This window comes from Protomyctophum bolini (assembly GCF_963924005.1).
Source record: "Protomyctophum bolini genome assembly, chromosome: 23".
In the NCBI taxonomy this organism is placed as follows: Eukaryota; Metazoa; Chordata; class Actinopteri; order Myctophiformes; family Myctophidae; genus Protomyctophum; species Protomyctophum bolini.
The window spans coordinates 7494810-7620141 of record NC_137884.1 but is presented as its reverse complement, the minus strand read 5'-3'; the positions used below and the strand labels follow the sequence as shown (position 1 = coordinate 7620141).

Sequence of the window (125332 nt, the reverse complement as noted above, 5' to 3'; positions counted from 1 at the left end):
CCATGGCTCACCACACTGTCCACCACAGAGACAGAGCAGGGTGTCACTACTAGTGTTAAACTAACAAAATAACCAAGACTATAAACTATTGGAGAAAAAACAAACATTTGATGCAATGGTATACCCAGGTCTAAATTAGATTGATTCTAAACCCTTTTTGTAAAAAGGAAACGATTGTAGATGGACGGGATTATATATTTTGTGACCTTGATATTATGCTTTTAAAGATGGAGTGCCATGTTTTTTTTCCCACCCTAAAACATGATCATCAGGTCTTATTGTTATATAAGGAGGTATAACTTTTACAAAAAAGTGTACGGTATTTGTTAAAATGTTGTTTTTATGTGGGCACACTCACCAGTTCGTTAAGTATGCCTGGTTTGCCTGGTGGGTGGTGATGGCGATGGGTGATGATCCACCTGATCTGAAGCCGCACCCAGAGCTGTTGTTGTATGATAAAGGGGGAGGGGTTAGGGGAGGGGCTGATAGTGTGATGTCACTATATTACTGTTTATTTCATTGGCCCGTTTGACTGTCAAGGGTTCAGTCTCCAGGAAGAAACCCTAAATACAAAGTTAATACACCATTGCACATAAAAACGACTCCAACGTGCAGCAAGACATATCACACCGCAGGGACAACGCTTAAACTGTCTTGACCCTTTGGTGTGGTTAGGGCTTAACAGGGTATTTTCTTTTCCCAAAAGCTTAAAGGACCACTTCACCACTTTTTAACGTCTCTTTATATAATTGGTCCTCACTAATGTTCATGATAAAACACCACAATTGTTTTCTACTCAGTCTGGCCCCTTTTACCGAACAAACACTCATACTATAGTGTTTGTAGAGTCTATAGCAATGCATACAATCAGAAAATAGCTTACACTTATTTTTTACAAAAATAAATATAATTTATCCTTTAACTGAAACAAAAACAAACAAAAACAGAAAAAACTACAACATGATTTAACCTTGGACTGAGGTTCTTCACAGGCTGGCATTGCATGCTGCTTCTGCTGGTTGGCTGGCATTGCATGCTGCTTCTGCTGGTTGGCTGGCATAGCACGCTGCTTCTGCTGGTTGGCTGGCATTGCATGCTGCTTCTGCTGGTTAGGGCCATGCTCTCTTTAAACTTAAAGTCCTCCTGGATAGTCAGTGATAGACAAAGTGATTGATTGAAACAAATATTAACAGATTGCAGAATGGGTAGTTCAAGGAAGGTCAAGGGTCAAGTGTGAGGTCAATATAAAACCAGAAAAGGAATAAGATTGTTTATATCAGGGTCCTCCATTTTCAATTCATCAAAACATTTACAAACATACAACACATCCATGCAAAAAAAATAGTATAAAAAAGTATATATCGTTGCTGTAGGACAGAAACGTTGGGGCAGGCCTGTCTAGAGTTTAAATGGACAGATCAAAAGGGAGACATCGAAGAGGAAGGATGGATGAGGAAGGATCAACATATGGAATGTCAGAACAGGTCAGCTCCATGTATGGAGATCTAAGGGTTTGAGGTCAGATGTGGAGTTGCTGGCCAATATTGATGACATGGGGATCTCCATATATGGGTTTAATATTGATGACATCAGGGATCTCCATATATGGGCTTAATATTGATGACATCAGGGATCTCAATCCCGGATGATGTCACGTGGTGTCACGTGCTCCATCCCTGATGATGTCACGTGATGCCACGTACCCGACCAACCAACCAACCAACCAACACAAAAACTGACGGGAAAAGCACAATTCCATAGTTAACTGTGACCTGCAGTCGTAATAATAATAATAATAGGCTAAAATTAATAATATACTTCAGTACAGTAGTTAAGTAAATATACTTACATTCCAGAACTGCCGGTGGTAAAGCACTGCTTCTATTTGTGGTTTCTCAGATCCGACACTGCTCGGGGCCTCCCCCAGTGGTGTTGGAGTAGTTTGCTCCATGTAGTCCTGCCACACATCAAAGTATTTGTCAGGGACAGAGACCAGTATCCATCCATTTATCCACTCATAAAGCATACAAGGAAAACCCCCAGACAGACAAAGAGACCATATATCCATCCATCTACAGGTCTGTAAGTAACAGTAGCTAGTATATTATTGTCCCTGGACCAGTTCCATTCTCTTCTCTTTCCTTTTTTTGGTACCTTTCGGCCACTGTCGTGAGGCTTAGATTTAACCACTTTAACCGCAGCTTCCATAGCCAAAAATAGCAGATCTACTATAGTTACTAGTAGACGGGCAACAGCTCCAACTAAAAATTATATTTTCAAATCGTTCCCATATAATGCAATTTTAGGTATTCACTTTTCAATATGGCAATGGACGTTGTCTGCTGTTGTAAAAAATGGATACCGGTATGCGCATTCATGGCCTAGGCTATGCTCTCCAAATGCGCTTTTACGCATTAGGAGTTGCACTCCTTCAGACCTAGCCTAGCCTTAATGGCTTGGATCAAGACTATTGTAGATGTATTTTAGCGAGTCAAGTACAAAGTACAATACAGACTTGATACAATACATCCATGATAGTCTAAAATGATCCAAGGCTACTCCATTACTAGATCAAGTTGTCCCGTTTGGAATCTCACTCTCCACGGCCTGGCGGATCGAGCTGCCGGTTGCACGGCACCCGGGAGTCACTCATTCGAATGTGTCTCATTATTAGACTTTCAGATGAACAGTAAATAAATTATTAACCAGGTTAAAACAAGCCATCTCCTCACCTTTGCTGACTTGTTGAAAATAAATGTTGTTGAAATGTAGATCGCCTACAAATAAACTCGAGTAGGCTATTAACGTTTACAGAAGGACAGAAAAGACAGACTTTTTTGCACAATAACATCTAACATCAAACATATTTGTTGTTAATATCAATAGTCTAACCTGGATGCAATTGACGACTGATGTTTACACATAAATTAGGCGGCGGCCTAATTGCGAGATGTGACAGTGTGTACTGTGTTGGCTTCCTGCTGGCTGAGTGTGACTGACTGACGGTAAACAAATAACACACAGGCCATGCAGCCATGTGCATTTTCTAGGGGTGTGCCGGTGTGCATCAACCCACCTGCCGCCCCGCCCCTTTCTAGCCTAAGTTCACTTTTCCTCCAAGGTCAAGAGCCTGGTGACGCGAACCCCTCTACTGGACAAGGCAGCATATTGCAACTGCATGTTGTATAGTATACTGTAGTGCAGAAGGTGGTTCTCAAAGTGGATTGATTGTTTGTTAGTTTATTTGTTTGTTTGTTTGATTGATTGATTGATTGATTTGGACGTTAAACTCACTTTGCCCCCTCAATGTGCCACCTACTTTCTTGCTGGTGTTAAGTATGCAATGACTAAAGGGCTGTGACAATTTGTGGTCACAACCATTTAATCATAAAACGCATTAAACGTTTATAATTATAATCAAGCAGGCATATGTGTGTATTTATTCATGTAGGCCTGCTATTCAGTTATTTTTTAGCCATATCAGAGCTTTCATTGTCATGACCTTTTGAATTATTGTTTATTTGTTTTTAGCTTTCTCCTGCATTTACAAACAGATGCGTCTGTGCAAACTCTACACATCAATCATGTTCACTTTGGACCACAATGATGATGATGATGGATGCGTTTAAAAAAAACTGGTGTAGCAGCTAGGAGATGGTTGAAAGCAGTAGATATCTCTCTAGGTCGTCCTCAGATGAGCCCTCCATGCTCCATCCCTCCTATCTATGTACGATGTACTATCCAACGTAGCTTCCAGTCATCCCGGTTCTCCATATACATAATGGCCAGTTTGTTGGTACTTTGCACTCCTGCGTCTTTCTTGAGTACATCCACATATGTTAATGTGGGATGTCCTCGTGTGTTGGTTCCCACAGCACTAATTTGCTGGCAGTTCTTGATGTCTTTGGCAGTGTTCTACTAGTCTCATTCTCTGGGCTGCTACTTTCTGGCTCACCCTTGGTATTCCCATTTCCCTCATACAGAATATTGTTGGTAACATGTACATTGTACACTCTTGCTGGTGTTACAACATTCACAACATATACAACATTCTGGTGTAGCACTCGTCAAGAGACTTCTGCTGGGTTGGCTTCAGGGTCCAGCATTCACTGCCGTATAGAGAACAGACTCCACCGTTGTGTAGAAGAAGCTGAGTTTGATTTGACGTTGGAGGTTGGAGTTCCATTCACCTCCATGCAAGTGCCTTCCTCACTTTCAGGTCTTCCTCGTTTGAGTTGACCCATGAGCCCAACCCAGGTACTTGAAGTCCTTGACTTCATCCTTGAAGAGGGTTTCCTCAGATTCCTTCTGGTACGAGCCGGCAATTATAACCTGAGTCCACTAGGGGGCAGCCTTACTCCAACAAGAAAGTTATTGTCAGAAGTTCCCAAGTAAAGTTTGCAAGCCATCATCATCATGAATTATTACTATTCCGTTGTTTTCTCTTTATTAATTCACTAGTGGTGACATACTGTGTGGTGCCTTCGGGCTGCTACTACCTGCCTACCAGCACTTCTAAGCCTACTTTTAGACCTATGGCTATGTGCTGATAATGGAACACAGATATTGTGCAATGTATAGATTCCATTATTCCAACCCCGATTACTTGGTCACCTGCCAATTGTGGCACTAGACTTGACTATGATTTCTGGGCATCCGATATGCTGTCATGAGGACCCAGAATTCCCCTGTCAGACACTCAGTGTTTGGCACCATGTCATCTGCAGTGTAGCCTATTTGAGACTAAAATATCTAGCAGGATATAGACTGGGGCCACAGCCTTGCCACTCAGGAGCATATCCACGGCCCAAGCTGTGGATATTTAACTTCAGTTAAATATAACTGAAGTTGTGGACATTGAAGTGATCCACATCAGCGTCGGAGAGGAACAGGCTCTGTCAGATCAGTTACGCAACTTTTGGGAAATCGAATCCCTTGGAATCCACATGGAATGTCACGCTCCTGATGTGTAAAATCCATAAGCCAAGCATATTTTGTCAGGTATAGCTGTATAGGAGCAAAACACATACAGTAAATGAGAAAAGCTTTTGCTTTTAATATAAAAATACAAAAACAAACACATTTCTGTACCAACACAAGACTGTACATATGCATCAAATGCATTATAGACACGACCTTAATATACAGTCTTTTACAGTTCCGCCAAAACTCTGTTTTGAGGTAGTCAAAAAGAACGTTGTAAACATGTCACTTTCTAGTGCAAAACATTACAAAAAAACAGTGCCAAACATCAAAACAGCAGATCTACAAGCTCTTTCTATTTTTTTTTTAAACATCAACGCAAAATCATTTTAAATTACAAAAACTTTGACTTGAGAACAAATGATTCTAGAAGGCACTTATATAACTGGCCTCAGGTCTTAATGGGGTGAAGCAGGAACAAGCGTTCACTCCGGGGGTTTGGTGGGGCTGTAGATCCGCCGAGCGTAACACGACAGCTGCTCTCTATAATACTGCACGTCCAAGTCCGAGTCCTCTTGTGTGTCCTCATCTGAGCCCTCCGGGATATCTGGAAGTTCTGTACACCTGCAGTGAGGATGCAAAGACAGGTCTTAGTGGTGGAAAGTAACCAGGTACATTTACTCAAACATTTACGTCTGTTTTTCCCCAATGGTTTTCCCTGCCCGATGACGTCTTTTTGGGGCTTTTATTAATCCTGAATGGTCTCGCTGATTATCCACCGATTATCCAAGTGATATGTGCATGCTCTCTATAATGGTGACAAGCCAGGCCTTACGTACGCGTCTGTGGAAGTCTGGTCCTGGGGGGTCAGAACAGGAGCCGGAGCAGGAGCCGGAGCAGCCTCGTCTGCAGGCTGAACAACAGACACCATTATTTCACCTTCTGAACGGAGCGTGAGCGTCACAACCGTCAGTGGTGGAAAAAGTAAAAGTATCAATATTGCAACGTATAAATACAAAATAAATTTACTTGAGTAAAAGTACAAAGGTAATTGGTATCAAAATGTACTTTAAAAAGTATAATAATAATAATAATAGCTCAAATTTATATAGCGCTTTTCTAAATACCCAAAGCGACTTTATTAAGAAATAAACAAAGCAAAACATAACAGATACAACAGTACAGGGTTAAAAAGATAAAAGGATAAACGAGGGAAGGGGGGGGGGACATCCTAACCAGACCTCAGCTGGGGAAAGCTATCCTGAAGAGGTGGGTTTTGAGTATGAATAAAGTAGTCAATATGCAGAAAGTCCCATTTTGAGTTATCAAATCTAATATATAAGTATAATAATCTTTTGTAAATAGCAGCTCACCCTGTCCCCGACGACAGATCCCTTGTCCTCAAAGAGCCTCACTTTGTTCCGTACGGACTGGGCCTTCATTGCTGCATCCTCGTCGTTCTCGTTCTCGGGAGAAGGGGGAGGAGCTACGCAGCCAGAGGCTGCAGGAGAGACTGTGACCACAGGCTCGCATTCTTCGTTGACCTCTTCGTTCAGCACAGGCATGACTCTCATGACCTCCCCTCTTCTGCGTTGTGGGGACTCCACGGGGTAGGTGGGAGACCCAGGGTGGTACAGGGAGTCAGGCGAGTTGAGAGGGAAGCCCCGTGGCTCTACCCCAGTAGGGGAGCGAGAGTTGCAGGACGCGGTCAACAGGGACATACATTTGCCATAACGCACAGGCCCCGGTTGATTGTAGCGTGGCTTGTCATCAGAGCCTAGGGGTTGTGGGCGGCGCACGTCATAGCGCGGGTTGGGTGGTGGTTGGCGCACGTCATGGCGCAGGTTGGGTGGTGGTTGGCGCACATCATGGCGCAGGTTGGGTGGTGGTTGGCGCACGTCATGGCGCAGGTTGGGTGGTGTTTGGCGCAGGTCATAGCGCGGGTTGGGTGGTGGTTGGCGCACGTCATGGCGCAGGTTGGGTGGTGGTTGGCGCACATCATGGCGCAGGTTGGGTGGTGGTTGGCGCACGTCATGGCGCAGGTTGGGTGGTGGTTGGCGCACATCATGGCGCAGGTTGGGTGGTGGTTGGCGCACGTCATGGCGCAGGTTGGGTGGTGGTTGGCGCACGTCATGGCGCAGGTTGGGTGGTGGTTGGCGCACGTCATAGCGCGGGTTGGGTGGAGGGGGGCGCACGTCATAGTCCAGGTTGGGTGGTGTGGGGTGCACGTCAAGGCACAGGTTGGGTGGAGGGGGGCGCACGTCATAGTCCAGGTTGGGTGGTGTGGGGTGCACGTCAAGGCACAGGTTGGGTGGAGGGGGGCGCACGTCATAGTCCAGGTTGGGTGGTGTGGGGTGCACGTCAAGGCACAGGTTGGGTGGTGGGGGGCACACGTCATAGCGTGGGTTGGGTGGTGGGGGGCACACGTCATAGCGTGGGTTGGGTGGTGGGGGGCACACGTCATAGCGTGGGTTGGGTGGTTGGAGACGCACGTCATAGCGTGGGTTGGGTGGTTGGAGACGCGCGTCATAGCGCAGCTTGGGTGGTGGGAGCTTGTCTTTGCGTGGCTGAGAGGGTCTGCTGTACCTGCTGGGCCCTTCATCCTCACGGGGGGCAGTGCAGTACACAGGTTGCTGCTGGCGAACTGATTGGGAGCCCACAGCTTGCCTAGAGGAGAAAATGACATTGACTAATTGATTGATTAATTGTCACGCAAATAATTGCGATTTAATTGCCGTTTGCCTTTTAGGCTCCATATGGCAGATACGGCAAATAACTTGAATATACAAAGAAATTAGTGACATGTTTAATAATGTTATACTTGTAAAAAAAATAAGGAAACACATGATCCACAAGCTTACAACGTGTCACGAAGTGGCACGCCATTATTAGTTTGAGCATTTTTCAACATGGAAACAATTAAGACAATTTCAAATAAATGCGACTGGACAATTATGTAATAATTGTGATATAGGCCTACCTGGAGGTCTGCTGGTCATAGGAGGGCTGCCGCTCATCGTAGCAAGGCTTCTGTGCAGCGTAGCGCTGGTTGTCTCTGTACGGCGGACACGGCTGTTTGTCCCGGAGCGATGGAGGGGGGCGGTAGCTCACAGGCAGCTTCATGCCAGGGGTCACTTGAACGGGGTTCTCCATGCTGTACGGATCTTTCTTGTACGTCTGTGTGAACAGTAAGAATGGAAAACAAATAATCCATTGTCACTTTAATCTTGTCAACGCAGCATTTAGACTAGAGCATTGAACAGTGCAGGAATGTTTTTTTTTTACCCAACAGATAGAGATCAGTTGAGAGAGATTACCTGTTCATCTGATCACACAAACATCAGGGGAATTGTTATATATTAATAACATTAAACCGTCCACAACCAATTCATTAATTAAACAAGTGCCACAAGCAAACATTAGTTTTCAAAAGCAGCTCTGATTCCCTGTTTTACTTAGCTTACCTTTCAAGTACGATGATTCATATAATAATGGTCTGATTACACTGACATAATGATATGCAGAGACATAACTTCTATGGAAGAAGCTTACTTTGTGGTCAGGACAACTACTACTACTGTTCAGCTCTTAAAGAGAGTTACAGCTGAAAGGCAATGTGTGGGGGAACTAGCAGCCTGGTCTTGCTGTGAAGCATCGCTAAGAGACATTCCTACTCAGAAAATATCTCTCTCTCTCTCCCCCATATGCTGAAAACACACCGCCACGGTTAACGCAGCTTCCACAAGCGGCTTCATTAGTGAGACGTGACAAGACAGTGAACATTGCAGTGAGCAGAACCGGCCAGCTCTCCTGAACGTGGAAATTACCCGCTGCGAAGAGCCCCTCTTGAACCCGGTGGGGCCAGGCGGTGCTGGGTGAAGGTATCGGGGGAGAGCGCGAGTGGTCGGGTCCTCCCGCACAGACCCTGAGGCTGTGCAGGAGCTGGTCAGGGTGGACACCGAGGCCAGGCTGACCCCGTCGGCCAGCTCCTGGTCAGTGCAGGTCTCGTACTCTGTGTCCGTGTCCCGGTAGGAGGAGGTGCTGTATCTGGAGGAGGAGGTGCTGTATCTGGAGGAGCAGTCTGGGTCCCGGTAGGAGGAGGTGCTGTATCTGGAGGTGCTGTCTGTGTCCCGGTAGGAGGAGGTGCTGTATCTGGAGGAGGAGGTGCTGTATCTGGAGGAGCACGCTGTGTCCCGGTAGGAGGAGGTGTTGTATCTGGAGGAGCACGCTGTGTCCCGGTAGGAGGAGGTGCTGTCTGTGTCCCGGTAGGAGGTGCTGTACATGGAGTACTCGCTGAACGGAGCAGACAGGTGGGACAGGTTGTCGTCACGTACGTCCAGGGCGTCCTGTGGACCGCCGTCAGCCTGAGGAGGAAACACACATTTAGCCACTCATCGTCTATTGCAGTTTCAACCTTTTCAACCCTTTTCACATCAAGGTCCAGTATCTATTCGGCATTTGAGCCACGGACCACCATTTGTTGGGATTTAGCCTCTCAGACCCAAGACTTTGAATATTCGTGTCATTGGACCCGTAAGGGTCCATTTGGTTTCATTTTACGCTCTCAAGAGTAAAAAATCTATAAGGGTCCACCTAGTTAACAACTCTACATTTAGCTGGGACCCCTTCGAGGGGGGAGTAAGTAAATTTTATTTATATAGCACCTTTCACAGAGACGACTCACAAAGTGCTTTACATACAATACAAATACAGAACAAAGTAAACAAGCAAACAATGCAGATAAAACATGAGCTGTACAATTCAGCTCAAATAAGACAACAATATGATCATCATAAGTACATAATAAAACAAAAGGTAGGTTTATTAAGTTCAGGTTCAACCATCAACTAGCAAGGCAAGGGGATGATTGTAGCTAGATGGAGATCTGTGGTGTCACTGTACAGATACTAACCTTTCCTTCCGACACCCAGACCTGCCGTTTTTGATGATGCTGAATGGTATCCTTCAACACGCCGTGCCAGCCATCATTCAAGCTGTTCAACTGGATGGTTTCTACGAAGGAGGATTACATCACTTTAATCGCTAAATCACCAATTTTATATAGATAATATAATACAGTACAGTATATAATACAATACAGTAGAACACAGTTTTCAGCGTACTTTACTGGAGGAAACGTCATTTGTCTATAAAGTTTATCATTGTGGCAATACATGCATGTCAAGTCTTGTTGTGACGTGTACAGGAAGGCCTCTCATGATACCCACCACATTCACCGAGCTACACCAGTGGCGTTTATTAAATGAATGAACACGTATATGCCACACCATGTGAGAATGATGACAGTGGAACAGTTACCACTCTCTGTGTGTCATTATTGGGGTGGGCCTCAATAGAATGTGGATAACAGGATGTTGGCCCGTTTGGTCCACCCTCAGCCTTCCTCTTCCTGTGGAGCGCCTACATTTCCATTCCCACTAACAACAATGTTATACACGTTCTGAATACCGCTGCAGACAGATTCAGTAGCACAGCTCAGAATTTATTCTTGAGAGATTATAGAGGGTATGCGCATGCATAAATCGAGTGGCAAAGTGACTTTAACGTCAGATAGGGCTTTTCTGTTTGGATGTATGGGCTGTCAAGGCCAGAAAGTAATTGTTTTGCCACTCATTAGGCATCACGCACATAGCCTCTATTGACAACATAACACGTCTGGTCATATTAGTGTCTACAGCTCTGCCTGAGACAAGTAACACCACTCACTGGTGAACGGGTGGTGCTGGTTCTTCCTCAGCTCCAGGGCTCTCTTGTACAGCTTGGTGGAACTCTTCCTGGACTCGGGACACAGCCGGCTCCTCATCCTCTCCACACCCTTCTTGCTGTCGGGGCTGAGGAACACCACGGTGGGATGCCACTGGGCGTAGTTGAGCCTCTCCACAGCGCTGAGGCTGACGTCGTCCAACACGGCATGTTTGCCCTGAAGATGGAGGTTAAAACATTTCTGTTAGCCATGACCAGTCTGATGACTAGCCAAATAGAACTATTGATTTAATTTGAGAAAATGATCTAAATCAGTGGATTTCAACCCTTTTCATATCAAGGTCCATTATTTGTTCGGCCACGGACCACCATTTTGATGAGATTTGGCCTCACAGACCCAAAACTTGTCGTTGAATTAGACAACAAGTGCACAATTCCATGCTGTATTGATATGGTACCATAGGAGGACAATTATTTTACATTCTCTAATTGTGTAGACTTCTTGTAAATTAAGTAATGCAGATGTTTAACCATAAATTATGTGAAGTCTGCGTAGCTAGTTCAGGCAGACAACTCGTGAGCGCGCCTACCTGATCAGGTGACTAGTCTCATACACTCTTTATCTGATCAGAGCTATTTAAACTTCTCTGCCTACCTGCTCATTCCTCGCTTCTCTCCTGCTGTGCAGATGTGCGCCGCTGCTGTTGCTGTTTCCCTGCCTTGCTTGCTGCTAACCTGCTGCTCATGAAGTTTTTGCAAATCCCACCGCCTCCCCAGCATCCACCTGTAGGCTCTGTTTCCAGATCCCCCTGCATGGGGGTCTTATTCATTCCCTGTAATTCTATTTGGCTTATAACTTAACTAAAATGTTAATGTTACAGGGAATGAATAGGGACAGAGCCCTGATGCCAATCTATGCTTCATATATCTATGCTCAATTATGCTCAATAAATATATACAGTAGGCCTATATATACATTCTAAGAGTTGTCTGACTGAATTTAACTATTGGTTTAATTTTGCGCTCTCAAGAGTTAAAGATCTAATAGGGTCTATTTGGTTACCAATTCTCCATCATTTAGTTGGGGACAGCCTGGAACCCCCTCAAGGAAATAGGGTTCTAAATAGAGGAAAGCCTCCCCCTGGCCAGCCTGATGGAGGAGAAAGGAACTGGTTGGAATAACGTGTTCCTTCCACGCGCTACGACCAACCCGGGAAACTCTCCCGTTAGGTGAAAAGAAGCGGCTTGGACTCCTCATGCATTGAAGGAAACATGAGGTCAGTCCGTTGCTCTCCCCGGTTTGGCAGAGGGAGTGTAGAGCCCAGGATTAGATCAAAATAAAGAGAGATGAAAGCCATACTCTCTCAATGATCTGCTTGACGGTGTGAAGACTGATAATGCCTGAATTGCGATGGTCGGTTCCCGCATCTCTTGGTTCCGTTTCTGGAAAATAATGGGGAGAGAAAGATGCTTAATAATATATTGTATGCTGACAGAGTAATCTGTGATGAAATCTGAGTTGGAATTTCTGTGACGTACTGGCCCGTTGAAAGTGGTCGGGATCTTCTCTGGCGAGTTTTTCCCGAGCCACATCAGCAATTGGCCCAAAGATGACCACAGGCCTCAGGAACCCGGCTGCCAAAAACATGACAAAGACACAACCACATTCCTATCAGACAAACGGCATCACTATTGATTCATCTCTCATCTCATCTCACTACTGGAACTGGAGCCCTCTAGCGAGGCAAGGCAGTATTTTCTTTAATCAAGGCAATTGAATGGGCTTGTCAGCTGTTTGTGTTGTTGTTCCATTATCATCATTGCACTGGAAAGTGAACAGCCTCAGCTTTGTCTGGGTTTACAGCAGTGGAGTACATTTACTTATTAAGCACTGTACTGTACAAGTACAATTTGGAGATAGTAATTCCAATTTCCAATACTTTTACTTCTACTCAGATCCAAATGTTGTACTTTTACTCCACTACATTGATTTGAAAACCTTTGTTACTAGTTTCTTTGTAGATTGATTGTTACAAAGCATGCATTAACCACTTCAACCCTATAGGCCTACACATTTTGGCCATTTGAAAATAGCTGATCTACAGTACAGTACAAGCTCACATGCGTGATGCGACGCATTGTGAGCTTCTGCATAGTTCCGGACTTTTACTTGTAACTGAGTACTTCTAAATGGTAAATGGAGCATTTATATAGCACTTTTACATAGATTGTGCATTGCATTTACACACCCATTCATACACCAGGAAACCAACCTGCACATCAGAAGGGGTTCAGAGTCTTACTCAAGGACACTTCGACACTATCTCTTCTACGTTGCAGTATTGATACTTGTATAAAAAATCAGACCCGTCTGAAGTGAGTGGTGCTGTACTGTACTTGTGCTGTACGTACTGTACAAGCCCTCATCCCGGCCTGTGTGTGTGTGTTAGGCTAGGCAACAGTGACACTTGGTGGTGAACAAACGCTATTACGCTATTTTCGTGCTCGGACAGACCCAGGGACACACATAGCTGTCTGTAGCACCACTAAATAAACGCATGTACTTTTCCCACCACTGCATGTCTCACCTTCCTGGAGCACCACCCTCTCAAAAGCAGGAAACCTTGTCTCACCTTCCCGCAGCACCAACCTCTGATATGCAGGGAACCATGTCTCAGCACCCTGGATCATCACCCTCTCAAAAGCAGGAAACCTTGTCTCACCTTCCTGCAGCACCACCCTCTCATAAGGAGGAAACTTTGCCTCAAAGGGCTGAATCTTCTCCAGGTTCCTGCTGGAGTTGCCCTTCAGGCTGGGAAACTTCCAGGACGGTGGAAACATGCTGCCCCCTGCTGGCCCGGGGACTGCTGGGGACTGCAGCTGCTGCACAAGGCACAGCTGCTCAGCTCTGAGAGTGAGAGAGTGACAATGAGAATGAGGGAGAGAGAGAGAAAGAGAGAGAGAGGGGAAGAAGAGATATGTAAGCACATGCAGTTAACCAGATACCAGAGCACAACAAAACACAGTGGAGTGTATAGCTGTCACGATTACACTTTTTTTTTTAATGATCAGCACTTTATCTTTTTTTTTTTAATTTACAAATAAACTGAAAAGAATAAACACAAGCAACAACACCACCACCAACAGAATACAAATATGTATGGGCATTATGTATGAGCACAAACAAACAAGGATAGAAAAACAATTACACAACCAAACACGCAGCATCATCAACTGTATCGTATGTATACTAAGACAACGAACAACCCACAACATGACTGAGAAACACGTTCCACTTCGAATCATATTTAACTGATTATTCATCTTAAACGATAACTTCTCCAAAGCAGCCACAATACCAAGCTGAGTGAATGTGCTGGAGGCAAATCCTCAGACTTCCATTCTTTAACAATGACCTTCCTGCCCACCATTAATGCTGTATGAATCCAGTCAGCTAGAGGTGCGGGGAGATGTTTTAATGGGGATGGATCACCCAGAATAAACAAGGAATATCCTGGTTTGTATTATAATTTGCATTATATTCTCATGAATAGCACACCATGGAGTCTGTACCCTAGGCCTAGGGCAGTCCCACAACACATTAATAATAAGTGTACTGTTACACATTTAAGTTGACGATCAATTGTCACATTAAGGCCAATTATTCATACTCGTTTTCGCATAAAGTGAAAACCGAAACGGTGGTGATTAATGAATTAATTGTGTTTTTGGCACTGAAAATTGGAAATAAAAGTTTGCCTCATAATCAAAAAAGCACTGAGCAGTTATGACCAATAACTGAAAATACAAAGACATTACTGACATATTTATTATTCTTATACAAAAGAAATAGATAAATACTACAAGCTTGTAAATGAGCTATTTCCGCTTTTGTTAAAAGTATAAAAAATTGTCAAATGTTTGGAAACGATTATATCGATTATATAATTGCGATTAGACGATCATGTAATGATTGTGACAGGTCTAGTGTGGGGCAATTTAAGGCATTTAGGGCAACACAGAGAGCACCATAAAAAATATAATGAATGGCATTTTCATAGTGCTTTTCAAAGTGCTCAATGCACTTTACAATGGTTCATTCATTCATTGGGAGGTGAACAGTCGACGCCAGCGATCTTAATTGACACATTCACACACCACTGGTGGCGAGCTCACCGACTGACCGACAGATTGGAGGCAATATAGGGTTCAGTGTCTTGCCCAAGGACACTTTGACATGTGGACAGGAGGAGCCACAACGGGATTCAAACCGCCAACCCACAGATCATTGGACGACCTGCTCTACCTCCTGAGCCACAGCCGCCCACCATGAGGACCAATAGCGTGTTGGCAGCACCTGCTCTGGTTGGGGATAACGCCTCTCTCTACTTCGTTGTTGTTCCTGTCGAGGCGCACGGCCAGCCAGGACCCCAGTGTGCCGCCGAAAAGGGAGTCCACAACACGGAGCACCTCGCCCTTGTCGAAGTCCAGGCAGCATTTGGACTCCTTCTGGTACTGGAAGTGTGTCCGGATGTGGAAACGGTCCGCTGCATTGGTCCTCAAGATTTCCCGGTAGACTGGAGAGGTTTAGACAGGAAGCGGGCCAGAAACAAAAAAAGTACTCAAAAGTATCAATACTGCGATATAGAACTACTTTGTTACAAGTAAAAGTCTGGAATTCAAAATGTACTCGAGAAAAAGTAGAAAGTACTCTTTATGCAGAATGACTCATTTCAAGTTTTCAATTGTATACAAAATCTTTTGAAAGTAGCCAATGCGACGCGATTGTGAGCTTGTAGATCAGCTATTTCCAAATGGCCAAAATGTGTATAGGGCTGAAGTGGTTAAGGCATGTTTTGTAATAATAATGAAAATCTAAAGTTGTCAAATATTTGTAGTGGAGTAAATGTACAACATACTGGTACCTAGAAATTGTGCTTAAGTACAGTATTTATGTAAATGTACTTAGTTACTTTCCACCACTGGAAACTACTACAGACCAACCACCAAGTCAACCACCAATATTTAATAAGACAAATGTTCCTCAACTCACTGGTTGTAATCTAACTTAATCTAATCCACCTTTAATTACCATGGTCCGTTTTCTGGGTGATAACCGTCACCTCTTCCCCCACAGGGAGAGCCATGAGGAACAGCACAGCCTCTTCTCTGATGAGGTTCTCAAAATCAAACTCATTCACCTGTAATGAAAAAAAAAAACAGATGTTATTGCTGCTGTTATATCAGTCGTTTGGTTTATAATAATACTAGGTGCCCGTGGGGCCTCTACGGCGTTGCCCGTTGGGCACTGGCCTCTACGGCGTTGCCCGTTGGGCACTGGCCTACTTGGAATGATGCAAGTTGGAAATGAATGCCCCACCCAGATATTACTGTATGTCTGTGTCCCTTTTATGCCTGACGTCAGAATGATGTCAGATGTCTGTGTCAGCCATGCCCAAATATGGAGTGTTGGGATGTCAGAACAGACCAGTTTATGGAGTTCTGTGTCAGCCATGCCTAAATATGGAGTGTTGGGATGTCAGAACAGGCCAGCTCCATATATGGACCCTGGGCAGGGGCCCAGTCCAGAGCCCGGGGCAAAGGCCTTTTTGGGGTGGTTCAGGACAACCGTTGGTCCGACCGACTCGACAGCAGGAACTGCACTCTCTGTGGTGGTGTCGAACGCGTGTGTCCAATTTGCAGTCGGTGGGGCTAACGGTTCTCGAGTTACGTGGATTACAGATGTACGTACAGACGTACTGTACACAGACTTGTTGCATTTATAGTTAGATATGCTTGGCTTTGCAGCAGTATATACAGTAGGTCTGAATGTATGCTCTCAGCGTTAAACATTTCTATAGCTGCAAATGCTTAATTAAGAGTTTCTTTCACTCTGCTCCGAGGAGAGGAAGCCAGAGTGTGTTCTGGTTTCACAGTGCTAGTATGAGTTGGAGACCATATTGATGGAGATCAGCCCAGATGTAGACAACAACCACACTGCGTTTATGAAAACAAAAAGCCAAATCAATGGTCCTGTGGTAAAACATTAGGGGTGGCAAATAAAATCGATTCTTAGATTAATCACAATGCTGACATGAACGATTATTAATTAATTCACAAATGTATTATTTTTATTTAAAACATAAATATTATTATTTTATTATTTTACAAAAAAGGACTTGTTTATCTTCCTATGAGTTTTCCACAATTGTTGATGTCAAATATAACCTTCCAATTGACAGTGACACATCATCTCTTGCATCGGCAAATCAAATCGTAATCGAATTGTATGTAGCCCAATTAATCTGAATTAATCAAACCGTAGCCCTCTGAATCGAATCGCCAGGTACCTAGCGATTTTCCGCCCGTATAAAACGTCCACTGGGATCTCATTTCAATTAGAAGCCGACGTGGGATTTCTGAAAACTGCCGTCAGAGGATACACTCAATAGGCTGACATTTGGAGACATAACTGACCCTGAGAATATGGTCCCCTTCCTCTAGACCTCCTCTAGCGGCCGGGCTGTCCGTCACCACTCGAGGTATGAAGAGGCCAACGTCGTTCCCTCCAGCCAGCGTCAGACCGAGGATGTCCGTTTTGTTAAACTTCACCACCTTCATATTTGACCTGAGAACAGAAAACTAGGTCACGAATATATCTTTATCTAATTCATCAACCTTTACCAATATTCTTTTATTTGGAAAATACCAAATTAAAAAGTTCATTATGGGTTCTTTTCCCTAAAGATTCACATCCTGCTTCAGGACTGATGGTTGGTTGTGCAACGGAGCATGTCAAAACTGTCAACCAGGGCTGAGGATGACGTTTTCTGGTGTCATGGTGTCACCAATGATTTGAGAAAACAAGAATTAAAGAGAGGGACTAACCGATAGACACAGCCGTCATGGGCAGCACTGGGCATGGAGGCATCAGATGGACTGACCAGCAGATCTACAGCATGCTTTCTGGGATAGTCGTACACGGGCTCTGAACCAACACATACAATAAAGATCCTTAGCACTCATCATCTACAGGTCAAATGACTGTAATTCTTCACAACTACTACACTATAGGCCTACTGTACATGCATTCATGCAAAAATTGTTCTCAGACACATTGGTAAGCCTGTGCACACGTCTCACACACACGGCAGATCCACAAACTCAACGCGTCACACTGCGATTCATTGTAAGCTTACACTGTAGATCACCAAATCTTTAGTAAGCTACACAATATTGGGAAAACTCTAACCCCACCCCTAAACCTAACTGCTAAATGACTGAAAGATCTCATGTAAATGAGATGCTGCATCTCAAGGGGCAATTCCATTAATACAAATCTGAAATCCGTTTTAAACCTAAAGCAACCATTTTTCTTGTGAAGACCAGGAAAATAGTCCTCACAATGTCTATTCCTGAAATTCTACTAAAATTGTGGTGACATTTGGTGCTCACAAGTACAGTAATACAAACAGACACACACACACACACACACACACACACACACACACACACACCATCACTACCCATGGCCTCCTCTGCACCACCGTGGGCCCTGCTGGGTTGGGGCATCATGGCCTCCTCTGCACCACCGTGGGCCCTGCTGGGTTGGGGCCTCATGGCCTCCTCTGCACCACCGTGGGCCCTGCTGGGTTGGGGCCTCATGGCCTCCTCCGCACCACCGTGGGCCCTGCTGGGTTGGGGCCTCATGGCCTCCTCCGCACCACCGTGGGCCCTGCTGGGTTGGGGCCTCATGGCCTCCTCTGCACCACCGTGGGCCCTGCTGGGTTGGGGCCTCATGGCCTCCTCCGCACCACCGTGGGCCCTGCTGGGTTGGGGCCTCATGGCCTCCTCTGCACCACCGTGGGCCCTGCTGGGTTGGGGCCTCATGGCCTCCTCTGCACCACCGTGGGCCCTGCTGGATTGGGGCCTCATGGCCTCCTCCGCACCACCGTGGGCCCTGCTGGGTTGGGGCCTCATGGCCTCCTCCGCACCACCGTGGGCCCTGCTGGGTTGGGGTCTCATGGCCTCCTCCGCACCACCGTGGGCCCTGCTGGGTTGGGGCCTCATGGCCTCCTCCGCACCACCGTGGGCCCTGCTGGGTTGGGGCCTCATGGCCTCCTCCGCACCACCGTGGGCCCTGGTGGGTTGGGGCCTCATGGCCTCCTCCCCACCGCCATGGGCCCTGGTGGATTGGGGCCTCATCTCCACATAGACAGATTCATCAAGCTCCCTCTCCCCCGGATGTTCCAAGGGGCGGGGAGGAACCCTTCTCTTCCGCCTGAAGATCTGAGTGAGTGCAAAGAAACTTCAGCTGTACATCAACACTTTAGGTAGGCACAAATAGGAAGTTTCTAGATAAGGGATAATATCTGGCTAGGTGGCCTCGGTGGTTAAACATTATTACATTTCCATGTAATAAATAGGGTTACATGTTGTCATGACTGCTGATACTTACGATGTCAGCTTTGCTGATACATTTTCTCAGCAGCTGGATTGTAAACGGAACGCCGACATTGTCTATAGCGATGCCATTAATGGTGTCAACTATGTCATTTAGTCTGGAGACAAACAAGAGCACATACAGTATACAACCATTATTGAATTGATTGAAAATAATCTTTACCTCGTGCAGCTCATTCTATTTTCAGTTTACGATTCTGAATCCGTTTTTGAAGAATCTAATGAGAAAACTAAAAGTACTCATCTTGCTTTCAAATGCATTCATTCTGTGGTTTGAAAATATACAAATCATCTCTTACTCCACCAGGCCTTCGGCTGGGCCTCCTTCTACCACATTTGAGATGAAAATGGACGTGTTGTCATCAGCTTTTATTTCTTTTATGGCAATGCCGAAGCCGATGCCCGATGCCTGCGCAGTTCAGTAATACAAACACACACACACACACACACACACACACACACAATTATGTGTGAAACATTAAGAAAACAGATTAAATTAAACAAATGCACCTCGAGACAAAAATCACAATGAGTCACAATGCAACGCATTAATGACACGTTAGTTCAGTCAGATATACTCGAGGAGTCGAGGGGTTAATACGCTCTTTACTATGTGGGTGTATACAGTGTTTGCAAGGCCCACATGTCACACGCTGATGTGGCAATCAGCTGACCAATTGGACCAATTTACTTAAGCTCACCCAAGACTGCATTCTTCCTGCCTTCCTTCTGCATATGGTTCCTGGTTGTTGTTATGCAATGTTTGTTCCTGCCCCAGCACCACCGGTGGGCTCTGCTAATTCTGTTCCCCATGAGGGGGTTGTTATTGTATATCTATATCCCTGCTCTTAATGTTTAATGATGTGCCGAGCAGGGAGAAAATGTAGCAGAGCCGAACACCAAGAAAAAATTGTATATGCACACGTATTCTCATTCTATAATAAATATTTGTTCAATCTAGGTACTCGTGAGTTATCCGACTGAACTACTGTCGTAGTAACGACAAGAACAGAGAAATATCAGACATTAAAACATGTTGGAAGAGAGACACCTACTCTTCGAAGTGTGACCAGGATTCGGTCCTCCATGTCCTTTCACTCTGAAAGACAGAATAGAGAAATACATCTTGTTGATGATCTGAGAGAACGTGTTGCATTAATTTGGTGAATAATACGTTACAATCATCTGGTGAAGAACACTTTATATTCATTTGGTGATGAACTTCAACTACTTTGTTTTTCACAGTTTACAGGTGTAAAATGTACGTACAACCAACATGTTATGGACTGTACATTGTGACTGTACAGTGGTTCCCAAAGTGGGGTCCAGGGACCCCCAGGGGTCCTTGAGGGAGTTCTAGGGGTCCCCAACTAAATGATAGTTTGGAGCCAAATTAACTCTGAGTGGGGTCCAAGAGATAGAAATAGAAATACCATTAAATGGGGGTCTGTAGACTAATAGATATCAACATTAAACAGGTTGAAAATCACTGCTAGAGCCGTAATAATAGGGGTCCCTGGCGTATCATTTCAAATGGGGGTCCGCAGGCTAATAAGTGTCAATTTGGGGGTCCTTGACATGGAAAAGTTTGGGAACCACAGCATTACACTATCGTCAAGAATCCGTTTTATTGTCATATCACAATTTAACAGGTAGACACCACCACTACCACTCACTGCACTGTAGCTCTGTAGTTACACTAAAATAAGTTCTTCCTGATCTCTGGTTGGCATCAGACAACTGCTCAAATGCTCATTTACATTTAAAGTGTACTTTTAATTTATCATTATAATTTCTTTATGTAGTAAGATACAATTAAAAGGGTTAGAGCATTAAATATATTGTATTCTGCTTTGATTCAAGTTTAGCATCTTTTCTCAAATGGGTAATGTTTCTCTCCAATCCATCACGCACTAAACTGCTCTTCTGGAGACTTCACGGGAACAGAGAGTAAAGGGCTCTGGTTGAGCTTATATTTATTTTTTTGCAAGGATTCTGCATTGCAGTACAACATACTTAAGGAATGTGCTGAGCATCCCAATCTTGAACCAATAGAGTAAACTCACAGACACAGACATCCATCATTACAAAGTGGGAGCTTAAAAAACCTCCATGTTGCTAAGAATAGAATGGCGTACTGCAGACCAGTGGTTTTTTTCAACCCTTTTCATATCAAGTCCCATTATTTATTCAGCATTTGAACCACGGACCACCATTTGATGAGATTTAGCCTCTCAGACAAAACGTAGAATATTTTGTTGTCCAAAATTCCATGCTGTATTGATGTGCTACCATAATGAGATAACAGGCGAACGTTGATCAAAATAAAAAAATATATTCTACATTAATTTTACACTCTGAAGAGTTAAACATCTATAAGTGTCCATTTGGTTACTAAACCAAACGTCATTTAGGACCACTCAAGGTCCCTGCCCGGACCACTGGTTGAAAACCACTGGTGTAGACCACAGTACTGATCAAACAGGGCCTGCTCAGTGGGGACGCTGGGGAGCTGAATTTGGAACTAGACGAGCTTACAGTACATACACCCTGCCTAAAACCAACCAGTCAGTCCCAGCCAGGGTCTATTAAGAATCATCATTTACATTTAATTATGATAAAATCATGTAATTAAAATTTAACACTTCACATGTGAGCTCTGATTTGGGGGTCACTTTAACTTTTTTGTTCAATGTATAGTATACCCAACATTAATCTGTGCATTTGATGTTCCTTCATCAGTCTGAATAAATAAATGAGAGAATTCAGCTGGTGGCAGTAGCCTTTAATTAAGACTGCTGTGGGTGGAAATGTCCTCGTTCATTTTTCACCTGGGTGGATTTACAACTTGACATGACCAATATATCTCAAATGGCACACGGCCCCACAGGCATTGACCACATCAGCAAATGCAGGGAGTGAGAAGGCGCATTATTTATTTTCCCAAACAGAGTACCGGTAATATATTTCTATTATTATTTTATGAAGACTGCAGTGCAGTAGGTAGGTAGGTAGAGCAGCAGTCTTGACTGAGCACAGTGACTCATGGGAGCGTTACCATGGTTAACTCTTGAACCCCAACATGATCCCATCTTCTGGGGAGAGAAATACGAGTGTACTGACAGTACAGTACAGTACAGTACAGTACAGTACAGTACAGTACAGTACAGTATAGCAACTCAGGTCCGTTTCACCAAGTATGGAGGGTGGTTAAGTGATAGGCAGGTGTTTCCAAATTGTCCAATATTGTGCTCTCCTGCTGGCTCTCATAATTTTGTCCTCACACACAGGAGGAGACTTGTAGCTTATAAAGTAGGCCACTCCTGCATTTTTTTCTCAGAGATGCCATTGAATGGGGGTCTGTGCATGTCAAGCTGGCCGTCCTTGAAACTAAACGGGTTTAGAATTTATGATTGATGTATTTATTAACAGTTCATACAGTACATTTCAAGCACTGACAACTCAATACAAAAACTGTGAGTGGACGACACCATTTAAGGCTACACTTGTTTACACACTTGTTTGAATCACTGCTAGAGTTATGGGGGTCCCACCGTCCCTGGCATAGCCTAGGCTACGCTTTTAACATGGGGGTCCGCGGGCTAGTGTCAATTTGGGGTCCTTGACATGAAAAAGTTTGGGAACTACTGAGGTAAAGTTCGCATCAGAATCATGTTTTAAAATGTGTCGAGAAAGATACGTCACCATCCCCCCCCCCCCCCCCCCAAACAATAAACCAAAATGTGTGTAAACTTATACATATAAGGGGATAGGACAGTCGTCATACATCCCCACTAGCCCAACATTTAGACTCATTTAGACTTTTAGACTTTTTTTCGATCGTCAGAATCGGAAAAAACTCTACGAGTCTCTCAATGTTGGGCTACATGCCTACATCCCCACTGTTCTTGGAAAACGTAGGCCGCCCTATGCTGGACCAAAGATTTTCAAGTATAAAAACAACATGGGGAATTTCCATACACGACAAACTATGCGCCATGTTTTATTTCATGAACAATGTTTTTTGCCCATTCATTCATTCATTCGTCGCCGGCGGCTTCAAGAAAGAACGTTCGTTTATTTGTTGTCGTTAAGAGGCACGGTCACACGGTAGAGCAGTTAGTTTATCGTGTGGATATCCCCTTTCTTTCAACTAACAGTTGTACAATCATTATTTACCTGTTTCCTCTCGACAGAAAGAATGTATTTACCAATAATCAATCTACCTCGCTTCACCACCAGTCTCTGCTCTGCAGTCTCCACACAATTATAACACGTGTGAACATTGCGAGATCACGAGACCTGCTTGACTATTCTGCCCCCTAGTGGTTTTGATAAAGTTGCATGGTCACCTGTCTGGTGATTTTAGTCAGTATAGAGTAGGGCAGGCTATTATGAAAACATGGACATGCCACGATTGAAGTAATATTTAGTAAAAACAGTAAAAACTGAATGTTTTCTCCAGGCCCCCGTTGTAGAGTATATTTGCTAATTTTGCTTATGAGGATCACATACTCCCAAACTAGATGCTGTACATTATTTTACAAATGGAACAGGTCCAAATTAATGTTTTCCCAGCTTCCTTAGTCCAGTAGGGGGCAGCCATACTCCAACAAGAAAGTTATTGTCAGGCCTCTGAAAGTAATCCCCCCAAGTGGACAAGGTCACAAGGCAAGCCACCATCATCTTCATGCATTATGAACTATTCCCTTGTCTTCTCTCTCATTAATTCACTAGTGGATACCGTGTGGTGCCTTCTGGCTACTACTACTTGCCTACCAACATTTCTAATCCTACTACTTGTATTGACTATTTCATTGAATTCACAACAAATCAATTGTATGTTTTGTACTTTTAGACCCTGTGCTGACAATGGAACACAGATATATTGTGCAATGTATAGATTCCATTATTCCAATCCTGATTACTTGGTCACCTGCCAATTGTGGCACTGTTTGTATTGAACAGAAGTTAATTGAATTTGTCGGCCAGCACTTGACTATGGAATAGTGCCTGCATTTATACCAGAGAGCGAATTATAGGTCTATGGCCAACCCCGTTTCTGATTTATTATGACTGTCTGGAAATAATTTGTCAGCTTACTTCACCCCACTGGCACTAATTATGGTAAAGAACTAAGATTATGTCAGCCCTAGACTAGCTAACAGATCCCATTGCTTATCAATTCTGGGCATTCGATATGCTGTCATGAGGACTCAGAATTCCCCTGTCAAGACACTCAGTGTTTGGCACCCTGTCATCTGCAATATATTTGAGACTAAAATATCCAGCAAGATATAAACTCGGGACAGTCTTGCCAGAATGTTTTGTTGCCAGAGAATAAGGTGCTCAAGGTTAAACTCCCCATGGCCACAGACTGTCACTATAGGATCAGATCACACATACTCCAAGCAAAGGGCTAAAGTGTAAAACTGTCTTGGTTCAAAATAAGATGAACTATAATACAGAAATATTAACAAACTTTGATATGGGGGCTTTTGAAGCGTGCTAATGTTGTCATCTTAAGGCAGGCAGTGATGAAGGGCCATGTCCCTGTTGTACACCAACCATCAGAGCTTTCTGAGTTCCCTGCCAGCCTGTGAGAGCACCAAATATAAACATGCGCGCACACACACACACACACACACACACACACACACAGCTCATACACATTATCTCCTAATACTATAACTATAATATACTATAATACAGACATTAAAGAACTGAGTTATACATGTCACGTTACTACTAGACATGTATAGCATTATCAACCAGTCTCACAAAGGGAGCCACATGACCATGAGATGAGGAAGTCTATAAAGTACCATAATATTCTCCCCCATTAAGTTGAACAGCAGAGTGTACTTTCCCCATGTGGTACTTTAAATGGCAAATTGGCAATCATAATTATCTTCAGCCGTGTGCAATGCAGGTTATAGAAAATGAAGAATCACGTGTACCATACCATTTAAGATTTTATTTCAACAGTCATCATACGTCTACTGCTTTTAACTTCATAACTGTGCACATTGTCCAAAGTAAAGCTAGCTATGTTCTCACACAATGCCACAGGCCTAAAACTCTCACACAGATTCACACAGGTACCGTCTTTTATCTACTGTAAATCCTTTTACAAATCATTCATCTACAAAATCCAGTAACGTGATCAGCTGAGCTAGCTAATCAATGGCTTTGTTTATGTCTATTGGATAGAATATTCTGAAGTTTGGAATCAAGGCATTAAAATCATAAATTGACCAATGCGCAGAATTGACTCCCCAGAGCGCATCAAATCATTCATCTTTTTTGCATTATTTGATGTGACCGTCATTCGTAGCACACTCACGGTAGATCCCTATACAGTTGTGCGATTACCTCCGATATCCCATATACATGTACATGTAAATGTATCTATCCGATATATCCCAAATACATGTATTTGTTTTATATCTGATATCCCATATGCAGGCACAATTTCACAGCTTTGGAGAAACCTTCAAACATACAGCCACGCTACTTATCAACTCACACCATTCTTCTGTAGGAGAAAATAAAATAAATCATCATCATCAAAACAAGGTCTGAGACATATTATTGTCACACATTTGATTTTTAAAGGCACAACATTGATTTGCTGTTTGGGGGCACAGATTTGAGCTCACCCTACCCTATAGAACTGACTGCCTCTGGCATTCTGTCCAATGTGTGGATCAATCACTGATTTGAATGAAAGGTCAATAAAAAATGTTTTCTGAGTGTATGGCGAGGGAGACAACCACATGTCCAATCGGATCGATCAGCATCAGCTATTAGAGGAGAGCTGGACATAATACTGCCCTGCACCACACAGGCCAGAGTCAAGTGCTTCATACTGTACACATTATGAACTGGGGACAAACAGGAGTGCAGTAACAGTGGCTGGCTGTGTGGAAGGCAAATAAAAGCATCAGTTAGATCCGTGTGATTTCACTTTTTCACTCTTGTCCTGCATACGTGAGCCGTATATCAAACCCTATACTGTCTGATTTTTACATCAGTCAACCACGCAGAACACTCTTCTCAAACTTGATCTGATGCCATCATCACAGTTCCACCTGCGTGCTACATGGAGAAGCAGAAGTGGGCAGTATGGGATGTCCTTGTGTGGCGTCTGTGTACACTACTGTACACTGAACAGACCTACCTACAACATCCTTAGTTCAAATAGGGCCCATAATCTATGTTGCATTAATCACCCTGTTCCTACCTTTACGTTTGTTCTCTCTACGCTTTCTGCATAAAACAGAAAATGGATGAAAATATAACCCCCAGATAAAAAACGGGGGGAAAAAAGAAAAACGATAAAGCTGTGCAGTCTTGCAGGAGTAGCTTTGGCGAAGCCTTTACAAGGTCTGTAAAGGTAGTCTGTAACGGCAGTTAGTCAGTCTGTAAGCAAAGGGAAGTTAGTCAGTCTGTAAGGGCAGTCAGTCTGTAAGGGCAGTTAGTCAAGGCCACCTGTGGAGGGTTCTCCGTGCTTGGATTGGATCTTTATACGCTTTCAGGAAGAGCAGTGCGTGTTGATCTTCGATCAGGAATACACAGTGAAGTTAAGCTATTCCGCCGGACAATGTTTTGCAATGTCCCACATCTATCCTCTGTGAATGGTGAGCATGTGGATGTAAAGTGCTGCTAAAGCCTGTCTGCCCACTTTAGGGAGGCCCTGTTCCTCTAATGCAGCCGTTCTCAACCTTTTTCTGGACCGGGGCCCGCTTGAAAAGAAGCTGGAAAGCATTCTCGGCTCACCCATCGGACCACTTAACGGCAATCGAACACGGCAGCCGGATGGCTGTGGTCAGATAGACGCTGGGCTGTGGACAGACGAGGAGACAAAACAGAGCAGACAGAGCAGTCGGCCTCTCCCACTTTCACAAGACAAGCCTGCCCGTCTCCATGACCGAGGCCTTGGCTGACAGCTTCCAAGACAGGTTGGATATTTTATGAAGAGCCATGAGAAATCAGTTCCAGATACACCGTTGAGCACTGCACACAGCGACTATACAGCCCCGATTCATGTTTATCATGTTCGACATCTGCTTTAAAAACGAACAGACATGTTGACAAGAGTTTGTAAATGTCCATAGACCAGATCAAAACCAACTGTATTTCAACTTCCTTTGTAATGCAACTGGTGAATTCCTCTCAACGTTCCTCCCATATAAGCATCTATTAGTGAACTCATTTCTGTCCTTGACTTCGAAGAGAAATATTAACAAACTTTGATATGGGGGCTTTTGAAGCGTGCTAATGTTGTCATATTAAGGCAGGCAGTGATGAAGGGCCATGTCCCTGTTGTACACCAACCATCAGAGCAGTTCCCTGCCAGCCTGTGCACCAAATATAAACATGCACGCGCGCACACACGCACACACACACACACACACACACACACACACACACACGCGCACAAACACAGACACACACAGCTCATACACATTATCTCCTAATACCATTTTGCACGTTTGTAAATCAAAACCATTCTCAGAACCACAATAGTGCAATATTAAAATGTGTGTTTTTTGCGATTTACAAACAATCCTTTGTGAGTGATCCATCGGAGGCACTGACTTTCTAGAGCCCATCTTCTGTATTTGTAATGGAACCTTTTACCCCTCCCCCCCCCCTCCCCCCGTTGCAGCTCTGTAGTCTTTGAGCAAGAGTCCCAGCCTCTTTCTTATCAAATGCACTTGCTACATCAAACCTTTCCCCCTTTTAGGACACCATGGATTCAAGCAAAAAAATTTAAAAAATCTCACCACTGAAACATTTTGTAAAGACCAAGTCCCAATGTATGATTTGGACACCCCCCCACACCAAGTGCTCCATTTCCTAAACAATTACCACAATTATGTGAAAAAAAAAAAAAAGATGATCAAGGCTTTAGCCTTGTGCTTTTATGAAATATATGAGACCATTAGGCATTAAGGGGACGATGCTTCTATTGATAGTTTAGTTTGACCCAATTCAAATACGGTACTCTTTAATCTTAACATAACTTCCCAGCCACATGGCTCAGGATTTATGCCAGATTTATACACGTTTGTGTGCCGGTGTGCCCAATTGTATTGCAATGAAAACAGCTAATCTACAAGCTCTGTACAGCTTCAGTGTGTGACACCATGACACACCACCAAGTATATTCATCATCCTTTATTGCACTGGTTCCCAAACACTGGGTCGGGACCCATTTCTGGGTCACGGACACATCTTTATGGGTCCCTTGGGTCATTTAGTTTTTAGTTATTTAAAAAAAAAGTATAATCAAAAACAAACATTGGCATAAAAGCAAAAAAATAATTAAAAACAATTCAGGAATTTCATGAAGAAATCAACGAAAACTCTTAAGAAATTCCATGAATTAGACAAATGTTTAAGAAGTAGGGAAAATAGCCGATCAACAAGCTCACATGACGTGAAGCGACGCGTTGTGAGCTTGTAGATCTGCTATTTTCACTCGTTTGGGTCACGGGTAAACGTCTAATATCTCTTTTGAGCTAAAAGGTTTGGGAACCACTGCTTTAAAGAAAGCCTGTTGAAAGCATGTTGACTGTGTGGAATCCAAATGAGTGAATGGCTACAAAAAACAAATAAAAAACATAATCCATGAAAACCCTGTCCTCCTCCGGTCACCTCTTACCTATAGTCTCACAAGCCAGACAAATGCCTCCTACAACCTTCGAATGCTTTCGTCATACAGCAGCACGGAAGTCTCTGAAAAGCATCACAGGATGAAGTGGATGCGACGCCTCATCCTCGCTTCCGTCTCGTCTTTACAAGTCGGGCAGATTTGTTCAAAAAAATCGATCTAAATAATCAGATCCTATATAAGTTGATGCTTGTCAGAAAGGGGAATTCAAACATAAAATGTAACTTAAAATATTTTTTTTTGTGAAATGAAATGCTTCCGTTCGTTCCGTGCTTTCGGGATGTGTAATTCTAGACGCTATATAGCATTCGGAGATTGTGTAATAGTTGTCTGGCTGCGCGAGACTACCTCTTACCGAATGCCATCAACAGATCCCCCCCCCCCCCATCAGCAGCCCTACTGCGCCCACAATTTGGAAGCACTGATCCTAGGACAGTCAAAGTGGTTCATGTTATTCAATGTTTCGACTCCAATCCTGACAAAGCGGACAATCTCGAGTCCTCTCCTCTCAATCCTTTACTAAGCAATCTTCAAACAGGGGGAAATCGTTCAATTGTTCTTTACCGATGCTCAGATGAGACCTGAGATTTTAACTGTCGTTGAGCTACTCGTTAGAGAGAAAGAACAGGAAAAACAAAAACAAAAGAAAAACAAACCTTCGTTTTGGACAACCCCCTCCCCCCATTTCTAGGCATGTCATATTGGTAAGAAGAAGTGATGTCCGACATGCGGAGCCGACGAGAATCAAGTCGGGGAAAATGACAAGACCATAAATGAGATGAGGCGTCGACAGGCTCAGTCTTCAATGAAACACAAGTTTTCGGGTGTCGCCTCCTCCATCGTCACATTCAGGAATACAGCTGCAAGGTGCGAGTTTTCCGCTTCACTGCATTTAAATGCCAACAGTTCCAATAAAAGCACTTTAAACGAGTGTCTCAAACATTGTGTTCTGGTCCGGGCCAGCATTGCTGCTGAACCCAGAGCAACGTTTTACAGTACCATCCTGAGAGCCAACGTGGGAGAGAATCTCGGACAACAAAAATGAGCTAAATCCAGCGGACGGTCCATCCGATACCGCGCTCCCTCAGGCCACCTCGATGATCTCCATGCTGCCGGAGAAGCTCGACTGGCTCCCCACCTTCCCCATCTCCTCACGGGAGCGGCTCTCCGACATGCCGTCGCCGAACTCCATCTGGCAACTGCGACGCTTCAGCTGCTTCTCGAAGGTGCTCTCCTCGTGCCAGCTGCGGCGCGAGTCGCCGTGGTCGCCGCTCCGCTGGCGACCGCGCCTGCGCACCGCCTCGACGCCCTGGCTGCAGCTGTATGCCGCGAAGCCACCACCGCCGCTCAGGATGGCCGAGGTGGAGTAGAAGCGCGCCGACTCCGAGGAGGAGAGGTACCAGCCGCCGGCCAGCGAGGCGCCGGACACCGTCACGGGGCCCAGCAGGATGTCCGAGTGCCAGCCCTTCAGTGTGCCGCCGCACCCGGCGCCCGACTTGGCGGCGAGCTGCTGCTGACTGCGCGACAGGCCGAAGAGGAAGCTTGCGGTGTGGGTGTTCTCCTCCACGCTGCCGCTCCGGTGGAGCTGGTGGGAACAGTTGGACAGAGGCGGCGGTTGAGGCTTGGTGCCGCCTGGTGTGGAGAGGCTACTACCGGGGGCCGCCGGCGTGTCTGCCTGCTCCTTGTCGGGACTCTGCTCCGGGGTCGACTGCTCGGAAACCTCCTCCACCGGGGAGAACTGGCAGGGCTTGCTGGCCGGTTCCTTGAAGGTGGACGGCTTGAAGTACTCGGAGGTGTCTCCCGCGCCGCCATGAGGCACGAAGGCTCTGTAAGGGGCGCTGCTGACGCCCGGCTCTCCGTATGACTTGATGTCCAGGGAGAAGGAACGTTTGAGCCGGGCGCTGTCCTCCGCTCCCTCCGCCAGCTGCAGCCCGCTGAGAGCCTGGGCCAGGAGCCTCTCTTCAGGGAGCTGCAGCCCGCTGAGAGCCTGGGCCAGGAGCCTCTCTTCAGGGAGCTGCAGCCCGCTGAGAGCCTGGGCCAGGAGCCTCTCTTCAGGGACGTCAGCCAGCATACAGGGCAGGGTGAGGGGCTCCAGCAGGGCCGGGTCGGGCGCTCCCACCGAGTTCTGACTGGCCGGGGCTTCTGGCACGTCGTCCAGCCCGTCGGAGTGCGGAGCGGAGGCCGCTTCGCCGCTGCTGTGTTCCGTATGGTAGGGCTGTCACGGTTACAAATTTAAGTTAAGACGATTAATTGTTACACTTATAATTGCGATTAGCGATTTAAGTGTTTTTATTTAATAATTGGGATTAGACAATTACAAAATAATTGTGACAGTCAGGCCTACCATATGGAGGGACTTGAGTTTAGCCTCAGCACCATGATGGGGACTCTTGATCTTCTTCTCGAAATCCAGAAGCTGCCCCAGGAAATTGAAGTTAGGGGAGATGGTCGGCCTTTTCTCCTTCACAAACCTACAGAGAGAGGACACGCACACAACGGAAGTCAGACGGGAGAGAAGAGCGGCTATAGAATATGAACCAAATTCGGTCCACATTCTATGGCCATCATTAGTGGCCCTCACAATGCCATCTGTAATTAGGAATGACACTCTGGAAAGTTTAATTAGAGGTCGTGCAAAGGATCCGGGTTCATTAGGGGAGACGGTCTGCATTGTTAGACTTATAGAGAGAGAGAGATGGTTCCTGATAAAAGGGGATGTCCGCCCACAGGAATGTGACCTATGCCACGCACATACAACTGGCCCTGTATTAGGGCTGGGCCATTATGACTTCAAATCAATATCACCCATAGTTCAAACGTTTGCCTTGATAATTAATGAACAATTATTGTGGGGAAAACTGCCAAAATAGCAGAACTACATGCTCACACAAAATCAGCTACATTAGCAATTTTTGTACACCACCATTGTAGCCTGGAAACCAGACGAATCTGACACAGGAAAAAATGTCTGGCACTCCTCAGTTTGAATTACATTTTGCTCACCCCAGAGTTGTGGGTGACCAATCAGAGCCCACTGTTCAAAGTGAGACTTTTTTGCTGTGACGTTGGAATCTGCTTGTAACCGCCCCCCTTGGAAATAAATCTCCCACACCGAAGTTCCAGACAACGCAGTGATATTAGTCTGGCCATGCGAGACTACCACCATTGTAGAGCAAAGTATAATACACGATTAAGTGGTTAGTCATTAATGTAGGCAATTCTAAAATATATTAGAATTCCATTCTATTTGACCACTTAATTTACTCTTTCATCTAAAAATGCTTCCAAACGACTGAAATCAGCCGTGGCGACTGAGAACTTGAATCCATGGGTGGATCTGGTTGGGCAGCAGGCTAGTATAGAGTCTCACCTGTACGCCTCGTCCAAGGACATGTCCATTCTCTTCATGATGTAGGCGATGGCGATGGTCGCTGACCGGGAGATGCCAGCCAGGCAGTGGACCAGGACTCGAGCGTTGCACGCTTTGGCTTTCTCTGACAAAACACACCAAGAAAACACTTTCAAAACCCACTTTCAAAACCGGGCAGCATCCCTGTTTTTTCGGGCATGTCATTACCGTATAATATACGGTTCACCTATATTATAGGTGAACATAAAACAATAAATACAATAAAAAATACTTTCAAAGAAAAAATAATCAAACAGCAGCTCTAAACAAGCTATTGTAGATTGGCGTAAGTGGTTAACACTTTCGGGGCTTTAAATTCATCCTACCATCCTACCTAGGCTGCCTAGATTGTCTTATTACCTTTGGAGCATACACCAACGGACGTCTTTATTATTATTAACAATTTAGAGATATTTATTTTCGGTTGTCAATGCGCGACCCCAACGACACCTTCCTGTGACCCTACATTGGGCCACGACCCATAGTTTAAGAACCGCTGGTATAGACGCTCAACAAAAAAATGCAGGGCGATGCATTCGAACCCCCCCAGCCTCCGGTGCTGCTCTATACTAGCCATTCAACGTCATTATGGTCACTTTCTTTACGTTTTATTTGTTACTTTTGTTCTCTCAGTCAAGTAAGCCGTGCCGAGCCCTGAGGCCCATAGGTCAGGAACCCATCTCCTGTTTCCTTAGCGTGAGGCAGCTCTATGTACAAGTACACCCCCTGGACATGATAATGGTATGTCGCAGGGACTCTTGGTCAAGGACTGATGGCAATAATTTGCTTTACTGACCTATGAACTCCACCGATTTGTCCAACCACGGCAGGATCTTCTCGCAGAAGCTGTCGTTGACGGGAACGCGCAGGAAGTGGGAGTCGGGAATGAAGTCCGGCTTGGGGCAGGTGTTACTGGCGTTCAGGACATAGGCGATGTCATTCTGCTGCATCAGTTCCTGCACGGGGAGAGGAGGGATGGTTACTTGAGACTAACAGAGTCAGAGACACTACAATATAACAGAAACCTTAAGTTGTATCTCCGTAAACGAATGCCCTACTACTTCATCACACTACGGTGGCTCTACAAGCTCACACCTAGTCCTGCATGTTATCTATTTTTTGGAGATTTTATTTTTTTTAAGTTTAAGAGAAAGTTATGTGTCTGTGGGTTTTTTTTTAAAATATCGAACCAATTCAAAAACAGTGTGACTGCGGATCACGACATTCCCGACTTTTGTTTTCATTGTTTAATTCGCTGTATTTGATCACTTTTAAGAGATACATGGTTTCTAGCGGACGCAGTAGGATACGTCACGCGTTTGGATTACGTGACCGGGAAGAAAAAAAAAATCAGTCACACAGGGTTCTCAGGGCTTCTGGGAAATTGAGGTGCAATGCAAAGTCTATGAGAGTCAATGGCCGCGGCCGTGTGCCCCAGTTCCACGCTGTTCTTGTTGTCGTCGGGACTGTTGAATATCTTTGGACACTATTAACAAACGATTGGAATGTATTCCAAGTGTCCACCACAAGCCAGCATGGCGATGACCACCCCGTTTGTAGGGGAAGGCTGACCTTGTTGAGCACGTCTCTCTGGCAGCCCAGGTAGAGGTGGGGCAGGATGCGGGTGGGTCCTATGTTGGTGACGGGCAGACAGGGCTGGGAGACGCAGGAGGGCACCGCCGTAGACTTGCCCTCACACAGGCCAGGGAAGAGCCGCGAGAACTCCGCAAAGCCACCTGCAATGGCGAGCACACACACACACACACACACAGGGCAGGCTCTAGCTTAGTACCCTTTCCTTTCTGTCAAGAGGGTTTGATAACGTAAGCATTTCTTAGTTGTGCGAGGAAAGGTACAGTATGAGCAGCACATACAGTAAATAAATACATCAACACTTTGTTGTTTTTATTGTTACTGTGAAGCACTTTGTAAACTTGTTTTTGAAAAGGTGCTATATAAATAAAGTTAAAAGTGAGGTGAAACTCTTATTCATGGAGACTAACATTTGCAGTTTTAAAAAAGTAACACTGAAATAGAAGTAGGAGGGATATAAAATTGACAAAATGTACTTGTACAATCGTTATCCTGTAAATTAAAAGCAGTACTAATTCAGTGGTGTAAAGTAATTAAGTACATTTACTGAAGTACTGTATTTATTCACTTAACCCATTCTGACCTGAGATCAGATTCATACAAGGTTTCCACTGGACACATGCTGTTCTGATGAACCCATTCTGACCCGAGATCAGATTCTAAAAATGTCAGTCGCTCTTTGATTTTTCTAAAATAGCAGACCTACAAGCTCTATGAGCTTGTAGATCTGCTATTTTTCAATAGCTAAAGCATAACATGATGCTAGCACCAAAACGGGTTCCCGTTCAGAATGGGTTAAGGACAATTTTAATGTCCTTTTACTTTAGTATTTCCTTTATTTCTTTTCACCATTAATTACATGCCCAAATTGGGATTATTAATAGATACCTCCCAACCACCTGCTGCTTGCTGCCTTGTACACACTCTCCACATGTTGCCAGGCAACAAGCCCTTCAGCTGAGCGTGCTCACCGTGTAAGAAGAGGGAATAATAACCTTCCAAACATCGGATTTTGTCTCATTTTGAGCAGAAAAAGGAGTAATAAGCACGTCAGATCCGTATGTATAGGCTGTAGGCTATTATAGACTGGGCAAGCTCTAAACTGTGGAGAAAGAAACGGATTCCCACGTCCGTGGCTTAGATTGGGTTAACAAACAGAGTTTGGCTGTGACTGGTTTTGTTTTAACACTGCATTCCTGTCTCGTAATGTATATAGTGGCAAAACGTTTAATGTTTGATTAGAGTACCATGTTTCTGTAAATGAATGTGTCACACACCCTAGGCCTAGAGGCTATGTGACAACCTTGCAGACATGACTGGACAGAAGAACTAGACTTGCTACCAAATCTCGCAAGACAATCCATGAATGGTGTGTGTGTGTGTGTGTGTGTACAAATGTCCATTTGGTTAGTGAAATGAAACGGTAAGAATTTTACTGTGCACCATGTACCATGCATGTCAAAGCTGCTTCAATCATCAAACTGCTTCAATAGATGAACACACAGTTGAGTTGAATCAAAGTGCTTCAATAGATGAACACAGTGTTTTGGGGGCCCAGCACAGTGACGTTTCACTGTATTGTTTATGAAGCAGAGAGCTTGCAGACAGAGTGCACCAGTCCTCCCTACTTTCCACTGAGGGTTCACTTATGTAACCAATGATGTAATCTCTCTCTCTCTCTCTCTCTCTCTCTCAGCAAAAAAACAATCAAGGCCTTTTGGGGGTTTCTAAAAACCATGCTGTTTTACACTCACTCACTGTGTCATGGTGGTTTTAACTAGTTACACAATAGACATTTTGTCTCTCACATACGAATTGAGGAAGGCGTTATTTCCCTCTCCAGATACGTAACCATTAAACAGATGCCATTTATTATCCGGGGAAAGGCCAGAGGGAAGTTGTGCGCGGCTCGACCATTGACGAAAAAAAGGAACACTGTCCTTGACGAGGATGTTATCGTGCTGTTTGTGTGTGTTAGGGAAGAGTGACTCATCTGACATAACTGAAGTATGTTTTTGTACAGTATATCAACTCATCGATAAACCACTGTGTGTGTGTGTCATCGATCGATCTCTGGATCAGATCAATTTGATGTTTTCTTCTCTTTTCTTTCTTTCTCTCTCTCTCTCCCGCTGATGAAAAATGTCAAAAACAGGTTGTGTCTACTAGTCATACTCATTTTATACATTCTTGCTCGACAGAAATCCAGCTGAAGAAAAAAACAAAAAACACAAAAAACGAACGTATAACACTGTTAAGAGCTCAATGGCCCCAGCATTCAAAATGCTCTGTCGTCACCACATACTGACTGACTGAAGATGTCAGTATGCGGAGAATGCTCTGGTAGGCGAGCCATGAATGGGGCAATGTGCGCGCCATTGTGAAAACTGGATTAGGCAGCTGAATGCAATGTATGTCACCAGCCTAGTTTAGGACAGCCGATAAGACAGAGAGGTCAGGGGCCTGCAGGTAGAAGCAAACAGGGCTGTGTGAACCAAAAATATTACAAACAAAACAAAACAAAAGCAATGCCATTTGGCACACCATGGCTTCAGAGATATAAGATTGATGTTATTTTGTTTATAACACAATAAGGTCAACCCAGTATGTATTGTACACATTTCTGTACTCATATTACTTAGATGACTATAGCGCAGTTCTTGGGTTTTGTCGTATTTAAAAAGGCAGCCACGTAAACAAACACGCAAGGTACAGCCAAACAGGTACACTAAAGCAGTGGATCCTTGAGGGAGTTCCAGGGGGTCCCCAGCTAAATGATAGTTTGGAACCAAATGGACCCTTGTGTGTCTGTAACTCAGAGAGTGTACAAATGGAACGAAATAACGGGTAAATGTTGTTCCATTTGTACACTCAGTTAAATTACTATATAAATTGGGGGTCCCAGAGATAAAAATGCCATTAAATGGGGGTCCGTAGACTAATGCATGTCTAACTGGGGGTACTTGAAATTAAACGAGTTGAGAATCTCTTGCTAGAACCGTAAACATCTTCTCTTAGGGGTCCCTGCCATATCTTTTCAAATGGGGGTCGGCGGGCTGATTAGTGTCAATTTGGGGGTCCTTGACATGAAAAGGTTTGGGAACCACTGCACTAAAGAATGTTTTTGAGCGAGGAATGCGGGGTCGGGGTCATTTACCAGACAGCAGGTGGACGGAAGGGAAGCTGCCCTCCAGCTTGGCCAGCAGGACACCGAGGAAGGCCTCAGACGACAGGGCGGCAGGGTCCGTGGAGCTCTGGTCATACACCACCACCTCCTGACCACCGGCCTGCAGCTCCAACTACAACACACGCACGCACAATACTTGTTAAGACCTCTTTGATTGCGTTTCATTCCCAGCACACTGGGGTAGAACAAAGCACGCACACACGCACACGCACACACACACACACACACACACACACACACACACACACACACACACACACACACACACACACACACACACACACACAAAAACTATTTGCACACAAAGGAGTAATATCAAAATTAAATATAGCCTAACAGCATCAATTGCTCGTTTTGTGTGCGTGCGTGCGCAATGATTTCTCAACTACATAGCCCAATGCATTCTCAGTTTAATAGAACACACTTTCTTCTGAATAACACACGATCAAAAGGGTAGTGTTTTTTATGATATATTGTGTTTACATATTAATGTTATATTATCATTAAAGTCATATTGTTTTGTCAATGACTTGGTGGCCCACTTAATATCCCCACAGCCTAGCGGTGGGCCCCCAGCCCTACAGGTTTACAACAGTGGTTCCCAAACTTTTTCATGTCAAGGACCCCCAAATTGACACCAATTAGCCCGCAGACCCCCATTTGAAGAGATATGCCAGGGACCCACATAAAATAATATTTTTACGGCTCTAGCAGTGATTCTCAACCCAACATTTCAAGGAGCCTCAATTTGACATGCATATTAGTCTACAGACCCTCAGTTAATGGCATTTCTATCTCTAGGAGTAGGACCCCCAATTTAATTGTAAAATCAATGTTAATTTAACTCAGAGTGTACAAATGGAACCAAATGGACCCTAGGGTCCCGTTAGTGTTCATTTGTTTCCATTTGTACACTCTCAGAGTTACAGACCCATAAGGGTCCACTTGGTTCCAAACTATAATTTAGCTGGGGACCCCCTGGAACTTGACTTGAGTCAAGTACCCCTGGGGGTCCTTGAGTAGAACCAAACTAACGCCAACAAAGTTGCTTGACTACTATCCTCCCCCCCCCACACACACACACACCTTGGGACTGAGGCAAAAATCTAAATTCATAGATTGAATGTCTCAGCTGACCTACTTACTAAGTGTGATTGTTGCCATTGCGACAGTCAGAGAAATCCCAGTCCAGAGACCTACATAAGTGAACAGCCCCATCAGCACTTTGTCTGGACTAACTGCAGCTTGGCTGGCTGTGTGTGTGTGTGTGTGTGTGTGTGTGTGTGTGTGTGTGTGTGTGTGTGTGTGTGTGTGTGTGTGTGTGTGTGCTGACATCACACACCCAGGGCACGCACCACCGCGGCAGACAAACACAGTGGCCAGCAGCTTGCCTCATGGTGTACGGAGGAGGGATTGGGTTTCAGAGGCTTTTCACACAGACCACTTCACTGCCCCTCCGGCTAGACTCCATGATACAACCTGCTTACAGCTAGACTCCATGATACAACCAAACCTGCACAGCTAGACACCATGATACAACCAAACCTGCACAGCTAGACTCCATGATACAACCTGCTTACAGCTAGACTCCATGATACAACCTGCTTACAGCTAGACTCCATGATACAACCTGCTTACAGCTAGACACCATGATACAACCAAACCTGCACAGCTAGACACCATGATACAACCAAACCTGCACAGCTAGACACCATGATACAACCAAACCTGCTTACAGCTAGACTCCATGATACAACCAAACCTGCTTACAGCTATTCGCTATTTAATTTTGAATGGCCAAATAGCCTTTGCCACGCCTCCAGGTCTTATCTTAGGTCTACCTGGAAATGAACATGTGCAAAATAAGGTCCTCAGTGTCAGTGTAGTGTGCCTCGGACCAACAACCTGACTGGAACTGATCAAAGATATCATGTTGGAGTTGCTTACAAACTACTTCCTCCAAGACTTTGGAAATTAAAAGGAAGCTTAAATAATGATATACTGTAGAAGATTTATGGGAAGTAATGGCAAGGTGGCCGAATAGTTCAAAGCAGAGCCATATTGATTCCAGATTGTTGGGTCTGATGACAATCCTGATATTGGAGCGTCCTAGTTTACCGATTACCGATCTGTTTTTCAAAAACATAAAATAAATAAAAAATCCGCTCTACAACACGCAACATTGCAATGCGTTGTGAGCTTGTAGATGGGCTATTCTTTTTTAAATGCTTGAAAATGTCTGAAAAGGGCTTTTCTCCAATTAATGTGTGCCCCAAATAAGGTTGCTAGGTTGAAAGTGGTAAAGACAATCGGAACACGTAAGCCATGTATAACTGACGACATCGACGTAGTAAAAAAAAAAAGGCAAATAACGGTCGATATGTGTCAGCCAAAACGATCAGTCTGGCAGACCCAACGCCGGAGTTAAAGGAGGTATTTATTTATACAATGGAGAGCAGATTTGGGCCTAAGGAGCCAAAAACAATGTCCAGAGGAATACAGAATGTCTTGGTTGTCGAATATCTATACGCTTCTACAGAATACGCCCCTCAGTTGTAACGGGCACTGTGCCAGCTCCTGTGTGTACAGCACCTGGTGCATGGCAAATACGGGACTTTCCAATATCCTGTGGTATTATTGTCGTCCTCACATCTGGTTCCTACATTAAGACACAACAACAGCATCCCAGTGGAGTTTCGACCAGTATATACTGTAGCACGCTAGTACAACAAGAAAGAAAACCCACTTCTACACTCTCTGGTGGCAAGAATTAATACCATATACTAACATAGTAGTATACTAATACCACTTGAACCCCAGAATCCATTTTCTGGGGGGAATATTAGCCAAAAAAGCAGATCTACAGTACAAGCTTACAACACATGTGTGAGCTTGTAGATCGGCTACTTTTGGCAACGGGATTTGGTGTACTGTAGACAGCAACAAAAAAAAACATGGTCCAAGTACAGACAACTCAGATTGAATAAAGTTTTCCTCCTTTTTAACCTTTAAGTGTGCCCGGATCTCCGCTTTGTTCTACAACTCAGGCACAGTTTCCCACGTCTACTCTAGAGCAGTGGTTCCCAAACGTTTTAGCTCAAGACGTTTGCCCGGGTCCCAAACTAGTGAAAATAGCAGATCTACAAGCTCTTAGAGGGGCCGCGTTGTGAGCTTGTAGTACTTCTGTGGCGCCACCTCATTACTGCCCATTGAGGAATATAGGACATTTCAGACAGAATCTGACACAGATGGGATTAATTTAAAACACATCGCGGCGCGACGTCATGTTGTATCTTTCGGTGGTGACCTCTTCACCGAATACGGGACTATGAACAGGCCATAAGAACCCACCGCCGCCCGCTCTCCCCCACTCACCTTCTTCTTGGCGGAGTGCTGCAGGAGCTCGGCGATGTGCACCTTGTCCTGCTGCAGCCTCCTCTTCATCAGCTTGGAGCAGTTGACGTTGAGCGCCCCCAGGATGTGCGCCGCGTTGTACTCCACAAAGGGCCGGCTGTCGATGAGCAGCACGCCGTCCAGGCCGCCCTCCAGCAGCGACACCAGGCCCTCCGAGCCGATGGGCAGCACCCCGGCACCGCCACCGCCACCCACAGCACCCACAGCACCCCTGCTGCTGCTGCTGCTGCTGCCGGTGGGCCTGTGGGCACAATGCACATGGATTAAAGCAAAGTCAAATCTCACAACTGAAAAATGTCGCTAGGCCAAGTCCTAATATGTCATTTGTGAATCGGCGTGAGAGAAGTCACCACACACTAGCGCTGTGTGTCCTATACACCAGTGGTTCCCAAACCTTTTCATGTGAAGGACCTCCAGTCCAAATTGACACTAATTAGCCTGCGGACCCCCATTAGAGAAGATTTATACCGCTCTAGCAGTGATTTTCAAGTTAGGGTCCATCTGTACAATCTCTGAGTTACAGACACATAAGGGTCCATTTTGGTCCTGGGGGTCCCTGGGCCCCACTTTGGGAAACACAGCCCTGGCCTACACACTTAACACAATATGTAAAATGATGATGTTTTGGTAGCCACACAGCCAACCAGTTGAATACATTGCAGATTGAGGTGTTCAAGATTGCGGTTATGAAATATATATCTGAGATCATTAGGGTTTTCTGGAAGACTGAAATAACGCATAACCGAAAATATGCTGTCTACAAACAAAGGTGTTGTAAGCTTGTAGATTTATGTCCTATTTTGGTGCAGGACACACTTCAATAGAATACATGCTGACTTATATGGAATCAAAATGACCCGTTAATTGTCTAATGTAACCCTGGGCGCTACACTCCCTCTGCCAACCTGGGGAGAGCAACGGACTGACCTCATGCTGCCTTCAGTGCATGAGTCCTGTCACCTGACAGGGGGAGTTTCCCCGGCTGAACTTAGCGTGTGGAAGGAACATGCTACTCCATCAGGCACCCCGCCTGGCCAGCGGGAGGCAGTATAGAGACTAGCATTACTGCATGTTTTTTGTGAGGGTACATAACTACATAACTACCCTAGGGGACACGGGGAGAACATGCAAACTCCACATAGAAAGGTCTTGGAGGAGAGAACACACCCCCAGCGCCCACAGCGTCCCCAGTGGGAATCGAACCCAGGAAAATAGCCAATCTGCAAGCGTTGTGAGCTTGTAGATCTTCTATTTTCAGCATGCAACCAAACATAAAATGACGTGCCTCTTAGTTCTACTGGAAGTCTTCTCCACTAATCCGTCCTAACAGATTAGTCCAGATTTGTCATTTCTGCCCTATGCAACTTCAAAGCCTAAAGGCCAAACAGAACTGTCATTTTTGTTCACAAATACATTCCAGTGTTCAAGAGACAAACAAACACAATTAAAACTCGTTAATCGCAATCATCCGAGCGACAATTATTAACAATCGTGACAAATTGACAATGGCCCCTACCTGGACGCGGCGCAGCAGGTCCCCGTCCCGGACGCCGAAGGTGAAGACCCACCAGAAGGACCCCGACGTCCAGAGTCAGACCCGGTGGTCCCCGCGGAGACCACCACCACCACTCCTGGGCCCGTGGGACGCTCAGACATTATGACCAACTTCTCTCTCTCCCTCTCTCTCTGGTCTTCCTCACACACACACAAACACACACCCTCCCTCCCTCCTCCCCTCCCTCCTCTTCCTCCTTGTCGTTGTAGCAGCGGTGCACCCCCCCCCACCCCCCACCCCCCCACCACCCCCACCGGCCCCGGCAGTCCAGCGAGGAGTGACGCAGCCCTGGCGAGGGTCCTCAGGAGATGAAGAGCTCCATTGTGTCGGCCGGGTATGATGTCACCCTGATGGCAGCTTGGCAGCCAGAAGAACCCAAGGCCAAAAGAGAGCGAGGGGGGGGGGGGGGAGAAAGAGAGAGAGAGGGAGAGAAAGAGGGGAGGGGGAGAGAAAGAAAAGGAGGCCTCTCTCTGGCCCTGAAAGACTACAACAAAAAAACTAAACCCCCACCACTATCTTTCTTGTATTTGTGAGACTCTGTGCGTCCATGTGTGTGTGTGTGTGTGTGTGTGTGTGTGTGTGTGTGTGTGTGTGTGTGTGTGTGCGTGTGTCCGTGGGCGTGTGTGTGTGTGTGTGTGTGTGGGGGGGGGGTTATGTATGCCAACCGGTATGTCCAAACCGGTCCAATATACTGTGAGTAAAAAGAGTCCTTTTGGGAGGAGGGGGTGGGAGGGTATGTAGGGAGGAGAGGAGGAGGAGGAGAAGGAACAGGAGGAATAAGGGAGGAGGAGAGGGGGGAGGGAGGAGGAGGAGGAGGAGCAGGGGTAGAGCTTTTATTCACACCATTGCACGAGCGGGACAAAAGAGGTCTTTTCTCCAGGACTGTGCGAGGATGACATCACCGGCCGCGCTGCACCTCGCTCCTCGCCTTCATGCTTAAGTGCTTATCGGCCTGGAGGAGGGAGAGAGAGAGAGAGAGAGAGAGAGAGAGAGAGAGAGAGAGAGAGAGGAGACAAAAGGGAAAAAAGGACACGTTAGGAGGAGCGTTAGGTTCACCAGGTTTTGGCTCGGGAAGGGAGCGCCCTGGACCGGGGTTGCCAGATTTCGTGAGAGAAATAAGCAACTGGTGGGGTCTAGGAAAACGAGCGCAAGATTAGCGACTATTATAGGACACGTGATCACTTTAAAGACCTAGTGAAATTAAAAATACGTTTTTCACACTTTTAGACCATATCCGTGGTCATCATATGGTCATACCATATACATTGGCATCCATATACAATGGATGCAAAAACAAAAATGTTCACTTTTGTGTGTTTTTATGTCAAAGGCCCATCAAAATTACTTCCTGTGAACGGAAACGTGATACGTGATGGCGTGTAGAGGTATACACATGAAGCTTGATTAAATTCACCCGTTTGATTCCCATATCTGCACGTCCATCCAAAAACAGCTGCTACTGATTACAGAAATCCTGTTTTTAATCGGTTTAAACTTCAGCAGCACGCTAAAATATGTATCTGAAAACATTATAGGGTGGAATAATCCATGAGCTTTGCTGCCTGTCGTTCTGTGACTTTGTTTACAAACGTCTGCATGTGTGTACGCGCGTCACACACATTATCATTGGTTCAAAATCAGTGAGCTTGCCTTTTAAGATAAAATTCAAAATATATTTTTCATTGCACCACACCTTTAAACCTAGTATTGATATACTACTGTGTACGTCGGCTGTTTGAGAATCGCCCAAGTGCAAACTTGTGGACAAAGTCCGGAATTAAAAATGTACTTGATTAAAAGTACAAAGGTATATTGGCATCAAAATGCACTTAAAGTACCAAAAGTAAAAGTAGTCATTATACAGAACGTACCATTTCAGATTTTCAAATGTATAGAAATCTTTTGAAAATAGCAGAACTACAAGCTCACAGTGCATTGTGAGCTTGTAGATTACTGTAATTACTGTAACTGTAATTGAGTAAAAGTACAATATTCTCCTCTGAGATGTAGTGGAATAGAAGTAAGAGTAGAGTAAAGTAAAAGTACCTCAAAATTGTACTTAAGTACAGTACTTACTACAGTACTAAACTACCAAGTAACCTTAGAGAAAGTCGCTTACACTATAATAAACAGACATAGCAACACTGCTCCTTGCCGGTTTCATTGGAAATTGACTGGCTTTGCCTTTTTGTGCCGCTTGCTCATACTGTAGATGCGCTTGATGAGCAACATTGCTAAATATAAGAGACTTTGGGCTTGCTTTTCTGTGGGAGGCAAATCTTAATGATTGGGGCATGGGACACAAGCTAAGGCTTGATCACCCTTTAGCTGGACACCTTTGATGAGGGTGTATACTATAGTGGTAAAGGCTGAAACATCAAATCTCATGTGAGTGCACACCATCAATTGACAGTCTTAACATCACGTCCTGTGTTTTATGATTCTAATGTCGCTTGCAAATATCGGTTGCTGCTTGCGGGTTGTGTTCTCTTTTCGACTCATTTCTAAAAGTGTAGTTGCTTTTTTTGGGCTTGTTCCGAGCAAGGATGGAAAGAGAGATTTGTCATATTCGACCACCTTGAGACTTCAGGGTGATGCGTCAGGCAGGCAGATAGGTGACATAGATATATTTATGCATACCTAGATTGTGCATATACATCATAACAAAAAATGTTATACACCATAACACTTATTTTTGGTACGTTTTCCTTCCATGAAATATGGCTACCGTGGCGAGGCTCAAAACCAGAGGAAGACATTTATTTGGAAGAACGTTAAAGAAAATGAGGTTGAAATTGTGTTCATCAGACATGAGACTGAATATATAATTAAATAACAACGATGGGCTATTCCGAATGCAAACCATTAAATTGTCAATGTCCAGCAGAAAACCTGCATCTCCGTATTTCAGCGTTTAATGTTTTTTTCATCACTTCGTCGTATGACTATGAGTGTGTCCAGCAAAAGTAGTATAAACTGACGATCTATTCTCACCATTTCTGAAAGGTTTTCGTTACATTTCCTGAAGTTTTACGGTTTTTGGTCTTGGACATATGAGGTTTCCGCCCGAAGAAGTGCAATCTATGACGCTCAGTCAGACTGGCCTTGTAAAATATTTATTTCTGTGTGCATGCGTGCCTCGGCCGCAAGGCAAGCATGACGTGTGTGTGTGTGTGTGTGTGTGAGAGAGAGAGACAGAGACGAGTGACTGAGAGTCGCCAGCTTCCCATTAAAAGTTTTGGTCATCCTGCAACAGACTGAGTCAAAGCCGTGAGCCCAGGAAATTCCCTTGTGCCATAAAACCCAACACTTAACTCAGCAGTATGGTCCTGGACCAAAAGAACATTTTTTTCCCCTTCTTCCACTTGACGTATTCCTGACTCAAACAAGACCACCCACAGAGCACAAAGAAAGCATCCACTGGCGAGAGAAATCACCTTGGAGTTCCAGAAACATAAAAACGTTATGTTTCTGCTACAGTACATCACAACCTGAGGCTTGCCGATCTCACCGTTTAAAATACAGGAGCCCTGCCAGACAAGACCTGGTCTAATCAATGGATGCATGTCATGTTTCCACACTCTCACTGACAACTATACCCTCATCCAGGGTCATTCACTTCTTCAGTGAATGCTCCATCTAAACGTGTGCTTTCCAAAATGTTTTAATTAAGGCTAAAGGTCGACTAGGTTCCATTTTCACACTCTCAGAGTTACAGACCTGTAAGGGTCCATTTGGACCACCGAGAGTCCCTGGACCCCACTTTGAGATCCGGTGATCTAGGGCGACCTACAGACCTATCATGGTGCTGTACGCCTCTTTTGGACCAACCACTACATGAGTAAAATGAGGGCGCTCGGGTGGCGCAGTGCTAAAGTAACTGGCCACTGAGTCTGGGGGTTCAAAACTTCAAATCCACCGCGGTGCATCCGGCTTTGTCAGTCTACTCTATACCAGTGGTTCCCAAAGTGGGGTCCGGGGACCCCCAGGGGTCCTCTACGTCCTCACGGTGGTTGCTCCTCACTGGCAGCTGAGTCAGTAGGATTATTAAGCAGTGACAACACACAGGGATGTGTGCGGGGAGGTATCAATTGGCACAACGACTAAATTGGGAGCACAAAAAAGCGGTAAAACGCACAAAAAGACACCAGAGAGTGAACCGGAGTCATCGTTTTTTTCCAACATGAAGAGTGCATTACAAAATAAGAATACACCCACTGCTGTCGTGCCACCTTGACACGTTTAAAGGGTTTAAAGGGGTTCACCTCCCCTTTCCAAGTTCAACAAATCAGGGGATCCGTTTCTCGCTGCGTCGCTTAACACCGAACACTCTTGTTTCACACTGCAAACGTCTTTTAAAATTAACCATGACAGCTAGTCTTGGGTAACATACACTGGGGTAATATGCAATTATGTTACGAATTCCGATGATCCGAGACCACCATGGGGCCGATCTGCCCCAGAAACCATATGCATATTATTATTATACAGTACAGGGAATTATGTCATTCGAAAGTATAAGAATGGGGAGTGCATAACCTCAGCTTATAACAATGTCAGTGAACTAATATATATATATATAATGCACCATTTAACAAAGCTCTGTGTGCAACAACAGCACACAGTCATCATGACATATATGACTTAACTTGCCATTGTGACTATCATACGAGCAAACAGTGTGTGGAAGGGTAGACTGGGGTGCAGAAAACAGGTGTGAGTTTGTCGGGTGTGTGCGTGTGTGTATGCGTGCGTGACTGTGTGACTGCGTGCGTGCGTGTGTGCGTGACTGTGTGCACGAATGTGTGTGCTGAAGCCAAGGCAAGCCAGCCCTCCTTGACCTTGGAGGGGCCAAAGTCAGGCCCGAGCGGTCTATCTAAAACCCAGGCACCGTCAGGAGGCCCAGCAACAGCAGCAGCTGGAGTGCCGTGAGTGTGAGTGTGCGCAGCGCCCCGAGGCAGGCGGGCAGCGTCCCAACGGCTCATCATGTTCCACTTCACACCATAAAAGTGGAATAAGTGGCAGAGCTGTTATGTCTAGCACAGCCGGGGCATTCCCAATGAACGCAAGGTGGGGTTTTTTTTATAAACGCGCTTTGAACCCTAGTATCCCTATATTCTGGGCAGCTAGGGGGGGGCATTTGCGAAGTGATTTCGTGGAGATAAAACCCGTAAAACTCACTCCACACCCGTGTGAAGGGAGGGGCGCCCTTATCATCATACATCCTCTCATTCCGGCCAATCACAATTAACGTCTTCAACCTTCATCTTCAATGTTTGTGTTTGCAAAGCTGGCCAAAAATTAGGATCTAATTCACGCCAGCATTTTTCCCAGTTGAGCTCTTATTTTGAAAAGCCACATTTCCAGACTACCGAAAGTGAACATATCCTAGTAAGTGGAGCAGGTCCTGGACAGGCCTTGTTTACAAGATGGGTCTATACCGGGGCACTGGAGAGGTCCACATCGTCGGCTCTGTGCCATCAAAGAAACGTTGTTTTGACCAAAAATGCCATCTAGATAGAACAAGGAATAGGAGATACAGACGATTGAAAGAAACAGGATTATTATTGAGAGGACGATCTAAGATGGGCGATCCATTGTCATGACAACAACAGGTCACCCGATGCTAACGCAAGTAGCATCATGGCTTGAATAGCCAAATGGCATTGATCACGCCTCCAGGTCTTAAGTTAAGTAATAAGACATGGTACTTAAGACACGCAAAATACAGCCCTTAGTGTTTTTCCTGATCAAGGTGATTGCTGTTATTTTCTTTCTTTCTTTCTAAGCTCATAATGTGAAGCGTGGGGGAGCTCGTATATGTGTGCCATTTTTCGCACACAACGCTCGAACCGGAACAGCGAAGAAACGCTGGTGTCGGATAACAGCCTTGCCTTAGTTCCCCTTTCAAATGTCGTCGCCGGAAACAAAAGGATTTCCAGGATTCAAATTCAAAAGGTGCAATACATAGCAGATCTACAAGCACTTTTGTGTGTGTGACATTGTAGTATATACAAAAGCAGGGGCTCACAACTCACTTTGTAATGCTCCAGATAACTTTCATTTCACAAACACAGCAGGCGTTTTTGAACATTTTGACAAGTATAGGTCTTTCTCAAGAATAATAGTAATATTAAAAGTAATAGTATTATACCTGAGAAAGACCTATACTGGTCAAAACGTATGTCCTGCCTGCTGTGTTCGTGAAATAAAAGTTGTCTGGACTCTGGAGCATTACAAAGTGAGTTGCGAGCCGCTGCTTTTGTCTATGTTTTCTGTTAGTTTAACAGTTTGGCCCAGCACCGAGACCGGAGGAGGATGTGCGTTATATTATCTTATTCTGACATTGTAGCATGACATCATTATTATTATTTAAATATACACAAAAATGTGTAGATACGTTTGTGCTAATCTGTAGTAGGTGTGTGAGCTAACACGGCGTGAGCAAAGGTTAATGACTTGCTGCTGGTTCTATAGAGATAGCAGAGCAACCAGGCAGACTTTGCTCTGTGACCCACACGATCAAACATCAACCAGATTAAAAAAGCAAGTGAACATTAAAAGCCGGCTTGTTGCAGGAAAGCACAGGACAGCGGTATCCAGTACTACAAATAAAATCAGTGATTCTCAACCGGTGGGGAGGCCATGAGTGAGGATATTGGAAGTGGGCTCCCAAATAACTGGCAAAACTTTTAGCCATTGTTGTTTTCACTCTGGTAGGCGGGTTTCAAACGAAGTAGAAAACAAATTGTCCTATTGTATCATGAGCAAAGTCAGCACCAATTATATGAAAATGGGTAGTGGTTATTTAAAGTATAAACTGTAGTAAACTGTTGGTTCCATTGAACCCAATCGATTGGTTGATCATATACCGTTTTCTAAAAGAAATGCAGGTGTAAAAGGTATCAATATACTGAGACATTTCTGTTACTGTTAACTAATACAGTACAAAAGTATTGGCATCAACATGTACTGTACTTAAAGTACCACAAGTAAAAGTACTCATTATGCAGGATGTCCGGTTTCAATTTTTTAAATGTCTAAAAACCTTTTGAAAATAGCAGATCTACTTGTAGATTTTCAAATGGCCAAAATGCGAAATGTAGACAGGGCTGAAGTGGTTAATGTACGTTTTGAAATAATAATCAAATCTACAAACTAACTAGTAACTAATGTTGTCAACTAAATAGTAGTGGAATAAAAGTACAATATTTGGATCAAAGATGTAGTGGAGTAGAATTAAAAGTATTGGAAGTATCAAGTACAAAGTTAGCTACCTACCTATCTACCTAGTTAGTTACCTTCCACCAGTGACTGTATTTGGCAACATATGTTTTTCAGATAACTCTTACGGTTTAGATAGAACCATGGTTCTCAAAAATAGCAGATGTATACACTTGCAGCGTGGCAGTGTTTGAAAAACGTTGAATAATTTTGAACTTTTTAACCTAAATCTTCTCTTCTGGGGTGTCCCTGGCACGTAACATTTTCAGATGGGCATCCGCGGCCAACTACAAAAACCAAAAAGGGTGAAAACGATTGTTTTTCATAACACTGTTAGGATTTAGAAACCTTTTTTTTATTTTTTAGAATCGGCTTCAGGTCTAAATGGGTTAAAACCGAAAGTGACCTTCCTCAAGCCAGCCTCTGTCAGGCTGGCTTGAGGAAGGTCACTTTCGGTCACATCACAAGTCTCAAGAGGATATCTGGAGTTCTGGACATCTCCGCCTGTCTGATATTTATCAAGAATTCAGCCACTTTCCCCTGCGATAACTCAACATCTAACCATTGAGTTAAACAACCACACCCATCTGTTTAACAAGTATCGTGCTATAGCAGAATAGGCTCTGTTTTATGGGAGCAATGTTACAATTATCATACCAACACCAGTCAATCCAAATAAAATGCTATAATTCAACACATTCCTGATGTTAAGCACCATGTTTACTATAATTCAAACAGGTTAGAAGGAAATTCCAGCACCTGTGCAACATTTCTTTTTAACATTATGAGTCAGAAGAGAGATGGATAAAATGATATGAAGGCTTCTTCTCAGTGACATCATCATTCATAACCAGACTGAACTCATTGCTGGCTAAATCAAATTGCTTCTGGTGACTCAACAGGCATCATCACAGGTTGGAATCTGGCCCTATGACTGAACTGTTGTGTTGCATGCTACTCAGAATGTAATCTGTCTCCGCGGAAGATAAACATGTATGCTAAAGCAAAACAACCTGACAGACACCCAGTGTTGATTTCGTCGACTAAAACTATGGCGAAAAATGTTCGTCGACTACCGGTACATTCTTTCACTGACCAAAACTAAATAAAAACTAAGCCATGATGACTAAAACTATGATATACTGACAATTTCGCCAACAAATAAGAACTAAACTAAAATGTTAGGGAGTGACTAGTGGAGAACTCGAGATGAGATATTTTGATGTTTGGTTGCGCTCGGGTGTTGCTGTTGCACTCTGAATTTGAAAATAGCAGAGCTACAAGCTCACAACTCGTAAACACAAATACCGGTATGCCATATCACAATAGTTCAATATCCAAAATCAAGAGAATACCCAGTCTATGAATGATATGGATATAATAGTGATACTAGGGATGTCCTGATCATGTTTTATTTGCTCCCGATCCGATTCCGATCGTTTGAAAATAACGTGATCGGCCCCGATTTCCGATCACGTGATCGGATCAACCCTAGACTCGCAGCCCAACGCATTGTGAGCTTGTAGATCTGCTATTTTCAGCATGCAAACAGGGCCATCATCATTGCACTTTTCTTTTTTTTAGGGGTGCCAAACACATTTTGGGAGGTCGAGGACGACAAGGTCAATCAGACCTTAAGTCAATCAGTATATCTATACTCTCAGCATTGAGCAAGATATGAACATTAATTCCCTGGTGAGATCATAGAAAGAAATGACAGATGCTTATTTACTCAATCGGTACGAAGCTATAATCTCAGTATTCAGATGCTTCCAAATTACAAATACCAATTCCAAATTACAAATACAAATACAAATACAAATTACTTCTAAAATAGAACTACCGGTATTCAAAAGACTATGACTAAAACTAAAATCTGCTGTCAAAATAAACACTGTGGCAGAACTTTAATCCATGTGTCAACCCCTTCTGGCAAATAACTTCTCCCCAACTAAACATGTAGAGATGAGAAATGGCACTCAAGAGAGCTCAAGAGCAATATCTTTCAATATTTGTATACATTTGAAATGAGACATTCTGCACAATGAGTACTTTTACTTTTGGCACTTTAAGTACATTTTGATGCAAATACGTTTTTAGTCGGGTACATTTTAAAATAAATTCCGGACTTTTTACTTGTAACAGAGTACCGGTATTTCTATGTTGAAGGTTGAAGCATTGATACTTTTTTTACCCACCACTGGCAACTAGCCAGTGAATGCACATCAACTCCTCCCCCACCTGATTCCAGTCCACACAGATGAGATGATGACAAACACGAAAAAAGAAGCGACGGCGGAAAAAAACATGTGACTAAAACAGAAAGAATCTGCATGCTCCAGCTCAGCGCCACATGATCTCTATACGCGCATCACGGAGACCAACTTAGACTTTACGGTCTCCACGGCGAAGGTGAGATGCTGAAAGCCGAGTCCTTCAACCAAAGACCAGACCGGGTTGAATCACGGAGATCCCCCCTCCCCCCTCCCTTGCTGTCTGTCTGTCTGTCTGTCTGTCTCTTTCCATCCATGCTAGTCTCTCGCGTTGCCAGACTGTTGCCTCTCGCCATTTCAAAATGCTTCTGTCATACAGTCTGGAGCAACGGAAGCTCTATCATGAGTAAAATATAAAGTGGAAGTGGAGCCTCCTCCCCACTTCCGTTTCGTCGTTACAGTCGTGCAAATGTATCCTAATATAAATAGAAATCATCTAAGCATATATAGCTTGTTGCTTAGCAGGAAAAAAAAGGAGAAAAAAAAAAGAAATGTAAAGATATTCCGTACTCAGATTTCGGTGTAGTTCCAGACTCTATATAGCTTTCGGAGACTGTGGAATAGTTGTCTGGCTACGCGAGACTATCCATCCGCCCATGGTGATATACCCCTCGCTTTGTAAATATAGCAAGAATCTTCCAGCCTTGGCTTTTCAAATGTTGTGAACTTGTGAGGCAGGTTACACTGACTTATCATCTCAACTGCCGTTATGTGAGAGCTCCTCTAAAGCAGGGTTCCTGCCTCAGACCTGTGTGCGGTTCTCAGGGGCCCTCAAGGGGGTTCCAGGGGGTCCCCCAAGCTAAATCAGTTCAGCCACTTTAACCCTAGATACAGCGGCTATTTTTATTTGGAATATCTTTTCCATCCTCCTCTCCCTGGCACAAAATATTTTCAGATGGGGGGGGGGGGGGGTCGTTTGACATGACAAAAGTTTGAAAACCACTGATCTAAAAATCAAGGTTTCTTAAAAAAAATATATATATATACATCATGGAAAAAGAAAAAACTGGTCCCGTCCCGAGGACAAAGACGAGCGGAGAGCAGTGATTTAAAGTGCAGAGAGACAGAGACTCCAGGCGTAGGTGTGGCTGCACACATGAGACAGACTCCTCCAGGCTGGGTGATGATGACATCACACTCAGCCGGGGCGAGATGGGAACAATATGTCTGCTTGGCAAAACGCACCAACGCACTAGCTGCGAGGTGGACCTGCCATCTAACTTCACCACCTCACAGTGGCCTAGCTGCGAGGTGGACCTGCCATCTAACTTCACCACCTCACAGTGGCCTAGCTGAGAGGTGGACCTGCCATCTAACTTCACCACCTCACAGTGGCCTAGCTGAGAGGTGGACCTGCCATCTAACTTCACCACCTCACAGTGGCCTAGCTGAGAGGTGGACCTGCCATCTAACTTCACCACCTCACAGTGGCCTAGCTGAGAGGTGGACCTGCCATTTAACTTCACCACCTCACAGTGGCCTAGCTGAGAGGTGGACCTGCCATCTAACTTCACCACCTCACAGTGGCCTAGCTGAGAGGTGGACCTGCCATCTAACTTCACCACCTCACAGTGGCCTAGCTGAGAGGTGGACCTGCCATTTAACTTCACCACCTCACAGTGGCCTAGCTGAGAGGTGGACCTGCCATCTAACTTCACCACCTCACAGTGGCCTAGCTGAGAGGTGGACCTGCCATCTAACTTCACCACCTCACAGTGGCCTAGCTGAGAGGTGGACCTGCCATTTAACTTCACCACGAGACCACAATGAACAGCAGCTCGACGCCGTCGGGAGGAAACCTTACATGTCCAAAACTGACCCATTTCTGTAATTATTACTTTTAAAGAACTATTTTAAAATAGTGAAAACAGCTGATCTACACAAACTGTAGTTTGGCTATTTTCACTACTTTTGTGTGACACTCTTGCATGATGAAGTAGGCCATTCATTTACGGTTTAATTGAAATATGGAGAATTGGAGATATGAGGATTCGATATGCTCTCTGCTCGCCTTGTCGCAGGCTTCTTAATATCCTTTAGCATAACCTTTCGACTGCACCCTCTGTGCTGTTAACAGACCTGCTAATAAAGTATTAAATCAGTCAATCAAATCAATTAGAACCAGAATCTAACTCATCCTACATTAAACAACATGCACTTCCACTTCTACTGCTCTACTATGATATATGGGAACATTAAAACGTTTCTTTCCAAACACAGAAGCCAGGGGGCTTTGCATTGGATTGTCAACATACAAACATGGGAGGTCAGAGTCAGTCGCCAATGAACAGAGTCTCACGTTGTGAGCTTGTAGATCTGCTATTTTCAAATAGCCAATGCATATAGGTTTAAAGTGCTCATGTGGCCTATAGTCGCTTCTTTTGGGTTTGTTTCCATAAAATCGTACTATGGCTCTTCAGGACCACATACCTGTACATATGGAATCAGCCCAGACATTCAATCATACCACTTCCCAGTAACACATTATTTTTTAGGGGCGCTAGCCCCTCCTATAGCTTTTGTCCCCATCCATCCATCCATCCATCTTCAACCGCTTATCCGTATAGTCGGGTCGCGGGGGCAACAGCTCCACCAGAGTGTTTCAGACTTCCCTCTCCAGAGCAACATTAGTGACTTCCTCCTGGGGGATCCCGAGACGTTCCAAGGCCAGTGAGTCGATGTGTTGCCTCCAACTGCGCCTTGGTCTGCCCCGGGGTCTCCTCCCAGTGGGACGTGCCTCAAGGACCTCCCTAGGGATACGCCCGAGAGGCATCCTAACCAGATGCCCGAACCACCTAAGCTGGCTCCTTTCCAGGCGAAGAAGCAGCGACTCTACTCCGAGTCTCTCTCGTGTGACTGAACTTCTCTCCCTATCTCTAAAAGAGCCAGCCACCCGTCGAAGAAAACTCATTTCGGCCGCTTGTATTCGTGACCTTATTCTTTCGGTCATGACCCACACTTCATGACCATAGGTGAGAGTAGGATTGGAACGAAGATTGCTCGGTAGACAGAGAGCTTTGCCTTCTGGCTCAACTCTCTTTTCGTCACAACAGTGCGGTACAGCGACTGCAATACACAGCCACAAACATTAAATTCCCATTGACAATGAATGGAGAATTTTACGTCATAGTGTCTGAGCAAATATGCAGTGTCTATTTTTGCATCATGATGATGTACGATGATAAGAGCTCCACTCACTTCACACAGGTGTGATTTTTATTTATTAACTGGAATGTGTATTGTATTCCAGTGCTTCTCATGTCCCGTTGTGAGCTTGTAGAGCAGCTATTTTGATGCAATATTAACTTATAAATTCCTGGGAACCCCCCTGAAACTCTCTCAAGGGCCCCACTTTGAGAATCACTGGCCTATCAGCATGCTATGAAGACAATACTTTGGTCGGTTTGGTTTTCCCTCTCAAAATGACCTTTCTATAAACAACACTTACCAGGCTAAATACAGACCACTGCCAAAAAACATAACCGCTTCAATGGACAATTACATAACTGTAACTTATCTGTGATCCAATAGACAAAAATAAACAATCTTTTTTTGTTTGTTTATTTTGTTACACTTGTCATCTCTCTGAGCCAGTTTCCCTTTTAGCTAAGAAAAGTAGCATGCCGATTGTATTAAATCTATGCACGGAGCAAATTAGAAACAGCTAACTGCTGACTGCTACGGTAGTACAGTCACAATTTCATCATTAAAAAAAATATGAGTTTTGCCAAGATTATTGGATAGCGATATATTTAAAGTCCCCAGCAGGAAATACTCCGCCAATGACTCTCTTCTGCAGTCTGTTGGTTTTACTAGCCTCAACAAAAGTGAACATTCTCAGACAGTCAGCCTGCAAACTTCTGTATGTGGGCACAAACTTTTATTTAGACTTTGTTGAACAATAGTGTTGCTCGTCAAAATATCCGATTTTCAAGCCGACAACAACACAACCCACCACGACTTAAGGCTAAGGTCTAGGCTTAGGTTTAAAGATTCAATTCCCAGTCCCAATATGACATGTTTGAATGCCTGTGTCATGTGCAACGCTGTCCTTTTCAATGAAGTAAATAATTAACAAACCTTTTCTATCCGTCTGTCTGTCATGTGCTATGTTAATTTGTTTTAACCTAAACATATAGCTGAGCCTACCTTGAAATCTGCAAGTGCAAACCCATCTACAATAACCAAACCTGAAGCCAGACTGCTGGATAATAGGGGTCCTTACCTTTAGTACAGCCTCCCCCCCCAGCCCAGACACTCCCGCTGAACTAAAGGCTTACTTACTGCTGCTAAGTATCTCTCAAGTCAACGCAACGACAGAGGAGGGACTCATCTAGGGCTACTTTGGGAAATGACCCTGACAAGGACCTTATATAAGCTACACATATCTGTGAATGAAGAAGAGCACTTTGGGGGGGGGGGGGATAAAATTAGGAAGCGCTCTTTCAATGCCATGTGTCACACAGCCTATTCCTGGCACACTGCCTGACACTATTAAAAGTCCCACAGTGTTACACACACCCCCCCCCCCCCCCCCCCCCACACACACACACACACACACACACACACACACACGAGAAGTGTGTCTCTATGTTAGCATATCGACGCAGTCGGGTGAAAACCTCTCTGGTACCAAACTGTTACTTTTCAGGAAATGGCAAAAATACGCCAATATGCAATGCCAACCATGTAGTTATTTGATCTTGATACACTGAACCACTTTCACTTTGACATGTTTAAAACAATTAGCACAAATGAATTGCCAAGCTGACAAGCTGCTATTTGACTACTTGAAGTGAAACTAGTAGTAGTATGTCTAAGTAGGACGTTAATTTACAAAAATAAATAAACTATAGGGCTGTCAAACGATAAAAACAAAATCTGATTAATCACATCTTAAAAATGTATGAATCTATGTCCAAAACATGCCATGTTTTTTTGAGTGGTGCAACTACTCCAAGGAACAGCAATGTCCGTGTATGCCTATGTATGTGTTGGTTGATGAGCACCAGTATGACTATGACTACCAGTAGGCGAGCTGTTTTGCCAGAAACAGAGAGAGAGAGATAGTATTAGTGCTGCACTGTTGCCTGCTAATGAGAGAGAGAGAGGAGAGGGGGGGGGGGGAGAGGGGAGTTGCACCACTCAGTTCACACAGGTGTGATTTTTCTGTATATTGTTGAGGGAACTGAAAGATAAATGACAGAAGGCGGATATATACATTTAACATACAAGTATGTTTTATTCTTTATAACAAATCCAGTGCGGTAGGATCTCTCTCTGCCTCTCACCCGTTGTCGTGCTATGTGATTCAAGCCACTGCCTATGTGTTAATGGGAGATACTGTAGATTATCTTTTGGGTAAGGGTTTACATAATGTCTACTAATGTTGACATTGATGTTTCATTAGGCCTATGATCGCTTCGCTTTTCGCCGTTTCATTTGATTAATGTCCAGCGTTTTGCAGATGTGAGCCTTTTTCAAATCTCAAAACACTGCTGTGGTCAAAATCGCGTCTAGTTTGTGATTGAACACACAAATACAGTATAATTTGTGACCAATTTTGGCATCTAAATTCTAACCCTACATATCCTAGAATTTTTTTTGTTTTCGTACCTTTTCAAGTCTAGAACCCCCTAACTAGAACCCCCTAAATTGTATTCGACCACAGACCAAAAAAGGTCTCCACAAAGTCTCTTACATCTCCAAAACACAAACACAGGCCTTTGCGTGGTTGAGACCACCTATGGACAGTGGACACGTGTGTATGTTTAGTTATGCAATATCCCTCTAAAATCCTTCTCTTGTTTATCCCTCTACTGTCTCCCTCTGTTTTCTAAACCAGGGGTTCCCAAACTTTTTCATGTCAACAACCCCCAAAATAGGGACTTTAAGCAACGACTGTTTTCAGGACGGCTCCGCTATGCGGAAGTACGGTGGCCATGACGCAATCGCTGTAGCTGTCAAAATCGTTAAGCAAACAGCCGACAGCGACGGCGACATTAGTTCCCATGGTGACGCAACTATGCAGCATGTGTCAAACATAAACACATTATTTTAAACCCCGTCACGCGTCATCTAACTTGCCGATATTGCTTCATTCTTTATACATGTGCTGGACATGATCAGCAGTGAAAAGAGGAAGGTGCTGGAGCAATCGGTTATTCTAAAACCGTTTAATAAACATGACATATGTATTGACATGCCGGTATTAGTGTTATTTCTTCATTCAGAGCATGCCAACACATTACACAGCATAAGAGGTGTGATGGAGCAATCAGTGTAAATGTATGACAGCTAGCTATCATTTCAATAAACATGGTTGGTACATGGCGTTGTAGACACTACGTGTAAGTGTAGGTTCTGCCGTAGTAGAAAGGGCTGCGATGGCAAGCAGGTTAATGTATTGAGCACTGATCCATTTCCGGTAGCCGGAGCGGACTGCCGTAGCCGTCGTTGCTTAAAGTCCGACCTGATACTCATTAGCCCGCGGACCCCCATTTGAAAATATATGCCAAGGACGCCCTTAAGACAAGATTTTTATGGCTCTAGTGGCGATTCTCAACCATTTTCATATCAAAGGGCCCCCAGTTTGACGTGAATTAGGCTACGGTCTCCTATTTAATGGCATTTCTATCTCTGGTACCGCAATGTATATTGTAAAATCAAAGTTAATTTAACTCAGAGAGTGTAAAAATGGAACCAAAAGGAAGTTTAGTTCCAGACCCATAAGGGTCCATTTGGTTCCTGATTATAATTTAGCTGGGGACCCCCTGGAACTGCCTCAAGGACCCCACTTTGGGAACCACTGTTCTAAACCCTTTCTAACATAAGCGATACGATAAACACATGAGCCTGATACTATATCGTCGCTGTCAGGTGGAAATGTTTCGTTTCTGCTAAATGCCTAAATTGTAAATTTAAACCTTGTATGTCCAAAACATGTCTGTGCTGTGGCTGTGTTCCAATGGATCCAGTGTAGTCATTTAGCTCTTGTTAATATTTTTCATTATCATTTGCTAGAGCAATGTTTGCCAAACTTAGTGAAAATAGCAGATCTACAAGCAAACACGTCACTTCGCACATTGCTTAGATATGTGTAAGGGATAATATCTGGCTAGGTGGTCATTGTCGGTATATAATTTACCTTCAGGGAGTTTAACCATCTCTGCAGTTAAACTGCCTGTCAGTGAATTATCTCCCAACCACCTAGCCAGAAGCTGCCAGATATTATCCCGCTTATTACATGGCTACCTAACATAAATTAATACATTGACCCAAAACACAACAAAAAAAGTATAAAAGTAAGTGTAAAATGAAATCAAATGGACCTGTACGGGCTTCATTTTATGCTCTGAAGTTATATTTGTTAAATATCTGCATTAGGCCTACTAATTCACAATAAGTCTACACAATTAGAGAATGTAGAAGAATTATTGTTCAACATATTGCCTGTTATCTCGCCTAATGGTACCAACATCAATACAGCATGGAATCTTATCAAAAGACTAACTAAATATTCTACGTTTTAGGTCTGAGAGACTAAATGTCATCACATGGTGGTCCGTGGCTCAAATGCCAAACAAATAATGTTGAAAACCACTGCTTTAATGTAAGGAGGAGGACACACATGTTCATTCAAAAGAAGAAAAAAGAAAATAACGTTTTATCTGGAGACAGTCATACTCCTTTTGGAACAGAGATAATAAAACAGGAGTTCCCTTTCATAGAACAGTGGCTCTTATAGTAGATTGTTCAAGGTCTCTTCGGAGAGAAGCAGTAATTGTTAAAGGCATGCGAAACACATTTTTGTTTAGATATAGTTTTCACATGGATGAAAGCGTTATAATAAGCGTTCTACCAGTACAGATTGACTACCGAATTGGACATGACAGCCTAAATGTGAGACCGTCCGGCAGATCTATTATTTACAAATTAATATGCCAGAATCGATATTATCGAGCTGCCTTATACAGTACATATACAGTGTTACTGCGTTCAGTGTGCTGTGATTTTTGTATATTTTCTGTTTTGGATGCGTCTATATGCAGGGTTAACATTACTCTAGGTATTCGCAATTGCGCATGCATAAAGTGAATGGCAGATCGAGTGGCAAAGTGAGTGACAAAGTGAATTTAATGTTGTCTAAAGTCATTTAATGCAATCAAATAGGACTGTTCTGTTTGGATGTATGGGCTGTCAAGGCCAGAAAGTAAAGAAATAAGTCTTCCCTGTGTATTCTTTGTTTCTTCCTGAAAAGCTGAAAGCCTTTGAATCAAAAGGCCCAGTCGAAATGTCCACTATGGTGTAAGGAACCTTAATCAATTTTAAGCTTTGGAGCTTATCCCAGTGTGCGGACCTTATTTTCTTTTCCATTGTTTACCTCGACCCGGCACCTGGCGTTTAGTTTAATAGTGGATGTGCATGCTCTTTATTGCTCTATTGTGTTTTTCCAGTCGAAATACACCACTTTAGTCACACCCCTCCCCTAATTTCTCCCCCATTAACTTACAACAGCTGTGGGCAAGGCTTAACTTCAGGTGGGTGGTGCTAAGGTGAAAACCAGGTATACTACTTAATGAACTGGAGGGTATGGCCACTTTCTGTATACTTTTTTGATGTATACCCCGTTCGATGAAGTATATAGGGTTAAGTGGTTAAGGGTTCTTATAGAACCAATAATATAAATGCTTAGGCCTGAGGCAGATTCTAAAAACGCCTCTAAATCCTGACCTAAGGTTTCTGAAAAACTTCAAATATTTATATAGCAGAATCAAAATGTTTACATTTTTGAATACTGTACAGAACCCAAATATGGGTTCCCGATCTGAGTGGGTAAAACACCAAAATGGGTTCCCGCCCAGAATGGGTTAAAGGTAGAGTAAGTGATTTCACTTAATTCAAATATCACTTATTTTTTTGTTTTGTTGTGATAATCCTCTCTACTATAGAGTGTGCTGACCATATAAGGAGTTCCTCCCTGTCCCCAGTTAACCCCTGGGAGTCAAAAAACCTTAGGTTTCGTTTTTGACTCTCTATCCTGATTGGACGAAGGCTTAGGTCCCACAGCCAAAAACGAAACCTAAGGTGAAATCACTTACTCTACCTTTAAATCAGCCCTAGTTTTTCCCCTAGCATACTGTAAAAGAATAATTAAGCACAGTCACACATCGTTCAAACATTCACACTTGGTTACTGCTCGGTAACATTACAATATTCACATTCTTATTTTGTTGGCCAGTGGTTCCCAAACTTTTTTATGTCAAGGACCCCTAAATTGACACTAATTAGCCTGTGGAGCCCTATTTCAAAAGATATGCCAGGGACCAGAAGACAGAAGGCTACCGAGCAATCTTCGTTCCTACTCTCACCTATGGTCATGAAGTGTGGGTCATGACCGAAAGAATAAGGTCGCGAATACAAGCGGCCGAAATGAGTTTTCTTTGATGGGTGGCTGGCATCTCCCTTAGAGATAGGGTGAGAAGTTCAGTCACATGAGAGAGACTCGGAGTAGAACCGCTGCTCCTTCGCCTGGAAAGGAGCCAGCTTAGGTGGTTCGGGCATCTGGTTAGGATGCCTCTCAGGCGTCTCCCTAGGGAGGTCCTTGACGCACGTCCCACTGGGAGGAGACCCCGGGGCAGACCGAGGCACAGTTGGAAGAAACACATCGATTCACTGGCCTTGGAACGTCTCGGAATCCCCCAGGAGGAAGTCACTAATGTTGCAGTGATTCTCAACCCGTTTAATTTCAAGGACCTCCAGTTTGACATATTAATCTACAGAGCCCCATTTAATGGCATTTCTATCTCTGGGACTCCAATATAATATATTGTAATATTTGTACACTCTCAGAGTTACAGAACCATAAGGGTTCATTTCATTCCAAACTATAATTTAGCTGGGGACCCCATGGAACTCCCTCAAGGACCCCTGGGGGTCCCTGGACCCCACTTTGGGTGGACTATTCATAAATGTGATGGACATCCTTAGGGTTCCTCGTTATTGTCCACTTAAAAGGTATGGGTACTTTTTGTTATAAAAAGGTTAAAGCTCTATTATGTTATCATAGTGTGTTTGTTCAGGGGTCTCACTGTCTCGCCTACAGATCTCTAATCTTTAATCAGAAACTATCATTTCAGATGGGTTGACAGTGACAGGAAAGAGAAACCCATTTAATATCTTCAATTTGATGGTATTCGAGTTTCAAAAAAAGTTTACAAAAGAGCTGCTTACTGCAAACACTCTACACTACAGCAATGCCAATGATTACAATCAGAATAGATAGACACCCATTGGTTTAACAAACATCACATAGCTTTAAGCCATATATAGTCTACATGTCACCAAACGTAACCATTCCCCCCAAAACTGATCTTCATGTCATTGTCTACTGTGTGTGTGTGTGTGTGTGTGTGTGTGTGTGTGTGTGTGTGTGTGTGTGTGTGTGTGTGCATTTCTGAACATCTACAGTATGCATTTCCAATATGAGTTACTGGGAAACAGACTCAAATCGCATAGGCTACTTCCGTCCAAATCGCAATTATGAAAACAGAATACTATAAACAAGTCAGATATTATGGACAAAATAACAAAGTAATTTACTTCATGACTTTGACTCCACTACACAAATATTGTACGTTTGACTCCACTACATGATGTACCTTGTGTCCCCTTCCTAGAAATTAATTAGTACTCCAGTACTTCAACTCAATTACAAATTTGACAAAGCAACCTTCACTTGTAGCCGAGAAATATTTTACCAGGATTAACTATCTATCTATTTTATCATAACTCTTATTCATAAAGAGTTGGTTGTTTCTAAACTATGCCATAACTAATCAGTCTCCATACTACTGACTGCCATTTGCATTGAAATGTCATTCTGCTAATAAAGCCTTGAATAATTGCCATCGCTCATATAATGTTACATAAGAGTAACATGACAGTTGAGTCACTGTGTTATCGACCATAAAGGATACTACTACAGAACTAAAAAGTAAAAACCATACACAACATTTTGATTTTCAAATTTTCATATCCATCTACTATTTTAGAAAGTTAAATACAGAAACATTCTGTCAGTGCAAAAGCTTTGGGAGTGCAGTCTGATCAAATATGTCATCAGGGATGCGGCTGTATTTATGTTCAACTTGGATAGATTAAGAAAAGTCAATAAACCGATATATTTACTTATTGCTGACTTATTACTCGTGAATTATGAGTTGTAGACAGATTGAATGTTTCCTCTAATATTCCCTGACATCATACATGTTTGTTGTTTGCCTAACAAACATCGCGGGAAAGGAAAAAAAACATAAAAACAAAACAAAACCACATTTATGTCACAACAAACAATCTCACTTTTTGAATGCAATTGTAAAACAATGATTTGTACATTGTGTTACTTTTTTATCGCACGGCTGGGTAAAACAACAGCTTTTAGACAGACGTGCCCCCAATACTTTACATTACGAGATGCTGAGTTGGTCATTAAAGAAATTTCGGAAACTCACCGTTTACAGAGGGATTTTTGCCGTTAAAAAGGGGACAGCTTCATCACCCCGGTCAGGCCTGTATTCTTGTTATTTTTTAGAGAAAGATACAACTGTCTGGATTCCACAGAAATAAAAACAGAAAAGAAAAGAAAAGGGGTAAAAAAAAAAGGGGACAAAAGATTAAAAAGGTTCCAGGAGAGAAAAGAGTCTCTCTGCTTTAGTAAACTTCTGCCATAAGAGGTGAGGTCATTGCGATAAAAATAAAAGGATGGCGTCATCAGAGCCAGCCTGAAAATGGACCAGATCTACAAGATCACGGGGCGTCGCCGACGCCGCGCGCTGTGAGCTTGCAGATCGAGTCTGTTTTCAGCTGCGCGGCACCGTCCGCGCGACGAAGTATGAAACCCGCGGCTCTCTTTCAGAAACATAAGGTAACAGGTCCCATAGCTTGGAGGGACGGATCGCGCTGTGATTGGTCGGTTGGTTGTCAATGGTGACAACGCTGACCGAATTACATTGCTGTAATTGATGTATTAATTCAAATTTGACATTTTTCATACAATTAAAAAAGTTCAAAGATCTGGTAGAAATGTATATAACTATAAATAAATCTAAACTAAAAAGACATAGTATAGAAAAGTTTAAAGATTATAATTAAGTTAACTAAGATTGGCAAGAATTATTGGCATATTGCTTGACAACCAGCCGGCCAATCACGGTGCACCCGAAACTCTCCTCAACCAAACATGTCTGACACAACCTTATGCAAATATAAACATGATAAACCAATCAATTCATTATTACTCATTATGTCAGCTCGATTTATTTATAGACCTGCTAACTCACATTGACCTCATGACCTATGCCTAGGCTGAGTGGATATCAAACATGGGGTCTACTCTGGGGAGTGGGGACCCCCAGGGGTCATTGAGGGGGAAAGTAAAGCTACAACTACAGAATGTGTCTACTCAAATCAGACCCCCTTACTCTTATTGTGTGTAATTCAAATGTTTACTTATTTTTCAAAGTGGTAGGCCTACAAAATGTAATTCTGGTGAAATGCAGTAATTATATCCTACATACATTCACCCTATATTCTCACCCTAAACCCAATTCTCACACTGACTACACTAAGAGACAATGATTACTGTACTTGTTCAGTAGTTCTAAAAGTGGGATCCGAGGGTCCTCAGAGAATTAGCCAACATACCATCAAAATCAGGCTTTCTCGTTTTTTAACCCTACATCAGCCATGTTTGAAAATAGCTCACAACAAAAAACATTTAGAATATTTTTGAAATATTTTAACAATATATATCTTGTAGGTGGGGGGGGGGGGTCCCTGGCACAAAATATTTTTCAGATGGTGGTCCGCAGCCAAAATCCAAATTAGGGTCCTTGGTATGAAAACGTTTGAGAACCACTTTGACTGCATTTGCCTTCCTTGCTCGTCTAAAAAGCATCTCTCGTTAGGTTCACACTTGATGAGTTTTCTAATCAGCTGAAGCTCTTTCATTCATTCAGCTTTCTGGGTTGCATTGCTGACGGTGAAAACATTTAATCTCTGCAGTGAACATGTGATGCATGGGTAAGCAGTTTGACCAAACAATGAATGGACGTGAAGAGAGAACAGAAGAAAAGCCAGAGAGAGGTTTCTCATACTGGAGCAATTAACACGCATGGTTAGGCCAGACTGCTGAATGTGAATGATGGTGAATAGATGGATGCAAGTTCTCTGAGGGACGTGGTGCTTCTCAAAGTGCGGCCCGGATAAAGTATTGATAGTCAGGGATCAAATGGACCCGGATTTTACAGTCCTGTAACTCTGACCGAGAGTGTACAAATGGAACCAAATTTGCTATTTTCAGCAAGTGTAAAATCAGCCATTACGACGGCATCAAGGCCCGGCAATATATTTTAGTCAACTAAATTAACTGTATATTTAGTAGACTAAAATCTTATGATATTTAGTTGACTAAAACTAGACTAACACTAAAACATTCCAGGTGACTAAAATGTGTCTTAAAACTAAATGAAAACCATTCAAGAGACTATGACAAATCAACATTTACTGTCAAAATCAACCCTGGTGCAGCATCTATGGTGTGGACCCAGTCACCCAGGCTAGGCCAGTGTATGGTGTGGACCCAGTCACCCAGGCTAGGCCAGTGCATGGTGTGGACCCAGGCTAGGCCAGTGTATGGTGTGGACCCAGCTAGGCTAGGCCAGTGTTGCAGTATTGTCATCAGGGGGAGCTAGAAGGTATTCCATGAATGTCACTGCCCACCATCCCTGACTGAGACCCCTGATAGGAAAACAACACTGACTGGCCTTCATTTGTCTGCAGTGATAGAGGAAGTACATGTTTTCCACGAATAAAAGTATCAATACTGCAATGTAGAAACAGTCAAATTGCAGTATTCAAAATGTACTTGAGTTAAAGTACTGGCATCAAAATATATTTAAAGTATCGAAAGTAAAAGTACTCATTGTGCAGAATGTCCCAAGTTCAAAATGTACTGTATAAAATGTATAGAAATCATTAGAAAAATAAAATTGCAGATCTACAAGCTCACAATGCAATTGTAGGCTTGTAGATCAGCTATTTTCAAGAGGCCAAAATACATATAGTGTACATTATAGCAACTAGTAAACTAAAGCAGTCAAATAATTGTAGTGGAGTGAAAAGTACAATATTTGCCTCTGAGATGTACTGTAGTCAAAGTAAATCTAGTGAAAATTGAAAATACTCAAGAAAATGCCCCAAGATTGTACATTACTTGACTGTACTTAACTTTACTTTGTTTGTCTGCCACATAAGACCCTCTTCTGCAGCGGAACCAGAGGTCATAATAATCACATTTCTCACAGTACAACATTCATAAGATATGGCAAATAATTTCACAGCAATGTGCTAATGTTTAGGACCACTTCCCACATTTTGACCCATCTTGATATAACTGGTACTCCTCAGTGAGTCCTCACTAATGTTCATTATAAGATGTTACCATATCTTAGTGTCTACTCACTGTCTGTGGACAGTTCTAGCATCATGTAGCGATACTATGAAGGTTGGCTATGCGAGGCTATAGAGTCTATAGCCTCGTATAGCCACTGTCTATAGTAGGCTATAGACAGTTCAGAAACTTGCCTATAACAGTGATATCACTGGTAGGCAGGTTTGATTAATTTCAACAAGATTTCAAACATATTAGCCTATTATTTATCTATAAATGCAAGAGCAATGTCTTCTGTTTCCATATTTCTTTCTGCTCCGAGACACAGACCAAATAGTTACGGTAAAATTAGTGCCATCTTATAATTGCCTTTAGGTATTAAGTTGCAGACAGTGAAAGGAAAGAATGGCAGACTGACCTACATGTCTATTTGGTCGATGCCGAACATGGTCGTTGGGTGGCGGTGTTGGTCAACGTGTAGCTTGCAGACGCTACCCTCGCCTACTATGGTCACCTGTGGTCCAGAAAACATTTAAAAATCAAAGATTATTAGTACAGTCAGTCACTACGCAGCGGTTCTCAAGTGGTGTCCAGGTACCATCAGGGTTTCTTGAGGGTGTTTCAAATGGGCCCCCCATACACAGTGACACAGGTCTGTTGAAAAGTGAACACAAATTGGACAGTTCTTATTGTAAGGTTAGCCCTGGACCAGGGCTATTTTAAGGTATACATCGCGTAATTCGCTTTGATGTAGTCTACTGCCTGGCTTCATTTTCAAATACAACAAATCGCGGCTTAGAATTGTGTCCTACATTTGGATTCATGTATATGAATTATGAAACTTCGCTAAAACAATTCAAATTAATTGCGGTTCACCCCCCGGGGGCGTGGTCTATGTGCGGAAGAGGCGTGGTGTAAAACAGGAAGAGTGATGTAAACAAAAACATTGGATAAAAACAAAACAGTCAGAAAGTAGCCATTAGCAGCAGGCGTCATGTGAAGACTGTTACAAATCCTGATAGACTAGTTGTTTTTTTAACTCACCACTAACTAAGGCTTTATACAACAAACGCCGTGTTTAGCTATAGTGTCATCTAGCTAACTACAACGGCGAAGCAAAATGGACGACAACAAGGTAATGCTACAACCACATTTTCGTAACCCAGTGTTACAAGAATGCAAAACGGTCTCAGATTGGGGACTACTGCGTGTTAATCCAACCTCTGAGTTTGTTTGCTAATCTAACCCAGGTTGAAGGGTTTAATTGATACCAGGGATTAAAGGAGCCTTTCAGGATTTACAATCTTCTGGCCATGATGATGGCATGCTAGCCTAGCTGCCCGCCTGCCCATAACAAAAACATCACCAACTTCCAAATCAAATCAGTCGATTGGTGTGGTTATTGTCTAGGGGAAAGATCAAAATGCAGTTCTGTTTGACTTTGACAACACTGTTTAAGTCCATAGCTTTATTTTAATGCCGGCATTATAGCTATGGACCAGAGCTAACTAGTCCAAGAATGGCAGATATTTAATGTCTTGTCATGTATCCCACCATACACAACAGAATGTCTGTGATATCATATTACATACATGTATGTACTGTATTCCATTATGCACACAGCCATCGGTCATATATGAGTTATCTATGGCAAAAAAAAAACTCACCCAAAAATGTATTGCTTCAATTTGGGGTCAGATATTGTCCTCTAAATTCCACATCCATGATTTGGAAGTTTAATAGTAAAATATCTCCACTTTTCCACACGGACAACATTCTCCTAGACTCCTACTACTAACATGCTTGCAGGACAGGCAGGTGTCAGAACCATAGTAGGAACTGGACAAATTGCAAACCTCCTCTGACTGGGGAGCATTGCGTATGGGCACACGCGGGTGTGATTAATTACATTACCAATCGCAACGCACCTGTCAACCAGTGGTGGAAACTAAGTAACTAAGTACATTTACTTAAGTACAATTTCGAGGTATACTTTACTTGAGGCTTTCCTAGTTTCCACATTTACTTCTACGCCACTACATCTCGGATCCAAATATTATGCTTTTACACCACTACATTTTAACATTTGAAAACTTTATGATTATTACAATACGAATACGTCTTCAACCCTAGTATTAAGTATTATACATTTTAGCCATTGGAAAATAGCTGATTTACAAGCTCACAATGCGTTGTGAATCGTGATGCGACCGATTCGTGACCCATTGTGAACTTGTAGATCTGATATTTTCAAAACTTTTGAAATGGGACATTCTGCACAAATTCACTGTGCTTCTGGCCCCCCGACTCGTATACTGTATAATATACTGGTGATTGTAGGATTTTGGAAAACAAAAGTGTGTTTGTGTGTGTGTGTGTGTGTGTGTGTGTGTGTGTGTGTGTGTAGATCGTGGGAGGCAAAGTGAAGAAGCCTGGGAAGCGGGGACGCAAGCCTGCAAAGATTGACCTGAAGGCCAAGCTGGAGCGGAGCCGGCAGAGTGCACGGGAGTGTCGGGCCAGGAAGAAGCTGCGCTACCAGTACCTGGAAGAGCTGGTGTCCAGCAAGGAGAGGGCCATCTGTGCACTGCGAGAGGAGCTCGAGATGGTACTAACCTACTAGCTTTGACAATATAATGTCTGTCTAGGTCGCAGTGGTGCTAATCCTTGTCAGGCCGTACCCCCCCCCCCCCCCCCCCCAAAATAATAATATTTTAAGTTAACTGTGGAACCCCCAAAATAATCATATTTGAACTGGCTGGGGAGTGGGACCCCCCACAATAATCATATTCGAACTGGCTGGGGAGTCCTATTTGGCTGGGGAGTCCTATTAATCCTATTTGAACTGGGGACCCCCCACCCTGGCCTGACAAGCACTTGTAATTGTAAAACATGCATTTAGTTTGACTCAGTTCCACAGATAATAATTGTGAAAAATTGAAAATGTTCACAATTCTTGCCTCTTATATGACATTTTGACCAGTATTTTGAGAAGTGTTTAATGGTATAGTCTGATGACATAAACACTTAATTGTCTAGAGCAGCCATTCTCAACCTGTGGTGGGCCGGGGCTTACTGGTGGGCCACCAAATTGGTAAAACACTAAGATTGTATTGGTAATAAAAATATGTAAAAACACAAGCCCTAACCACACCAAAGGGTCACGGTTGCAAGGAGTTAACGCTAAAACCGTCTTGACCCTTTGGTGTGGTTTGGCCCATTGAATTCCGTGCGTTGAATCACTAGGGTCGACGTGCAACAAGACATATCACACTGTAGGGACAATGCTAAAACTGTCTTGACCCTTTGGTGTGGTTTGGCCCATTGAATTCCATGCGTTGAATCACTAGGGTCGACGTGCAACAAGACATCTCACACTGCAGGGACAATGCTAAAACTGTCTTGACCCTTTGGTGTGGTTAGGGCTTAACACAGCAGCCATTGCGTTAAGTGGCCAGATGGGTGCACTGTGAACACTTTTTCAATTAGGCCTTGATCCAGAAGAGATCACTTGTTTAGAGCCAGACTAAAGGGGATAATTTGCTTACTTGCCAATTATGGTTTGACTTGAAAATTAATCTTACTTGGCAATATCTCTATTTTGGGCAGTAGCAGATCTACAAGCTCACAACCTGTCGCAATGAGATGACCTGTGAGCTTGTAGATCTGTAATTTTCATGCAACACTATCGTATGATGTAGTAATAAATGGGGCCCTACACCCAACAGCCCAACAGCAAGGGCTACTTCACATTTCAATAGGGGGGCTCAACGAACAGCAATTCGTTGTGTAGTGTATCTGACATCAGTAGAGCTTTTGTCAACATGTACCATAATATATATTTGTTTTTGTTTTGTCCAAAGTACAAACAGTGGTGCTCAGCCATGGACCAAGGGAAGATCCCTGCGGAAATCAAGGCTCTCCTCACAGGCGACGAGCAGAAAATGCCTCAAGGCAGCAGTACCAAGACGTCCAAGAACAGCAAATCTAACATGCCCAGCAACGGCCAGGGCTAACCTTCTCTGGAAGACCACTCACCGTCTAGCCCCTGGAAAGAGAAACTCGTCCTACGCAGAGAGTCAGTACGAAGGGCTTGGAGCAAAAAAAAACTAAAACTAAAAGATGTCAGGGGTGTTGTTGGTCCCCTTTCGTTCTGTACAATCTGTCGTGTGGTTTAGAAGTGAGTTTTGAGTCCTGTGTACGTGCCTCACAGGAAGGGGCATGTAGCTTGCAGTAAACCACCAGACCTCCTTATGTTTGTGCAAAAGGTGAGCATAGTTTTGCTCATTTCTAATTCACTAACGTTTAGGAGAGGCGTTCAGATGCATACACAACCTTAAGTCAGAAGTTACATTTACAAATATAGATGCTGTATCTGTGTCAGCAAAACAACACCTAATTAACCAGTATATTGCTTAGTATTCTTTCCGTACGCATAGTATAATGCACGTAAAATGGCTGTGTACATCTGGTATAAGCAACAGGCTAATTCCTTTTGTTCCGTTTCCCACCTGTCATAGTTTTGAATGTTATGGATCTAGAAATGGCCAAAGGGATACTTGGGCTTAGAAATAAGGTCTGGCTTGTTATGCTAATGGTGCTTGTTAAGAATGTTTGCCAAAAGATGTCGGCCTCACTGGTATAGGCATTGAAATGATTCCCAGAGGCAGGTCGGCGCATGTAAAACCAAGACGGCTTCAACGCTGCATATATAGATAGAAATTTAGCACACACGCCAGGAGTCAAAATGTATGTTAGTACTGATACGTTGATTGGATGTACAGTATGTATGTGGATCTATTTTTGTATTTGTATTTTATATATTGGATCGAAAGAAAGCACTTTGTGGATATTTTGTAGTGTTTGTCATCACAAATCCGCCCCATGTGTTGTCTGGACAGGGTCTGTTGGATTGACCGAACAGAGAAAGTTGCAATTCCACTTTTCTTTTCTTTTAAAGATGTAGCACTAGCTTCTGATTTAATGTGGGGGAAAAATATTACAATTATAAATGGCTACTGTTTGAACTTTTGACGCTGGGAAATGAATTATCTTAACAACAATGGGGTTAAGAAACCAATTCTATGGAAAAGTAGAACAGTTAAGCGCTGCGACTCCTTTTTTCCCTGCACTATTTGTTTTAGATTTTTCTTTTGCCGTTTTTTGCCTTTATTATATTGATAGGGTACAGTAATTAGACAGGAAAGGGGGAGAGAGATGGGGAGTGACACGCGGCAAAGGCTGTCGGGCTCGGGAGTCGAACCCGCGGCACGCCGTCCGGCTGGCTTGGCAGCCTACGAGCTTTCCCTACACTATTTCATCTTATATTCATCTGTTCTTTGCAAATTAAAGTGGTTCGATGGAAGTTGCAGCTTGATTACAAATGAGCTCTTTTCTCTGTTCAAGTAGTTCTAAAATGTAAATTCCTTAATCCATGGAACAGAGGATAATCTGCTTTGTTATGTCCCTTAAACCAGTGGTTCTCAAAGTGGGGTCCCCACTGCAATTATTTTAAGATGGGGGTTGAGATAAAAGTTGGAGAACCACTGTATTTAAACATAATTAGCCTCAGGTAAGCACTTTGCACCTTGTTAAATCGGGAAGAACTAAATTGGATCAGTTCCTCAGTGTTTCTGCAGTGTGTGTGTGTGTGTGTGTGTGTGTGTGTGTGTGTGTTTGTATTACTATACTTGTGAGGACCAAATGTCCCCACAAGTATCTGAATGTTTTTCTGGTCCTAAGGAGAGAAAAAAAAAGTTGAAAAGAATATTTTTAGAGCTGCATTTTCAATTCGGACACGATTCAGGTTGTGGTTAGGAATAGGATTAGACATTTAGGTTTAGGGATTAGTAGAGTTGTGCCTGATTTACACTTATACTTGTGCGATGCGTTGTGAGCTTGTAGATCAGCAATTGTTTTGCTTTAGGCTTATTTTTTTGTATTTATTATTTTTAATGGCCTTCATAAAATCACTTTCTTCAAACGTTGATGTACTCACAAGTATATGAATACAAACTGTGTGTGTGCGTGCGCCAGTCTGTCCACAATGACAGTCAAACCCAGATATCAGTCCTGTGTTGGCCAGAAGGTGAAATAAGTACTCTGATTTCTACTGAATTAAAGTAGCAATACTGCAATATATAAATACTCTCTGTACGAACTAAATTCCTGTGTTCACAATTTGACATGAGTAACAGTACAAACACATTGGCATGAAGATGTACTTGAAAGTACCATAGTAAAAGTTGTTTGTGTTATTGATGTAGATCTGCCATTTTCGAAAAGCATAGGGCTTTAATGTATGTTTTGTACCAATCTACATCTACAAAGTTTTAAAATAATTGTGGCGAGAAGTGTGAAGTCTTGCCCCCCCGTAAAGCACCTTTTGAGTACTTGAATACTAAAAGTACCTAAAAATGGGTTGGATACCCTCGTGCTTTCTTTGTGGATAATATTTTAGGTTTCTGTAATTCCTTCTGAAGAGTGATGATATGGAAATATGGCAATTAGACTCCTGTCCTTCATTAGAATAAATGGGGAAACTGAACTTAAATTAAGTTGTTAAGTAGATGTTATTTGATCTCTGCAATATTACTGTTGTAAGTCTCTTGTAAGATTGTACATCCATTTTCAACATAACATTTGCACCTGTAAGCAAACCACTATGAAAAATAAAGTGGACATTCCCACTTTTTGTCCTCTGTCAGGCTGTCACACCTAATCACAATTATTTCAGATAATTGAGAAATTATTTGTGCATAATTGAGAAATGAACATTTTCCATAATGAGCAGAATAGCTGATCTACAAACTCCCAGCGTGCCACCATGCACCATATTTAAATGCACAATTTACAATGCATTGCGAGCCAGCTTGTAGATCGCCTATTTCCGCTTTTTACATTTGAATATTTTCAATATGTACAATAATACAATGTTCAATGCCAAAAACGCAATTGAATCGTTAATTGCAATTATTAGCCCTACATGCGCTTTAAAGGAGAATTCCATTCATTTTCAACATTGAACTATGTCTGTAGGGCCAATATGCCTTTCTTTCTATAATCATTCACCAGAGATATACGGTTTAACGTGCTCACACTTTGGGACTTGGGCGTCTTGTTGTTGTTTACTCACTTGTTGTATAGTTGTTTGTCGATGGCGATTGACGACTGCAACGGGTTGGTTTTATTGGTAGGAGTTTGTGTTGTGTGAGTGTATGGTTCAAAATAAACGGGGGCAAACAAAAACAAGAACAGGCTCCAGACATAAACTAAATAAAGGTCTCAAAAAACAGACGAGCGCAGGGTTCAATAAACAAATAATAAAGTAGGCTACTTTTCTTTCTTTCTTTCCTTTCTTTCTCTAACTGCGCTGTTTGTGCGTTGCGTGCAAGCTGTTGAAAATCTGTATCTCTACTGGCGTCTTTCTTCCTACAGCTGTGAGCCTGTGGCTTAATTAAAGGGAACCATGGTGCCATTTCTCAAGGCAACCAGTGGGGGCGCCATTTGGTCAAATCAAATAAGATGGCTCCTACAATGTCATTAATATACCTTAGTTGTGTGGAAATAATAAAAATGAGTATCCCCCCCCCCCTTCCGTGTACCCTAAAACTGGAGAACTTGGTGGGGTCATGTGATCACTGACCCCACTTGTCACACCCCAATTCTAGGCTACACAGAAGGGGGGGAACATTCCACACAACTCTAAGGTATATATATGACTTAGTTCAATGTTGAAAATGAGGGGTATTCCCCCTTAACCACCCACCTGGATACAGTATATTCACGGATGAACCTTTAAGCAGACCACCAGGTTCTGGGACCCATTTTGACCTGAGATCAGATTCCAAAAATGTCTTCTACATCCTGGGAACACCAAAAGGGTTTCCCGCCCAAAATGGGTTAAATCAACATTAATACATCTATTGTAATGTAATACTTAGGATTAGGAATTGTAGCTATTTGAATAGATTTTATTGTTGCTTCTTCTATAGAAAGCATGGGTCTTGAAATCACATTTGACAGAACACACAAGACGTCTCACAAGTGTATCATTACACAATGACATTAACAATGTCCTTTTTGCACAACGTACTGTTAGCATTTCTAAAGGGTGAGACCATGATGGCTGCCAGACAGTATTATATAGGCGTCCTTTTCAGGGAGCTGACCTCGATGTGCAGGTGTCAGCTCTCTAACCTGAATGGGGTTTAGCCCTCGCTTAAAAATGGGAATCACAGGAATTACATGAGCGAGTGTGACAAACATTACAGAATGAACTCCCTCTACAATCTTCCTCGAATGCTCTCCTTATCTTGACGGTCCGGGAATAACAATAGACTACGGTATACTGCACTACCTGAGAAATCCATTGAACTGCGACGCACATTAAACCTACACACATTCAAGATTCAGCTGGTGGTCAAACATAGAGTTTAGACAAAACAAGACGCTAAAAGTTGGTTGCACACTGGACGCATTTTTCGGAAAACCGATGGAGAAATAAATCTGAAAAACGAGCTCTGTGCGCAGGGACCTTAACTCAGTTTTTCTTATTTTAGCTCTTTGCTCTAAGTTGCAACTGAATGTAGGGCACAAATACCCCAAGTTTTCAAAAAGTGTCACCAGAATGTCTCTCTTTTTTTTCTTTCACAGTTTCACAAACTCGCCCTCGGGTCTACACAAAAGTATTAGGAGGATTGGCGTTGATTGGCCAGGCTAGCTTTTTTTCCTTTGCTTCTCGGTCGAAAGTGTCATAAACCGAGTCCTTTGTCACGGTCTTTGCTGACGACACGGGAACATCGACCACCCCGACGTAGTTCTTCTTGGCCATCCGCGAGCTGGCCGTGATGGTGTAGGCGTTGCTCCGGTAGCACTTCATGGACGACATGCAGAACGTCTCCCTCATGCCCCGTCTGAAGTTTGCGTTGTACACAGAGTACAGTGTGGGCTTAGACGCCGTGGAGCTGAAGGAAATCCACGAGACGGCGGTGAAGAACAGCGCCACCCGCCTGCTGGGGCCGTCCGCCTCACTGGGATGCCACAGCTGGGCCACGTAGAACGGCGTCCAGGTGAGCAGGAACACCGAGTTGAGCATGAGGAACATCTTGATGGTCTTCACTTTAGTCCTGGGCACGATGTTCATGGTGCGCCGCACCGTGCGGCCGTCGCCGCTGATCCTCCAGATGTAGCAGACCACGCGCTGGTAGAAGGACGCCACCAGCACCGCCGGCACCAGGAAGCCCAGGAGGAAGTGGGCGGCGGCGTACGACATGCCGCCCCAGCTGTTGGGGAGGAAGAAGTCGCAGTGGCCGGCGGCGTCCATGGACGAGGAGCCGTAGAAGAAGAGGCAGGGAGAGACGAAGGCTGCGTCGAACAGCCAGGAGGCCGTGATCATCCTCTTGGCTTTCTCCCGGGACACCTTGAAGCTCAGCGGGTAGACGATAGTGTAGAAGCGATCCACGCAGATGGAGAGCAGCACGTACACCTGCACGTAGGCCTGGCACAGTTATTACATCATCGCCCAATCGCAATTATTTGAGATAAGCGATGAATAATTATGTTTCGCATGACCATCAATTGTTTCCATGTTGAGAATTTGTGACAAAAGAAATCATAAACACCAGAAATAGCAGAGCAACTATTTCCGCTACTTTGAAATGTTTTTGGAAAGAAAGAAAAACAAAACATGAAAGTAGTATTAAATGTGTTATTTCTTTATATATTTAAGGCATTTGTCATATCTGCCCTGTGCAATTTGTGATTACGAAGCCTGTAAGGCAAACAGAAATACAAATTGTTAAAAAGAAAACACACAATTCAATTGCTAATCGCAAATCATTTGTGTGCCAGTTAACCCATTTAAGACTGAGACCAGATTCTCTACAAAATGTCTTCTAAATCATGACAGTTTTTTGAAAAACCTACGTTTCTATATCAGTGGTTCTCAAACTATTTCATGTCAAGGACCCCCAGAATGATATGTATTTGGCCGCAGACCAATCTCAAAATATGTTGTTCCCCCCCCCCCCACAAGCTTGTAGATCTGCTATTTTACACCAAAAAGGGGTTCCTCGTCCTGAAGGGAGTTGACGGTCAACTCTAAAATGTCACAATCTGCCCCGGCCCCTGTACCTGCACGCCGGGACACAGGTGCTGGAGGTAGCGCACGGCCTTGCAGGCGGCGGTGCTCAGAGGCCAGCGGCCCGCGGTGACCTGCAGCAGCACGAAGGGCGCACAGCCCAGGCTCAGCAGCAGGTCGGCGCACGCCATGGACACCACGAAGTAGTTGGTGGTGGACTGGGTCCTCCGGCTCCGATGGATCACCAGGCACACCAGGGCGTTCCCCAGGATGGACACCAGCCACAGGACCCCGAACACCAAGCCCAGGACGGCCACCTCGCCTGTGGGGTTGTTGTCACAATGTTTTTTTTTAATGTTCTTTATTTGACAGATTACAGTATATTTGACAGATTACAGTAGATAGACAGGAAAGAGAGAGATGGGGGGGGGAGACGCAAAGTTCATGGTGATCGGGATTCGAACCCGTGACACGCTGTAAAGCTAGGTGCCTGGACCACTGAGCCACGGCCCAGGCCTATTATAATTACATAATCGTCTAATCGCAATTATTTTGTCATGAACGTCATAATTGCGTCCATGTTGAATAAAGGGTCATGCCTAAAAAAAATGCACAAATAGCAGATCTACAAGCTTACAACGCGTCATGAAGTGACGCGATGTAAGCTTGTAGGTCAGCTATTTATTATTTCTTGGTATTATTTAAGTTGTCATTTGTCATATCTGTACTGTGCACATTTTTATTTATTTTTTATATTTTTTATCCCACGATTTTGCAACCCATTTTTTCACCCAGTGTCAATTATCTAATGTAATCCTGACCTCATGCTTCCTTCTATGCATGAGGAGTCCAAGCTGCTTCTTTTCATCTGACAGGAGGGAGTTTATTCCGACCAGTTCCATTCCCCTCCATCAGGCCGCCCCGACTGGCCAGGGGGTGGTAGTATAGAGACCAGGATTACTGCATGTTTTTTGTGAGGGTACCTAGTACCTAGGGGACATGGGGAGAACTCCACACAGAAAGGCCCTTTCGCCAACCCCGCCTCGAGTATGGGCACTGATGACGCGGAGGAGAGAACACGCCCACAGCGTCCCCAGCAGGAATCGAAAACCAGGACCTTCTTGCTGTGAGGCAACAGCACTACCTACGACTGTGCCACCGTGCCCCTCTATGCACGTTTTTATTATGAAGCCTCTGCCCTAACCGCACCAATGCAACTCCTTGCGACAAAATATTTATAAGGACATGTCACACCAACTGCCATTGGGGATAATGGTTTCACGCAACTACTCGCAACCGTTTGGTGTAAGGAGTTGCATGTCGAATCATTGGTGCGGCTAGGGCCTAAAAGGCTAAACAGAATTGCTATTTATATTCGTAATGTTCCAATTTCCAATGTCAAAAACACAATTAAACCATTAATCACAACTATTTGTGTGATTGAATCGTGACAGCCCTACTCGCCTGAGGTGAGCTCAAAAGAGGCCAGGGTCCCGTTCCGCTGGCTCCCGGGCGGCTCGGCATCGCGGTCGCAGAGAAGCGTCGTGTGTGAGCCGGCCTGGACCGTTGAGTTGTCCCTCTCGGAGAAGTTAAAGGACGTCAGATATGTGAAGGCCGGGGAGTACAGGGAGGGATTGACGCCGCGGGGATCCGTTGAATGTGCGTACACCATGGCTGGACCGGCTGCGGAGACACGTTCAACACATGGATCATGCCGGTTAGGAACTCAATGAAGTGAAAGGTTTGTTATTCCATTTTCAGCATTAGTGAAGTGGCCGGGTGCGGCTGCACTAATAACTTTGGAGCATGCCCGTCTGGAGTTTAAATGGACATCAGTCAAAAGGGAGACATCGAAGAGGAACGATGGATGGGGAAGGATCAACATATGGAATGTCAGAACAGGTTCTGACATTATCCATAATTCCATATCCATATATGGAGATCTAAGGGTTTGTTGGCCAATATTGATAACAGCAGGGATCTCCATATAATATGAGCTTAATTGCGACAGCAGTTCGCATTTACTAAGACATCAGATGTCACGAGACCTGGGCACCATATATGGGGCTTTCCCATGTATGGGGATTTTGAGTGATAAACTGACTGACTGACGGGAATTGCACATTTTCATAGTAAATGCGACCTGAGGTCGCAATTAAAAATAATCGTTTTGTATATTGGAGGATCTGTCTTGAGAGATTAACTCCTACAGGCCTCTTGTGTAGACTATAGGCTACATAAATGGTTTTCAAAGTGGGGTCCAGGGACCCCCAGGGGTGCTTGAGGGTGGTCCAATTTGGTCCATATATAGCAACAAAATTCAGTTTAACCACTTCAACCCTACTGTATTTACATCGGCTATAACAAATCTTGAAAAGATCTAACAGTCAAATCCATGCTAATTTCTGGGGTACTTGACATGGAAGCGTTTGAGAACCACTCGGCTACATAAGTCCTTTTTTACATGGGCATATCAGATTTACAGTCAGAATTCCATACTAGCAGAGATCCTTCAAATGAACGCAGATGTGCAGTGTAAATTAATAATGTTGTTTTGTCCAATCTCTATGGTACATAATGTTATAGGCCTAATTCATACAATTGTGGTTATAGAGCTGTAGCTTTTCATGAAGTGGTCCAAGAAGAAAAATGTCACTGGAATTTTGTGCGAGCTTTTGACCCCCTTCTCTCTCAGATTTTAGTCATTTTTTGCCAATTAATTCCTCCCCACACACATTCCTGTGTGTTGTCACTGCTGTTATATCCAACCGACTCCCCTGACAGGGAGGACATAGAGCCTCCGTGCTACTCCTCCCGCCCAACACTCCCCGGTGTCAGGTGCCGCCCGCCCCCCAGCACGTAGTACAAGGAATACATGCAGCGATATCACCCTCCCTGCCCGGCTTCCCACCCCCCGGACACGGGCCAATTGTGTTTGTGTAGAGATGCTCTACAAAGCCGGATGCACCGCGGTGGAATCGAACTCACAGCCTCTGTGGTGATGGACAAGCCACTGTACCACACGCGCGCTCATGTCCATCCAACCCAGCAGGAATGCTGACAACGGATGATTTCATTAGCACCGACTCCACAGAGAGGCAATGAATGATAGACCCTGGTTGCTGCTTCTCTCTCTCTGAGGAGGCTAGTAATGATGTGGAGCCATTCACATGGGAGATTGTCACGTTTACGCTACTGGTGGTGCTTCTGGATTCCCCCGTAGCAACCACCTGCTGCTATGACAATCATCTTATCCAATTAGAGCAATACGGTCCCTTCAGGCTATGGGGTCAAGCCTCTTTTTCACAGGAATCCTTCGTTCCCATGCTTTCCGGGTGCAATAGCTTAGAGTGGTTCTGATAGATTGTATTGATTGACTGTGTTGGAAAGTGATCTGTGCTCTTTTTTATGTCACCAATGACAACAAATAAAAACCAAACCAATGCATATTGCTTTATATTAGTGTATACATCAATGGCTCTCAAAACTTTTTATGCCACGGACCTCCATCTGAAAATATGTGAGAGACCCCCAAGAGTTTTGTTAATAGAACATCTCTAGATTACAGATTTTTTGGAAATCTTTCAAAAATAGCCGATCTACAAGCATGCAACATGTCCCATGGCCTTGTAGATCATCTTTTTATTTATTTTAATAGCCAAAGTGTAAAGTAGGTTTTTAAGTGGTTAAACTGATTGTGGCCTTTAACCTATTTTGCTGGGGACCTCATGGGGGTCCCGGGCCGGACCCCACTTTGAGAACCAATGGTTTATCCTATAATGTCTCTGTGTGGTAAACACTATGGCAACCCAACAAAGCTGTGACAGCCCTTATGTCAACAATCTGTTTGCTTGTGAGCAACACTGCGCAGGGCTAAACCTGACCTTTGCTGTCATTTGTTAGTGTTACTGTATTTTTTTTAAATAGGCTACTGGCTAAAATAAATCAATCAATAAATAAGGATTGTGCATGCAATCTAATAGGATATGTTCTACTTTCATGAGAAAGCGTGCAATGGGAATACGTTTTGCGGACTTCCCAGTAGCCCTGTGGTAGACTGAAAAGATGGCACATTTTCCTCGAAATTCGTAGCCTACATTTGTAATCGTCAGATTGCCAATTAGTGGCCTACTGTGGATAGGTCTGAATTCTGATAGGCTAACGATAGGGCTAGTATAGCTAGGCAATCAATCATCTTTCATTCTATTTTGGCGTTAAGGCCTACTCTGTGACTTCTACTAATCAGTTATTGTAATTTGTAGCTCAAATATCAACTAGGAATTCACGCCGTAAATGTATAGGCTTGCTCTAGGATTGATTCCATAATTTGTTTTGAGAAATGAACATCCTAAAGCATTGGTTTAATGTGCTCAATTACAATAACAAAATATACTTAAATATAGGCTACTATAACTGAATCAGGCCTAATAAGTCACACTCACACACTACTATAAGCGATGCTTTTTAACGAGGGACAAATACAAACTCACGCACCTGTTCTCAAAATATAGATTGCATTTCGTTCATTATCTTCTGTCTGCGTTATTGACGTTTTCCTCCTCAGTCACTGAAGGTCCGTCATTCAAGGCATGATGATTTTCCTTCACAGCGGCCAAGTCAACAACCTCCTCCTCCTCATCCTTCTAGGCTTCTACACGAGATGATGATGTTACACAGCTGCAGCACACAAGATGTCACACTGCTCCGTGCTCCTAACGGTCATCAGGCTCTGGTCCGGAAAAAGGCTCATACATACACCGGTGTTAGGTGATAAGTTATCACCTCCACCTTCACAATGACTCAACGAGTCGAGGCCAGGCATCAGCCTCCCTCGGACCCTCTGGTTCAGATGCAAAAAACCCGTGCCTGCAAATCTAGACCAATCAGTGAACGGGGTGATAGCTCCAGAGTGAAAGGACTGTCTGACAGTAAAAAACATAAAAACAGAGAGATGTGTCTAACCGCGGCGAATGACATCATGTTGTAGTTTTCTAATACTTAAAAACTACACCGCGTGACCGCGGTGATAAGCTATCACCTTAAACTGGAGTCACCGCTCTGCCAGGAGCAGTGTTGTTCCCATCGACAGAAACGTCTAAACGTGCTATTGTCCAACCATAGTAAAAACGATGAAAAATCATTTAGTTATTCACGGAAACAAAGGCAGTTTTATGACGTGGAAAAACTATTCTCTGCGGTGGGAAACGTCCCAGATGATCAAATGCATTATTTGGCCACTATAAAATATGTCCGACAAAGTGCACCGCCTGGTCGATTGAAAATAGCATTGATCAGCTCTGTAGGTGGCGCACTTGAGTAAATAGTAAATAAAATAGTATCCTTCTGGCAGACATTATTTTATCTTCTGGATAAAAAGTGTATTGTATACAAAAAGTTGGGTTTTCTGACGTCTGAGACGTTTCCCACCGCGGATAATAGTCTTTCAACATCATACAACTAATTGTTTCACTGGATAGCGAAATAAATAAATGACTACACACTGACTCGGAATACTACCGCTGGCTCAGCCCTGGCTGGACCACGGCTGGACCAGAGGAAATGCTACAGCACAGCAGCATTTCTCAAAGTTCTCTCAACCTGTGGGTCGGGGTCCACTGGCGGACCGTGAGGATATTGCAAGTGGGCCCACATATAATTTTAATGACGTGAGAGTCATGTGACATATTAAACATGAATGCAATGTGAAATAAATCAATACATAAATAAAAGGTGTATGTGTGTCTAGACTTAAAATAAATCAAGCTTCGAAAGATTTCCTATGAACAATAATTGTCAATGGGAATTTTGGCAATAATCTTTGTATAGGACAAGAATTGTCGATTTGCTTGTCATTGTCAATGGGAATTTAATGTTTGTGTAAAACGAGAATCTACAGTATATAGCTGTATATATATAGGAGGGGCTAGCGTTGGCAATACAAATTGCTTTTGTACTGCCAACGGCATACACTATAAAAGGGGGTCAGTTGCGTCATAATAGTATAATTACTGCTCCTATGCTGATGGGATGCTGTCGCAGCACATCTCCATGGCAACCACAGCGAGGAGAGGGCGTGATTGTCCAACAGGTCTGTTGCTAAGCACTCCTGAAACACTGCTGGCAGGGAGAAGGCGGCAAATGGAGGGAGAGAGAGATACACGGACAGAACATAAAAGTGGGTGAGAGGAAGGGGATTGTCCACAGGTCATGCACAAATTAGCAGTGGCACCACCTGCTGGGTCGTTGACGAGAACGGCAGCGTTGAGATCGTGTTTGCAAGCACTGCACTCATCCAACACTCATGTCCTCCCGAACCTCGAATAAGATTTAATATTTATTTACATGTCATGGAAACGCACATTATAAACAGAATCAGAGAAATGTCTATACAGGAAGGAAACACAATGATGGACTTGTGCAATCGGCAGATTTCAACTAGCTTGTTCAGAATTCACAAGTAAGCTGTTGCACCAGAGCAGATCCACCTGGAAGATGTGTGCTACTAATGAATACAGCAAAGGCCTGGTGTACTGTCTATATACAACGACACTTTAGCACTTATTCGAAAAAAATAATAGGCAAAAGGTTTTAACAGTGACTGTAGACTCAATTACAAATAATGTCAACTGCAAATGTTTTTCCCAGCCAAATGATTGATAGTTAGGCACCGAATGGGACCTTATGGGTCTCTAACTCAGAGTGTACAAATGCAACCAAATGGACCGATTTCCAATTACACTCTCAGAGTTAAATGAACACTGGTGATTTTACAGATTGGGGGCCCCGCCATCAAATGGGGTTCAGTGATCTAATCAAATGCATATCAAATTGGAGGGTCCTTGAAGTTAAAATGTTTGAGAATCACTGCTATAGCTGTAATAATCTTCTCTTATGGAGGTCTCTGACATTTTCTTTTCAAATGGGGGTCCGCAGACTAATTTGAGAACCACTGCTATCGGTAACAAGTAACAACATGTAATTTATCTTTTCAGTTTCTTTTAGTTGTTGTTATGGGTGTTGGCCAAGTACTGTGCATTATTGAACTCATCCTAATGATTAGGAGCAGTGGCCAACTACTGAACAGCACCAGAGGAGCAGCTGGGGTGCTCTGGCTCAAAAAGGACAATTCAATGCTAAACCCAGGAGGAGGCGGGTATTGAACCTGGGATACCAAATAGTGGCCCTGCTTCCTGAGCCACTGCTGCACTGTGCCCAGCAGCCCGCCGTTCATTCCTGTGTCAAGTCAGCAGGGTCAGAAGCAAAGATTTGAGTTAAAAACTTTCGCTCTTAAATAAATAGCAGACCTACAAGCTCGTAGCGCTGCACTCGGTGCCGCGCTATGAGCTTGTAGGTCTGCTATTTTCCAATAGCTAAAGTGTAACATAATGTTAAAACACCAAAAGGGTTTCCCGCCCAGAATGAGTTAAAACAATTGCTATAGTGTTTGTTCAGTAACAGAGGTCTCACTGTCTCTATAACAAACATAAAATACATTTTCAGGTGGGTTGCCAATTTCAGCCAATATAATATATGTATATATATATATACATATACATATAATATATGTATATATATATATACATATACATATACATATATATATATATATATATATATATATAAATAAATCACGCTTCTCAACAATTAAGAGTAAAAGTAATCGATAGATTTACTCTAAAAAAAACAATCGGCAGGTGGCAGACCTACTAAAGTCTTTGCATAAAAAAAACACCCCTTGGTTTCTGCGATGCAGTTATTCTTTAAAATTCAGAAGTTATTTACGACCAGTGTTAGCCCAGTCATTGCAACTCACCAGAACACCAGTTTAGGGGAAGGCCACCATGACATACCTGCCCTCACTTACTCTACGTGCGTTCAGAAATAAGGTAGGTGTGTGGTCTCATGGAGCCCACATTCCATTATAGGCTAGCTGTATAGTGAATGATGGTCCAGCAGATTTCCGACGTCCACTATACGTCCACCACTGATGGGTTAGAACAGTGGTTCTCAAAACCTTTTAATTTCAAGGTCCCCCATAACTCTGAGAGTGTACAAGATCCATTAGTTTCCATTTGAATCAAATACATTTTTAACATCTGGATGGGGCTTCCATTGGAGGTTCTGGCATGTGTTTTGATTTAGTCTCGGCATCTATGCGCGAAAAATATTCCTTCTTCTATATTCCTTCGTCAACAATTAGGTGAAAATTATGAACTTCATCTTTTGTGTTTTGATTACTGACCAAATTATACATGACAGAATCAGGAAAATTCCAGCAGATAAAAAAAGAAAGAAAAAACATCTTACATTTTGAACGCAGTATTTACAAAGATGAAGACACAGCATACAGTTATGTACATTACACATCACTGGCAGTCTCTGTGCAGTGCAGAAAGGAGACACTTTTGTCTCAGATTCTGTCCACGTTTCTCAGCCCTCCTTCCAGCGTCAGTGTGCCAAATCTGAAGATGAACCAAAGGCAACAGTTAAATTATGACTAGTGTCTATAGCCTGACCGATAATTTTATATGTGGCATTATTTGACTTTTCCCCCCTGATATCGGTATCGGCCGATGTGTTTCTGATTTGAACTACTTTCTACTGTCACTATACTTTGGGCATGGCATTCTTGGTGAAAATGTTCAATACTATTTTAACTAATGCATTTTAGAGAACTGTAGATTTAAGCAATAAGCCACGAGAGGTCTCAGGTTATCGGGTATTTTACAATGGTTGGGGCGTAGGCCGTGCGCACCCAGTTAGAGGTGTACTGGTGTGTCACAGGTTGCGAATGGCTGGTTGGTCACATTTACTATGAAAACCTGCATTTCCGTTTGTCACATCACACCTTGTGACATCACACCTCCATAAATGGTCATGCCTTGTGACATCTCGCCTCCATATAGATATCGTGAAACCTCACGCCACCATATATGGCCATCATGACACTGACCCCATCTAACCCTGGATAACCATACATGGAAAAGACTGAATCATCACCTAGATCTGCATATATAGAGGCGGCCAGCAACTCTACATCTGACCTCAAACCCATAGACCCCAAACCCCAAATGTTGATCCCTCCCCACCTGTCCTTCCTGTTCTGACATTCCATATGTTGATCTGACCTCATCAAACCCTGTACACTCAAGACAAGCCAGTACAGAATTCATTCCATATGTTGATCTGACCCCCATGAAAAAGCACCAGCGCTGGCCCAGCAGTCTGCCGTCACCCAGGCGGATGCGTGCACTTCTCGCCCTCAGGGCAGGGCGTCTTACTGGTATATAGGGTTGAAGTGTTCTGGTGTCTCACCTTTCTAAGAAGTGGTTGTTCTCTGCCAGCTCTTTGACCACACCCTCCATTTCCTCCTTCAGTTTCTTCATCCTAAAACAGCGAAACATGTCAGCTCCTCTTAAAGATTTTAAAAACCATAAACTTTAATTACAGTGTATTTTGATACTACCGGTAACTTTAACTGAAATACATTTTTGAATGAGGAAAGTATTGCTACATTGTGGAATTGTTACATTTACATCTTAAAGCGGAGTACTTCTTTCACCACTATGCGTCACTGACTGTACTGATAAATAGGGAGGACTCAAACACTGATGTTGATAAATCCTCTCTTACAGGGGTGAGGGTCCCTCCCTGGCACAAAATCTTCTTAGATAAGGGGGTCCGCCACGGCCAAATGCATAATTATCAATGTACGGTGTACGAGTCCTCGACATTAAGCGGTTTGAGAACCACTGCTTTACAGGAAAACTAAGTAGAACATGTGGCCTAGCTGGATGTCATTGGCCTTCAGGTGGTGTGCTCACCCCAGGGTCATCTCCACCAGCGTGTTCTGACTCAGGTACGCCTGTGGTTTGATCCCGCTGGAAGCCAGCGGCATGACCTTCTGAGGGAGCTGCTCCTGGAGCTACGCACGCGCACACACACGCGCACACACACACACACACACACACACACACACACACACGTTTTCATTACTAAACATTTTAGGCATTGAATATAGCCGAACAATAGCAGAAGCCTAAATCTAAAAACTAAAAACTATTTTAACGATAAAACAACCTGGTTTTTTGGGAGGAGCAGGAAAATGGTCCTCACGTCTATTGGATCATATTCTACTATACACACACGCACAATATTGATGTTTGAATGTGGAGCTGAAAAAAGCCTTTTATAATGATGAAGGCTGGTGTGTCATCACCTTGATGACTCTCTCCATGACCATGGACACCTCCTTCTCCATGCTGATCAGCTGACTGGACATACTGACAAGCTGTTTCCTCACATGTTGCACCTTCCTGTGAACAGGTGGTGGATTAAGGAGTTAATTGCTTTAGCAGACAGTTTGATTATCCAATGTAGTTAAGAGGTTTTGTCCGAAGTGCTTTTTACTACTTTCCATTGGACAAATATATATATATTAAAAATGTATTTTTGGGCTTTTTCTGCCTTTATTGATAGGTGAAAGTATACGGACAGAAAATGGGGAGAGAGATGAAGACACGTGGCAAAGGCTGTCGGGATCGGGAGTCGAACGTGCGGTTGAGCTAACTGTCCGGGCCAGTAAAATATTTTTTTAACCAACACACAGATTTAAAGGGTGTTCAATAGAATTGATTCATGAAATAAAAAATAAATAAATAAATAAACATAGTTAGGTAGTTTCCTTCCGACTGCAACGATACTATATACTGTACAGTACATGACATTAAGGACAAAAGGGTGTCAGTGCATTGTCGGGTTCAAACCACCCAAAAAGCTAACTTTCTTTCCACATAGCATCGATGGCCGTCCCCAACGTGCGTCGTTGCCGTGTTGGAAGTGATAGCGCTTGTATTAACGTCAGCCTCAGTAGTATCATCTCATGTGCTTGCCTATGTTTCGCAGTAGTTGAGGCCCAGTTGGCGGAACTACTCACCTCATCCACTCCTCGCTCTTGGAGATGAAGAGGCGGTATTTCATGGCACACTCCTCTGTGAAAAGAGACCTGGCCTTGCTAGCATGGAGGACCAACTTCTGCCTGCGGAGAAGAAAAAGAAACACACACACACCACTGGTTACCACCGAGGTATGCAGAAGAGCATTTCTCAAACAGTGGGTTGGGTCCCATGATTGGGTCGCAGATCATTTTGTATGGGTCGCGAGTAATTATCCTCTTTTTTGTCTTCCATTCAACTCTCTCTCTCATTATTAAGTAGTGAAAATAGCAGATCTACAATCTCATAACGTATGCTATTACTGTCTGTCCCTCCATAAAAAATATAAAATAAAGGTGAAAAACATTTAAAAAAAAAGAATAAAGAGAAGAAAAAAAAGTCACCGCAAGTTGAATTCTCCGTTGTATTCGATCAATGCCGAGAAACGCAATTAACTGAATGTGTGTATCACACATGGGGGCCGGCATGTCATGATGACAATGTCTCGCTGACTGGCTCACTAGCAGTGACATTCACACATTCAGTTGAATGAACAAAATTGGATTTTTGGAGGTGTGAATAATGAATATTTGTCAAAGTGAAAACATATATTTTCATACTCCGCCACCCCAGTGTTGGTTGGGATGGGACCCGGTTTGTATAGCTTGGTTTGACTGTACTAAAAAGGCATAGTTGTTTCTAGGGGTGGGGGGGCGAGGGGGGCAGCCCCACCCCGTGGGGCCCACGTGGCCTGCGACCCACAATTGTAGTGCGCATGAGACTGGACCATGGTCTTATTCAAAAAATATTTGTGGACCTTCAGCATTTCTAGTTGAGTACCCCTGCTCTATGCCATAGTTAGGCAGTTCAAAAGGAAAAAAGGGGGATCGAACACTGTACTAGCAAGTTTTGATTGATTTATCCTCAAACAGAGGAGTCACTCTACTCTAACACAGTAGGGGAATTACGTTCTCCTCTGCATGTATTCATTGTATTGTAGACATAATATTCATATCTAGCTCAAATAAAGCATGCCCACACATGCTACAGTGCGCGCACGCACGCACGCACACATGCACGTTCACACACGCACAGCTTACTTGTCAAATTTATGGATCTGTTCCTCATTGTAGGGTAGACCTAAATGGAAAGGACAGGAAGAGCAGACCTGGAATCACATATTGCCTTCTATGCATACTAGTATTGCATACAGTAGGAACACAGCTAAATCATTCTTCATTTATCAATTTGTAACTCTGAGAGTGTACACTTTGTGTATGTAAGCAAATGTACCAATAAATAATAATATTTCTACACTCAATATTGTGATGCTAGGGTTTAAGTGGTTAAAGGTGCCTCAAAAGAACAAAATAAAACATACCAAATGTTCAAGCTCACAGCACGTTAGCGAGCTTGTACATCTGCTATTTTTGAGTGTGAGTGCGAGAACTACCGAATTAGGCATTGGAAGAATCGGCCTTAGGTCTTATAGTCTGGCAGCCGAGGTGGACGGGTGGGAAATTTGGTATATAGTCTTTTTTATTGGCCTAAAATATTGTCTATATACATACCGGTACATTCATGAATCCACTTGCTGACCGGGCTGAAAGTATTGGGCAATTTCTTTATAGGGGTTTCTTGTGACCTTACCACTAACATCCTATGGCTGGCAAAAATGTCAAACTTCCCTTTTGCTTTAAGTAGCATGTGACATGTTAAACTAGGGGGTTGTCATGAATGTATGTATATAGTATATATTTTAGGCCAAAAAATAAGACTATATACCAAATTTCCCACTTTAAACAAAATAAGTCTGTCAGCTGCCGGACTAACTCATTGCCTAGGGACGAGTTTGGAGTTCTGAGCAGTCCTAGACGGCCATCTTTACTTACGGTTCATTGGGGTGAATTTTGGCGTTTTGAAAATAAAAGGCCCTGTACATCATGTTGGCAGTGAAGGGACAGCGCCGGAGTTCAATGGTGGCAGTCAAAATGTTAATTAAGAAGCATTTCTCTGTGTTCGCTCGGCTCATGTACTCACGCCTCTCCGCCTTGTCCTTCTTGAACTGCTGGTAGATGGAGGAGATGGCATCCAGCAGCACTTTGATCTTCTCCACACTGTAGAGACATGACAACACTCACACACCGAGACCCTGCTTTGATGTGTGCGCACTGCTGCGCAGCATGTGACTGGACGCATGGGCGCACAATGCATATACACACACACACACACACACACACACACACACACACACACACACACACAGTCACACACACACACACACACACGCATACATACTTGCGATCTTCTGGGTGTGTCCCCACTTGCTGTATCCATGTTTCTGACAACTGACCCCCTGGCATGATCTTGTTCTTGATGTCCTGTGTTGTCCTTTCCATGGGCTCCAGGGAGCTGGAGATCTGCAGTGTGCACACACACACACACACACACACACACACACACACACACACACACACACACACACGTTACAAAGGTGAGACCGTTGTTGTCATACAGTGATGCATAGCATTACAGACACGTCAATGTCTGTCAGTTAAAACATAGTCACAACAACCCGCAGATGCTATGATCGGCGAGTGACGCGGTCGCACGACGGAGCATAAATGAGGCTCCGGGGGTTGGCGGTGAACTCACTCTCAAAACCTTCTTGCGCATGTCGGAGATCTGGTCGTATTCCGACGACAGCATGTTGGCCTGCATCAGCACCTCGAACCTAGAGAACGACACCATGAGACAAACAATGATGACACACAGACGCCACGAGTCACACAAACCTATACATAGACACTGTGGGAGTGCCTCTGTAAGCAGTGTTCATTTGGTTGACTAAGACTAAAAGACTAAATATTTTTGACATTAAGGTCGACTAAGACTAAACTATTTCAGATGGTCAAAATAAGACGTGTGGTCAGGCCCGGATTAACAATGGAACTCACTGGAGCTTAAGCTCCAGGGCCCACAGCTTGCAGTGCCCTGCTGTGTAAGACTATTTCAAATAGCTACAGTACAGCTGTTGCTTCCATTGAAAAATGTAACGCAACACAGGAACCCCAGCGAGTGTTTTGGTCGTCCAACAGTTTCTTAACCACTAGGTGGGAGGAGACTCAGAAATAGCAGATCCAGCATCAGGGAGAAGCCTTAAAACTCTCTGGGAGCAGCGGTGATAGTGCTGGCGGTGCGCTGAACGCACGCACATGCGTTCATTCACTGGCCGCAAAGTGTCGTTCTTGATTGTGTTACATTGCATGCAGCGAATCACATGCACGCATGCGAATTGCACATGCATGGGGCCTTTTGATTTGGTATAGCTCAGGGCCCTCGGCACCGCGTGTGGTGTGTTATTCAAAAGACTAAGACTACATGAGAATTTGCTGTCAAAAATAACACTGGATCAAGGGCATGATGTACTTATTTCTTGTCATTCGATACTAAAATAATAACAAGACATGTTTTATGTTGTTTTACGTGACTGTAATGCACATTGAAACCAAACATTTATTAAGATTAAAAGACTAGACTAAAATATTCTGAGTCTAGACTTGGATAGATTATCATTAGTTCAGCCACTAAACCATTTCAGATGACAAAATTAGGACAAAAACTATCTGGTCTGCTAATGAAATAAGACTAAATCAGAAATTTCTGTCAAAATGAACACTGCTCTGTAGTGCACAAAAATACTGTGTTTGTGTGCGTGTGTGTGTGTGTGTGCATGTGTGTGTGTGACACTGTGTGTGTGCATGTGTGTGTGTGTGTGTGTGTGTGTGTGTGTGACACTGTGTGTGTGCATGTGTGTGACACTGTGTGTGTGTGTGTGTGTGTGTGTGCATGTGTGTGTGCGTGCAACTCACAGCTGTTCCGTCCTCTCCAGGATCTGGGTGCAATAGTTACATAGATGGATAACCTCTGCTGTCTTGTGCACAATCTCAGTGTAGTCCTCCTTCATCAACTCACTGACGGACGGACAGACGGATGGATCGATGGACAAAGAGGTTAAATGTATAGAGTGACAGAAGGAATGCATTAGTTACATCCTACTCATCTAGAGCTTACATTCAAAGCCATTGTTAAATAGAGAAGTCCTGATGTCAGGAAGTAATTTCTCAATTGGAGAATATTATTGGGCACAGCATTGTGGTCCAAAGATAAACAAGCCGCCTCTATATCGTTTAAGGCAGTCAAGTTACTCATATTTGATGCAGTCCGTTTCTGGGGAAAATGTAACAAATTTGGCGGCGGCAACATTAGCGTTTTCTCGATGTCGGTTGATGCTTCATATCCATACGAGTCAAACCGCCGTGCGCATTTGTTTATTTTTGGAACACAGTTCTTAAAACAGCATACCTACAGGCTCACGTGGACCAAGTATAAAATAAAATAACCATTTGGCAGTACTCACATCAAGCCACGCACCCCTTTTCTCACCAGCTCCTGATACACCAACAGTGACTCCGAGGTCTTCCAGAGGTGCCCGATGTCACCTGCAAAGGTCTGGACGGGGGGAAAAACACCACAAAAGCACCTGTGAATGTGTACAGTATGTCTAATAGATCGGTTTTAGCAGATATTTTATAATAATTATGTTAAATAAATAAAAGATCCTGAAACAGCCTTTTGTGATGATGCAGGCTGCAAATTCTATCAGCGTTTTCTGGGGAAGCTTTCAAAAGAGTCAACAAGTTGGAACATTTTTAAACTAGAAAAAGTACCCTTCTGGGTCTCCACCAGGAGGATAGGAGTGTGTGTGATGTTTGGCAAAATGTTTAGGAGTAATAAACATGTTTTTTTGTTTATTTGTTTCTTGCAACAATTTTCTTCATTTTGTTGAGGAAATGCAGAGCCAGATCACTCATAGCATCTCTGAGGATATAATTCTGGATGAGCAGGACATGTGCAGCATTTTGTACAAAACGGGCTACTCCTGCAAACTTTGGAAGGCAATCTTAGCTAATCAGTGTAGAATCAGAGAAATCCAACAGGGTCGTCTTGATCACATGACTACAGAGATCATTTGTACCGATTTGCGTGAGATTTGGATGAAATCTGTGCGATTAACATAAACAATGTGTTTTGCAGAAATCGGCCTCATGGTGGCGCTATAACCGGCAGATGTGGAGGGATGCAGGGAAAATGTTTTTTCCATGGCCTCTAGTATAGGGAGTGCACATACATAAGTTGTATACAGATCGATGCAGTTATAGGTAAAACAGGAATTAGCCTCTTATAGCACCACCGTGAGGCTGATTTGGGGGAAAAAATAGTGGCATGTCGTGCTCGGCCTAGTGGAAATGTGTGAGTATAATTTCATGGAAATTGGACACTGTGTTTGTGATTTGTGACATTTTGTTCGAAACGGACCAATCATGTGAGCTTTGGAAGCCAATCTTAGCCAATCAGGATGGCAGATGGGAAATTGTGCAGATCCGTGTTGATCACATGACTATGGAGATAGTGTAAACCGAATTGTGTGATGTATGGATAAAATGTGTACGAGTTATCTACAGAAATGTGTTTTGCCTAAATCAGGCCTCATGGTGGCGCTATAACAGGCCGTTGAGGAATATTTGGGGCAGAGGTTCGTCGTTGGCATCCAGGGAGTTTTGTGTGCACAGTTTGGCATGGATCGGGCCAACGGTGCCGGAGATTAGCTAATAACGGACGGACGGAAGGACGGACGGAAGGACGGACGGACGGAGTGCAAAACATACTCTCTCCCCATGCCTTCGGCCTGGTGGAGACAATAAAAATACTACATTCAAGCAGGTTATGTTGGCATATGGGCCAACATTTCAATACTGGCGCATCCCTGTTTTCATTTACTGTATTACTTATGCACGTCTTTGTCCTCCGTTTTATGTGAGAGCAGTCAGGACCACAGTGGAAACACACCTCTGACTTACTCCATTGTGTTTATTTTAATCCTCCATTGTTCTTTAACCCTTGAGTGTCTTGCGGTGGTTTCAAGCCATCAAATCAGATCAGATCAAACAATTCCAGCCAGTCCCAGATGAGTGTGTGAGTGCAGCTCTTTGTTGGACACAAAGCTGTGTCCATTTCCATTCCTGATCAATTATTCCTGATCAAACAGCCTACAAAAACCCAGCAGCCTTTTGCAATTGTAATGTTGCACTCTTTGTTTGGATAGCAATCCATTTTCTGTCATAAGTGACATGTCTGCTACTGCAGCGCCTAAACCCCTATAATAGGTGTTACTGGTTACCGACAGCCAGCTTGATGTTATGACGTGCGTTCCAGAAACTGATGTTCAAACATGTGCGTAGAGTACATTAAATGATATTTATTAGCTCTGCTAAAGTGCTATACTTTTTTACATACTTTGCCTATAAATAAACCAAAATAGTGTCTCAAACACACAGAGAATCAGCCTTGAATCACAGTCTAAAACTGTCAGCAACACCTGAACCTGATTAGGGCCTGGGTTAAATACCCTCCCCGTAACCATGGCAACCTAGGCCTTGATTGACAAATTGCCAATGCCATGCAGTGACATCTTGACACAATAAGGAGGCTCAAATGGCTCTTACTGCTACTATAGGCCCAATCGCAATTACTTGAGATAATCACAATTATTTTTGATTGTGTGTGTGTGTGTGTGTGTGTGTGTGTGTGTGTGTGTGTGTGTGTGTGTGTGTGTTACACACTGGAACAATGGGAAATGTGAAAGTGGAGAAGAGCTCTACGGTGGAAACTAAATGCTAATTCTTCATTTAGTCATATCTGAGTATTTGTTTTATGTATTTTGTATACAGTTCATACACCTTTCAGTCTGTATGCGAGTTGCATAAATATAATTTAAGTTGTGTGTGTGTGTGTGTGTGTGTGTGTGTGTGTGTGTGTGTGTGTGTGTGTGTGTGTGTGTACCTTTGCATAGCTGGCGTCCAGGTCTAAGTCATAGCGAGGCTGGACTTTAGGTGGGCTGGCTGTAACGACAGGGGTCAGCGTTCAGTGGCTTTGTTTGAACTTCTTCTAGCAGCAGCAGTTATCAGTGGCGTAAAGTAACTACGGTAAGTACATACTCAAGTACTGTACTCCAAGGTGTGCCGTGATTTCTTTTTCTTCCAGTTTTTCATGTGTTTATGAGGTGACAGTACCCCTTGGAATGGTTCATATGTGCAATTTGTATTTGTATTTAGGGTTTCTTCCTGGAAGCTGAAACCTTGACAGTCAAACGTGCCAATGAAAAAAACAGTGATATAGTGACATCACTATATCACTGCCACCATCCGACGCAGTCCACAAGTTCACAATGTGAACGAAGTGAACTTGAGAACCAGTGTTGATTTCGTCGACTAATGACAAAAAATGGTCGACTACCTTTTTTCACTGACGAAAACTAAATGAAAACTAAGCTATGATGACTAAAACTAAGACTAAATAAATTGACAATTTCGTCAACAAATAAAAACTACCGTAGACTAAAATGTTAGGAAGGGACTAGCGGACAAGAGATCCAGTATAAGTAAAGGACAAGTAATATTACACTTGATTGCATTCTGGAAATAGCAAAATCAGCCATTACGACAGCATCAAGGCCCGCCAAAATACATTTTAGTCGACCAAATCAACTGTAGATTTACTCGACTAAAATCTTATGAAATTTAGTTGACTAAAACTAGAGTAACACTAAAACATTCCAGGTGACTAAAAATGTGACAAATTGAAAACTATTCAAGAGACCATGACTAAAACCAAAATCTAAATTTGCTGTCAAGAGCAACACTGTTGTGAAACTCAATGCTGCCACCGTGTGGCGGAGTCAGGTTAGGTCTACTACCACCACCACCACTACTACTACTACTCACGGTCCTCGAAGATGAGTCCAACGGTGGCGACGGACTCTCGGCTCACAAACATGATGGGGTTGTCCCGGGTGGTCCTGGGGAAGTTCTGGGCCTGCCGGTTGGGGTCCAGCACCAGGCGGCGCCCCTCGTACAGCAGCTCCTGGTTGTGAGGGGCGATGCTGGTCCGGCGAGACATCAGCTCCTGGAACAGTGTCGCCCTGGTAGTGCAGAGGTTCCAAAAACGTTCTCATGTCAAGGGACCCCCAAAATGACATTCATTAGCCCCACGGACCCCCCCACATTTGAAAATATATGCCAAGGCTCTAGCAATTAATTTCAACCATTTTCATTTCAAGGAGCCCCAGTTTGATATGCTACAGGCTACGTACCCCCATTTAATGGCATTTCTATCTCAGGGAGACTATCATTTAGCTGGAGAGTGGACCCCCTGGAACTCCTCTGGGACCCCTAGAGCCTGGGATAATAACTACAAGCTTTAAACGTGGTATGGCGATATAACAATCTATTCAGCAACGTTTTTCTTCTTTTCTGTGTAGAATAGATTCAGTTGATCCTTTATGCATACATTATCAATGCAAATGTTCCATCAACCAAAAACACATAGATAGTTTTCTTTCCTATGGGTGAGGTCATACTGTATGCGATGTATTCATATAATAATAATTATTATTATTAGTATTAAATGTGTCCGTGGCAAATTCTACATTTTGTTTTTAAACACCGTTATAATGTTCTTGTTTTGATGACACACGGTACAGTAGATCTTACGTGTTGTAATCGTGAATGTACACACACACACACACACACACACACACACACACACACACACACACACAACAGTAGTATTATCTTACGTGCTGTACTTGTGGATGTACAGAGTACACATGGTACAGTAGTATTATCTTACGTGTTGTACTCGTGGATGTACAGTGTACACATGGTACAGTAGTATTATCTTACGTGTTGTACTCGTGGATGTACAGTGTACACATGGTACAGTAGTATTATCTTACGTGTTGTACTCGTGGATGTACAGTGTACACATGGTACAGTAGTATTATCTTACGTGTTGTACTCGTGGATGTACAGTGTACACATGGTACAGTAGTATTATCTTACGTGTTGTACTCGTGGATGTACAGAGTACACATGGTACAGTAGGATTATTTTACGTGTTGTACTCGTGGATGTACAGAGTACACATGGTAGTAGTAGCCTTGCCGAGCCATGAGGCCCATAGGGGCAGGAGCCTATCTTCTGTTTATGTAGCTTGAGGCAGCTTGATGTACAAGTACACCCCCTGGACATGACGCTAGTATGTCACAGGGACTTACCCCCAATCCAACCCTTGATGCTGAGTGTCAAGCAGGGAGGCACTGGGTCCCATTTTGTAGAGTCTTTGGTATGACCCGGCCGGGGATTGAACCCCGACCTCACAGTCTCAGGGCGGACACTCTAACCACAAGGCCACTGAGCTGGTTAGTACACATGCAGGTACAGTAGGATTATCTTACGTGTTGTACTCGTGGATGTAGACGTGGTGCAGCGTGGCCTGCTGCAGGCTGAAGGCGTACACCACCGTGCGGTGGAGGATGTCGCTGGTCTCGGCGAAGAACTGGTCGAAGCCCCAGCACTTCTCCTGGTCCGCCTCCAGGATGTTGGCCAGCACGGGGGTCAGCAGGCTCTGGAGACCCCTGAGAAGGACAGCAAGGTCAAGGCAAGCTTATTTCCGAGCACATTTGTCTCCACGACACGGCAATGTGCTTTGCGTGAAATATTCAAGGACAACTCCAGACTAAAATAGCATAGAGTTGGACATTTCACACCCCTATGCTTTAGCTATTTAAAAATAGCAGATCTACAAGCTCGTAGCGCGCCACTCGGTGGCGCGCTACGAGCTTGTAGGTCTGCTATTTTTGAAAAATCGAAGAACGACTGACATAGAAACATAAGCTTTTTCAGTAAACTGTCATTTTCAAACAGACATTTTTAGAATGTGATCTCCGTCAGAATGGGTTAAAAAAAGACTATCATCTACTCTGGGGTGTTCACAAAAGCCTGAGTAGATGATAAAATGACCTGAAAGTGAAATATCCCTTTTTTTTTTCATTTTGCAAATGAAAATGTTCTGTAAAAGTCAGTTTTACGTCAAGGTGCCCAGATGTCCCTAGTGCATGGAATAAAACAAAATAAGACTGAAAATGTAATGATGATGTTTAGGTATGATCATTCTAAATACCTATTGTTGCTGCTTTTCCACAGACAGAACAGCCAACCAGCTGAAGAAATCACAGATTTGAGGCAATAACGGCTTTTATGACATTTCTGAGACCATTCATGTTCATGGAAGATGCTTCTAAACTTGTATTCTATTCCTAGAATACTCTTTCATCTTAATAATGACTAATGACCGAAAATAGCCTATCTACAAGCTCACAACACGCCACGCAGCATGCTTTCACAGAAGACATGCTGGAACTCAATGGAATCCAAATGACTGAAATCAGTTGTGGTGACTGAACTTTAATCCATGCCGTAGTGCCCAACTATCTATCCTGTTACACAATAGAACCAGGAAAATGAGCCTATATGTTATTTAGTCTGGAGTTGTCCGTTACACAACAGAAACACATTATAAAAAAAACGAATCCGAAAAATAAGCACCTAAATGAAAGAATTATGGGGTTTTTTGTGATTAAAAAAAAATGTATAGTTGCAGTTCACTGGGAGATTGTTCCAGATATGTGGAGCATAACAACTAAATGCTGCTTCTCCACGTTTTAGTTCTGAATATAGGGACGGAGAGCAGACCTGTCCCAGATGACCTGAGTTCACACAAGATCAATGTATTTTGGCCCAACCACTCAGTAAGCTTTATAGACCAGCACCAGATTTCTAAATGGATTCCACCTGGCTACCACAGACTGCTGAACAAGGCCTGAACACCACGCGGATTTAATCCATTGAGACCTGGAACGCATCTTTGTCACCTTACCGTTAACCATTATTTTAAACTTTAACTGTTGAAAAATAGTCAGATGCTCGTAGTTTCGAGTAGTCGAGTGTGTAAATCTGGCATTTTTGAAAAGTCGTGAAAATGTGGCGCAAATCTTTGAATATATATTCTTTCACAGCGAACATTTTTTATTCAAATCTTTGCTTCTGGGGGGTCCCTGGAAATGATTTTGAGATGGGGCCAGTGGCCAAATACATATCATTTTTGGGGTCCTTGACGTGAAAAGGTTTGAGAGCCACCGACATAGAAACATAGGTTTAGCAGAAAAAGGTTAGGATGTAGGAGGAACGTACTTGGAGAGGCTGCAGGACACCGGCATCTCAGTGCTCCACTCGATCTTTCCATTCTCAAACTTCTGCTGACCAGAGATGGTCCCAGAGGGCTTCTCTGTGATGATTTTATACCTGAACAATATGACAAACCAACTCAGATTATAAAGAAATAACTTCTACCTAACTAATAACTACCAGAGATGGTAGTTATTAGTTGGCTTCTCTGTGATTATACATAAACTAACAACCATGGCCTAGTATCAGTAGGCCTGTCACAATTATTACATAATCGGTTCATATCATATTTTGTTTGTGGAACAAATTTTCTATGTACTAAAAACGGTAGAGAAATCCACTTCAGTTCGAGACCAAAGTTCGGCTGGATTACGGAAGACATTTGTCTTGTTATGCAGAGTGCTCAGGCTGCTACTCACATGACTTCCTTGTTCCTGCGCGGCCCTTCGAAGGGTCTGAAGGGGAGGCTGCCGGTGGCAGCGTGGAAGAAGGTCACGCCGATGCTCCACAGGTCCACCGTGGCCCCGTACTTCTTCTGGTGGTCCTTCCTCAGCACTGCACGCTCATACATGTCGGGATGCTACAACACGCACACGGAACAATGTTTAGTTACAGTGTCTGTCCGACAACCAGCAGCACGCAGCAAATCAGGCATAACTTCGACCCCAACCACTAAACCTAATCTCAAAAAACCTGAATCTTTTCCTAATTGTAATTCTAACTCTATAAATCTACTTGTTTTAAACCATAAAACAACAGTTATCTTGTGTTCTCACAATGTCCATTTCTCAAAATAGACTATACTGTGGGGAGTCGTTTGGCCCTCACAGTATGAAAAACCGTCACATAAACAGTGACTACGGTAGTTATTGAGTAGAGTAGACCACTGACATTATGTCTTTCCTTTAACATGACTTGAAGTGCTAACAGAGAGCATTGTGGCTAAGTCTGTGCCTAATACTGCTTATGTGCTGCTTTAATTGGCCATATTACAAAGGCAGAACTCGTCAGGGACTAACGGAATACTACGAAAAACAACACGCTCATGGTATGAAATCTACTCAGTGCATATTGCATAACCATAGTTCCCTTTCCCAGAAGGTGGTATAAACATTTCCTGTTCTGGGTCAATTTTTCATCAGCAGATTTTCACCGGAAACCAACATAAAGGCGTTTCCAGTTCAAATCAGCTGCTGAGCCAATCAAATGAAGCTATGATGAACTGACTGAGAACAGTAAATGTACATGCCACCTAACGGGTCCAATTGTACACCCTCAGAGTTAAATTAACATTGATTTTATAATATAAATTGGAGGTCCCCGAGATAGAAATGCCATTAAAAGGGGGTCCGTAGACTAATGCATGTCAAACTGGGAGTCCTTACGGGTTGAGAATCACTGCTATAACCGTACAAATCTTCTCTTATGGGGGGTCCCTGGCATATCTTTTCAAATGGGGGTCCGTGGGCTAATTCGTGTCAATTTGGGGGTCCTTGGCATGAAAATGTCTTACCAGGTACTCCTCTGTGAACCCCTGTCTTACCAGGTACTCCTCTGTCTTACCAGGTACTCCTCTGTGCCGTAGAGAGAGACAAACTGCTCGTCATCCTCCAGCTCTCTGGCGGCACCGAAGTCTGTCAGCTTATAGACGGAGCGTCCGTCCTCGCCGATGACGCGCATGATGTTTCCGGGTTTGATGTCGCGGTGAACGATGCCGTACTCCCTCAGGTGGTTCATCCCCGCAACTGGATTCACACACAGAGAGAGAGGATGTCAGGTAAACAATGGACCTAGCATCTGTTTATATCATGCTTATATACATTACATTCTTAACATTGTGGTCACGAAAAACAAGCCTAAGTTACAAGAAAAAAACTTGAAAAGGAATGACCAAGGTATGTCTACCTGGTAGTCAGATCTATGTCAGTCTCAAGCCTCTATAGAGGCAGAAGGTGGCAGGGTGGGGAAAAGGGAGAGTCAAGTGCTAGGCTAGGGGGTGAGAGGTGGAGTCTGAAGAGGTGAGATTTCAGATTACTGTGGGAAATTGGGAGCGAGTCTGGAGTTCTGATTTCTATGGGGAGTTTTGTTCCACATTTTTTTGGGGGAGCCAGGAGGATCATTGAAGAGGTCAAGAGGAACAACCTAGCAGCAGTGCTATGCTTCATTGACTTCAAGAAGGCCTTTGACTCAATCCATAGAGGAATGATGGTGAGAATACTCAAGGCCTACAATGTTCCTCCGAACCTGCTCCGAGCAATTGACACCATGTACACGGGAACGAGAGCCCGAGTGACAACGCCGGATGGTAACAGTGAGGAATTCAGCATCCAAACCGGAGTGCTGCAGGGAGACACCCTAGCCCCCTTCCTTTTTATAATAGTGTTGGACTATGCCCTGAGACAAGCTATTAATGGAAGGGAGCCAGAGCTCGGCTTCACTATCTCACCCAGAAGGTCTACAAGACACCCTGCAGAAACCCACACAGACCTGGACTACGCTGATGACATCTGCCTGCTATCAGACAACGTAAGGCAGGCACAGGCTCTCCTGACCAGTGTGGAGTTGGAGTGCGCCAAAGTTGGCCTCAGGCTAAATGCAAAGAAGACTGAGGTCATAATATATAACATCCCCCAAGAACATCTGCCCCTAACGACAATAGAGGGTACTGTTCTAAAGGAGGTCAGTGACTTCAAATACCTGGGCGCATGGGTCGACTCCACAGAGAAGGACCTTAAAGTGAGGAAGGCACTTGCCTGGCGAGCTCTTAACGGTATGACCAGTGTGTGGAAATCCAACCTCCCCCGACACATCAAGATCAGTTTCTTCTCTGCTACCGTGGAGTCTGTCCTCCTCTACGGCTGTGAATGCTGGACACTAACACAAGCCCTACAGAAATCCCTGGACGGGTGCTACACCAGAATGTTACGTGTGGTACTGAACATCAACCAGGATGAGCACATCACCAACAAGCGTCTGTACGGGGCATTACCAAGTGTAACGGAGAAGATAGCAGTAAGGAGGATGAGACTAGCTGGCCACTGCCACCGACATCATGAACTCCCGGCCAAAAAGCTTGTACTGTGGGAACCAACACACAGGCGTCGATCGAGAGGACGTCCCACACCTACATACGTGGACGTACTAAAGAAAGATACTGGTGCGGAAAGCACAAAGGAGCTGGCCAGATGTATGAAGAACCGAGATGACTGGAGACGACGATGGAGGGCTCGTCTGAGGACGACGTAGAGAGAGGAGGGAGAAGAGTCCAAGACGCGTGGAGCGTTTTCCAGGGTGTTTTAGGCAAGGTTCAGACAGCTTCACGGTTACAGGGTTCATTTTATGCTTGGTTGCATGATGAAAATAGCCGATCTACAAGGTCACAACGTGACGTGTTGTAAGCATGTAGATTGGCTATTTTCAGCAAGTGTAGATTAGCCATTACGACGCCATCAAGGCCCGCCAAATCAACTGTAGATTTAGTCGACTAAAACTAGACTAACGCTAAAACATTCCAGGTGGCTAAAATGTGACTAAAACTAAATGAAGATTATTCTAAAAGACTGACTAAAACTAAAAATCTAAATTTGCTGTCAAAATCAACGCCGCGGCGTGCTCGCTTGCTCACCCACGTCCTGCAGCACGATGAGGAACTCGTCCTCGGGCAGACCGTAGGCGTTGGACGACTCCTCCAGCACGGTGTAGAGACTCCCGCACGGACAGTACTCCATCACCAGGACCTTGTGTCGCGTGTTGGACTGGTGGGGAGGACAAAACCCATCTGTTAACACTTTAAGACCAGAGACCAGATTCTAGAAAATGTCTTCTAAATCAAACTATTTCATGTCAAAGACCACCAAAATTATATGAAATTGGCCTGCCGACCCCCGTCTGAAAATATGTTGTTCCAGGACCCCCCCCCCCCCCAGAAGCAAATATTTGAGTTAAAAACGTTCACTGTGAAAGAATATATATTCTTCTTTGCACACATTTTCACGATTTTTCAAAAATAGCAGATCTACAAGCTCGTGCGGTGCTGCACTATTGAGCTTGTAGATCTGCCATTTGCCAACAATTAAAGTTGAAAATAATGGTTAAAGTGGTTAAAAGCTATAAAGGTGACACAGATGCATCCTCAGGTCTAAATGGGTTTACACTTTATGTCAGAACTCTGGGGAACCAGCCCCAAGCTAGAACTCAGGAACCATAGCCTGGCTTGATCAGCCTCATAGCGTGGATTCACTGAAGATTCCTCCCCTCTCTGGAGTAGTATCTGGAGTATTTTGAAAATGTTTTGAAATGATAATAATAAAAAAATGCAGGAAAGTAAAGCGACCCGTCCACGACCCACAAATGGTTCCCGACCCAGTGCTTGGGAAACGGTATTGTTTTAAAGAGTGCGTTGAGGCCGCCGGGCTCCAACTGACCTCTTCCTCCACAGCGAAGAGCTTGACGATGTTCTTGTGGTTGAGTTTCTTCAGCACCTCGAACTCCCTCATCTGCACGTCCAGCGGCCGCAGGAAGCTCAGGTTGTTGAACACCTTCACCGCATACAGGTCACCCGTTTTCTACAACGATAAGGCAAAGAGCTCTAATTAATAACACTCAATTACTCAACTTGTCTTGTACATGATGTGTACCAAGCCGCTGGTGGCTGATCTTTCTGCATCTCTCTCATATTGTGACTTTATATTTTTTGCATGAGAGGGGGACAGGTGGTGTTAGCTGCTTTAGCAGACAGATTGAGAGTCCAATGGGGTTAAGAGGTTTTGTCAACAGCGCTTTTTAATACTTTTCATTGGTTCAATATTGTTTTAACCAACACGCAGACGTAAAGGGTTTTCAATAGCATTGATGTATGTACTAAATCAAAAACCTCAAAACTGGAGTTAGGTGGTTTCTGCCGGACAGCAACAATTACTATGTACACTGTGTGTGTATATATATATTTTTGTATTATTATCGATTATTTGATTAATGGAAAAAGTCATCGATAGAATAATCGCTAAGATTGATTGGTTGGTTATTTTCCTAATGTGAGAGAGACACTGTGGTAGAACAAAGCATAATTATAATTATTTTTGTTAAATCAAGCAATAGTCTTTAGTCTCCACTGCTGGATCAGACAGTGCTGTCGACTGCCAAACGGGCCAAACAAATTCTAAGCAGGTAATCATTTAAAACATGAGACATATGATCTGTCTGCTAATGAAAATCCATACAGACAAAACAAACAGGGCGTCAGGTCCAGGCCTATCCTCATACCTGTAGCTGCGGCATACTGGCGTACGCACAGACACTACAGAGAGGTGCTGGGAAACTCCCCACGAAAAAAAAAACAGAGGGGCTAGGGGTGAGTTATATCGTCACTGTCAGGTAGAAACCTTGTACGTCCAAGTTAAAACTGTGGGGTCCGTATGCTTTTCATCATTGGTCCGACATGTGGAAAATGACCGGATTAAGGTTGGCGAACACGCGCTGCTCCGTGCTTGCAGTTGTACGATCGGTCTCAAAATACTACTAAAACATTGATGACGCAAAAATAATGTCACCGTCAATGACTCTGTCGCTTTTGTTTTGTGTATTTCTAATGTTTGAAGGCAGCGTAATCCGTATCGGCAGATATGACCCTGCAAATAATCGGAGATCGGTCATAATTTCATAATCGTGCAGCCTTAACAGAGATGTATACAAATGGGGGTCCGCAGGCTGATAAATGTCAATTTGGGGGTCCTTGACATGAAGTTTGGGAAGCACTGCTCTAATGGATCCAAATCCAATGTAGTTATTATTTAGTCACCAGCTCTTGTTAATACGTCTTATTGGTTCAATATTTATAATATACAAAACATTATTGAAAAATGGCAAAGAATAGCAGATCTACACGCTTGTAGCTGTTATTCTTTTCTACGTTTGTGTAGTATGACAAACTTAGGATGTTATTTTAGGGAAACCACAAAAAGTTTAAATATGGAGATACAAGGTTTGCCAGGCATCGGCGGCGCCGGCGATATGCTGCAGAAATGATGGATTTCAAAGGAGAGCAAGAAATGAAAGATAGAGGTTAATAGTTTAATCTATGGGTGGGTTAAAACCTGTGCAATGAATGCATAAGCACACACACACACACACACACACACACACACACACACACACACACACACACACACACACACACACACACACACACACACACACACACACATACACACACACACACACACACACAGTGCAGAGAATCAAACTTCTACATTTTCAAAGGCTAAAGAGGGAGGGGGGAAAGGCAGCAACAACACACACTGTGTAAGTAATATGTGTATCCATGTGCAGACGCCTTGAGAGAGAGAGAGAGAGAGAGAGAGAGAGAGCGAGTCTCTATGCATGCCTAGGATATATTCTATTCTAGGCCAAGGACCTCATTTAAAATATTATCAGGGAATGTCTTAATGTAGCCTGACACTGGGTGTAATCATTTATCAAACTAATCGCATTAATTGATTGATAAGACTCCTGGCCTTATTGAGCAATGCCGTTAGCCTGGGTTCCAGCCTGAAAATGTTACTGCGCTACTCAGTCTGGACATTCCTACTCGCCAAGGTAGGCGGGACAAAGGAAAGGTTGAAATGACACCGTGGCTTCCGATTGGCTGTCTGTGGTGCGTGTTGAGGAAAAACGTTGTATCAATGCGCACTGCGCAGCTACTGCTGTTGTCCTGCAACGTCCCCTTATCATTCACTAAACTCACCCCACACAGCTACTGCTGTTGTCCTGCAACTTCCCCTTATCATTCACTAAACTCACCCCACACAGCTACTGCTGTTGTCCTGCAACGTCCCCTTATCATTCACTAAACTCACCCCACACAGCTACTGCTGTTGTCCTGCAACGTCCCCTTATCATTCACTAAACTCACCCCACACAGCTACTGCTGTTGTCCTGCAACGTCCCCTTATCATTCACTAAACTCACCCCACACAGCTACTGATGTTGTCCTGCAACGTCCCCTTATCATTCACTAAACTCACCCCACACAGCTACTGCTGTTGTCCTGCAACGTCCCCTTATCATTCACTAAACTCACCCCACACAGCTACTGCTGTTGTCCTGCAACGTCCCCTTATCGTTCACTAAACTCACCCCACACAGCTACTGCTGTTGTCCTGCAACGTCCCCTTATCATTCACTAAACTCACCCGACTCAGCCGTAATTATTTTTGTACTACTGAATCTGACAGTAGATTACTGAATCTCTGAAGTCTCGAACAGCGCTATATTTTTCAACAGTGAGAACGAAGCATGGATAGAGTGTCTGATGACGTATCAGCAACAACGTGGCTACGCAACAGTTAACGTTATGAAATGCGAGCCAAGCAGCATCTGTCCAGACTGAGTAGCGAAGTGACAATTCATTCTGAATCACAGAACGTAGCGATTCAAGCTGGAACCCACTAACCCAGGCAAGCATGTCCTCATAACTGCATCAGTGCTGGAGGTGAGAGTGAGTGAGTGAGCTCTGACAAGAAGGGGATATTTTAGAAAGCGGTTTTCTAATAATAAACAAAGCGGCAAAAACAGCGTTGGGGTTTTCTCCTGTCTGCTAGTGCCTGCAGTGTCAGCCTATCAGAGCCTGGGAACACTGCTCCGACACTACTGTGTGCAACACTTTGACCATGAAGGATTTACAATGTAGGCATTTAGCAGACGCTCTTACCCGGAACGACTTACAAGGTTAATAATCACATACGTAGAATGAAGAGAGAGAAACCGTGTAGTGCCTCAAGAAACTAATAGGATGCCAGGCAAACCAAGAACCTGGCTGGCATCTGTACAAACAGCAAACTGATTTATTTTACAGCCAATTTAGATTTTTGTTTTAGTCATAGTCTCTCTCTTCATTTGTTGACAAAATTGTCAATATATTTTGTCTTAGTTTTAGTCATCATAGCTTAGTTTTCATTTAGTTTGTAAGTGAAAAAAGGTAGTCGAACATTTTTTTGTCATAGTATTAGTCGACGAAATCAACACTGATGCTATCTAAAAAAAACATTCCTTACATGGAAACTATAGGCTACCAGGTGAACAATGCACCTGGCATCTGTCTAAATAACTACTAACTACTACTAAGCACTTACCTTGTGTCTCCCGCGGTAAACGTTAGCCGTGGCTCCCTGACCCAGAAGGTCTGATATGAGCCACAGGTAGTTGGTTGTGCTCTGCATGGTGGAGGCTTTGGTTGACCGGCTTGGTCACTAGATCACCAACTACTAGTAGGTTGATCCTCCTGACAGGGACAGAAACAGCTGGTCAATATATCACCAACTGGTGGGTTGGTCCTGAGAGAGACGGAGATCAGCAACTAGTTCCTGAGAGACAGAGACAGCTATCTAACAATTCAATATTCAATTAAATGATTGTGAATTAAATTGAATGTGAATGTTGTCTCAAGACAGAATCAGAATAAACTTTAGTCACATCATATTTTCTGTGCATAGTTCCCATCATGTCATTTTATTAAGAAATACAAGGGAAGAAGAGAAGGGGGGGGGGGGGGGGGGGGGGAGTAAGGAGATCAAGGCAGGAACAAGTTTGAGCACTTTTACCACAGAAAGTACAAGTAAAGGGTTTCAGATCATGTAGAATCTTGTTTCACAAACAGCGCAGCTGTTGGGTTTCTCTTGTCTAATTTACAGGCTGTACTTTTCCACAAATTCCACATTTACACATAGTACCTGAGATAATATAATTAGATATATAGTGGAGATTGGAGAAGCGACATTGTCCCACCCTGTGGAAGCAATTTGTGTGACAGTGGCAATGAAAAACTCCCCCTTAAAATAGAAGAAACGTCAGGCGAGGCAGACCTGGGATTCCCAGGAGAAATAAAACAGCGCCCTGAGAGACAAATAGGTCACTACTAACTAGTAGGTTGAGCCCAAATTGTCATAACAGAGTCAGAGATCAGGAACCACACCTGTGTAAAGGGACAGGCTGTGTGTGTAACTGCAGTCCCGGGTTTCAGTAGGTGGCATATGTGCAGCCTTAATCCCTTTGCTCGTGTGTGTGTGTTTTGTTTTGTTTGATTGATCGAATACTTATTAGTCAGATCTTTTATATATTTTTTATATAAATCTTCTCTTCTGCATGGGGGTCCTGGCACAAACATTTTGTACATGTACAAGTGTCACGCTGCAAGCTTGTATATCTGTTATTTTTTAATAGCCTACCAAAGTACTATAAAATATGGTTAATATATTAATATGGTTATAATAATAATAATTGTGATGTGATGCTATATTAACAAATTTAGCTGGGGATCCCGTCTCCTCTCCTGTTCCAGTTAATTTCCCACAGTAGCTTCATTTGATTGACCCAGCAGCAGATTTGAAACACAGCTGAAGGTGTTGTGTTGTGCTGCTTCCCGAATCCCCAGTTCCAAATATGCTGCTGAGCCAAGCAGACAAAGCTATGGGGAAAATGAATAGGAAACACTGTATGGCACCTTCTTAAACCTTGGAGTACAAAGCCTATATTAGCAGTGATGCAGTTGAGCTTATAGGACTAGATAGTACAATTCCTTAAACTCACTAAACTGAGAAAGGACGCAATCAAGTCACCCTCCAGGGTTCCTGAGATGCAATACTGTACTCCGTACTGTACTCTAACGTTGTTGAAGTAGGACTCATAAAATGTCCTAATCTAAAAGACCACCCCTGGGTCCCGGGAACATTACATTGAAAAACAATTTACATCACTAGAGAGAGAGTCTAAAATAATAATTTGACATCATGCTTTGACTTTGGCTACTTCTTGCTATAAACCAGTGGTTTTCAACCCTTTTCATATCAAGGGCAAGCCCCATTATTTATCGGCATTTCAGCTGCTGTAAAGTAAACAACCAAGCTAGCAACCAAACATTGTAACCGACCCAACCCACCCATCTATTTACACACAATAGAACATAAAACAGAATTTCCCTGTAGGAACTTTGGTTGTGGTGAGTCGACAATAGAAAACAGGACCTTTGCAGTCTTCCTCATTCAAAGCCAATAACAACAATATTACATTAATGTATTACTGTAGGTAGGAGGCCAACTGCTTCTCACAAAGGTCTATCTGTGTGTCTACACAGAGACTTGGAACATAGACTCTGGACTACTTTTGTATTGTGGGAGCCACCCAGCAACAACATTCCTGGCAGTATCACGGTATCACCAGTCAACAGTGAATATTGACTGTGGTTTTCATATTCTATAGAGTATAGACCGGTTAGTCTTGTCTTAAATGTACAGTATATCAAACAACAGTGGTTCTCAAAATGGGGTCCCGGGTCCCCCCCCCCCAGGACCCCATGAGTCCAGGGGAGTCCTTGAGGTTTCTGCAGAGGGTCCCGACTCCCCACTCCCCAGCTAAATCAGTTTAACCTCTTTAACCATCTTTAATCCTACATCGGCTAATTAAAAAAAAAATCTTGGGAATGTGGAAAATGTGGAATTGTTTTAAAAGATTAACACAAATCTTGTATGGGTCCCACTATGCCACAGTGGTTCCCAACATGTGGTCCGGGGACCCCAGGGGTCCCTGAGGGAGTTCCAGGGGGTCCCCAGCGAAATGATAGTTTGGAACCAAATGGACACATCATTCTGGGGGTCCTTGACATGACAACGTTTGGGAACCAATGCACTATGCCTGGCACAGGGTTAGAATTTCTTTCAGAATGTAGATTTGTTTTAGTCAGGTTACAAACTGACGTCATTGCATAAGACGGGAAATTCCCCCTAGGCCTCAAGCAGTGCGTTTATAATACACTTCATCAGATATTAACACATTGCTTACTATACGGTGTTATAAATTATATGTATGTAACACATTCTTCCTATCCATGTCTGTTATATTATATTTGAAAGGTAATGAATATTTTCTATTAAACGTAGAGACAAATATTCATGTTGTTTTTACATACAGAAAACATGCTAGTTTAGAATAGAAGGGTAAAGTTAAACTCGACTACAAAACCGTTAATTTGGCTTTTTAAGTTTCTAATAATTTCCCCATTTGCAAAACAATTTCACTTTCCTTTCCACACTGACATGGTGGACTGACTGACTGTGACAACAACGGAACTAAAAAAAAACACACACACACTGTCACACACTAAACATCGAATATAATCAGCCTTCACTGCAGCTAGATGCTGGAACAATCATTTAAACGAAACAACGTTTATTAATTAAAACGTAAAAGTAATTAATCTGAGAATAGGTTGATATTTTGTTATTATTTCCTCACCCGTTCACCAAGTCCTCTCTTCCGGCTGTCTCAGGTCACGTGGTGTGGAATGATTCAATCAGAGAAGGCCGAGCTGCTGCTGCCTTACCGTAATGTCTACAATATGGAAGAAGTTTTATTAGTACCGTAACCTTCAGAGTAGTGGTCCACATTAAAATCCAAGGACCCCTGGCCAAAATGTATATGTATTTATTTTGACCCCAGCCCATTGGAGAATATTTTGTGCAAGCCTAGAAACTTCCATATAACAGTGTTGGGCGGTGGGCCCATAATAACGTTTCAAGATATATATTTTTTTAAATCTGGGTTTTATTCAAGTGGAGCCAACCAGAAATTTACTTACTTAAGTAAGTACATTTTTGTAAGTAAGTAAGTAAGTACTTAAATAAGTATTTATTTTCTTTCAAAATATTTTCCAAAAATGAATTGGCAGATGCCGCAGATCTACAAGCTCACAATGGCCCATGCCACGTGTTTGAGCTTGTAGATCGGCAATTTTTGAATAGGCAAAGTGTAAAAGAGTGTTTAATTATTATGTTTTGTAATTATAATCTTACAAATAACTATAGTAAGAGTTGAGACGAATTATCCATCATTTATAAATTATGGATATGCTAGGGTGCAGGACAGATGGCACTTTTTGGGGAGAGGTCAGGATACATTTAAAGGTTCTTCGTGTGGAGTAAAATGTACAATATGTTCCCGTGTTAAGTATAAAATATTGAAAAATAGATGAAGTACAGTACATGAGGAAGTGTACTTAGTTACTTTCCACCACTGCTTCTTAAATTTGTATCTGACGTATTTTACTGCTGCCGTTTTGTAGCACGGAATGTTCTGCCTTATCATGTCTGTCTGTAGACTTTGACTCCTGACTAAGTAGGTCAGACAGTAGGCCTATACATTGTTGGTAAAATAAATGGACAATGATTCATGTGCATCTCTGTCACATGTATGACGTCACGGATACTTTGTGACGGTGACGTCATCATAGGGTTATTATGAGGGGGGAAATCACACTCGTGTAAACTGTGGCTGCCACATGATGTCATGGGGGGGCATTCATCCATTGAAGATTCACTGCCGTATACCTTACGAGACATGAATGCACTGTGTTATTGTATAAAAATCTCACCTGTGCGAACTGAGCGGTGGAAATATATACTTTTATTGTTATAGTTACTGTCTCTCATAGTTATATAGTGACTGTGTGTTATAAATAATATTGTGTTATAGTGTGTGTAGTGTCGACTTGGAACCAAGCACAGTTGTTGACTTAAGCAGCTGCAGCCAGGGTTAATAGGTCCTACTCAGACAGGGGTCGACACACATTGCCGTGCATATAATGTATTTATGTTGGCCATGACGTCGCATCTCTTGCGGTGCAACAACATAAAAATCCACCTGCGAAAGTGTCGATTCAGCCTCAATAACTGGGAGGAGGCTGCCCAGGCTCCAGAGAGACATGTGACCCAGGATGGTCCATGAAGACACAGTTACCAGGTCTTATGACTTAACTTAAGACATGGAGGTGTGGCCAATGCTTAAGAACAAAAAAACATTGCATGGATGCACCTGGGACGTATCCTCAGTGATGTATCCCAAGGACATCAGGGTTTCTCGCAACATCATCATATCCCTCACTCAGGTGACCCAGCCGGGGTGATCAAGTCCCCACTTACGTCACAGTAGCTACCCACGATCAGTCCCATTAGGGAAAGACCAGGGCCACACAGTCCACCGCTCCCGAACTATACTCTGCCTAGACTGAGTCTGGCACGTGGAAGGACTAGGCTCTGTGGGTTGACTCCTGTACGGGCCCCTATACGTCTCACCAGGTCCACTCCTGCTCTCACCAAGTGCAGCCAGGACCTGTGAGTTGCACCAGACTCCCAGCACCAGACACTTCATTCAGGAGCGGCGGATTCTTGAGCCGCAACTGTTCCGCAGGCTCCACCAGCAGGGGAACGGTGGTGCCACTGTGTGAAGTGACTGAGGGGGGCTCTTATCAATTATTACAACATAATGTTTGTTTTAGTCCTCAAACAAGCATCGTTGAAAGACAAACATTAAAGCTGTATATAGGAGGGGCTAGCGCCCCTTAAAAAACAGATCTACAAGCTCACAACACCTCACAGCAATTTTGGGACAATCACTTGACTTGATGACTGACACCTCAACTCCTTGACGCAACAAAAGTCGAGTTATACCACTATTATTATATCTGGAAGCAAATGGGATCCGAATTAAAAAAAGACAAAAATAAAATGTAAAATACATTTCTGTCCGAGTATGGAAGTGTTGTGGAAGGCCCATTGGCAATATTTTAACTGTATATACACTGTAATCACAGGCACATGCATCACCCACACCATAATAACATTTAAATAAAAGGATAGCGATTGTGCCACTTCATGATAAAAACTAAATTAAATCAGTCAAGTTCAAATTTCACTCAACTTTTATTTAAAAAAAAATCTTTTCATTTGTTACAACAGCTTATAGTAGTAACTGAATGGGCTGTACAGGTCCATTGTATACACTGTTTTACATGTAAAGCAATCAATGTACAAAAGAAAGTAGAGTTAGTGGAAATCAAATGAGTAGGATTAACCAAATGTTGGTCACCTTGAAATATATCCTTGCAAAAGCACCATGGTATCAAAACGGATGAATGACAAAATATTCAAAAACAAACTCTCCTGTATTCCCCATCTTAATCACGGACCTCCGGTAGCATGGAGACAAAGTGCTTTCATATTATAAAATAATAAAAAATATTACACCTCACTGATCCACCTTGGATCCATCATTTTACAATTAAACAACTTTCTTGGAACTTTTCTTTTCTCCCCCAATGCTTTCTGCACAATCTGGTACGCACTGACGCACATCACTTTCCAGAGAACATCACAGAACTTGACGTGGTGACTTTTCAGTGGTGTAAAGGTGCGTACACACCAGAAGCGTGCGATTTAGTTCTGTGCAATTAATTCGCACCGATTTAAACTATAATAAAGCGACGTGTTTGTTTTGAAATTAGGTAAATTTTTCACCCCAAGTTTTTTTTACACCTGTATAAATGAGGCATTGCCAAATAAACATTTATTAATAAATAATTACGTCTTTTATTTTACAGGCTAGATTGGCTGCCAGTCTGAACACGCAGATCAGATCTGGACACTTGAAAACGGCAAATGGGGCCTTTGACTCAACTCGACACTTTCTCTCTCGACCGGGGTCTTTCTGGTTTTAGACGAACAACATGCACAGACAAAAAAACATCCTACTTTTATGAGTTTCTACGTTGACGATGTGATGATGCGTTTAGGTTTTTGTACCGGTAAATCAGTAAAACAGTACTGTTAAAGTGCAGTTAAGAGAACGAGAACCTCTCCGAACAATGTTTGATGGAAGCCTCATTTGTAATTCGTCACAATACGACCACGGTCGTACTGTATGACAAAGTATGAAATGAGGAGAAGGGTTGCAGAGGACGGGAACATTCAAACAGGGCTTGAGAACACGCACATCGAGACATCATGCAGATCAATGATTGTACCACAGGCAGTTTCTTGGCTCATTTACACGACATGAAAGAAGACACATACAGCGTCTACGATAGAGGTTAGCGGGTGAGCTGAGATACTGGTCTGGAATATACATCTGGAGACATTAAGGGTTTTGGTGAACTGGATTCCAATTCCGATCCACAGACCCGTTTCTCAAAGGAAGGCTGTATGGGCCCAATGTGTGACCTAACATTAAAAAAAAGGTGCCACATCTGTGATTAAATGGCATTTCTATCAATGAATGTTTAAACACTTCAGCCCAAAACAAGCAACAGAATCTCCTATAATAATGCTGAAATTGAGAACGTTGCACTTTGAACAGGAGATGCAGTTGGACCTTTTGAAGAATCTAATGAAGAGTTAAGGAGGTCTGCGAGTCATTGTTATACGATTGTCATCAAATCCATGCTGGTGTGTGTGAACGCTTCACTCCACAGACATTAAGATGTAGTGAAAGAGCAGCGTGAAGAGAAAACCATAAAGAAATGTCATCTTCTGGAGCACAAAAGGTATGATTTTTTACCTCTGTCTAAACATTCACTTCAGCAGACCATAATAAACCCATGCCAGACTCCACAAATTTGAGGATAATTCATTGCTGTCGAGTGGAAACCTTGTATGTCCAAAACCGTTTCTTTCTTATCATTTTAGAACGATATAAAATAGCCAACCAACACCTTGCGATGCAAGACGCTGTGAGCTTGTAGATGGTCTGTTTTCACTACTTTTGCTTCACACTCCTGTATGATGAAGTAGTGAATTAAGAAAAACAAAGAAAACATTTTTTTTAAAGATGAAATTTGGATATACAAGGTTTCTGCCTGACGATATCCAAACCAATAACAACAAAAACAAAAGCCTTGCTCGGGACAAAAGTGTTCCGACAATGCAACAAAGTTTTCCTTGAAAAATATATTTTTCCGGTCATCACAAGACGGCACAAAAAACAGAACATATTTTTTTCTTTTTTTTTTTTACAAAAGAGATTGTTGATACAAGCATAAAGGCAATAAGAATGAGTGCCACCTCAATGTAGACCGATGGTCGTAGCTGAGCATTTCGGTCTCTTCCTGCTTCCCATTCGTGAAACAAAGGCCTCAAAGTTCACATGCGGACTTGACCAGGAGGACATGGAGGGCAACTTGCCGTTGGATTGTAAAAACCTGCGATTTGGCACAAAAGTCCTTCAAAAAAAGATGGGATTGACCTGTTGCAACAGTTACGCATACACATCATTCTTGACACATAGTACAGGGAATACCCTGGCTGGATATGCTCTGCGTCTTTGACTGATCTGTCGGATAAGATTGTCACTGTGTAAGTTTTGGAGTGATATATTTCTTTTTTGTAGAAAAATATGAGGCATATTACAAAAAAAGACGGAATGAAATAAAAGTACTGCAAGAATTCAATGGATAGATTTACAATGATTTTTTTTTCCTTTCTTCTATATAGCTTATAAATATGTTATCTACACAATATGTGGTATAAAAATACTATAGCATTTGTAGTGGGCACTGGATTTTCCTTTGTGTATTCTCAAAAACGACAACGGGAAAAAAATGTATATGAAGTTGTATAAATGGTCAGGCACGAGAACTTGTCCTTGTTGGGGGGGTCACTACCCCGATTAAGTGTGTGTGTGTGTGTGTGGGGGGGGGGGGCAGTTAAAAGAAGCCTAAAAACATGGTTGTGAGGATTAAAAGCAATGAGCAGACCTCTGTAACACATGTGCTTTGGGTTGAGGTTCACCCATACAGGGTTGTCAACAGTTGCAGTCAGGCATTAATTCATAAACAAAATAAAAAAATGAATCTTGAAATCATGACACAAAAAGAGGAAAAAAAGATAGCATCAAGTCTACTTTGTGCACCAGTGGTTCTCAACCTTTTTCATGTCAAGGACCCCCAAATTAAAATGTATTTGGCCGCAGATCCCCTTCTGAAATATTTTGTGCCAGCCAGGGGCCACAGAAGAGTTAAAAAGAAAAAACTACATTAATTTCTTTCAACAAAAAAAAAAGATATAGCAATGTATAAGCTTTTGAATAGCCATTAAAAAAAAAGATTGTGATGCCATTACCCCAATCTGAGAACCACTGTTGTACACAGTAAAATCCCCAGTGTTCATTTATCCATTTGTATCTCAGACTGTGTACATAATGTGTCATGTGCACAACCAAACCTGGACACCACTCAGGATTATAATGTGTATGTGGATTGTGAATTGAAGATGTGAGCCCCATTGCATTGCACTGATCCCCATCACGGCCTGTCCACAATACAGAACGCCTTTAGAGTTGTCTTCCACGTATTTCTATGGTAAAAAAACACCTCTTCCCAGCGTCTGAGGATCGCTCTTCATCGCCGCCCATCCGTTAATTTTGGCGCGGCACTTTGAGCAGGAAACGAACGTTTGGAAAGGAGCGCCACCGCCGGTCATTTGATCCTCCTGATTGTATGAGACAACCCAACGTCGAGTCGTTACCATTATGAGAGGTCCATGTTTACATTAGTGTTGATTTTGACACAACATTTTGATTTAGTTTTAGTCTTTTGAATAAAATTTAAGTCATATTTTTGATACATGCTGAAAATAGTCAATCTATAAGCTCACAACGCATCGCACGCAACCAAATATAAAATCATCTCTTCTCCACTAACTCCTAACATTTTAGTCTTGAATTTATTTGTTTGACGAAATTGTCAGAACTGTATGTTTAGTCATAGTTTTAGTCACTATGGCTTAGTTTTTATTTAGTTTTGGTCAGTGAAAAACAGTAGTTCATCATAGTTTTAGACAAAATCAACACTGGCTGGAAACACGCTAGCCATTTGATCCTCCTGATTTTATGTTACAACCCGATAATTTACAACCCAACGTTGCGAGTCGTTACAACCATGAGAAGTCCATGTTTGTTTGAACAGTGCGCACCTCAATGGTTGATAGGTTGGCTCGCGCGCTAAGGGCATGATATCCAATGTGCTCCTCAGCTCTAAAAGCGTTCTCCAGTGGCACGTTGCCGTCTTTCAGTGTGACCCAAACAGCAAATGATGCTGATGACCACTACAGGTGAAGGGCAGTGACAACATGGACTCACATAAATATGTGCCGTTGCGTTATTGCTTCAGGTGAGACACACTGCCATATTGGTTCTGTGACCACCAGCGGAAAGAGGCCCACATCTACAATTCAAGAGTAAAAACCAAAAAAAAAAGGATACAGACAGGATAGTAGCAAACGCATTTGTAAATGAAAAAGGAGGTATAACGTGATAAAAAAGAGCCAGTACCACATTCTTCGCCACTTAAAAACAGCCACTCCTAACCCAATTTATGGGTGGGGGGGGGGACCATAGAAATGATGAGTGCTCCAGTGCTGACAAAATGGCTGCCCCCAAGCCCGAGGAGGAGCTCAATGGCGCAGCGCCTCTGAATGACATCCAGGGGGAGCTCCTCTCCTTCCCATCCCAATCCCTTAGTGCTGTGGTTTTCAAACCTTTTCATTTGAGGGTACAAATGGAACCATTAAAGGTTCCATTTGTAGGCGCTCTCAGAGTTACAGACCTGTCCATTTGGAAACCCCCTCAAGGAACCCTGAGGGTCCCCGGACCCCACTTTGAGAAGCACTATCGTAGTGTTGAGTTAATGCTAGTACATCTCATTATTTGGCATCAGATTATGTCTTGTATTCGTGTGCTTTTAGTGTGTCCTTCAGCCTGGTGAGGGAAAGTCATATTCTCATCTCCTGGAGTTTCTTTTTTTTTTTGTCTTTTTTTTAAGGCAACTTATCACGTTTGATGATTTTAATTAAAACTTTTTCTAAAAAAAAAAAAGAAAGATAAGAAAAATGTACAAATTTCAATAATACAAACCTCTATGGCATTATCGTCAGTAAACGCTGTATAGAAAATATATAAATATGCTTTTTCTTCTCTTCTTTTCAATGTACAAGTGTTCTGCTGCAGCTACGTCGATAGCTCTGATTTCATTTTATTCTTTCCATAAATTTGTGTTTTTATTTTCTCTCTCTCTGTAACTGTACAGGATGCTGGACCCGCTTCAAAATGTCCACCTCTCTCCTCCATATTTTATATACGTCTCTCTTTCCCCATTACAAAAAAAAATCATTATGCACAATTGGTATTTACAGTGAAGGGGAAGGGTGGTGAGGAGCGGAGCCTTTTGCGGGTGGGGGCACCTTAACATCGTAGGCACCTCAAAGTTACATTTGCTATTCTTTTCCAAAATGTAGGAGAGAGAAAAAGAATAAATGTATGGTTTGGAAAATGGTCTGAATTTATATAAATTATACATGATTTGAACATGCTTGGTACAATAATATCAGAGTTAAATGTACCCTTCAAAAGTTCTTGCTTATGCCCATAGTGACTGGCTAGCAACAGGTTTTGTAGCAATTGTATGTGTACTTTATATTACTTGTCATTTAAGGCCCAATAATAGTCGCTATAAATTGCTACAAAACCTGTATGTGTATATCCAATCATTTTGGGAAAAAACCGTGCATGTTCAAATCATGGATATTACTTCAGACCATTTTTCAACTATTTTCCTCCCCTTTTTAAAAAACATGTTGGAAAGAAAAGCGAATTTGATGTGCCCACAATGTTTAGACACCCCACTCTTCCCGGGGTATCCCGGGGAGGGGGGTTTGGGGGGGGGGGGGTTTAGCCAGGCTCACGAGGAGTCCGTACATGGCGAGGGGGGCGGCGGGTAGAGGTGGTGCGAGTAGCTGCGCTCCGTGTAGGGCGAGGGGGGACAGCTCTCGCAGTTCTCCTCGGCCGACAAGTACTGGCTCCGCGGCGTGGGGGGCGGCGGGAAGGGCTCCGAGTCGTAGTTAAGGTCGCTGGTGTAGCCCGCCTTGGCCACGCCGTTGGCCGAGGCGGCCATGGCGGCTCCCGCAGCGGCGGCGCCGGACTTGGGCGGCCCGGCGCGGCGCCCCGGCGTGTAGTCGCTGTCGCACACGTCCGTGCTGCATGGCGTGGTGGGCGGGGCGAAGTGTCGGTACGTGTAGGGCCTGTAGCTGTAGGAGTTGGAGAGAGAGACAAGGGAAGAAGTCAGTGTCTCTACGTGTAGGCTGTAGGACCTGTAGCTGTAGGAGTTGGAGAGAGAGAGACAAGGGAAGAAGTCAGTGTCTCTACGTGTAGGCTGTAGGACCTGTTGCTGTAGGAGTTGGAGAGAGAGACAAGGGAAGAAGTCAGTGTCTCTACGTGTAGGCTGTAGGGCCTGTTGCTGTAGGAGTTGGAGAGAGAGACAAGGGAAGAAGTCAGTGTCTCTACGTGTAGGCTGTAGGACCTGTTGCTGTAGGAGTTGGAGAGAGAGACAAGGGAAGAAGTCAGTGTCTCTACGTGTAGGCTGTAGGACCTGTTGCTGTAGGAGTTGGAGAGAGAGACAAGGGAAGAAGTCAGTGTCTCCAAGTGTAGGCTGTAGGACCTGTTGCTGTAGGAGTAGGAGTTGGAGAGAGAGACAAGGGAAGAAGTCAGTGTTTCTACGTGTAGGCTGTAGGACCTGTTGTTGTAGGAGTTGGAGAGAGAGAGACAAGGGAAGAAGTCAGTGTCTCTATGTATAGGGCAGTGGTTCCCAAACTTTTTCACGTCAAGAACCCCCAAATTGACACCAATTAGCCCGCGGACCCCCATTTGAAAAGATATGCCAGGGTCTTCCGTAAAAGAACATTTTTACGGCTCTAGCAGTGATTCTCAACCATTTACATTTCAAGGACCCTCACTTTGATATGCAATAGGCTACGGACCCCCATGTAATGGCATTTCTATCTCCGAGACCCCAATTTGTATTGTAAAATCAATGTTAATTTAACTCTGAGAGTGTACAAATGGAACCGTTCCATTTGTACACTCATTTGACGCCCTGGACTTCCTCAAGGACCCCTGGATCCCCAGACACCACTTTGGGAACCAATGTTGTAGGGCCTGTAGCTGTAGGAGTTGGAGAGAGACAAGGGAAGAAGTCAACGTCCGTTAGATCAGTGGTTTTCAACCTATCTTATATAGCATTTGAGCCCGGACCCAAAACATTAATTCAAAATAACAATTCTTCTACATTCTCTAATTGTGTAGACGTCTTGTAAATTAAGTAATGTTTAACAATAATGTAACATTTGGTTTAATTTTACACTCTCAAGAGTTAAAGACCTATAAGGGTCAATTTGGTTGCCAACTCTCCGTCATTTAGCTGGGGACCACCTGGAACCCCCTCAAGGACCACTGGTTGAAAACCACTGCGCTTGATTGTTGTACAAATAACTGCCGATTAACCAGTGACTTGCTTTTGCCGTCGAACATCGGAACATAATGAATAAAAGTTTTTTGTCCTTCTTATGTAAATAAAACATTTTGATCATGGATGAAAAGCGACACGACGCGGTACAAATGCTCACCACATTCTGTGTGTGTGTCACTGAAGCCAGTGCCGTTTCAAAATGCACGGGGAAAAGAGTAAACAAAAGGAAAGCGAAATCTCTTTGAAAGCCGGGCCCCTGAGTGCAGAAAAAAGGGGGTTGTTATAAGTGCTAGCATGTGCCTGAGGAATTCCTGCCATCTCTAGCAGGGCAGCACACTGCAATCCTGCATGGTTTCATTACATTTCCACGAAAGTCAAAGATTTCGCTGGTATGTAACACTCAATGGTTTTTATTGATTTCAGGTTGACGCCTGCGACAACCGGTCAGAGAGCTTGGCCAATTAAGTTCAGACTTTCAAGTGGAGATGGTCCAAGTAATCAACATGGTTGAGCTTTGGATAAATTATCACGATAATAATAATAATGACATTTCATTTTTGTTTAATGCGTGATATGTTTTCTAGTGGATAAATGGACAGAGAGCTAATTTTGTTAAATGTCCTTTGGATTGAGGCGACACTCGCACGTCACCACAGTATGAGCAGGATAAAAGCAACATTATCGTCGCCGTTCCTTTTCAGCAAATGTAAAACAAAGAACATGGTGGGGGGGGGGGGGGGTGCAGATGTAACAGGTGCAGATAGAAATGCGTGGGGAGCGTTGTGCAGGAATGAAGACATGTAGTTAATTAAAAAGTTAAAAAGAGAACATTTCATCTGGAGCCAGACAGTCACACTCCCTTTTCAAACGGAGATATACGGTAAACAAGCGCTTTCAATGAATGACCTGAGCTCAAGGTCTTTTCTTAGATATGAAGAGAAACAATGTGAAACAACACATTGGGGTAGGGGACGACAGATCTGCAAGCTCACATTGAGTGTGTGTGTGTGTGTGTGTGTGTGTGTGTGTGTGTGTGTGTGTGTGTGTGTGTGTGTGTGTGTGTGTGTGTGTGTGTGTGTGCGTGTGTGTGTCTACCAGGACATACCTGTAGGAGTGGTGTGTGGAGGGACTGTTGGAGGAGTAGCCTAACTCCATGGTGTACTGGGAGCGCACCGTGGCCGGTGAGGGCGGCGGGTTCAGGATCTGGGAGGGGAAACCAAAACGGAACAAACACCTTTTAGCTTTCATGTGGAACAACACATCCTCAATGCATCTCCAATCTTTCTCTTCAGTCACTCTCTAGATTCTAGAATATCATCAAAAATGTCCACAAATAAAACAAAGAAAAAGGACATGAATCTTCCACAGCTAAGCAAAAATCAATACTTTCTCATCTTTTTTTCTATTGCAAGTTTCTCTTTAGCTGTACAGTCAAATCATTACAGAAACATGTTTTCAATATCACGCCCAAATATCCATTACCATAACATGACCGTCAAATAAAATATTATATTAGTTTTTTTTTCTCTCTCTGCAGAAGTGAGATCTATTATTCCTTTCATGCGACAGTACAACCAACTGTATTCCGTGCTAGCTCTGGTTTCTTGAAACGGCATAATTGAAACAGAGGCAATTAACTGGTTAAAGTACAGGCTGGCACAGACGGGACCCTTTCCACCGGTTTCACACGCTCTGCTTTCCTCTCTGGGGAAAGAAAGGCCTGGGATTTCACACAAACACATATGGCTGTGTGTGGTTTTTACATGTTACGGCACCCCCCCCCCCTCCCCCTCCCCCCTATTAATTGGCCCAAATCTGGGCCAATTAATAGCGGAGGTAGACCATTGTGAAAAAAAGGGGCCAAACTGGGCCAAAACAAAAAAAAAGCTGCATTTTGAAACGATGCTTGGAAGAAGTGACTCAAATAGAGGTAACATTTTCCACATGGCGGAGGGCGTGACTGTTGCTGTACTTTGTGTACGCTAAGGCAGAGGTTCTCAAAGTGGGACCCCCCCCCCCTCCCCTCCCCAAGGGGTCCTTGAGAGAGGGGGTGTGGGGGTGACCTGATCTAGAAAAGGTTGGGAACCGCTGTACGTTTTAATTTAAAGAACTAGAGGTGCTCGTGGGGCCTCTACAGTGGTGCCCGTTGAAACGATGCAAGTTGGAAATGCATGCCCCACTCAGATATTATGCGTTGGAGCCTCTACCGCGGTTCCTGTTGGGCACTGGCCTACTTGGAACGATGCACGTTGGAAATGCCCGATATGGACGTCAGACGGCACAAGTTACCGGTACATTTATATTGGGGTTGTGCTCAATTATTCCTTTTCATTTAGAACACCAATGGTCGCAAAATAGACATTGTGCAGTAATGTGCACGTTCCACTGGGAAAACTGTCACAAACTAGGAATCAGCATGAGCAGATACTAGTGTCATGACATGTACTTACTGACTGAATACTTATTTTAAACCAAGTACTCCAGAACTTTAACTCAAGTGCAAATTTGACTGAGCATTGACTCAGCAACCGTCACTTGTAGCCGAGTAATATTTGACTATAGGAGTATATATACGTTGACTAATGTACTGGGGTTGAGTACTTTGTCCACCCCTGTGTGTTGTGCTAGATTCATGGTGTACATGGTATCTTACAGTCCCGCCCCCGACGAGCGGCCCGGAAGAGATTTTCCAATTCATTTTTCCCATATTTGTTTCAGAAAGTATTTTTTTAAAGACCTGTAAGCCTCAGACAAAGCCAACTCGGATGGTGACAACTTATGGCAATAAACAAAAAAAACGAACAAATAATTAGAAGAAAAAGAGGGCTTCTTATGTTGTCTTTCTTTCTAGTATATTGTTTAGACTGGTGCTAGGTTCTACACCACGGGTCATATTGTATATACGAAATATTGTATGAACTATATAATAACCCGATATAAAAGTGAATAAATAAAGATGTGTGTGGTGTAACTGCACACTGACTGTGTGTGTGTAGAAATGCATGCGTTGTGCAGGAATGAAGTAAGTAGCCTTGCCGAGGCCCATAGGGCAGGAGCCTATCTCCTGTTTCTGTAGCGTGAGGCAGCTTGATATACAAGTACACCCCCTGGACATGATGCTAGTATGTCGCAGGGACTTACCCCCAATCCAACCCTTGATGCTGAGTGTCAAGCAGGGAGGCATTGGGTCCCATTTTTTACAGTCTTTGGTATGACCCGGCCGAGGATTGAACGCCAACCTCCCAGTCTCAGGGCGGACACTCTAACCACAAGGCCACTGAGCTGGTGTGTGTAATCAAATGTAACAGGTGCAGATAGAAATGCGTGGGGAGTGTTGTGCAGGAATGAAGACGTAGTTAATTAAAAAGTTAAAAAGAGAACATTTTATCTGGAGCCAGACAGTCACACTCCCCTTTCAAACAGAGATATAAACAAGCTCTTTCAATGAATGACCTGAGCTCAAGGTCTTTACTTAGATATGAAGAGAAACAATGTGAAACAACACATGCCTGTCAGTCAACATGGATAAAAAACATTCTTCAGGTGGGGGTAGATTTCTCTATTATAGCCTGAATGTGGGACAGTCAGATACTACATATTATTTACAACACACTGGAATATGCAGGGCAAATGGTAAATAGTGTATTTTGACATCAACTTTCTCCAACTCAATGAATGCTGCAGCTCGCCTCCTAACAGACTCCAGAAAGTTCGACCACATTACCCCTATTCTGGCCTCACTACATTGGCTGCCTGTTTCTTACAGAATTGATTTTAAAATACTCTTATTCACGTTCAAAGCTAGGTCCGGCCTTGCTCCATCATACTTATCTGACCTACTCGACCCTTACGAGCCAGCTCGTGTACTAATATCATCCGGAACGGCCCTTCTGACCATAAAAGCAGGCTGCAAAAAAACTGTAGGCGACCGGGCATTTGCGATCAGGGCACCGTCACTCCCCCCCACTGCCCCTGGAGATCAGGCTTGCAGAGTCTGTGTCGACAAATCTCTTCTATTGTATTATATGTACAGTGGGATTATATGTATATACAATGACCCTTCCGACACCAACACTAGGGGAGCCCGGGTTCGAACTGTGGCCGCTCTACCCCTGAGCCACTGCCACCCCTCAGGCCCCGATATCATCATGGGCCCCTGCCGCCCATAGTGCCTACGACTGCACTACACTGTGCTCTCGCTGCATTTTACTGTATGAATATGATTGTCTCTCTCTCTCTCTCTCTCTCTCTCTCTCCTGGGGGTGTTTGCTTGGCACAAAATAAGTTTGAAAACCATTGGCCTACATTGTAAATTGTAAATCACCTCTGTCGGGTGGAAACCCTGTATGTCCAAAACTGTTTCTTTTCAGGATTCAAATGAAAAAGCATCACAAGTTGCAGATCTACAAGCTTCATGCTTTTGTGTGAATAAATAAAACATGTGAACCGAGCGGTGCAGAGAATGTGTATGCTGGCCAAACAGACAGACATACATACGCACATAGGGACAAATTCACAACGGAACTATACGACCAGGTGTAAATGAAATGCGTAATGATATCGTATTTATCCATCCGATAAATCTCACAAGTCATTTACCAAAGGTGGCGTAATGACTTAATTTGTGCGGATCGCCCGTGTATCTCTTTCCCCAAGCGATTCGCCTGGTGTCGCCTGGTATAATTGAACATCCACGCCCATTCCACGCCATATAAGGCAACAGGAAATATCTTTCCTTGGGTGAAAAAGGTCACCATAACCGAGCATACAACGGTGAACACGATGGTCCGCGATGCACCGCGCTGCATGCATGAACTGGTAGATCAGCTTATTTTGACTGGCGAGTGCCAAGTCTCTCGCAATGTCAACTGACTGAAGGTTTAAAAAGTATAGGCTACTCTCATAACGCAACTAGTTCATGTATTGATTTAAGTAGGCCTAAGTTCAAGCTCGATCAGGACCAAGGCTATACTTGGCAATTATATTATGAAAGTCCTTTCTATGGAACAATTGCACACTCGCACTTTGACTGCGGTCCTTTGGATTACTATCATATCCCTGTTGTATAGGCTACATCTGAATGATGCCTATATGGGGAATTAACCAGGTGGGGAAGCACCTGTCAACCTCATCAATATACATTATAATAAATTAATACCACAACGCAAATATAGGCAGATAGGTGCTCATGCAGCAAAAGCAATAGTCTATTTAATAATAGATAATAATAAGTGGTTTCCTCACCGGGGGGAAGTAGGTGCCCTTGGTGCTGGACGAGCTGCTGGACGACGCCCCGGTCACGTGGGCGCGGTCGTACGGCGGGCCGCTGCTCCCGCCCATGATGCTGAGGGAGCCAATCACAGACTTCCCTCTGGACATGCCTGCAATTTTTGGCAGTACATTTTGATTTTTAGTTTAGTCATAGTCATATTGTAGTCATCTGAAACGTCTAGTTTTAGTCGAGTAAATGCCATGGGATTTTAGTCGACTAAATCTACAGTTTTTTGCAGACAAAAATGCATTTTTTCGGGCTTTGATGCCGTCGTAATGGATGATTTTACGCTTGCTGAAAAATATTTTCAGCAAGCGTCAAATCATCCCCCAGAGCGGCCCTCCTCAGAGTAACTACAGGGGGTCCCGCCAATCTTTGTGTGATGGGGAAGATTAGTCGAAAATAGCAGATCTACAAGCTCACAAATCCCCTGAGAGTTGGTGTAGACTAGAGGGAAAGGGGCAGACCAAGTATAGAGCCTATATAGACTATATCGAGAGTTTAAAAGGTTAACTATCTGAAAATATAAATTAGCACGAATCCGACATATTATTAGACAAGATGTCAAACAAGTCTATGAACCTATCTATGTAAACTATGAGTAAAATCTGCAACTACATTTTATACCATTATACTAGATACGCTTCATCTGTACCTCGGCTAGGGGGGGTCGTTGGCCTGAAAAACATTAAAGACCCCTGCCCTAATGAGACCTAGAAAGAACCCAATGCGCCGGGGGCCTCCATGCACTGTGCCCGCCCAGCCTACTGTACCTGGCAGTGACCCGGACAGGGAGCTGGGGTGAGGGACGTAGCCCAGGGGGACGGAGGACTACTGTACCTGGCAGTGACCCGGACAGGGAGCTGGGGTGAGGGACGTAGCCCAGG

At 43.5% G+C, this 125332-nt stretch overlaps 5 protein-coding genes across 7 annotated transcripts in view; 1 reads left to right on the top strand and 4 right to left on the bottom strand.

Moving 5' to 3' along the window:
- Positions 1-25077: 25077 nt before the first annotated feature.
- On the bottom strand, positions 25078-42127 carry dusp16 (dual specificity phosphatase 16). 3 transcript variants are annotated; one of them, XM_080757933.1, is made up of 9 exons: positions 41912-42127; positions 40357-40636; positions 36952-37093; positions 33774-33937; positions 32998-33157; positions 32163-32286; positions 31137-31263; positions 30852-31007; positions 25078-30761 (listed from the first exon to the last, which is right to left on the bottom strand). In XM_080757933.1, the coding sequence occupies exons 1-9, from the start codon at positions 42049-42051 to the stop codon at positions 29877-29879; spliced, it is 2178 nt and encodes a 725-aa protein (XP_080614059.1). In that variant the 5' UTR covers positions 42052-42127; the 3' UTR covers positions 25078-29876. The 3 variants fall into 3 exon arrangements, with proteins under 3 accessions (XP_080614059.1, XP_080614058.1, XP_080614060.1); XM_080757932.1 differs by having other exon boundaries at positions 25078-31007; XM_080757934.1 differs by having other exon boundaries at positions 25078-31007; positions 40357-40621; positions 41900-42015.
- A 24692-nt stretch (positions 42128-66819) lies between these two features.
- On the top strand, positions 66820-73224 carry crebl2 (cAMP responsive element binding protein-like 2). Its single transcript, XM_080757314.1, has 3 exons — positions 66820-67034; positions 68307-68504; positions 69760-73224. The coding sequence occupies exons 1-3, from the start codon at positions 67020-67022 to the stop codon at positions 69910-69912; spliced, it is 366 nt and encodes a 121-aa protein (XP_080613440.1). The 5' UTR covers positions 66820-67019; the 3' UTR covers positions 69913-73224.
- Positions 73225-74439: 1215 nt separating this feature from the next.
- Positions 74440-81745, bottom strand: gpr19 (G protein-coupled receptor 19). The gene is made up of 4 exons (XM_080757716.1): positions 80472-81745; positions 77442-77660; positions 76031-76299; positions 74440-75383 (listed from the first exon to the last, which is right to left on the bottom strand). Exons 2-4 carry the CDS (start codon positions 77647-77649, stop codon positions 74574-74576), a joined length of 1287 nt encoding a protein of 428 aa, XP_080613842.1. The 5' UTR covers positions 77650-77660; positions 80472-81745; the 3' UTR covers positions 74440-74573.
- Positions 81746-82290: 545 nt separating this feature from the next.
- tbk1 (TANK-binding kinase 1) lies at positions 82291-109383 on the bottom strand. The gene is made up of 22 exons (XM_080757715.1): positions 109342-109383; positions 106188-106336; positions 102483-102623; positions 101684-101813; positions 99622-99803; positions 98478-98638; positions 98065-98175; positions 96270-96449; positions 94756-94952; positions 93815-93873; positions 91332-91423; positions 90784-90885; positions 89567-89645; positions 89210-89331; positions 88952-89028; positions 88012-88051; positions 86914-87015; positions 86197-86293; positions 85802-85902; positions 85293-85364; positions 83360-84439; positions 82291-83288 (listed from the first exon to the last, which is right to left on the bottom strand). Exons 2-21 carry the CDS (start codon positions 106272-106274, stop codon positions 84388-84390), a joined length of 2184 nt encoding a protein of 727 aa, XP_080613841.1. The 5' UTR covers positions 106275-106336; positions 109342-109383; the 3' UTR covers positions 82291-83288; positions 83360-84387.
- A 2401-nt stretch (positions 109384-111784) lies between these two features.
- Positions 111785-125332, bottom strand: part of lrp6 (low density lipoprotein receptor-related protein 6) — an 87413-nt gene continuing 73865 nt past the window's right edge. The window contains exons 22-24 of the mRNA XM_080757462.1: positions 124418-124554; positions 120279-120376; positions 111785-117956 (exon numbers count right to left, since the gene is read on the bottom strand). Coding sequence (XP_080613588.1) covers positions 117611-117956; positions 120279-120376; positions 124418-124554 — 581 coding nt within the window. The 3' untranslated portion in view covers positions 111785-117610. The remainder of the gene's footprint in view (positions 117957-120278; positions 120377-124417; positions 124555-125332) is intronic.

Bases quoted from the DNA above. Each gene is read 5' to 3' on its own strand.
- gpr19 (XM_080757716.1), bottom strand. From the start codon at position 77,649: ATGGTGTACGCACATTCAACGGATCCCCGCGGCGTCAATCCCTCCCTG. The intron at 76,300-77,441 runs GCGAGTAGGGCT...ACAACCCCACAG, and splicing joins CTCTTTTGAGCTCACCTCAG to GCGAGGTGGCCGTCCTGGGC. The intron at 75,384-76,030 runs GTACAGGGGCCG...GCCTACGTGCAG, and splicing joins ACCTGTGTCCCGGCGTGCAG to GTGTACGTGCTGCTCTCCAT.
- crebl2 (XM_080757314.1), top strand. The intron at 68,505-69,759 runs GTACTAACCTAC...TTTTGTCCAAAG, and splicing joins TGCGAGAGGAGCTCGAGATG to TACAAACAGTGGTGCTCAGC.
- tbk1 (XM_080757715.1), bottom strand. From the start codon at position 106,274: ATGCAGAGCACAACCAACTACCTGTGGCTCATATCAGACCTTCTGGGT. The intron at 101,814-102,482 runs GTCAGTTGGAGC...CCTCCCCACCAG, and splicing joins TCTTCGCTGTGGAGGAAGAG to TCCAACACGCGACACAAGGT. The intron at 91,424-93,814 runs GTACACACACAC...CCCCCCGTCCAG, and splicing joins TGGACGCCAGCTATGCAAAG to ACCTTTGCAGGTGACATCGG.
- dusp16 (XM_080757932.1), bottom strand. From the start codon at position 42,051: ATGTCTGAGCGTCCCACGGGCCCAGGAGTGGTGGTGGTGGTCTCCGCG. The intron at 37,094-40,356 runs GTGAGTGGGGGA...CGTGTGTTGTAG, and splicing joins AGCACTCCGCCAAGAAGAAG to TTGGAGCTGCAGGCCGGTGG. The intron at 31,264-32,162 runs GTGAGACTCTAT...CTCTCTCTGTAG, and splicing joins TCCTTGGACGAGGCGTACAG to GTTTGTGAAGGAGAAAAGGC.